The 144,179-nt window shown below is 42.4% G+C and overlaps 3 protein-coding genes across 5 annotated transcripts in view; 1 reads left to right on the top strand and 2 right to left on the bottom strand.

Moving 5' to 3' along the window:
- UTS2 (urotensin 2) overlaps nt 1-4 on the bottom strand; it is a 6,191-nt gene extending 6,187 nt beyond the window's left edge. Inside the window, exon 1 of the mRNA XM_061382866.1 lies at nt 1-4. This exon is cut by the window's left edge and continues 248 nt beyond it. The gene's annotated coding sequence lies outside the window, so the exon portion shown is untranslated.
- Nucleotides 5-65,019: 65,015 nt separating this feature from the next.
- Nucleotides 65,020-84,899, bottom strand: TNFRSF9 (TNF receptor superfamily member 9). Its single transcript, XM_061382856.1, has 8 exons — nt 84,817-84,899; nt 83,923-84,101; nt 82,007-82,114; nt 81,261-81,398; nt 80,674-80,740; nt 78,890-79,020; nt 77,610-77,744; nt 65,020-67,142 (listed from the first exon to the last, which is right to left on the bottom strand). The coding sequence occupies exons 2-8, from the start codon at nt 84,017-84,019 to the stop codon at nt 67,054-67,056; spliced, it is 765 nt and encodes a 254-aa protein (XP_061238840.1). The 5' UTR covers nt 84,020-84,101; nt 84,817-84,899; the 3' UTR covers nt 65,020-67,053.
- Nucleotides 84,900-107,177: 22,278 nt separating this feature from the next.
- On the top strand, nt 107,178-124,087 carry PARK7 (Parkinsonism associated deglycase). 3 transcript variants are annotated; one of them, XM_061382853.1, is made up of 7 exons: nt 107,178-107,359; nt 108,252-108,414; nt 109,988-110,089; nt 111,910-111,969; nt 112,831-112,900; nt 117,700-117,786; nt 123,705-124,087. In XM_061382853.1, exons 2-7 carry the CDS (start codon nt 108,325-108,327, stop codon nt 123,863-123,865), a joined length of 570 nt encoding a protein of 189 aa, XP_061238837.1. In that variant the 5' UTR covers nt 107,178-107,359; nt 108,252-108,324; the 3' UTR covers nt 123,866-124,087. The 3 variants fall into 3 exon arrangements, with proteins under 3 accessions (XP_061238837.1, XP_061238839.1, XP_061238838.1); XM_061382855.1 differs by having other exon boundaries at nt 107,211-107,484; XM_061382854.1 differs by having other exon boundaries at nt 107,211-107,697.
- The last annotated feature ends 20,092 nt before the right edge of the window (nt 124,088-144,179 follow it).

Genomic DNA, 144,179 nt, shown 5'->3' with positions numbered 1-144,179 from the left:
TATCATCCCCTACAAAAAAAAAAAAGAAATGAATTTATTGGCTAGGAAGGCTGAAAAGCAATCACTCTGCATTGATGTAATTTTTCAAAGTAGCAACTCATAGACAATAAATTTACTGTCTTGTTGCCTAGTGTACAAAATAGGTATTAAATAAAGAACAGTTACGTTTATAAATCTGGCAAAAAGGAGTAATTGAGAGCAATAAATCTCTAGTTAAAGAAAGGATCAGACAGGAGTTGAAGTGTCCAAGACAGGGACATGGATTTATGAGTCTTACCCAGCAGAAGTATTGTGGAGCACTGCGTGAAATGTGTTGATTTTCTTTTTTAATCTTTTGTGAATGAATAGATGAACTGTCATATTTTCTTCGGGGCTTCATGCCTGAAGATTTCCTAAAGGAAATCAACCCTAAGTATTCATTGGGAGGACTGATGCTGAAGCTGAAGCTCCAATATTTTGGCCACCTGAGGCAAACAGCCACCTCATTGGAAAAGACCCTGATGCTGGGAAAGATTGGAGGCAAGAGGAGAAGGGGGAGACAAAGGATGAGATGGTTGGATGCCATCCCTGACTCAATGGACATGAGTTTGAGCAAGCTCAGGGAGATAATGAAGGACCAGGAAGCCTGGTGTACTGCAATCCATAGGGCTACAAAGAGTCTGACACAACTTAGTGACTGAACAACAATGCCTGAGGAATGACAAGGCATGAAATTAAAGTCAAAACAGATTATTTACTTTTAAAAAATGAAGATAAATTCACAGCAAAAATTCAATCTCAAGGCAAGTTCTATACATACACTTGGTCTCATGTTAAACTACAAGCACAGGGGTCTTCAGAGAAGGGAAATAATTTTCCTTAAAGTTGGATATTATTCATTAAGGAAGATGAAGAAAAAGCCTGAAAACCTCGCCTATATTCCCAGTATTTCACAGAAGCCCCACTTTGCCTGGCTGCTCTCAGCTTGAATCATCACCGTATCCTTCTTGCTAACGTCCTCAAGGCTAAATTCAGCCCACCAGTCTCATCTCAAAACAGCTCAATGATGCTATTAACACATACATTATGTCATACCAACTCTTTGCTCAAAACTCTGTATTGGGGACTTCTCTGGGGTCTAGTAGCTAAGACCTGGAGCTCCCAATGCAGGGGGCCCATGTCTGATCTCTGGTCAGGGAACTAGACCCCACATGTTGCCACAAAGATCACAGATCCCACGTTTCACAACGAAGACCCAGCACAGCCAAATAAATAAAAAAAAATTTTTAAAGCCCCAAACCCTGTATTGACCTGAACATAAGGTTAAAACTAAGGAATTACTAGAGAAAAGAACACATGAACACCTTCACAAACTGAAGGCAGGCAAATATTTCCTAGACATGACACCAGCCATATTAGAAAAAAAATGGATGAGTTGGACATCATCAAAATTAGAAACATCTGCTCTTTGAAAGATACTATTAGGAAAATGAAAATGCCAGCCACAGCTGCAAGAACATATTCACAAAACCTATGCCAGACCAAAGACTTCTCCCAGATGGTATAAACAGCCACAACTCAAAAAGCCAGCAACCCAAATAAAAGGATAATCAAAATGAATAGATTCTTCACATGAGAAGATATTCTATTCAGGCTGCTAATTAGGACTTGAAAAAAGCAGCATCATTAGTTATAAGAGAAATGCAAATTAAAATCACAATGACATGCAACTACATACCCACCACAACTCCTGCAATCGAAAAGATCGATAATTCCAAGTGTTACAAAGGTACAGAGCGTGGGCCTCTCATATAAGGGACTGGAATGTAAAATGGTGCAATCTCTCGGGAAAACAACTTGAGACTTTCTGAAGTCAAACATGTACTACATTATAAAACAGGGCTTTCCGGGTGGCGGAATAATCCACCTGGTAAATAATCCTCCTGCTAGTGCAGGAAGACTCAAGAGACTCTGGTTCAGTCCCTGGGTTGGGAAGATCCCCTGGAGGAGGAAATGGCAACTCACTCCAGTATTCTTTCCTGGAGAATTCCATGGACAGGGGAGCCTGGTGGGCTGCAGTCCATGGGGTCGCACAGAGTCAACATAACTGAGCGTCTGAGCACAAACTACGCAACCCAGAAATCCCTGTCCAAGGTGTACGCCTAAGTGACATGAAAACGTACATTCAACAGACGCTTGTATACGAGTGTTCACTGCTGTTAATACCTGTAAATAACTCAGATGTCTGTCAATAGGAGCCTGGTTAAGTAAACTGTGCCACATCACACCATAAGCTTCCCTGGTGGTTCACACGGTTAAGAATCCACGGGCAATGCAGGAGACTCGGGTTCAATCCCTGGGTGAGGAAGATCCCCTGGAGGAGAAAATGGCAACCCACTCCAGTATTTTGGCCTAGAAAATTCCATGAACAGAGGAACCTGGTGGGCTACAGTCTATGGGATTGCACAGTCGGCCACGATTGAGACAACAACATCACACGATGGACTGCCACTCAGCAATGCAAAGGAACTACTGATAAAGACAAGGCGGATGAATCTCAAAAACTATGCCGAGTGAAATAAGCCAGACCCAGAAGAGTACATGTTGCATGATTCCATTTAAATGAAGTTCTAGAACAGGTAAAAACAAATCCGTGGCATCAAAAAATAGGTATACTTATAGTTGATTCTGCTGTTGTACAGCAGAAACCAGCACAACATTGTAAAGCAATTATCCTCCATTTAAAAATAAATTTTAAAAATAGGAATTTGACCAAGAGATTAGTTTTTAAAACAAAACAAAATAAGAGTTCAGTGGGAGGTGGAAGATAGACTTAGGGAGACCAGGGAACTTCTGGGGGCTATGACACTGTTCTGTATCTTGATCAAGGCAATGGTTACATGGATACATACATTGATCTAAACTCATCAAACTGTACACTTAAAATGGGCACATTTCAGGGTCTTCCCTGTTGGTCCAGTGGCTAAGACTCCATGCTCCCAATGCATGGGGCCCAGGTTTGATCCCTGGTCAGGGAACTAAATTCCACATGTGGCAACTAAGAGTTTGCATGCCGAAACTAAAGATTCTACATGCTGCTACCAAGGCCCAGCATAACTAACTAAATAAATAAAGTATTTTAAAAAAGAAACCAACATGCAGAATGGGGCCACCAGAAACCACTTAGATCCAGCTTAAGAAAATAAAGTGTATTTGGAAGTCACAGGGTAGCTTCCAGAATGAGAAAGAACTTTGCAGTAGCAGGAAGCAGAATCTCCCTGGGTGGGGGACGGTGGGAAAGCTGGGCTTTTGCTGAGCTCCCTTACAGGAGAGGATCTAGGACAGTTATTCCCAAAAAAGAGGACAGTGACCTTAACAGACATCCCAAATGGAGTATATTATAGCAAGAGTAAAAATGTAATTGTACCCATGAAGCTTATTTCAGAGATATACCCTAAGGAAATAATACAACAGAAGCAAACAATTGCCTAGAGTGGGAAAGAGATTAAACCAAAGGTTGCAAACTCAAGTGCATCTAGGAATCAAGATGTGATAATGTAGATGAGCGATGCTGGCTTAGAGAATGACGACAGGGAGTGGTGGTATCTGCAACAAAGTGGAGAACATGTGTTCTCTCTAACGGAGGGTGGACTGCAGCTGCTAGGGGCCAAGCTTGAATGTTATAAATCTGATTTTAAGGGTTATCCATGATTTCCCCTTGGCAACTAATTAAAATCTTTAAAAAAAAAAAAAACTCAAGAACTAAAACAAAATCCTAGCTAATGCTAGGACTTTTGTTTGCTTTTTCAAAGCAAACATATCCACAGCATAACTCAACCTGTTGTTGTTCAGTCACTAAGTCGTGTCCGACTCTTTTGCAACCCCATGGACTATAGACCTCCAGGCTTCTCTGGGAGCCATGGGGTCTCCCAGGTAAGAAGACTGGAGTGGGTTGCCATTTCCTCTTCCAGATGATCTTCCCAACCCTGGAATCGAATCTGCTTCTCCTGTGTTGGCAGGTGGGTTCTCTACCACTGAGCCACCAGGGAAGCCCCATAACTCAACCTGCATGCCCCCATTTCTGGCCCAAATGCCCAACACAAGTGACTGAGTTAGTAGCCAAAAGAGGTTATAAACATGAGATTTTAGTAATCATTAAAATAGTAACTAAAAGATTATAGGAATTGGGCAATACAATAATATTGTTGTTCAGTCGCTCAGTTGTGTCCGACTCTTTGTTATCCCATGGACTGCAGCATGCCAGGCTTCCCTGTCCATCACCAACTCCCGGAGCTTGATCAAACCCATGTCCATTGAGTACGTGATGCCATCCAACCATTTCATCCTCTGTCATCCCCTTCTCCTCCTGCCTTCAATCTTTCCCAGCAATCGGGGTCTTTCCCAGTGAGTCAGTTCTTTGCATCAGGTGGCCAAAGTATTGGAGCTACAGCTTCAGCATCAGTCCTTCTAATGAATATTCAGGACTGATTTCCTTTAGGATTGACTGGTTTGATCTCCTTGCAGTCCAAGGGACTCTCAAGAGTCTTCTCTAACACCACAGTTCAAAAGCATCAATTCTTTGGTGTTCAGCTTTCTTTATGGTCCAACTCTCACATCCATACATGACTATTGGAAAAACCAAAGCTTTGACTAGACAGACGTTTGTCGGCCAAGTAATGTCTCTGTTTTTTAATATGCTGTCTAGGTTTGTGGGCTTCCCTTGTGGCTCAGCTGGTAAAGAATCCGCCTGCAATATGGGAGACCTGGGTTTGATCCCTGGGTTTGGAAGATCACCTGGAGAAGGGAAAGGTTACCCACTCCAGTATTCTGGCCTAGAGAATTCCATGGACTGTATAGTTCATGGGGTCGCAAAGAGTCAGACACAACTAAGCCTCTGAGTCTAGGTTTGTCATAACTTTTCTTCCAAGGGGCAAGCATCTTTTTAATTTCATGGTTTCAGTCACCATCTGCAGTGATTTTGGAGCCCAGGAAAATAAAGTCTGTCACTGTTTCCACTGTTTCCCCCATCTACTTGCCATGAAGTGATGGGACCGGATGCCATGATCTTCAATTTTTGAATGCTGAGTTGTAAGCCAGCTTTTTCACTCTCCTCTTTCACCTTCATCAAGAAGCTCTTTAGTTCTTCTTCACTTTCTGTCATAAGGGTGGTATCATCTGTATATCTGAAGTTATTGATATTTCTCCTGACAGTCTTGATTCCAGCTACTGCTTCATCCAGCTTGGCATTTTGCATGATATACTCTGCCTATAAGTTAAATAAGCAGGGTGACAAAATACAGCCTTGATGTCCTTTCCCAGTTTAAAGAATTCAAATATAAGATGATTGACACTATGTAAAAAAGGTGACTCTGGATAAGAAATTTATATAAAAATATATAATATAAAATTCAAAGTAGTTGTGTGAGGGTACAAGATTTTTTTCTTTTCTTAAAATGCTATTTTGCACATAGATGTAAAATATATATGTAAAAAGTATGTATAGTACATATGTATTACATAGTGTATATGTATTACACAGTATATACGCATGGTGTGTGTGTACTTACATGCCTGTGTGTGTATATGTAGGAACCCATGGAGTAAATTCCTTCCAAGAGATGAGAAGCATTCAGGCTGAGACTAGGGGCTTGTTGGCACCCTTGAGGGCTTTTAGAGATGGGGAAACACCAGACTGCTCCTCTCCGCTGTGGAGGAGGCTGTCTGCCAAGCTTGTCATTCTCTGGTGACTCAGGGGTACTTCTGACAGTTATTAGTGATGATTTTTACAGCCTGGCCTAATTAAGTTACTACTCAAGCTTAAGCTTAAAAGAAAATTAGCCTCTTTCCTTCAACAGACTGTCAATGACAATGTCACCTTGTCCCAGAAATGTCCCAAGCACGTCACTCAGTCCTAACAGTCCCTGTGCTGGGCATCACGACTTCACAGTCATGAACACGTATGAACAACGACCACCTTTCATAACCCATGTTGTTGTTGTTGTTCAGTCGCTAAGTCGTGTCTGACTCTTTGTGACCCCTTGGACTGCTGCACATCAGGCTTTCCTGTCCTTCATTATCTCCCAGAGCTTGCTCAAACTCATGTCCATTGAGTCAGTGACACCATCCAACCATCTCATCCTTTGTCACTCCCTTCTCCTCCTGCCCTCAGTCTTTCCCAGCATCAGGGTCTTTTCCAATGAGTCAGCTCTTCACATCAAGTGGCCAAAGGATTGGAGCGTCAGCTTCAGCATCAGTCCTTCCAATGAATATTTAGGGTTGATTTCCTTTAGTATTGACTGGTTTGACCATCACGAGTGGGACTGCTTCTATTAATTGCAAATCCCCTTTGTTAACCAGAAGGATATTGCTTTTGTGTCATGTAGAAGCAAACAATTAATAGAACATTTTTTGGGTGACTTGGGCCCATGGAGCACCAAGTCAAAAACCTCCTTTTAGTCCTTGTTTTGAAGCTGATCTAAGTTGACCCTCTCTGCTCCATCTTTACCTTTTTATAATGTGAGCAGAACTTTTGAATGTAGTATTTATAGCGATTGTCCCCAGTTGTGAGAGCTCAATGAGGAGAAATTGATGGGAAGTGACTTTGCCAAAAGTTTCAAGCCTGTTCAGTTCTTTCTTGGCGATGACTAACTCCTAATTTAGGATGATCCAATAGGAATGTGCTTGTGCCCTTCAAATACTGCTATATCATGCTGTTTTTTAGGCCAATGTTGGTTTGTGGAAGTTCAGAATCAGACATCCATCTGATGTTTCAGATGTCATGGGGTCCACTCTTATTTCTATTTATGTGCAAATCATAGGTCAGGACTTGCCTGGTTGTCCAGCAGTTATGACGTCATGCTTTCAATGCAGGGGAATGGGCTCAATCCCTGGTTGGGGAACTAAAACCCTATATGCCTCGAGGTGCGGCCAAATAATCATAATAAAAACAGCAAGAAAAAGTTAAAAAAAATGTGTCATATGCTCAGAGATAGATTAATTTTATTCTAATTAAAATTCTATATTTACCCTCATCTATGTTAGTTGTAGGTTTAATTTGTATCTCTGACTCAGTGGACATGAATTTGAGCAAACTCCAGGAGACAGTGAAGGACAGGGAAGCCTGATGTGCTGCAGTCCACGGGGTCCAGAGTCAGACATGATTTAGTGACTGAACATCAGCAACAAGAATTTATATTCCCAAGTGGCATGGTGGTAAAGAATCTGCCAGCCAATGCAGGAGATGCAAGAAATGCAGGTTCTGTCCCTGGGTGGGGAAATCTCCTGGAGGAGGAAATGGCAAAACACTCCAGTATTCTTGCCTGTTAAAAAAAAAAAAAAATCCCATGTATAGAGGAGCCGGGCAGGCTATAGTCCACGGGGTCGCAAAGAGTAGGGCACAACTGAGCGACTGAGCATACGTGCATGCATGCAACCATTTCTTATATACAGTTACTGAATGCCTCGCTTGTCAATTCCACAACAATAAACTGTGGGAATCAAAGGCCTCCCAGGAGAATCAGGAGGGCTTTGCAGGAGAGGTGAGCAAGGCACAGGTGAGAGACCAGCCTCAACCAGGGCCTAGAGGATGCGCCTCACATGTTTTCAAAACCTGGACACAGCTAGCAAAGACTAGAGAGATCAACAGGATTGGATCGCATCACCACATCAATAAATCTGGATTATCCTTTAGTAATCCTGATAGCTCCGTTGGTAAAAAATCCTCCTGCAACACAGGAGACCCTGGTTCGATTCCTGGGTTGGGAGGATCTGCTGGAGAAGGGATAGGCTACCCACTCCAGCATTCTTGGTTTTTCTTTGTTGCTCAGCTGGTAAAGAATCCACCTGCAATGCGGGAGACCTGGGTTCAATTCCTGGGTTAGGAAGATCCCCTGGAGAAGGGAATGGTTACCCACTCCAGTATTCTGGCCTAGAGAACTCCATGGACTGTATAACCCATGGGGTCACAAAGAGTCGGACAGGACTGAGTGACTTTCACTTCACTTCACTTTAATAACCATGAGGACACAATGAGGGCTTTAAACAAGGGAGTCATGTCATTCCCTTGTTCATTCAACATTTATTGAGCACCTAGGATGTGCCAGGTACTGGTCAAGATACTGGTGATATAAAAATAGACAAAACCTCAGTTTACACCGGTGATGATAAGTGCCATCAAAAAGGAAGTACACGTTGGAGGGTGATGTTGACTATATATAGGTGTGCTCTGTACAGGTAGTCAGCATGGAAGGCATGAGCCGCATATCATGTGGCCATCTGAGAACAACAATGTTCCAGGCCATGGGAATAGGGAAGGGCCCTGGGGTAGGACTGGGCTACACCTGTCTGAGCCACACGCAGGACTTCAGTGCTCAAGCAGAGCGGTCAAGGGGGAGAAAGTGGGAGTTGAGGACAGAAAATGGTAGGACAGATCTAGGCTCTTAAAGACTTGATGTTTTAAAGTGAGTGAAAGTGTTTAGTCTTCAGTTGTATCCTACTGCTTTCGACCCCATGGACTGTAGCCTGCCAGGCTGCTCTGTCCATGGGGTTCTCCAGGCAAGGATACTGGAGTGGTAGCCATTCCCTTCTCTGGGGATCTTCCCAACCCAGGGATCAAATCTCAGTCTCCTGCATTGCAGGCTCCTGCACTTTTACCATCTGAGCCACCAGGCAAGCCCCCGGTTAAAGTGAGTAGAACAGGAAACTCATTTGGAGCAAAAATATGGGACAATGTAATTATTTTGTTTATTTATTTGGCTGCTTCGGGTCTTAGTTGCTGCACACAGGCAGGGTCTATGTTGCATCACACAAGACCTTCTGAGGCGGTGCTCTGATTCTCTAGTTGTGGCAGGTAGATTTATTTGCTTGGCCACATGTGGAATCTTAGTTCCCTGATTAAGGACTGAACCCTCATCTCCTTCATCGCAAGGCAGATTCTTAACCACAGTACCACCAGGGAAGTCCCTGTGAATTACTTTTTAAAAGGCTTACTCTGGCCACTGTGTGGGAAGGAGACTGCAAGGGGGACAGGGTAAAAGTGGTGTGGGGACCACTCAGTAGAGACGGGAACTAGGGATGGTGAGAAAGAACAGACTCTGCAGCTATTTTGAAGGAAGAGCCAACGAGATTTGCTGGTGAAGTGGAGGTGAGACGATACGTCGAGGATGACCCCAAACTTATTGGCCTGAGAACCTGGAAGGTGACATCACCTGCAATTAAAATGCAGGAACAGGTCTGCAGGGGATGTCCAGAGTGATTTGGATATGTTAATTTGACAGTACTTCGTAGACTCCCAGAGAAGAGGACAGGAGGGTGTCTGGGTGCACATGGGGTCCAGGAGGAAGACCTGGGCTGCAGGTGAAATATGGGGGTCATCAGACGGCATCTAAAGGCATCAGGTGCATGAATCACCAAGGAAATGAAGGCGGAGAAAAGAGAGGAGGGGATGGGGCCAGGAGCCACACGGGGAGACTGGAGGAGCTAGCAGAGGGTCCACGGGGGGCAGGGGGAGCAAGGGAGAAGAGATCAAGGAACAGGCCTGATGAAGTCAGCATTTCTAGAAGGAGGGAGGGATAGACCACATCAAAGACCGCAGATGAGGAATGACTAGGGGATCCAGGGGGCAACACAGAAGGTCTAACAATTTTGACTGGAGCAGTTTTGGTGGCTTAGAGGGTTGCAACGACAATAGGAGTGGGTTCAAGTGAGAATGAGGGGAAAGAAGCAGAGCCCATGAATGAGGAGCTCTTTGAAGGAATCTTGCTGTGTGTGGGGGGGGCAGGGGGGGGGGCGGGAAGAGAAACAGCAGCCAATAAGGTCCCAAGGTCAGGAGACAAATGGTTAGAGAAGGTCAGTGTCACAGGTGGTCTTCTTGGTGACAATGACCTCACATGGTGTCTTCACATGGTGACCTAGGCAGCAAAGCAGAGCGCCTGGTGCCTGACCACTGCCCCATCCCACCTCTACTGACCACACAAAGCCCCCTTCCTGGGGAACAGGATAGAATCAGGAGGACCCATGGGCATGACTGTGCACAGCTCCCAGCAGGTTTGTGAGTGTGGAGAGCTTTTGACAGCAAGAAGAGTTGTTCAGTTCTTCTTGGTGGTAAGCAGCCAGTTCTGGACTTCAGGCTTCCCCTGGGTATCACTCAACCAAATACTGGTTTATTATTATTAAAAAAAAAACCAAAACTCCATTCTGAGAAAAGTCTTTACAGTGGCTCAGTGGGCCATCCCTCCTCTTCTATGGTCCTCTCTCTGCCTTGCTCACTGTCCTCCAAGCAGGCTTCTACCTCGGGGAATTGGCACTGGCTGCTCCCTCTGCCTGGAATGCTCACCCCAGATATCTACATGGCCAGCTCATTCATCAAGGTTGAGTCTCTGGGACTTCCCTGGTGGTCCAGTTGTTAAGTAACCACCTTGCAAAGCAAGGGATGTGAGTTTGATCTTTGGTTGGGGAACTAAGACTCTACATGCCAAAACTGAGACCCCACAGAGCCAAATAAATATTTTTTTTTTTAAAAATAGAGGACGTCCCTGGTGGCTCAGTGGATAAGAATTTGCCTGCCAATGCCAGGGACACGGGCTCCATCCCTGATCCAGGAAGATCCCACATGCAATACAGCCGATGCACCACAACTATTGAGCCTGCGCCCTAGAGCTGGGGAACCACAACTACCGAACCCGTGTGCCCTAGAGCCCATGCTCCACAAGAAAAACCACCACAGTGAGAAGCCTGACTCTGCAACTAGAGCAGCCCCTGTTCGCTACAACTAGAGAAAAGCCTGTGCAGCAGTGAAGACCCAGCCCAGCCAAAAATAAACAGAATAGTAACAGCTCTTTAAAAAAAAAAAAAAGCATTTTTTTCAAAACAGAAGAAAGAAAACAGTTCCTATGCCTGATTTTAAAGATATTATTAAAAACATCTGGACTTCTCTAGTGGTCCAGAGGTTGAGAATCTGCCTGCCAATGCAGGGAACATGGGTTCAATCTCTAGTCCATGGGAAGATTCCACATGCCACAGGGCAGCTCAGCCTGTGGGCCACAATCACTGAGCTCCCTCATCTAGAGGCCATGAGCTGCAACTACTGAGCGCTTGAACCTTAACTAGACAGTAACCCTGCTTGCTGCAACTGGAGAAAACCTGTGCACAACAAAAACCAAGTGTAGCCAAAACAACAACAACAACAACAACTTTGCCTCTGCTCATGGGTCCTGCCTGACAATCTTTGAATAAAATGAAACCCTGCCGTTTCCTCCCCCTGTATCTCCTATCCCCTTACCCAGGCTCTTTAATGTGTTTTCACTAACCATATCTTATTTACTTATTCTATTTATTAGTGATATTATGAAGGCAAGAACTCTGTTTTGCTCACCAATGTATCCTAAGTCCCTAGAACAGAGGCTGGCACACACTGGGTCTCAAACACGACATGCTGAATGAGTGAATTTTTGGAAATCCTTTCACCTGGTACATGAGTTCTGTGTTTATTATCCCAGCGGAAGCTTATTGTCTCATTCATTTGTTACTGTGCAAGAAATCACCCCAAAATTTAACAGCTTAAGACAACACCATTGTATTGGCTCCTGAGTATCAGATCAGATCAGACCAGATCAGTCACTCAGTCGTGTCCGACTCTTTGCGACCCCATGAATCGCAGCACGCCAGGCCTCCCTGTCCATCACCAACTCCCGGAGTTCACTCAGATTCATGTCCATCAAGTCAGTGATGCCATCCAGCCATCTTATTCTCTGTCGTCCCCTTCTCCTCCTGCCCCCAGTCCCTCCCAGCATCAGAGTCTTTTCCAATGAGTCAACTCTTCGCATGAGGTGGCCAAAGTACTGGAGTTTCAGCTTTAGCATCATTCCTTCCAAAGAAATCCCAGGGCTGATCTCCTTCAGAATGGACTGGTTGGATCTCCTTGCAGTCCAAGGGACTCTTCAAGAGTCTTCTCCAACACCACAGTTCAAAAGCATCAATTCTTTGGCGCTCAGCCTTCTTCACAGTCCAACTCTTACATCCATACATAACCACAGGAAAAACCATAGCCTTGACTAGACGGACCTTTGTTGGCAAAGTAATGTCTCTGCTTTTGAATATGCTATCTAGGTTGGTCGTAACTTTCCTTCCAAGGAGTAAGTGTCTTTTAATTTCATGGCTGCAAGTCACCATCTGTAGTGATTTTGGAGCCCAGAAAAATAAAGTCTGACACTGCTTCCACTGTTTCCCCATCTATTTCCCATGAAGTGGTGGCTCCTGAGTATGGGGGTCAGCAATTTGGACTGCATTGTTCACAGAGGGTGAGGAATCTGCTGGTATTGTTCTGGTCGCTCACATTGCCCTGGCTTCTAAGAGGACCTCACCCACCTGACTGGGGGCTGGTACTGGCTGGCAGCCAGGCCTCCCTCTCCACCTGCTCATCCACCTGGTCCTGAAGCCTTCACACAGTGTCTCAGGGCAGTATGAGGTGTCTCAGGGCAGCACAAGGGCAAGAGTGAGAGCTTTGGGGCTCTTGAGACCTTGACCTGACTTGGAAGCCCTTAAGGTCACTTACACCAAATTCCTTTCACCTAAGCCTACCCAGCCTACCTTCAAAGGGTCCTGTAATAATTTGCTGGGGCATTTACACAACAGAAGTTTATTGCATCACAGTCCTGGAGGCTGGAAGTTCAAGACCAAGTTGTCCACAGAGACGGTTATGTCTGAGGCCTCCCTCCTTGGCATGTAGACACCCACCTTCTCCCCGTGTCTTCACAAGGCCTTTCCTCTGTGTGGGTCTGTGTCCTAATCTCCTTGTAAGGACACACATCCCACTGGATTCAAACCCACCCATATGACCTCATTTAGCCATCTTTTTAAAGGCTCTGGCTCCAAACACATCACATTCTAAGGTCCTGGATTTAGGACTTCAACTTATAAATATGGGGGGTGGGGAGGTGGTACACAATTCAACCTGTAACAAGAGCAGAGAGAAACCCCACTTCTCAGTAGAGGAACTATTGCAATCTTCCCACTTACCACACTGGCCACCGTCTGCTTGCTCAATGTAGAAGACATCTGCCTCCAGAGCCCTTCTCAGCTCAGAGTGGACAGGAAATCAGACTTGGGGCTGGTTTGGAAGTGCTTCCATTCAGCCCCCCAGCAGGAATTTCTGGCCATTGTGGAGCACCAGGAGCAAAGGAACAGAATCAGAAAGCCAAATGCTTGTGGGATAGGGCTCTCAGGAGAAAGTGCACTCCTTCCCTTAGAAGGGAGGCTCCAGCCCTCTCCTAATCTGGTTTTAGCCCAACTCTTGGGACCACCTCCCCACAGAGTGAGCTACTTAGGACTGACTTCTGGATGGACACCGTTCTGCATCTCTGAAGTTTCTTCTTTGCTCATGATGCTCTTTGCCTTGTAGACATCAAACTCATCCCTAAGACCCAGCCTGAAGGCTCCCTGTGCTTGCTCCCCTCCTTGGGGAGCCCAGGGGAAAAAGATGTATCAAGTAATGTACCCACCTGTGACATGAACACTTGTGCCCAAAATTCATATTTTGAAGCCCTAACTTCCAAGGTGATGGTGTTGGGAGGTGGGACCTTTCGGGGAAGTGATTAGGTCATGAGAATGGACCTCTCATGAATGCAATTAGTGCCCTTCTGAAAAGAAACATGAGAGAGATGATCTCCTTCTATCATGTAAGGACACAGCAGGAAGGTGGCTGCCTGCAAATCAGGAAAAGAGCCCTCATCTGAACCTGGCCAAACTGGCATCCTTCTTAAATTTCCAGCCTCCAGAACTGTAAATAAGCATCTGTTGTTTAAACAACCCAGTCCAGGGCATCCTAGACGTGTATGGAAGGTATTGGTCAACCATGCTGGGCACCTGCCAGAGCTTTCATGTGTCATCCCATCGAATCCCACAATCATCTTCATCTTCAGGGCTGATGACAGTGCCTGACACAGAATCAGAGTTCTGGCAGCAATGATCAGATGAAGTTCAAAACACATCATCAATTCCTGTTGTGAAAAAATGGGGAGACTCTCAAAATATGAAGAACTTAACACAAGTGGATATTGGTTGATTATAGGAAAGATGTATTGAATCATACCCGGGAAAAAATTTAGAAGAGAAATTAGCACAAAATAACCCAGCTGTCCAAAATTTTCTTCTTCGCAGTACAATAGCTTCCACGATCTGAAAACAAATTTATAGACCTGCCAACTAGTCTCCTAAGAGTAATCTTCCTCATGCTTTTTTGTGTTCTAGTGGGTTTATTAACAAAGCAGTCTTCCAGACTGGGGCTTCCCCAATGGCTCAGTGGTAAAGAATCTGCCTGAAATGCAGGAATTGTGGGTTTGCTCCCTGGATCAGGAAGATCCCCTGGAGGAGGGCATGACAACCCACTCCAGTATTCCTGCCAGGAGAATTCCATGGACAGAGGAGCCTGGTGGGCTATGGTCCATGGGGTCACAGAGTTGGACACAATTGGAGTGACTGCACACACATGCACGCTTCGGATTGAGCATCAACTAATGTGTACCCATCTCTACTTTGACAGCAGACTGACTATGTTAATACCCTCAACTGATTTACTGCAGATGGGGAGCTGGTTCTCCCTTGTGGGCACACATTTTTATCAAGCCCAGTAATGAAGCCCCATCCAGTTGCAGGAGGATTATATTGAACTTTGTACATCTGATTTCCAGACTCAGAGGACGCAATCTTACATTATCCACCAGCATCTGTTGAAGCAGCATGTGAGTGCCTGGCTCCATCATGGGAGTGTGGACATTGCTCTGGGGCAAGCCAAGGCCTAGCCAGCCCAGCAGAGTCCCCAGGCTTGGGGACAAGCCTCCCAGTGACAGTCAGCAAGCCCACATCTCCACAAACAGACTAGGGAAGCTTGGCACTTTCTCTAAAAGTGGGATAATAAAAATGATGCCAAGGTTTATGCTGGTGTCCCAGGCTCTGTGAATTGTGGGCAGCACATGGCCAGGTGTCCAGGAAGGAGGTACAGAGCCACAGTGACTCTCCTGCTTTTCAGATAATGGAAGTGAGGCTGCCCAAGTTCCCAACTGGTCAGCACTGTGCCTGTCATGGGAACCCAGATCTGGCTGAGCCGGTTCTCTATATGTAACACCCCTCGAATGTCCCACTCCTGACATTGCTGGAAGGTGGGGAGTATGTGGACAATCTCTTTCTAGGGGAGCCCTGGGCCTCAGGAGTCCCTCCACTGCAGGGTACCCAAGAGAACTGGCTTAATGGAATTGGACTAGTATGACTTTCCCACCCCTACCCTGCAACGGGGGTGACCACATGAGAAAATGGCTATATTCCCAATGACAAGAGCACAATCCAACAGGCCTAGATGTTTTTGTAAAGTACTTTGAAAAACAAGTCCATGCGTTTGCCTGAAAAATGATGAATTTCTGTGGGACCTTCTGGACAGTGACAGATGGGCTGGTGTTTCTCTTTCAGGCATCATTTTTCTTTCAGAGACGTCCATCTCCAGCCTGTGACCTAGAAAACCATTTCTCAAAGAAGGATGAGCTGCCAAAGTTCTGACACCCTGGGTCTGGATTTAATCCACTAGGGCATGCGTCACACCCCACAAGTGATGGCGGAAGAGGAAGGGTGATGGATAAATATCCGCTCCATTTATTGATTTGATTCATCCAATTACACAAGAAGCTCATTTCAGAGAGGTTCAGGAGAATGACTCAAGTGTCACCTGAATGATGCCCAAAGGGCTTCTGCCAGCATTTTTGTCATATTTCTGATATTAGAGGAGAATTTCAGCTGGAGAATATTAATCATGGCTGAGAGCAGGGTGTAAAGTTGAACAGAAATGAAAAGTTCAGAAAAGATTCACAGATGATGGGTTGATGAAGAGAATTGTTGCTAAAATGAGCTGGGTCAACTGGGTGACTTTATTTAATGATTATTATTTTTACTTTCCATCCTTAACTCATGTATACTGGAAGGCTAGCTATACTGTTCATACTTCCATTACATTTCAAATCTAATCATTAAAACCAAATTTTGCACAAGTCATCAGAATCCCTGATTCACAGGGGTACTGGATTTTTCAGTCAAGAAAGCCCTCTTGTTCCCTGGAGCAGTAACTAAACTTTGATTTCCAGAGTTCTCCTTGTGTTTCCTGAAATCAGAGAATTTAGGTTATCCAGGTCCTCCAGTGTAAAAACGGTAGGGAGTTCGGGCCAGGAGAGGATCTCTCAAGTTTCAAAAACCACAGAATACTGAATTATTGTTTCAGTTCAAATAATTTCATTTTGATTGCTTCTTGACTGTCAATGTCTTCTTTCCAACAATCAACAAGAACACACCTGCAGCCAGAAAACGTTGGGTTATTTTAGTTGTTCCATAGAAGCCTACATCATGAGAAACAAGAGGAATTGGAAAGGACTTTAAGGATTTGAGTTGGGTGATGGGGAGGTGGTGTCCAAGGAGGCAAGGCTTTGCGTGGGGTTGGATGCTGTCAAGAAGCAGTGATGAATTTGTGCTTGGATATCTTACTAACTCACACGTATTTGGTTTTGGCTGTGCTGGGTCTTCAGTGCTGAGCACAGGCTTCCCCTAGGTGCAGCAAGCAGAGGCTGCTCTTCCTCGTGGCGCGCAGGCTTCTCACTGTGGTGGCTTCTCTTGTGGAGCACCAGCTCCACGGCGCCCAGGTGTCAGTTGTGGTGCACAGGCTTAGTTGCTCCGAGGCTCGTGAGATCTCCCAGACTAGGGACTGAGCTGCTGTCCCCTGCACTGGAAGGTGGAGTCTTATCCACTGTACCACTGGGGAAATCCAGATGTTTTATTAATTCTTATCCAGAAGATTGGGAGACTAACTCATAACTGGAAAAGCAGCAGCCATCCATTATATTAGTCAGGATAAGAGACATGGGGCCATTTTTGTGGTTCCCATAATATTCCTGCTTTTGTCTGAGGGGATGTGACTTTGGAGTGCTCTTGTTTTTGCTTTGGTCCAGCATGGACACAGGGTACCCTTGTCTGATGGCGTCCCATGAAATCATCAGTGTTCGATGGAAGAACACCAGCGCCTAGCTGTGAGGGCCAGGCTACCCCATGGTCCATTTCTTCCTGCCATTCATCCATGTACTCGCTTCTTTCAACATGTAATACGGTTGCTCTCTCCATAATGGACACTCAGTGGTTTACAAGCAGGAATGCATTTCAACAAAGCCTGTCTGAGGACCCTCCGTCACCTCCTGTGCCCCTCACCCCACAATGGCTTTTCTCCACAGCCCTCCAACAGGGGGCTTTATTCACTTCTGGTTTATTTAGTGTCTGCAAGCTCCATAAAAAGGCAGGGCTGTCTATTTTGTTCATTCCTGTATTCTCACTGCCTGGAGCACAGCAGGTCCTCAATAAATATTTGTTGGCTATTAGTTAAAGCACATATCTGTATGATAAAGACATGACTGGCCAAAACACACCTTTTTTATCCCCAGTGGTATGCTCCACTGATCTCTGGGGCCACTCTTCAAAAGACAATTAGGATATGACCCAGCAATCACACTCCTAGGCATATACCCTGAGGAAACCAAAATTGAAAAAGACGCATGTATCCCAATGTTCATTGTAGCACTAGTTACAATAGCTAGGACATGGAAGCAACCTAGATGTCTGTCGACACATGAATGAATAAAGAAGTTGTGGTACATATACACAATGGAATATTAGTCATAAAAAGGAATGCATTTGAGTCAGTTCTAGTGAGGTGGATGAACCTAGAGCCTACTATACAGAGTGAAGTAAGTTGCAAAGAGAAAGATAAATATCATATACTAACACATATATATGGAATCTAGAAAGATGGTACCAATGAAGTTATTTGCATGGCAGCATGGAGAAAAGACATGGGGGAAGGGGAGGAGAGGGTGAGATGTATGGAGAGTAACTTGAAAACTTACATTACTGTATGTAAAACAGACAGCCAATGGGAATTTTCTGTATGATGGAGGGAACTCAAACAGGGGCTCTGTATCAACCTGGAGGGGTGGGATGGGGAGGGAGCTGGGAGGGAGGTTCAAGACGGAAGGGACATATGTGTACCTATGGCTGATTCATGTTGATGTTTGACAGAAAACAACAAAATTCTATAAAGCAATTATCCTTCAATTAAAAATAAGTAAAAAATTTAAAAAGACAATTAGGAATAGCTGCCACCCACCATCTATCCATCATCCATCCACCCATCAAACCATCAAACCATATACACTTCAACCATCAATCCACCCACCTACCCATCATCTATCCATTCATTTACCCACCCATTCATCCACTCACCCATCCATCTGCCATCCATCCACCCATCTGCCCACCCATCCGTCCATCTACCCATCCACCACCTATCCATCTACCTCTATTCATCTTTCCATCCACCTACTCATCCAACATTCCAAACATATATCTACACTTCATCTATTTATCTCTTCACCATCCACTCATCCACCATCCATCCACCATCCACTCATCCACCATCCATTCATTGACCATCCACTTATCTACCATTCATCCACCCACCCACCCATTAATCCATCTATCCACCCACTCACCATTCATCCATTCATTCACCTCATTTGAAATGGAGTCAGGAAGCCCTGAATGAAGAGCTCTCATATGGGTACCAACTCATGGCAAACCACATAACCAAAAGAAAGACAGAAGAAGAGTTATTTTGATAAGAAAGGATATTTTCACATAGGAATTTCATCTCTTGTTAAAGAAAAGGAAAGAAGATCCCTCCCTGCCCCAGTCCAATTGCAGCCAATGAGAAACCCTCACAATCTCAAATTGTTTGTTTTTCTCCAGTGAACTGTTATTCAAAGCAAACCTCCACTAGTTCCTCCTAAAACCTAATAAAAGATAACCTTCCTTTTGTCTCTTCAGACTGTTCTATGGCTCCACTCACCATAGCTTGTTTGTCACCAGTTGTAATTTCTCCACTTATTATTGTTGTTGTTGAGTCATTAAGACATGTCCAACTCTTTGCCCAGCAAGCCAGGCTCCCCCTATCCTTCACTATCTCCTGGAGTTCGCTCAGATTCATGTTCATTGAGTCAGTGATGTTATCTAATCATCTCATCTTCTGCTGCCCCTTTCTCCTTTCGCCTTCAGTCTTTCCCAGCATCAGGGTCTTTTCTAATGCATTGACCCTTCTCATCAGGTGGCCAATGTATTGGAGCTTCAGCATCAGTACTTCCAGTGAATATTCAGGGTTGATTTCCTTTAGAATGGACTGGTTTGATCTCCTTGCAGTCCTAGGGACTCTCAAGAGTCTGCTCCAGCACCACAATTCAAAAGCATCAATTCTTCAGGGCCCAGCCTTATGGTCCAACTCTCACATCTGTATGTCACTACTGGAAAAACATAGCTTTGACTATACAGACCTTTGTTAGCAAAGTGATGTCTCTGCCTTTCAGTAGGGTGTCCAGGTTTGTCATAGTTTTTCTTTCAAGAAGCAAGCGTCTTTTAATTTTATGGCTGCAGTCACCATTCACAGTGATTTTGGAGAGAAAGAAAATAAAGTCTCTCACTGTTTCCATTGTTTCCCCATCTATTTGCCATGATGTGATGAGACTGGATGCCATGGTCTTTGTTTTTTGAATGTTGACTATTAAGTCAGCTTTTTCACTCCCCTCTTTCACCCTCATCAAGAGGCTCTTTCTTTAGTTCCTCTTGGCTTTCTGCCATAAGAGTGGTATCATCTGCATATCTAAGGTTGTTGATATTTCTCTTGGCAATCTTGATTCCAGTTTGTGTTTCATCAGCCCAGCCATTCACATGATGTATTCTGCATGTAAATTAAGTAAGCTGGTGACAATATACAGTCTTGATGGACTCCTTTTGATTCAGTCACTTGTTCCATGTCAGGTTCTAACTGTTTCTTCTTGACCCATATACAGGTTTCTTAGGAGACTATTCCCAATTAAATTTTAGTCTGCTTTAATAATTTGTCAGTTATTTTATTTAAGTTTCACATTTTCATCCATCCATCTACCACCAGCTTTTATGGGTTTGTACATCATTTTTCTTCAGAAAATGAATATCTTGGAAAGTTTCCCAAAGGTAAGTTTTTCTTTCTGCTTCCTCCTTGTCCGTGTGTCCACATCCCAGGCAGTCCCTTTGTCAGGCGTTTGGTTAACACCTGGGCTGGGCCAGGGGGTCAGGGAAGCTGACACTGGTGGTGTGAGACTGGGTTTCCCTCAAGTCTTGCTAAGGACGAGGTCTTCTTGTTCTGGAAGTGCAGGAGAAACAAGGCATAGAGCAACCTTGGGAGCAGAGCTGGGAAGGGAGACTCGGGGTCCACAGGAGGGTGCCACCACCTGCACCAGCAGCCAACACCTTGGCACGGGAGTTCTTCAGGCCAGGGTGGGGCAGTGCCTGGAATGGGCCGGTCTGGAGGCGTGTTGATGTATGTGAGTGTAGTGGAGCCTGGCAAAACCTGGCCAGGTCTAGGGGGCATCTGGAGTGGTGGGGTGAGGGCAGTGACCTGACTGGGCCAAGGGGCCAGGGCTCAGCAGGATCTGTTAGTGGTGCATGGTATAATGAGAGTCATAGCCCAGGTGAAAGAGGTGGGGCCAATACCGCAGTGGTCATAGGTCTGGAAAAGGTCAGTTTTCATTCCAATTCCAAAGAAAGACAATGTCGAAGAATGTTCAAACTACCACACAATTGCACTCATCCCACAGGCTAGAAAATTACTGCTCAAAATCCTCCAAGCCAGGCTTCAACAGTACATGAACTGAGAACTTCCAGATATTCAAGTTGGATTTAGGAAAGGCATAGGAACCAGAGATCAAATTGCCAACATCCACTGGATCATCGAAAAAGCAAGAGAGTTCCAGAAAGATATCTACTTCATCTCTATTGACTACACCAAAGCCTTTGACTGTGTGGATCACAACAAACTGGAAAATTCTTAAAGAGATGGAAATTTCAGACCACCTTCCCTGCCTCCTGAGAAATTTGTATACATGTCAAAAAGCAACAGTTAGAACTGGACATGGAACAACAGACTGGTTCCAAATTGGGAAAGGAGTAAGTCAAGGCTGTATACTGTCACCCTGCTTATTTAACTTATATGCAGAGTACATCATGCGCAATTCTGGGCTGGATGAAACACAAGCTGGAATCAAGATTGCTGGGAGAAATATCAGTAACCTCAGATATGCAGATGACACCACCGTTATGGCAGAAAGCGAACTAAAGAACTTCTTGATGAAAGTGAAAGAGGAGAGCGAAAAGGCTGGCTTAAAACTCAATATTCAAAAAAAACCCAAGATGGTGGCATCTGGTCCCATTACTTCATGGCAAATAGATGGAAACAGTGAGAGAATTTATTTTCTTGGGCTCCAAAATCACTTCAGATGGTGACTACAGCCATGAAATGAAAAGGTGCTTGCTCCTTGGAAGAAAAACTATGACAAATCTAGACAGCATATTAAAAAGCAGAGACATTACTTTGCCAACACAGGTCCATCTAACCAAAGCTATGGTTTTTCCAGTAGTCATGTATGGATATAAGAATTGGACTATAAAGAAATCTGAGTGCCGAAGAATTGATGCTTTAAGAACTGTGGTGTTGGAGAAGACCCTTGAGAGTTCCTTGATCTGCAAGATCAAACCAGTTCATCCTAAAGGAGATTAGTCCTGAGTATTCATTCGAAGGACTGATGCTGAAGCTGAAGTTCCAGTATTTGGCCACCTGATTCAAAGAGCCAACTCATTAGAAAAGACTCTGATGCTGGGAAAGATTGAGGGCAGGAGGAGAAGGGGCCGACAGAGGAGGAGATGGTTGGATGGAATCACCGACTCAATGGACATGAGTTTGAGCAAGCTTCTGGAGTTGGTAATGGACAGGGGAGCCTGGACTGGAACTGCTACAGTCCATGGGGTCACAAAGAGTCAGACATGACTGAGTGATTGAACTGAACTGAATGCAGGGCTGGAAGGGAGCGTGGTCTTGGTGGTGGGAAGGAGCCAGGTGCACCAAGTCAAGGCTGAACAAGGCCTCCCAGGACTGTGTGGGCAGAAAAAGACACCTGGTTAGGAACTCAGGGGGCTTGTCAGGCCAGAGCTGGGGATGATACGTTGAAATCACAGCCCCTGACTGGTGAGGCTGGATGGGCCCCAGTTTCATGTTCCATCCCTGAGATCAAGGGATCTAGTCTCTCGGGCCATCAGGAGTCACCTGCCCCGCACCTGTTCTGAAGTATAAGGTGCACAGGTGTTAAGTCTCTGTTTCTGCAGGCCGAGCTCTCCCTGCGCAGATTTGACACTGAGTGCTTCGTGCCCACGTTGGCTCTCTGGGAACCAGAGTCTTTCAAACCTCTACCCTTTCCTATGGTCTGGATCACACACTCCAAACTCATCTGAGTTCCTCCAGACTGAGGAAACAGATGGCTGCTGCCACTGCTGCTGCTGCTGCTGCTAAGTCGCTTCAGTCCTGTCCAACTCTGTGCGACCCCATAGATGGCAGCCCACCAGGCTTCTGCGTCCCTGGGATTCTCCAGGCAAGAATACTGGAGTGGGTTGCCATTTCCTTCTCCAATGCATGAAAGTAAAAAGTGAAAGTGAAGTCGCTCAGTCGTGTCCGACTCTTCTCGACCCCTTCCAGCCTTCCAGACCCCTGCAGCCTTCCAGGCTCCTCCGTCCATGGATTTTCCAGGCAAGAGTACTGGAGTGGGGTGCCATTGCCTTCTCTGAAACAGATCGAAGTTTGCCCCAAATAACACCAGTTGCTGTGTGTGCATGCATGCTGAGTTGCTTCACTCATATATGACTCTTTGTGACTGTAGCCTGGGCTTCTCTGTCCATGGGCTTCTCCAGGCAAGAATACTGGAGTGGGTTATCATGCCCTCCTCCAGGGGATCTTCCTGACCCAGGGATCGAACCCACGTCTCTAAATCTCTTGCATTGACAGGAGGCTTCTTTAACCACTGATGCCACCTGTGACACCAATAGCTAATATTTATCAAATTGAAAAAAGAAAGGTTTTTTTTTTTTTTTTTTTTTGCCATTTCTAGGTAGCTGTATCCAGCTCAGACAGAGATGCTCAAGATGGTTTCAAGCTAGTGTTAATTTTAAATAAATGTAGCAGAAATTATTTCAATGTTAATTCATAGGATCCAAACCAAAGCTGGATCAGTCAATGCTGGATCAGATTAAGGGCTTTGAACAGACTTGTCATTTACAAGAATGCCCAAAATAAAAGAAATGGGTTCTAATAGGGCTTCCTTATGTCAGATTTTAAACAACTCCACAGTTTTATCACAAATAAACTTTTTAAAAAGGAATTAAATCAGTATTATTTAGAAAGTTAATTCTGAAGCCCATTTCTGGATTTTGTTAATAGAAGTTAAGTATGGTCATAAGCATATTCTATGGCTCCTATAATTGAAGGTTAATAAAATGGATTAATTTCACAGTTTGAATTACAGGAGGATGTATTTTTACCTTATGAAAGAATTTTTATACTTGATATTTAGTTGTGTTTTTGCACCTAATTAAGATTTTGAGTCACCACATGGGAATAAAAATTCTTTTTGAGAAATGGCTGAAGAAAATTGTATGGTTTTGTTTGGCATTGAAAAGACATTGTTATAACATGTTTTTTAAAATATTCAGTACTTACAACGGAGAAGGACATGGCAACCCACTCCAGTATTCTTGCCTAGAGAATCCCGTGGACAGAGGAGCCTGGTGGGCTTCTGTCCGTGGGGTTGCACAGAGTCAGACATGACTGAAGCGACTGAGCATGCAAGCATGCTTTGGAGAAGGAAATGGCAACCCACTCCAGTATTCTTGCCTGGAGAACTCTAGGGATGGAGGAGCCTTGTGGGCTGCTGTCTGTGGGGTTGCACTGAAGTGACTTAGCAGCAGCAGCAGCAGCAGCAGTACTTACAAATATTCCCATTTACAAAGTATTGAGAAATATTTGTTCTTAATGTTCTGAGCCATTTAATGGGCTTATGTTTTCACACACAATTGGACACAGTTGCAGACCAATTCATGGTCATTCCTGCTGGGAAGCCTTATACACAGGACACTCCCCTGAACAGATGCACATCGATCTAGTCTATAGATTTCAAAACAAAATGCTGCTCCAACAACAGTATGATATTCAAAGAAAACAGCTAAAATATGCTTTGAATGTTTGTCGTTCCCTGCTGAAGATGGAGTTGTATGACAATAAGGAAATTTTATTTCTGCACTTGACCTATATTTTGCTTTTTATATTTTTATTTCAGGGACAGGGAATGAATGTAGGGATTTCAGTACCCCTCCTGAAATTAAGGGGAAAAAAAAATGCCAGAACAATCCAAAGTTTAGTGCATTCTGGAGGGAGAAATCCATGATGCATGTTATTTAAGGAAACTTGACATCACTTTATTGACCTCATGAATATTTTTCTTCTAAAAGGAAATATCCTATTTTATTCTGCCTTTTTTTTTTTTTTTTTTGCCTCTCCTGGCAGCATGTGGAATCTTAGTTCCCCGACCAGGGATCAAACCCATGTCCCCTCCATTGGAAGCCTGTCGTTTTAACCAATGGACCACCAGGGAAGTCCCTATCCTCTTCTTTTAAAAAAAATCCATTGACAGTTGTTGACTGTGTTAGTATTTTAATAATATGATACAGAACATTTATTTCCCTTCTTTATTTTATCAGAATAAAGCAATGATGAAAGGGAATTTTCTCCCATATCCTTGTTGATTTAAAACTTCTCTTTCCAATCCCCACCATCTTTAGAAACTGGACTGATAGCTCAGATTGCACTCAGATAAATGTGAAGTTCTTTATGTTTTTTCATTTCTCTGATTTTGAATTAGTATGCAGTGAACGATTTTTGCTGTACAGTTCTATGAGATTTGACAATTTGATAGTTATGTAACCACCACCATAATCAAGGTGCAGAATGGTTCTACTCACACCTCTGGATCCCTTCATACTGACCCTTTGTGGTCAGTGCTTCTTCCCCCACATCCTGGAAATCCCTTTCCCATCCCTAAAGTGTGCCTTTGCATGAATATCCACTAAATAGAATCATGCAGCACAGAACTTTTCGGGTCTGGCTTCTTTCATTCAGCATAAAGCATTTGAGATTCATCTGAGTCAATATTTCAGTTTTTTCATTATCTTGAAGTATTACATTTACTTGTGTTCCACAATTTGTTTATTCATTTGCTATTGGAAGAGCAGTCTCTGGTGATTATGAGTAACACTGCTGTGAATGCCTACATACAGATTTTGTGCAGATCTAAATTTTTTCACTTGGGAGTAGGAGTATATTACTGGTGCTATAGAACTGACTCTATCTGTGGGATTTGTATTTCATTTGTTTGTTGTTTGTTGCGGGGAGAGCTGGGAGGTATTTGTTTCTTATTGAAGTATAACTGATGTACAATGCTGTGCTAGTTTCAAGAGTACAGCAAAGCGATACAGGGCTTCCCTGGTGGATCAGTGGTAGAGAATCCACCTGCCAATGCAGAAGACACAGGTTCGATCCCTGGGTTGGGAAGATTCTGTGGATAAGGAAATGGCAACCCACTCCAGTATTCTTGCCTGGAAAAATTCCATGGACAGAGGAGCCTGGCAGTCTACAGTCAAAGGAGTCACAAAGAATCAGCCATAACTTCATGAACAAACAGCAACTATATATATATATATTTGTGTTCAAGGGCAAGCATTTATTCATACATAGACTTAGACGATCCCTTCCCCAACTCTCTTCTCTCTCTGCGGATTCCCATGGGTCCCTTTCTCAGTCCTTCGGCTAGAAATCCAGCTGCTTTTCCTTGGCACTTTATAGGTCTGCTGCTGGGGGTCTCAGGGCAGGGCCTGGAGAGAAAAAAGAGAGAGAGAAAGGAAAAACAAAATAAGAATTCTTCTATGCTGTGGTTCATATAGGCCCCTTTTCTTGGTTCTTTGACTCCCCCCAAAAAAGAGTTGACCTATTCTATGATTGGGGCTTCCCTTGGCCCAAAACCAGAAAGAAAAGGGGGAGGGGAGAATCAGAAAATCTTCCACCTCTCCTTCAAGTTTGATTTCCCTACCAGTTCATCTATCATTTACTTCTCAGAGGTCCCAAGTAGTTGCTCTTTATACTTTGATTTCTTCCCTTCCAGATGGGTTGCTATGGTTCAAAGGGATACAAGTACCCCAATGTTCATTGCAGTACTATTTACAGTAGCCAAGATATGGAAGCAACCTAAATGTCAGTGGACAGAGGAATGGACAAAGAAGATGTGATACATATATACAATGGAATACTACCCAGCTATTAAAAAGAATGAAATAACGCCATTTGCAGCAACGTGAATGGACCTAGAGATGACCATACTGAGTGAAGTCAGTCAGAAAAAGAAAAAAATATGGGAAATCTAAAAAAAAAATGATACAAATGGATTTATTTACAAAACAGGATCAGACTCACAGACTTAGAGAACACACTTAGGGTTATGGGTGGTGGGGGGAGGGCAGAGGGGTGGGGAAGAAGGGGAGGGATAGTTAGGTATTTGGGGATTGACCAATACACACTGCTACATTTAAAATAGATAACCAACAAAGACCTACTGTATAGCACAGAGAACTCTGCTCAATATTATGTAACAACCTAAATTGGAAAATAATTTTAAAAAGAATGCTGCTGCTGCTACTAAGTCACTTCAGTCGTGTCCAACTCTGTGCGACCCCATGGACAGCAGCCCACCAGGCTCCTCTGTCCACGGGATCCTCTAGGCAAGAACACTGGAGTGGGTTGCCATTTCCTCCTCCTTCAAAAAGAATAGATACTTGTATACGTAACTGAATCACTTTCCTGTAGACTGGAAACTAACACAACATTGTTAATCAATTATACTCTAATATAAAATGAAAAGATTTTTAAAGAAGGAGGACTTGTCACTGAAGTTGAAACTCTGTCTAAATAATAACACAAATTAGGCTAAAAATTGTTCTTTTCCTCCTTTTTTCTTCATAGATGTCTCAATGTCACACTTTAGGCCGATCTTTAAATAGTAACATTTGCATTCAAAACACCGATGAAGAGACCACACACAACTTCAACCTCTTTCGGCGAACTGTAGACCAGATTCAGGCCCTCAGTTAGAAGCATGCAAGGAAATATTTTCCTTACATGAACAATTTTTAAAAACTAAGCCTGGAGAGTGTGTCTGTCATTCTTTTGACCTTCACAAGGTTGATATCATGGTTAGTCTGTATCCTGTACTCATCTTGTTGGCTTAAATATATGCGGCAGTATAACTTAATCAGTGTGAACTGAATTGCATTTTAAAGAAAGCATTTTGCCGGCAGTAAAGTGTAATTACATTACAGTGGGAGATTCCATTTGCATTAAATACAACTTCTACTCTTACGTGAGATCTGTCTTAAAGTCTTTACCACGTGAGTGTTAGGATTGGAGGGTCACCCTCTGGATCTCTCTGTAGGTAGATTAGTTCTGTTAATTTGGGAAGGCCGAAGTTTTTAGAGGGAAAGCCATTTTCATTGATTTGAAAGGTTAGATTGTATCTGAGGGAATTTGATGGATTCTTTCCTAGTCATTGAGACTGGAAGTTTCTCAGCGTCGGCAGGTCTTACAGTTCAAAGAATGTCCTTCAAACTGATCTATGACTGAATTCTTTTATATACATTTTACTGAAAGATGAGCTAAACCTGTTATGAAGTTGATCTTATTGGGCTTTATTCTCTTTCTTCCTCTTCTTTACCACGGTTAGTATGGCACACATCAATAAACTATCATTTATATTCTGAAACATTGTTTCTTTTTTTAATTAATTAATCTATCTTTTGCTGCTGTTGTTTGGTTGTGCTGGGTCTTCATTGCCGCAGGCAGGCTTTCTCTATTTGCAGTGACGAAGGTCTCTAGTTGCGGGTAGCCTTCTCATCGTGGTGGCTGCTCTTGCTGCGGAGCAGGGCCTCCAGGGCACATGGGTTTAGTAGTTGTGGTACATGGGCTTGGTTGTCCTGTGGCACGTGGAATCTTCCTGGACCAGGGAATCAACCCATGTCCCCTTCTTTGGCAGACAGATTCTTAACCATTGGATCACTAGGAAAGTCAAGACATTATTTCTTTCTAAGAATCGTGACCACTAGAACTTGTTTTACTTGGATTGAAAATATAGAATTCAGTATAGAATTGTGGTAGCAGCTCAGGTTCTGGGGTCTGATGTATCTTGTGAGGGGGTGGGTGGTCCCTCTCATAAGCAGTTTTTGACAGGAGAGAGCTCTCTACAGGAAAGGCTTCTCTGCAGAAGCCCCCTTTTGTCCTGTCACTTTGGCAAAATTATATTGTCACTGACCTTAAACCAGGCATCCCCTTGCTCTACTCATCTCTAGTCCAAAACACACCTTTCAAATCTTTTGATCAAGCAATATCTTGCCTAACTCCTTGGCTTTCTCCATAGATCAAAGCAGTAGAGATGAAGAATAAGTAGCTAAGAGATCACCAGATCCCTTCTTTTGCTTCCCCTTTAGAAATCTCAAGAGCCAACTGTATGAACAAACTGTGTGAACAAGACAGCATCTAGGGACTTCCCTGGTGGCACAGTGGTTAAGACCCTGCACTCCCAGTGCAGGGGCCAGGGTTCAATCCCTGGCCTGGGAAGATACCACATGCCACGTGGCAACTAAACCCATGAACCACAGCTACTGAGCTGAAGCTCCAGAGCTGGGCAAACTCTAACCCTAACCCTAACCCTAACCCTACTACTGAGCCTGTGTGCCTAGACCCTGCCTGCTGCTACTACTGACGCCTGTGCGCCTGAAGTCTATGCTCCGAAACAGGAGAAGCCCGCATACCATACAGAAGAGTAACCCCACTCTCTGCAACTGGTGAAGGCCCATGCAAAGAACATCGAAGATCCATCCCAGACAAAAATAAATAATTAAAAAAAATTTTTTTAAAGGAATACCTTATTAAAAACAAACTCTACTGGGATTTCCCTGAAACTCTGCACTCCCAACGCAGGGGCCCAGGTTTGATCCTTGGTTGGGGAACTAAGATCCCATATGCTGCAGCTAAGCCCGCGTGCCACAACTGGAGAAGCCTGCACACCGCAACAGAGACTCGGTGCATCCAAAATAAAACAAAATTCCTCCACTTTGTGACTTGCAACAGACGTAATGTGGGGAAGAGACCCTGTGTGATTTCTGTAGTTGGGTCATAAAAGGTAATCCTGCACCAGGACACTCACCTCTGGAGACCTAAGTCACTGTGTAAGCAGCTACTGCCCTGAAGCCACTGTATCATGAGAAACCCAGACCACAAGGAGAGCCATGCATAGGGATTCTCACTGACAGCCCCAGCTGGGTTTCCGCAGACCACCAGGTGCCAGCGCGGCATGGCAGTGAAGGTGATTCTGAGGTGAGTCTAACCTCAGCAATTGCGTTGCTTCCAGGCACCAGATTTCTCCAGCTAAAGGTCAAGGCTTTGTGGAGCAGGGACAAGTCACCCTTGTCTGAATTCCGTAATCCATGAGCATGTTATATTTTTTAACCCTCGAAAGACATTTAATGTGCTTAGAACAAACACTTTACAAAAAGCATGAACACTTTTTTTGTTTGTTTTGTTTTACTAATGGGTATTTTTGCTTTTTTTAATTTTTATTTTTTATCTTTCTTAGAGGATAATTGTTGTTGCTGTTGTTCAATTACTCAGTCGTGTCCAACTTTTTGCTTCCCCATGGACTGCACCATGCCAAGCTTTTCTGTCCTTCACCATCTCTCGGAGCTTGCTCAAACTCATATCCATTGAGTAGGTAATGCCATCCAACCATCTCATCCTCTGTCGTCACCTTCTCTTCCTGCCCTCAGTCTTTTCCAGCATCAGGGTCTTTTCCAATGAGGTGGCTCTTTGTATCAGGTGGCCAAAGTATTGGAGCTTCAGCTTCAGCATAAGTTCTTCCAATGAATATTCAGGACTGATTTCCTTTAGGATTGACTGGTTTGATTTCTTGGCATTCTAAGGGACTCTCAAGAGTCTTCTCCAACACCACAGTTCAAAAGCATCAATTCTTTGTTGCTCATCCTTCTTTATGGTCCAACTCTCACATCCATACATGACTACTGGAAAAACCATAGCTTTGACTACATGGACCTTTGTCGGCAAAATAATGTCTCTGCTTTTTAATATGCTGTCTATATTGGTCATTTCCAAGGAGAAAGCATCTTTTCATTTCATGGCTGCAGTCACCATCTGCGGTGATTTTAGAGCCCAAGAAAATAAAGTCTGTCACTGTTTCCATTGTTTCCCCATCTATTTGCCATGAAGTGATGGGACTGGATGCTATAATCTTCATTTTTTGAATGTTGAATTTAAGCCAGCTTTTTCACTCTCCTCTTTCACCTTCATCAAGAGGCTCTTTAGTTCTTCACTTTTTGCTATAAGCGTGGTGTCATCTGCATATCTGAGGTTATTGGTATTTCTCCCGGCAATCTTGATTCCAGCTTGTGCTTCATTCAGCCTGGCATTTCACATGATGTGCTCTGCATAGAAGTTAAATAAGCAGGGTGACAATATACAGCCTTGACTTACTCCTTTCCCAATTTTGAACCAGTCCATTGTTCCATGTCTAGTTCTAACTGTTGCTTCTTCACCTGCATATAGATTTCTCAGGATACAGGTAAAGTGGTCTGCTTTCCCATCTCTTGAAGAATTTTCCAGTTTGTTGTGATCCACACAGTTAAGGGCTTTAGCATAGTCAATGAAGCAGAAGTAGATGTTTTTCTAGTTTGCATTTATATACAATATTTTTCTTTCTCTTTCTGACTTACTTCACTCTGTTTAATTTGTAACTTTTTATACGTATGACTGATTGTTGTTGTATGGCAGAGACCAACACAACTTTGTAATGCAATTATCCTCCAATTAAAAATAAAAAAAAAACTAGAAAAAAATAAAAAGTAACTTTGGACACAGTACACAAAATAAGGATAACAAAACACAGTCACATGGTCTGATCCTCTAAAGTAGAACTTTGGGAATCTCCAAGCAATTTACTAATATTCTAAATGTTCATCCAATGAGCCTTGGTATGTTTCTACAGATTTGAATGTTGCACTGAGAACAGCTGCTCAAATATAGTTCCTTCTGTAAACCTCCACAGTTTTCCAAAATCAAGTTACCTGTGAACCCATTTGAATCCTCACTCCTTAAAAGCATGCTATGTAAACCAGCAGGAAGTAGTGGGCAGAGACTGATTCCTAGGACATGTAATCCATGAATATATTAAAATGATTGTTTTATGCCATCACATTTTGGGGCTGTTTGTTACACAGCCCTAGTAACCAATCCATACAGGATCAGCCTCCAATGAGTGCCCTGGAATTGCTTTTTCCGTGGGTTCTCTCTGGCTCTTTACTTTCTCTTTTCCTTTGTCCCTGGAATATTTCCAGAATAGCTATATATAATATAGTGGCTGCTCTAGCTTTTAAACTCCAGAGAGAAGAAATCTTGCAAAATCTAGGTCAGCCTTCTTCATACAATAGGCTCAAAATCGATATTGCTGACAGATTTAAGTTTTATTAGATTCAAAAGTAGATAAAAGAACTTCTCTGGTGGTCCAGAGGTTAAGAATCCACCTTGCAATGCAGGGGACGCAAGTTCGATCCCTGGTCAGGGAACTAAGATCCCACGTGCCATGAAGCAGCTAAGCCCACATGCTGCCACTACTGAGGCTGCCTGCTCTGAAGCCTGTGTCACAACTAGAGAGCCTGAATGACACAGCCAAGACCGATTGCAACCAAATAAATATTTCTTAAAAATCATTTTTAAAAGTCATTAAGTTTTTTTAACTGGAACAGTTTTCCTTTCTTTTCATCCTCCATTTTTTAACAAACCCACGCGCTACCACCAGCACTCCTAAAGCCCATGTAGAACTATCACATGTGTGAGAACCCTGAGGAAACCAACCCAGCCACAGTGGACTGGTCTCGCCTTGAACACAGCACAGAGGCAGTTATTGAACATTCTACCTTTGAGAAAACAAAAGCAGTAGTATTTGCTTTCTTAAAGATCTAGAGGAATCAGCATTTTCGAGTTACAGGTTTCCATTAAAAGGCAGACGTTTCTGAAGGACTTGGGAGCAGGTGGTGCCAGGTGGCAAAAGAACTGACATTTCACACAGGACTACTCACAGCTGCCAAACACAATCCAGTCTTCAAATTTCGGCATTAACCTTGTGTTGTTGTTGCTTAGTGGCTCAGTCATGTCAGACTTTTGGCGACCCCATGGACTATAGCCTGCCAGGCTCCTCTTAGGATTTCCCATGCAGGAATAATGGAGTCATTGCCATTTCCTTTTCTGGGGCATCTTCCTGACCCAGGAATCGAACCTGCGTCTCTTGCATCTCCTGCATTGGCAGGCACATTCTTCACCACAGAGCCACCAGGGAAGCCGGGCATTAACCCTAGAGCACAATTTTTCTTGCCCTTCTCTCACTTTGGGCTTCAGTTCATCAATACAGCCATTATATTACACAGTAACTCTTCTGCAGCTTTAAAGTCCAGATTTGGCCATTCTTACAGGCTGTATTTCAGCTTTTATTTCTTTCTCTCTGAGCTGTCCCTGTTCTTGACTGCCAAGTAGCAGGTGGTATGATTCCATCAACATGACCATGGCAATATCACAAAAATCGTCATTCTGTTTTTTTCCAGTTCTTAAGAGATTCCATAATGGAATTAAGTTGCTGGAGTGGCCTTTTCCATTTGTGGGGCCCTGCAGTGGCCTTTCATAATGGCAACACCCTATAAAGTGTTTCTCACCATAGCGTAGGGTCTCACATAGCAGATGCCAATGTCCAGAGGGACTTCTACGTTACCTTTGGGCTTGGGGACATACTTACAATCTGGTTGCTAAAGCAGAGATTGGCGGAGCAGAAGGACAAAATTCTTCTTCCTGATAATGAATGTGATCACACATAGCATCAAGTTGAAGCATTAACTTTATCTGCAGCAATAAACACATTACTTTAAAAATACCTGAAATTTAAAACAGATTAGACTAGAAGTGAACTTGGGATATTCATTGGTGATCATTTTTCTTTTAACATGAAACCATTTAGATTGACATTTTATAGGTTTAACTGCAGCTAGGCTCAAAAGCAGAAATGATCTGCCATGAGGAACCTAAAGTGGACGTGTAGAAAGAAGATGCTGAGAATTCTTGCCCTGGCTCAAGCATAAGGGGCCTAGGAATTTAGAGGATCAACGAGGAAATGAGCACATTTAAAGACTTCAAATGTTAAACAGTTGCTTCTCTCCATCAAATGAAGAGCCCAAAACAGTCCTGACTCTTGGATTCATTACTTGCTTTGTCAGGCTAGCCTTGAAGTTTAACTTATACATCTATATTTATGATCCACATCTGTGTCTTCAATAACTTTTTTCACCTAAACCACACTTCCAGCTCACAATTCCCTTTCACAGAGACAACACTTTCTTCTAAAATGCAGCAATTCCAGAAAAGCACTCAGCAGTCTCCGCTGTCTTCTCCCCACCCTCCAGCAGGTTCTGTTCCCTGCCCCCACCCCCACCCATAGGAACCAGCCTTGGCCTTTGATGCATCATCTCTGAGTCACTGCTCTTCTGTTCTTTCAATAACGGGGTTGAGGTAGCTCTTCCCGAAAAAGTCTGTACTCCTCTCTTCATTCCTTCTCCATTCTTAGTGCTGTCTCTACGCCAAGGTTTTCATCAGCTGCCAGAGCCAACAGGACGACCCGGCTGCTAAAAGTCCCCCTGCCGTCTCATCCAAGACTCAATGTCTAAGACGAAGCGGGCGAAAAGTGCTGTGCTTCTGCCGCACTAGACCACTTGTTAAGTGAGAGATTTAGGCATGACTTTCTAAAAAATTAATTTATATATTTCAATTGGAGGCTAATTGCTTTACAATATCGTGGTGGTTTTTGCCATACATTGACATGAGTCAGTCACGGGTATACATGTGTTCCCCCATCCTGAACCCCCTCCCACTTCCCTCCCCACCCCATCCCTCTGGGTTGTCCCACAGCACCGACTTTGAGTGCCCTGCTTCATAGGCATGACTTTTGACCAACTGAATTGTGTCCAGATGATGGCTGGGTGTCTGGGAATCACCTCTGGGACTGAGGAATAATTGAGGTGACAATTAGCTGGGGAAGGTTGAAGGGGCAGAGGCTCTGTTTGCTAACATTTTGAGGTTTGATCCATGAGGCTCAGGGCAGACTTTCAGGAAGGGAATCCCACCTTGCCTCTGGACATTTTTCTTCCTTCTGCTTCTCTGTTCCTTCATTAGCAAATTGGGGATGAGTACATTGCTTACCCCTAGGTTTGGTGTGGGGATTAAAAGTGTTAGTACAACAATGTGCTCAACCAGTGTTAGGTGTGATAATGATGGTGGTGCCAAGGGGTTTTTTTTTTTTAACTATAAAGAGCACTTGAGGGGGAAAAATTTACATACTACCCAAAGAAATCTACATATTTAATGTGATCTCTATCAAATTACCCATGACATTTTTCACAGAGCCAGAAGAAATAGTTCTAAAATTCATATGAAACCATAAATGATCAGAATCATCAAAGCAATCTTGAAGAAAAAGAACAAAACAGGAGGGTTGGTTAAAAAAGAATGAAATAATGCCATTAGCAGCAACATGGATGGATTTAGAGATTATCATACTAAGTGAAATAAGCCAGAAAGAGGAAGACAAATACCATTACTTATATGTAGAACCTAAAATGTGAAACAATTAATCAAATTATCATTTGAATTTCATAAATTATTTGATAATTTATGAAAAAGAAACAGAATCATGGGCATAGAGAACAGAGTAGTAGTTGCCAGTGAGGAGGGGGTTGGGGGAGGGATGAAGTGAGGTTGGGGTTAATAGAAGTAACATTTTGTATACAGAATGGATAAACAAGGTCCTACTGTATAGAAAACTATAATCAATATGCAATGATAAACCATAATGGTTTATCATAATGGAAAAGAATATTTAAAAAGAATGTATATATATGTATATCTGAATCACTTTGTTATACAGCAGTAAGTAACACAACATTGTAAATCAACTATACTTCAATTTAAAAAATTTTTTAAATAAAAAGTGTATATGTTTACTGATATATAATTGATTTACAATACTGTGTTAGTTTCAGGTGTACAGAAAACTGATTCATTTCCTCCTCCAGGGGATCTTCCTGACCCAGGGATCGAACCCAATTTGATTATGCTGCTGCTGCTACTAAGTCGCTTCAGTCGTGTCCGACTCTGTGCGACCCCATAGACAGCAGCCCACCAGGCTTCCCCGTCTGTGGGATTCTCCAGGCAAGAACACTGGAGTGCGTTGCCATTTCCTTCTCCAGTGCATGAAAGTGAAAAGTGAAAGTGAAGTCGCTCAGTCGTGTCCGACTCTAGCGACCCCATGGACTGCAGTCCACCAGGCTCCTCCGTCCATGGGATTTTCTAGGGAAAAGTACTGGAATGGGGTGCCATTGCCTTCTCCGTTGATCATTATACCTATGTATTTTTTTCAGATTATTATCCATTATAGGTTATTACATGATATTGAATATAGTTCCCTGTGTTATGCAGTAGGTCCTGGCTGCTGATCTGTTTTATAGTAGTATGTATCTGTTAATCCCATACTCCTAATTTATCCCCCTCACCCCATTTTTTTGCTCTTTGGTAACAATAAGTTTATTTTCTATGCCCATGAGTCTGTTTTTGTTTTGTAAATAAACTTATTTGTATTATTTTTAATATTCTACATATAAGTGGTATCACATGGTATTTGTCTCTCTCTTTCTGACTTACTTCACTTAGTATGATAATCTGTAGGTCCATCCATGGTGCTTCAAGGGCATTATTTTGTTCTTTTTAACCAACTCCCATTGATTATTCAAGAATCATTAGAGTTCATTCAGGAATTATGTTTTGTAACTGAACTAAAAGAGTTGAATGTACATCAGAGGATGCTCTGTTTTTCTGGGCCAGTGCTTAAGATGCTAAATGTCAGAGGCAGCAGAGATTTTTATATCAGTGCTTGAGTTAAATGACATTCTGTGTTTCTGTCATCCAGACAATAGGTGGAAAGTGAGGTGAGGGTGGGGAAATGCCATCTTTCCTAATTTCAGTTTATTCTGAGACCCCTTTCCAAGGGAAATATCACAAGTGCTGAGTGGAATCTTCTATTTAATAAAGATATTTAAATAAAGATATTTAAAGCCTTTAATTTATCTGATAAAGACTTTATTTGAACTTTAATGTGTGAATTAAGCCTCCAAACTGTGTTTTCACTTCATCCATAATTAGTATTTGAGTTTTCAAAAGTAATATTGCAGGCTATTTCCCGGTTTTGGCTGAGACTTCTCACTCCCCATGCAGGGGTCCCAGGTTTAATCCCTGGTCAATCCCACATGCCACAACTAAAGATCCACACACCACAACGAAGATTTAAGATCCCACATGCTGCTATGGAGACCTGGCACCTCTCCTAAAATAAGCAACATTGCAAGGAATTCCCTGGTGGTCTAGGGATTACTCTTGTGTTCTCACTGCTGAGGGCCCTGGAGTTCAATCCCTGACTGGGGAACAAGATCCCACAAGCTGAGTAGTGTGACAAAAAAAAAAACCAAACCACTTTGCAACTAAGTGGGGAATTGCTGGTTATCCATTTAAAAGGCTTCCCTGGTAGCTCAGCTGGTAAAGAAACCTCCTGCAGTGCAGGAGACCCTGGTTCCATTCCTGGGTTGGGAAGATCCCCTGGAGAAGCGATGGGCTTCCCTGGTGGCTCATACAGTAAAGAATCTGCCTGCAATGTGGGAGGCCTGGATTGGGAAGATCCCCTGGAGGAGAGCATGGCAGCCCATTCTAGTATTTTTGCCTGGAGAATCCCCATGGACAAACAAGCCTGGAGGGCTACAGTCCATGGGGTTGCAAAGAGCTGGACATATCAGTGCGACTAAGCACGCACACATTTAAAAGGAAAAATAAAACAGAATCTCTACCTCACACCAAACGTAAAAGTCAATTCTAGATGAACTAATTAAAACAGTAAAAACTTCATCAAATTAAACTATAAATCTAGATGACTTTACTGGTATAATGCTATTCTTACCTTGTAGTCTCATTTTATGACAAAGTTCTATAGTATACAGAATCAACCCTATTGATTACAGGCATGCGTGCATGCTCAGTCTCTCAGTCGTGTCTGACTCTTTGCGACCCCAAGGACTGTAATCCACCAGGTTCCATTGTCCATGGAATTTTCCAGGCAAGAGTACTAGAGTGGGTTGCCAATTGCTACTCCAGGGGATCTTCCCAACCCAGGAATCAAGCCTGCATTTCTTGTGGCTCCTGCACTGGCACATGGATTCTTTACCTCTGTGCCATCCAGGAAGCCCCATTACAGGCACACATAGGAGATACTGCAGTTCGGTTTGAGACCACTGTAAAACTGTGAATATCCAAATAAAGTGGGTCACACAAATTTTTTGGTTTCCTAATACATACAGTTTTGGTTTCCTAATGCAATATAATGTAAAAGTTATGTTTACACTATCTATACTCTATTAAGTGTGCAATACCATTATGTCTATTATGTAAATACCTTAATTATAAAAAAACACTTTCTTGCTAAAAAAATGGGAATCATCATCTGAGTCTTCAGCAAGTTTTCATCTTTTTGCAATAGCAACATTAAAGATCACTGATCAGAGAGCACCATAGTAAATATCATACTATTAATATTATTAATAATAATAAAATTTAATATATTGCAAGAATTATCAAAATGTGACTTGGAGACACAGAGTGAGCAGATGCTGTTGGAAAAATAGCTTCAATAGACTTGCTCAACACAGGGTTGCCACCCACCTTCAATTTGAAAAATGCAATTATCTCTGAAGCCCAGTAAAGTGAAGCACAATAAAACGAAGTGTACCTGTATCTGACCAAGTAATATAGATTACTTTAAACATCATGTGGACCATGGATAATAGTCAAGTTGGAAGGCTGCTGCAATAACCCAGGCAAAAAAAAAAATAATGACATGAATTAGGAAAGTGGTTGTCAGGATTGAATGAAGGGACTGGATTCTGGATGCACACACTGGGATTTTTTGGATGAGTTCAATATAGATGGTAAAAGATAAGCAACATCTAGGAATGTTTATCTGTTATCTGCCTTGGGAAAGGAAGTGAGAGGAGCTGGTTTATGGAGGAAGATGCTATTGCTTTTGAACTGTGGTGCTGGAGAAGACTCTTGAGAGTCCCTTGGACTGCAAGGAGATGAAACCAGCCAATCCTAAAGGAAATCATCCCTGAATATTCATGGTAAGGACTGATGCTGAAGCTGAAGCTCAAATACTTTGGCCACCTGATGCGAAGAGCCGACTCATTGGAAAAGACCCTGATGCTGGGAAGGACTGATGTCAACAGGAGAAGGGGGCAGCAGAGGTTGAGATGATTAGATAGCATCACCAACTCAATGGACGTGAATCTGAGCAAAGTCCAGGAGATAGTGAAAGACAGAGGAGCCTGGTGTGCTGCAGTCTAGGGTGTTGCAAACAGTCAGACACGACTTAGCCACTAAACAACAGTAACATCACGCTATAATTTACTGTGAAGGTAGCCATTCATTGAGGTATCAGGCTGGCCAAAAAGTTCATTCAGGTTTTCTATAACATGTTACAGAAAAACCTGAATGAACTTTTTGACTAACCCAATATATTCTATGGATCAGGCCCTGTGCTACATGATTTAGATGTAAAATTTCATTTAAATCCTCACAAAAAGCCTGTAATGTAGGTGCTATTGTCTTCATTTTATAAATGAGGGAACAGACCTAGAGAAGCTAAGTAACTTTTCAGCCATCATAGTGGAGGAACCAGGGTCAATGCAGGACTGTCACACACAAAGCAAGAATGCATGACGAGGTTGGAATATTATGAGCGTGACCCATCTGTGAGGACCCTGTGATGGGTGACACGTCCAGCAGGTAGTTGAATGTATGAGGCTGAGCCCTTTGGGGTTAGGTCTGGTTGAAAAGCATTCCAGGCAGAACAAACAGCAAATTCAAGTGCCCTAAAGCAGGAAAGTGTTGAGTGGGTTCAAGGAACAGAAAGTCAGTGATCCTAGAGCAGAGTGGATGAGAGGAAGAAGTGAGAGATGAGATGGGAGAGACCTGGGGAGGCGGGGGCAAGGCCATGGGGCTCTGTCTTTTGGGTTGAGAGGACTGCAGATGGCAGCCGTCCTCCACCTGGTCCAACAGCTGCAGCTGGGATCAGGCTGGCAGCCTTTGTGTCTCAGGCTCTCACTGATGCCCTCCATATGGGGGTTATAAAGACCTGACTTTTTCATGTAAGTTTTGTCCTGATAGAACTAACATGTGCCTCTACCCCACTCTTACCAATGCTTTTTAAATGAAAGAAAGTATCTTCCAGTCTCTTTGGGCTCCAGGTTAGACGCTCCTCTTCTGAAGGGGTCCAGCCAACTGGTCAGGGAAGAGGGTTTTTGCTAGAGGTAAGGGTGCATGCTAAGTCGCTTCAGTCATGTCCAACTCTTAGTGATTGCAGCCTGCCAAACTCCTCTGTCCATGGGATTCTCCAGGCATAAATACTGGGGAGGGTTGCCATGTCCTCCTCCAGGGGATCTTCCCTAACCATGAATCAAACCCACATCTCCTGCATCTCCTGTATTGGCAGGCGGGAAGCCTGGAGCTAGGGGTAAGTCTCAACAAATTTACCACTTTGGTAAAGGCCCTGGAAATCATTTCTATTAACATTAGGTCATGCTGCTGCTAAGTCTCTTCAGTCGTGTCTGACTCTGTGGGACCCCAGAGACGGCAGCCCACCAGGCTCCCCCGTCCCTGGGATTCTCCAGGCAAGAACTCTGGAGTGGGTTGCCATTTCCTTCTCCAATGCATGAAAGTGAAAAGTGAAAGTGAAGTCGCTCATTTGTGTCCAACTCCTAGTGACCCCATGGACTGCAGCCTACCAGGCTCCTCCGTCCATGGGATTTTCCAGGCAAGAGTATTAGAGTGGGGTGCCATTGCCTTCTCCACATTAGGTCATATGTGCCCTAAAATGGCCTTGTTCAGCATTGCTTTTCCTCTATTCTTATATCCTGTCCATGAGCACATGTTTTCTTTCTTCTGGTGAGTTGTACACAATCATTAGACTAAACTATTGGAGAAGAGTATCCCTAATAAGTTACCTCCTATCTCATTCCCTGGTGGCTCAGATGGTAAAGAATCTGCCTTCATTGCAGGAAACCTGGGTTCGATCCCTGGATTGGGAAGATCCCCTGGAGGAGGGGATGGCAATCCACTCCAATATTCTTGCCTGAAGAATCCCATGGACAGAGGACCCTGGTGGGCTACCCATGGCATTGCGGAGTCGAACACAACTGAGAGACTAACACACACACACACTAACACTATTTCATTCTCATTCATTCAATTTGAAATAACACTATTACAAATTCATTCAGTTTAGGGGCCTGGCAACCTCTGAGGTTAACAGACTATGGCAACTAGCTCCATGGTCTCAAACAAGCCAGCTTCTTTCCATCCACAGAAGGAGAGGCAGGAATTCAATATTTTGTTCCTTTCCCATCCAACACTCTTTGAGCACACCCCAGAGGACTGCATCGAGTGGTATTTACTGCCCTCTGGTGGTAGAGGGATTTTGCTCTTTCCAGTTGATTGACTTTTTTTTAGATGAAATTGAAAAGATCAAGTTTTGCAAGAACACATGTTATTATATTTATATTTGGGTGACATCTTTAGTATAGAAAGAGAAAAGGGAAAAGGGAGGGAGAAAAGGAAGAAAAAAGGACGGAGGGAGGGAGCGGGGGCGGGGGGGGAGGGAGAAAACGAGCCACAGTCTTTTAGAATCTGAGTAGGCTAATCTCTGACCCAAGAACCAAAAAAAAAAAAAAAAAAACCTCCAAACAAACTTATTCCTTATTCTCCTTGACTAGTACCCCAAATTTGTAAAATGAGCCATGTGTTTTATTATCCATTTGATACACTTTTCACACAAGAGTTAGGTGAAAAAAGTTTGCTGCACACAAACTACTGAAGTTAGAATTTTAGGGTTTTGTGATGTTTTGTTTTTACTTTTAAAAAATACATCTTAATTTACTTTTAATTGGAGGATAATTGCTTTACAATGTTGTGCTGGTTTCTGCCATACATCAACATGAATCAGCCTTATACATCTGTCCCCCCGTCTTGAAGCTCCTTCCCACCTCCCACCACATCCCACGCCTCTAGGTTGTCACAGAGGATGGTCTGAGCTCCAAGAGTCATATATCGAATTCCCATTGGCTATCTATTTTCCATACGGTAGTGTACATGTTCCCATGCTACTCTCCATTCGTCCCATCTTCTCCTTCCCCCAGCGTGTCCGCAAGTCTGTTTTCTATGTCTGCATCTCCATCACTGCCCTGCAAATAGGTTCATCAGTACATCTTTCTAGGTTCCATATATATGCATTAGGATACTATATTTGTTTTACTCTTTATGATTTATTTCACTCTGTGTAATAGGCTCTACGTTTCTGTGATTTTTAAAGTTCAAATCTTGGAGTAAAACTTCCCCCAAATTTATATTAGAATCTGTTTGGATCAATTTCATTATAATTTAAACTTTATGGCTCTATAGAAATTTTTATTTTAGGCTTTTTAAAGAATGTGTATAATGTGTAATTGTTTCTATTCTAGTACTTCAAGAATGCATTCTTATTATTGTGTTTACTACTTACTCTTAAATTTCTATATGCAGTATTTTCTGTGCTGTACTTAGTCGCTCAGTCGTATCTGACTCTTTGGGACCCCATGGATGGTAGCCATGGCTCCTCTGTCCAAGGGGATTCTCCAGACAAGAATACTGGAGTGGGTTGCCATGCCTTCCTCCAGGGGATCTTCCCAATGCAGAGATCAAACTTAGGTTTCCCCCATTGCTGGCGGATTCTTTACCATCTGAGCCACCAGGGAAGGCCATGCAGTATTTTAGATATAGAAATATGGTTTAAAGAATAATTTGTTAATACCTGTATTTCCACCACCTGGTTTAGGAAATAAACATTGCCAACACAGTTAAGTACCTCTGTGATAGTTAATTTTATATGCCAGTTTGGTTAGGCTGTTGTAACCAGGCTTTGGTCAGACCCCCATCTAGATGTGCTATGAAAGTTGTTTTTTTCTTTTCTTTTTTTTTTTTTAAGCAAGTGATTAACATTAAAGTCAAAAGACTTTGAGTAAAGCCTATTATCTGCCGATGCCGGGATCCAGCGTGAGGAACTCCGCCCATGGCAAAGGTCATGAGGAAGGAGGCTCGGCATATGCAAAGGCGGGATCAAGCCTCAGGAGTCCCCCTGGAAATTCTTGAGCATCTACCCGCAAAACCAGAGTCTGCTTACTTTACTGCTTTGTGCTCTCACCTACAGCTCTGACTTTATGGGGGGCTGTCCCCCACCACCTCTCTCTGGAAAAGAGTTAACTTAGAGCTCCAGTTGATAAAGTTCCTGGGCGTGATAAGAGTGTTTCAACTTACAAACTCCTCTGAAGGTTATTCCGGCCACATGTGATTGTTCACAGCCTCCCAACCGTGAGAGGCATGAGATGTTCTAAACTGTCTAAATACAGATTCCTTTGAGCAGTTAAAAGATTGATTAGAAATTGTATTGGTGAAAGGGGTACACTTGTTGGGCCAATGTTTGCTGCTAAGTTTCCATATCCCTTACCTGCTGTGTCCCTGGCAGTGTATTGATTAATATAGTTGGTGTATAGGAATGTAAGTAGTAGCTTTAATGTTTGTAACCTTGGACCCTTGAGTTAATTCTTTTCTTGTTATAGCCCACCACACCTTTGCCCTATAGGAATGCAACTTTATCTAATGCTTTTGGAGGGTGGTGCCTGACTTTAGAATAATCACCTTTAGAGAAAAATAAGTGTTCTGAAGAAAGGATCTTAAAATGTTGACAGGCCCCCTGGCCAGAAGATGATGTAATTCACCTAAACTTTTGCATATGATTAAGTTTGCAGGAAGAAAGCCTGGCTTACTGCTAACTCTACCCCTTCCCCCATTGTCCTCTATGCACAACTTAAGGTATAAAAACTACTTTGGAAAATAAAGTGCAGGCCTTGTTCACCGAAACCTGGTCTCCCCATGTCGTTCTTTCTCTCGCCTTCTGGCTGAATTGGAGCGTGGAGACTCCTCAAGCCTACTAATTATGCCTGGGCTTCTAAGATCTGACCCAGGAGGCCTTAGTGTCTCCTCTCCTTCAGGAGAATGGTAGGACACCTGTGGCCTATGTAGGTGACATAAATTCCTTATTTTGGAATTTTATTAGCTTTCCATGTAAACCAAGTTATTCAGCCTCTTTTCTCCACTGAGTTTTCTCACTGAGCTATCCTTATTTAACCACTCTTTTTATCTTTAATTCTATCGTATCCTGATCGCCGAAGCCGTCTCCCCTTCGAAACCCCTGACTCCACCGGGGCTGGACCCCAGCATGCCATCATGTAGTTTGTTGTTGTTCAGTTGCTAAGTTGTGTCCAAGCCTTTGTGACCCCGTGGACTGCAGCACACAGGCTCCCCTGTCCTTCACTGTCTCCAGAAGTTTGTTCAGACTCCTGTCTGTTCTATTCATTCATCTGTGACTATTCACTCAGCATAGTCAGTGATGCTATCTAACCGTCTCATCCTCTGCTGCCCTCTTCTCCTTTTGCTTTCAATCTTTCCCAGCATCGGGGTCTTTTTTCACATCAGGTGGCGACAGTATTGGAGTTTCAGCTTCAGCATCAGTCCTTCCAGTGAATATTCAAGGTTGATCTCCTTGAAGGTTGATTGGTTTGATCTCCTTGCTGTCCAAGGGACTCTCAAGAATCTTCTCCAGCACCACTATTTGAAAGTATCGATTCTCCAGCCTTCTTAATGGTCCAATATATGGTATTTATTTGAGTGTGTGTATATAACATATAGGACTTCCCTGGTGGCTCAGATGATAAAGAATCTGCCTCCAGTATGGGAGACTTGCATTTGATCCCTGGGTTGGGAAGATCCCCTGGAGGAGGGCATGGCAACCCACTCCAGTATTCTTGCCTGGAGAATCCCATGGACAAAGGAGGCTGGTGGGCTACAGTCTGTGGGGTTGCAAAAGAGTCAGACATGACTGAGTAACTAAGCATAGCACATCACACATAACACATAAGGTGTATGTTATAATACATATGTGTGTATGTTCAATGATGTTAAGTGCTTTGATGGAAAATGAAACAAAACAAGGGCGATGCAGGCATGGGTGATGTGGTGGGCAGAATTCTAAAGATATCCTCCACAAACGGAACTGAGGTCGCTAATCAGATAACCCTAAAATAGGGAAATTGCCCTCATTTTTGGAGTGTTCCCTATGTAATCACAGTATAATCCCGCTACTGCAAGATCCTTACTTTAATTCCACCATGGAGGTAACACATGCCATGTAAGGCGCCACAGTCAGAGGTCTGGGGGTCAGGGTGTGGATAGCTTTGAGAGGCCATTATTCAGCCAGCCAAAATTCTGTTTTGAGGTTTCCTGCTTTTTTCAATGAAATAAAAGGGTTATCATCAGACAGGGAAGCAAGCAGAGGTTATTGAAATTTGAGAAGAGAGGGGAAAATTCAAGATGGTCATCTGGACATGGCAGAAAGCCACCTGACCAGGGAAATGTAGGGCGATGGGTCATGATGAGGAAACCTGGAGGTCTCTGATGGGACGTGTGATGAGAAAGCAGGCATCTCATTGAGCTTTTCTCCAGCCCCGCCAGCTTCTGGAGTGCAATCAGGGAGTGGAATTCAACTGGGGTGAGATTTTCCAGTGAGCTTGTTAGTAGAAAGGGACTGGAGGGACAGCACATCATAGAATCTAAGGTGGGGGAAGAAAAAGCAAGAATGGGCTGCTAAGACAGAGAAAGACAACTATTATTTGGTATCACTTATATGTGGAATCTTTTTAAAAAGTTATACAAATAAACTTACAAACAAAACAGAAATAGATCCACAGACACAGAAAACAAACTCATGGCTACCAAAGGGGAAGAGAGGGTCATAAGTTGGAAGTTTGAAGGACTTCCCTGGTGATCCAGTGGTTAAAAATCTGCCCTTCCACAGGTTCAGTTCTTGGTTAGGGAGTAAGACCCTCCATGCCATGTGGTGTGGCCAAAAAATTTTTTAATTTAAAAATAAAAATAAATGATACAAATTTAAAATTTAAAAATATAAAAATGAAAATACATTTTAAAAATTAGGAGTTGAGGATTAACATATACACAGTACTATATAAAAATGGATTCTATTATATAGCCCAAGGAATAACTATAAGGGAAAAATCTGAAAATGAATATATGTACATATCAGTTCAGTTCAGTCGCTCAGTCGTGTCTGACTCTTTGCGACCCCATGAATTGCAGCATGCCAGGCCTCCCTGTCCATCACCAACCATATACATTATATATATGAATCACTTTGCTATACACTCAAAACTAACACAACATTGTAAATCAACTATACTTCGATTCAAAAACAACTATGAAAAATATAATGGGCTGCTAGACTGGAAAATGTGATCCAATCTGCAGATTACAGGCTGATGAAGAATTTGAGGTTGTCAGTAGTAGAGAATGTAAGCTGGAACTGAATGGTGCAGCCACAGGTTAGGGGGATGCTTAAAACCAGAATTTTTTAAGATGGTGCAGTTATTGGAAAAGACAAGTTCCCTCTAGCCTTGACAAAAGGAGTGATGAATGAGGTGTTAGGAGAAAGGAGGTCAACTTTAGATGGGTCATGGATAGTTTATAATAAGAAAGCAATGCTTAGGACTTCCCTGATGGTCCAGTAGTTAAGAACCTATGTTCCCACTGCAGAGGGCATGGGATTGACCTCTGGCTGGGAAACTAAGATCCCACATGCCATGTGGTGTGGCTGGGGGAGTGGAGGGGAGAATACAATGTTAATGGGCTAATGGTGGGGAGGAAGCTACTGAGCCTGATGCTAAAATGTTTGTTACAAGAAAGGAAGAGTCCTAGAGGCGACTCTAACTCAAGTCCAGCCCCTAGACTTTGATTCTGCAGAGGGCACAGGGTTCTGGGTGGTCAGCCAGAGGACCACTAGGCAGGACCAGGAAGACTGCACTCAGGGGGTTTTGTGACAATGACTTTGGGTTCCAGAGGACTCAGTGGAAGACTGTAGGGGGTTGGGAAACTGGGTCTGATTAAGACTTGATACACAGAGCATGGAGAGTAAGGCTTGGGAGGGGAAGAAGAAAATCACTTGACTCTGTAGTCAAACCACTTTACTCTGATTTCTGACATCAGATGTATGTATTTTTGTTTCTTTTCCCTCCACACCAACTAATTCACTAACCTGAAGTCCTACAATTCAGTTCGTATCTGGCACTAAATACTGGTGTTAGAATAGACCTCATAAGCCAAGGGCTCAGTCCCATAAGACTGCCTCTCTTCCAATGCCTATCACAAGTTCCTTCAGTATTTCTGATTGATGAGCTATAAATTGAGGGAACCCCATGACCCCTCCCTCAAGTTTAATAATTTGCAATAACAACTCATAAAACTCGAGAAAACAGTTTACTTATGATTGCCATACCTAGACAGACAACTGACACAAGGGCAAATGATCATAATTGCAGAGAACCTCCCCGAACAGTGAGGAATCTGAGCTCCACATTTAACTCCTCAATCTGGGAAGATGAGCCCCCAGTACATCTGTCTTTGAAGGCCAAATCAGGCCAGGAACCAGCTAAAATTCACATAATAGGGCTCCTAGAAAAAGAAGAAACAGAAAGAGGCAGAGAATTTATTAGAAGAAACGTTTACTAATCTGAGAAAGAAGACAAAACATCCAGACACAGAAAACACAGGAATCCCAAACAAGATGAACCCAAAGAAATCCAAACCAAGACACACTATAATTAAAATGACAAAAATTAAAGATAAAGAAGAATCTTAAAAACAGCAAGAGAAAAGTAGCTACTTACATGCAAGGGAAGAAACCCTGCAGGCATGAAGGAAATGATACGCTATATCAAAGTGATGATGGGAAAAAACCTATGACCAAGAACTCTACTGGCAAGGTTTTTATTCATATTTGAAGGAAAGATAAAGAGTCTTACAGATAAGCAAAATCTAGAAAAGTTCAGCACCACTAAACTGGCTTTACAAAAAAAAATGGTAAAGGGATTTCTCTGGGTGGAAAAGAAAAAACCACAAGTAGAGATATGAAAACTATGAAAGAAAAAAAAATCTATATATAGATTCAGTTACATATATGTATAAAACTGAATCACTCTGTTGTACACCTAAAACATTGTAAATCAACTATACTTAAAGCTTAAAAATGTAAATGGAATAAACATTCTGATCAAAAGACATAGAGTGGCCGAATGGATAAAAAAATCTAGACCTGATTTTGGATGCACATAGCAGTAAGTGGTAACAAACTACTGGAAGCAAACAGCAGTAAGCGGTAGCTGAAAGCAAGGTCTTAGATCTGGAATCCTAACCACTGGATCACAGGAGCTAGCAGTTAGGGTTAAGGTCCCTAGTCTTTGCCTGCCTAGTCAAGAATTCAGGTGAGGAGGCCAAAGGAAAAGAGTAAAGTAAGAAGTTTACTGAAAAGAAAAGTACAGGCAGAAAGACTCATGGGTGAGCTCAGAGAGTCATGCCTTTGGGAATTTAAATCCTTTAACAGGGGGCAGTTTTTCCAGTCTTAGTCTTCCCTCAGGCCAAGCATCTTGCTTTGTCCCTCTCTGGTTAATTTGTCTCAGGACCCTCTCCTGGGGTGTGCACATCTTAGCTAAGAAGGATCTCGAAGTAAAGGCTTCTGGGACAAGCAAGACTCATTATGGTCTGGAATTATCCTCTGACTTTTTTATTCCAAGGAGCCTTTATGTACATATGTAGTGTCTCCATTATCTTTTACTCAGACAGGGTTTTTGCCTCTCTGTGTCCTTGCCATGATCATTCCCTTGAGGTGTTTACAAGAGACAAAGACTACCTTGTTTATATTGTTACTTCTATTAAGGACTTCCCTAGTGGCTCAGCTGGTAAAAAATCTGCCTGCATTGCAGGAGACCTGGGCTCCATCCCTGGGTTTGGAAGATCCCCTGAAGAAGGGAAAAGTTACCCACTCCAGTATTGTGGCCTGAAGAATTCCATAGACTGTATAGTCCATGGGGGTCACAGAGAGTTGGATACAACTGAGCAACTCACTTTCACTAAGAGCAAACGGAAGCTGATTGTAAATTTCTTAGCTGGAACCCACCTATCTCTTATCTCAGGAAATGCAAAGAGGAGGCTGGCTGATTGTAAATCAGCCAACTGGGAGCCCAGTCTATCTACTACCTCAGACCCATATATGTGCTGCCTCAAGAGACTCATTTCAAATCTAAAGACACATACAGACTGAAAATGAGGGAATGGAAAAATGCATTCCATGCAAATGGAAAGAAAAGGCTGGGGTAGCAATACTTACACCAGACAAAACAGAATTTCAAACAAACAAAAGACAAAGGAAGACATTACATAATGATCAAAGGATCAATCCAACAAGAAGATGTAACAATTTTAGGTGTATATGCACCCAGTATAGAAGCATCTAAATACATACAGCAAATATTAACAGACATAAAGGGAGAGATTGACAGTAATACAATAAAAGTAGGGAACTTTAACACCCCACCTACATCAATGGACAGATCATCCAGACAGAAAACCAATAAGGAAACAGTGGCCTTAAATGACACATTAGATCAGGTAGACTTAATAGATATAATATACAGAACATTCCATCCAAAAGCAGAAGAATACACATTTTTTTCAGGTGCACATGGAACATTCTTCAGGATAAATTACATGCTGGGCCACAAAACAATTCTCAATAAATTTAATAACACAAATCTTAAGAAAATATTAGCAAACCAAATTCAACAATACATTTAAAGGATCATACACCACGATCAAATGGGATTTATCCTAGAGATGCAAGAATGACTCAGTATCTGCCAATCAATCAGTGTGATATATCACATTAACAAATTGAAGAGTGAAAATCATATGATCATCTCAATAGAGGCAGAAAAAGGTTTTGACAAAATTCAACATCCATTTATGATAAAAACTCTTGACAAGTGGGTATAGAGGATAAAAACCTCAACATAATAAGGGCTATATTTGATAAACCTGGCTTCCCCAGTGGCTTAGAAAGAAACCTCCTGCAATGCAGGAGATGTGGGACTGGATTGGGAAGATTCCCTGGAGGAGGGCATGGCAACTCACTCCAGCATTCTTGTCTGGAAAGTCCCATGGACAGAGGAGCCTCGAAGGCTACAGTCCAGTGGGTCACAAAGAGTTGGACACGACTAAGCATACACATGCATGATAAACCTACAGCCAACATCATACTCAAGTGTGAAAAGCTGAAAGCATTTCCTTTGAGATCAGGAACAAGCAAGGATACCCACTCTGGCTACTTTTGTTCAACAAAATATTGGAAGTCTTGGGGTTCCCTGCTGGCTTAGTGGTTAAGAATCCGCCGGTCAATTCAGAGGACACAGTTTCGATCTCTGGTCCTGGAAGATCCCACATGCCTCTGGGAAATAAGCCCATGAGCCACAACTACTGAGCATGTGTTCCACAAACTACTGAAGCCTGCAAACCTAGAGCCCGTGCTCACCAGCAAAAGAAGTCAATGCAGTGAGAGGCTCGTGCACCACAATGAAGAGTAGCCCCTGCTCAGCTCAACTGGAGAAAGCCTGCACAAAAAGCAGTAAAGACCCAGAGCAGCCAAAATAAATAAAATAATAAAGAAGAACAGCAACAAAGTACTGGGAGTCTTATCCATAGAAATCAGACAAGAAGAAGAAATAAATCAAATTGAAAAGGAAGAAGCAAAATTGTCACTGTTTGCAGATGACATGATATTATAGATAGAAAATACTAAAGACAGCATCAAAAACTATTAGAACAAATGAATTTACTGAAGTTTCAGAATACAAATTAATATACAGAAATATGTTGCATTTCTATATACCAACAATAACAGAAAGAGAAATTTAGAAAACTGTCTCATTTACAACTGCATTAAAAAGAATAAAATACCTGGGAATGAACTTAGCCAAGGAAGTAAAAGAATTGTTAGAACTGGACATGGAACAATGGACTGGTTCAAAATTGGGAAAGGAGTACATCAAGGCTGAATATTGTCACCCTGCTTATGTGACTTATATGCAGAGTACCTCATGAGAAATGCCAGGCTAGATGAAGTACAAGCTGGAATCAAGGTTGCCAGGAGAAATATCAATAACCTCAATATACAGATGACACCACCCTTATGGCAGAAAGTGAAGAAGAACTAAAGAGCCTCTTGATGAAGGTGAAAGAGGAGAGTTAAAAATCTGGCTTGAAACTCAACATTCAGAAAACTAAGATCATGGCATCCAGTCCCATCACTTCATGACAAATAGATGGGGAAACAATGGAAACAGTGACAGACTTTATTTTCTTGGGCTCCAAAATCACTGCTGATGGTGGCCATGAAATTAAAAGACTTGCTTCTTGGAAGAAAAGCTATGAGCAACCTAGCAGCCTAATAAAAAGCACAGACGTTACCTTGCCGACAAAGGTCTGTCTAGTCAAAGCTATGGTTTTTCCAGTGTGAGAGTTGGACTGTAAAGAAAGCTGAGTGCCAAAGAATTGATGCTTTTGAACTGTGATGTTGGAGAGGCTCTTGAGGGTCCCTTGAACTGCAAAGAGATCAAACCAGACAATCCTAAACAAAATCAGTTCTGAATATTCATCGAAAGGACTGAGGATGAAGCTGAAGTTCCAATACTTTGACCACCTGATGCGAAGAACTGACTCCTTAGAAAAGACCCTGATGCTGGGAAAGATTGAAGTCAGGAAGAGAAGGGAACAACAGAGGATGAGATGGTTGGATGGAATCACCGACTTGATGGACATGAGTTTGAGCAAGCTCCAGGAATCAGTGATGGACAGGGAAGCCTGGTGCTGCAGTCCATGGGGTCACAAAAAGTCAGACATGACTGAGGGACTGAACTGAACTGAAAAGACTTGTACTCAGAAAATTATCAGACACTGATGAAATAAACTGAAGACAATACAAACAAATGGAAAGTTTTACCTTTCTTACTGATTGGAAGAATTAATATTGTTAAAATGACTGTACCACCCAAAGCAATTTATAAATTCAATGCAAAATTTGTGTGGAAATGCAAAGACCTTGAATAGCCAAAGCAATGTTGAGAAAGAAGAAGAAAGTTGGAGGTATCATCCTCCCTGATTTCAAACTATACTACAAGATGACTATAATCAAAACCATATGTTACTGGCACTAAAACAGACACATAGATGATTGGAACAGAATACAGAGCCCAGAAATAAACTCATACCTATGTCGGCAATTGATCTGAAACAAAAGAGGCAAGAATATATAATGGGGAAAAGACAAACTCTTTCATAAATGATTTTGGGAAAACTGGATAGTTATATGCAAAAGAATGAAACTGGACTACTTTCTCACATCATATGCAAAAATAAACTCAAAATGGATTAAAAATTTAATGTAAAATCTGAAACCATACAATTCCTAGCAGAAAACATAGGGAGAACACTCCCTGACATCAGTCTTAGCAAAATTTTTTGTTATATCTCTCAGGCAGAGGGAAACAGAGCAATTATAGATAAGTAAGACTACATCAAACTAAAAAAATTTTGCACAGGAAAGAAAACTATCCACAAAAGGAAAAGGCAGCCTATTGAATGGGAGGACTAATTTGCAAACAATATATCCAATAAGGGGTTAATATCCAAAATATACAAAGAACTCATTCAACTCAACATCAAAAAAACTCAAAAAATTCAGGCAAAGGACCTGAATAGGTATTTTTCTACAGAAAACATAGAGATGTCCAGTAGACACATGAAAATATGTTCAACATCACTCATTATCAGGAAACCCAAGTAAAAACCACAATAAGGTATCACTGCACACCTGTCAGAACGACCATCATTAAAAAGAACAAATACCAAGTACTGGCAAGGCTGTGGGGAGGAGGGAACCCTCGTGCACTGCTGGTGGGAATGTAAATTGGTGCAGCCACTGTGGAAAACAGCACAGAGGTTCCTCAAGAAATTGAAAATAGAACTGCCATATGATCCAGCAATTTCACTTCTTGGTATTTACCTGAAGAAAACAAAAATGCTAATTTGAAAAGATATCTGCTCTCCAATGTTCACTGCAGCTTTATTTACAATTGCCAAGATAGGAAAGCAACCCAAGCATCCATCAATGGATGGACCAGTGGAATATTGTTGTTCAGTTGCTAAATCACGTCCAACTGTTTGTGACCCCATGGACTATAAGCCGCCAGGCGCCTCTGTGCAAGGAATTCCCCAGGCAAGAATACTGGAGTGGGTTGCTATTTCCATCTTCAGGGGATCTTCCTGACCCAGGGGTCAAACCCACATTTCCTGCTTGACAGGCGGATTCTTTACCACTGAGCCACATGGGAATGAAATGGAGTATTCCAATGGAATGTTACTGGAATGGAATATTACTCAGCAAAAAAAAAAAAAGAGAGAGAGAGAGAGAGAGACCATCTCTCCATTTACAGCAACATGGATGAATCTAGAGAGCATTATGCTATGTGAAATGTCAGACAGAGAAAGACAAATACCATATGATCTCACTTATACATAGAATCTAAAAAGCAAAATGAAAACATACAGATACAGAGAACAAATATTTGGTTTCCAGAAGGGAGGGGACTGGTGGAGTTGCAAAATAGATGAAGCACATTAAGAGGTACAAACCTCCAATTATATAACAAATAAGCAAAAGCTATGTATTATATACAGCTTAAAGACTATGATCAACAATATTGTTATAACTTTACATGGGAGAGATGGTTATTAGAATTATTGTGCTGAACATTTTACAATAAATGCAGGTGTCAGATCATTACAGAATACACCTGAAACTAACATAACACAGCAGTCAACTATATTTCAATAAATAAAAGAAATGGAGGCTTCCCTGGTGGCTCATTGGTAAAGAATCTGCCTGCCAATGCAGGAGACTCGGGTTCGATCTCTGGTCCAGGAAAATTCCACATGTGGTAGAGCAGCTGAGCCCCAGTGCCACGACTAGTGAGCCTGAGCTCTAGTAGCCCTGCTCTGCAACAAGAGAAGCCATGGTAATGAGACGCCCTTGCACCGCAACTAGAGGGTAACCCCACTCTCTGCAACTAGAGATGCCCACGCAGCAACGAAGACCCATCACAGCCAAAATAAATGAATAAATAAAAGTTTTTAAAAGTATGGTCAGTAATATTGTAATAACTTTATAAGAGGAGAGATGGTTACTAGAATTTTTGTGCTGATCATTTTGTAATGTTGTCAGATCATTATGGAGGACACCTGAAACTAACATACTACTACATGTCAACTGTGCTTCAGTTGAAAAAGAAATGATTGAATTACAGAATATTGCATTATAAACACATCATTAGAAAACTTTGGAGGGAAAAATGAACATTCAAACTGTTGTGTAACTATTGCCACTATTTCCAGAACGTTTTCATCATTCTTCCTGCTAGCCCCTGTTAAAGGACAATTTTGCAACACCTATAAACGTTTTTATTTTATTTTAAAATGAAAAATATTTTGACTCATTGTTTTAATCAATTTGGAACATGTGTTGAAATAGAAAATAAATGTTAACTGCTTCCTCTCAATATATATTTATATAGTAATAAATCTAGATAGCACATGAAGGATGGACTCTTGGAAAGTAATGATGTAGATTAGCCAGGTTATTTGGTACTTGAAATACCTTTCAGAAAATGTTTGTTAAATTCCATGAAGAACACAAAATGGTAAAAATTTTAATGGAACATCACTGAATCTACAGGTCAATATTTTAAAATATTACTTTTTTTCATATCAGAAAATATGACTTTCTACCAAGATGTGTCACTTGGGTACCTTTTATATGTTTTTTGTTTGTTTGTTTTCATTGGAGTATAGTTGATTTACAATGTTGTATTAGTTTCAGATGTACAGCAAAGTGAATCCCTTATACATGAACACACATCCACTCTCTTTAGATTCTTTGCCCGTATAGGGCATTATAGAGTACTGAATAGAGTTCCCTGTGCTGCACAGTACCTACAAACATTTTAAATTCACATGCCCTGTCGTCTAGCAGTTTCACCTCCAGGGCTCTATAAAACTATGCATGAGAATGAGAGAAGAAATTCATTGCTGTATTAATATTCAATTTAATAATTAATAAGTATATATAGTTGAGTGGAATGGCCTAATTAAAAAATATCATTGAAAATGTATTATTGAAAACAAATTTGTTTTTACTCATTATTGTAGCAACTTAAGCAGTTACATTTGAGGTTGTTTTAACACTCTTATTCTGTATCTTTATTTAAAATTTTGTATCTCAGGGACTTCCCTGGTGGTCCAGTGGTTAAGACGACACCTTCCAATGCAGCGGGTGCAGGTTCGATCCCTGGTCAGGGACCTAAGATTTCACATACATTGAGGCCAAAAAACCAAAACGTGAAACTGACACAATATTGTAACAAATCCAATAAAAACTTTAAAAATGATCCACATTAAAAAAACTCTAAAAAATATAAAAAATAAAACTTGTATATTAAAAATTATTAAACTTAATCATTGATATCTAAAAATTCTAATAGAGAATGATTTTTCCATAGTATTCTCTGTGAACATTTAAATTTATTTCAGGAATGCCTCATATTTGAGATCTGTATGCCGGAAGAAGAATTCCAGTTTTAAAAACATGTTCTTCAAAAAATAAAAATAAAAACATGTTCTTCAAACAGTGTTCTTGCAAGACAGGAATAAGCAGAGCGTGGGGTAATTTCAAGCACCAAACATGTATTTGTTACACAAGCCATGTGGGCTTCCTGGGTGGCTCATACCGTAAAGAACCTGCCTGCAATGTGGGAGGCCCAGGTTAGAAGATCCCCTGGGTTGGGAAAATCCCTTGGAGGAGGGCATGGCAACCCACTCCAGTATTCTTGTCTGGAGAATCCTATGGACAGAGAAGCCTGGCGGGCTACAGTCCATGGGGTCGCAAAAGTCGGACACGACTGAGTGACACAGCACACAAGCCATGCAGGATTTTGTCTTTTAAAATAAGGAAACACTGTTTCACTGTCAAACATATACTCAGAATTCACTTGTAAAGTTTAATAAATGGAATGTTTTACAGTAGAGGGAAGTGCATGCAAATACTCCTGTATTTGTTTCAGTGAAGGAGGAAGAATTGGAAAACAGCAGTGGTTATCAGACGGCCAAATTGTACAGGAGGTGAGCAGGCAACTCCACTTTGGACAGTTTTGCTAGGATTGATTTCTTGGGACCTCTGAGGACCAGACCAGTCAGTGTCTATATTTGGAAACACCATGACTGCAGGATGTCTGATTATAATTACACTGAGTTATTGGCATTGACTGCAATCAGGAATGCTAAATTGCTCAAGAGAGGTGCTATTGCACTGAGCACAGCTTAATGTGCTGTTCATGCTTATTTAAGAAGAATGTAAGATCGTTCCTTGAGTGCTTGATTTGCAAAGGGGATGGTGATAAATGTCATATTTATGTCATCTATGCAACTGTCCCATGACATTTTAGGCAGGAGGAAACCATTATCCTCGTTAGAGGATTATGTTGACTCAGACAAAAGGGATGGCGACAGGGATCAAACCTCAAACTGGCTGAGTCCAATGCCCATGAACTGAACCCAGATACTGTATGGCCTCAAGCTGTCTATTAGGTGTATCAGATGGGAGAGTTCACCAAAGATTCTGGTTTGCTATACATTTCTTTAATAATAGTGAAAAGAAATCTCGAAAGAGCACAATTTGGGATTTCTTAGAGATGGTTAGGCTTCTCAGGTCGCGGTAGTGGTAAAGAACCTGTCTGCCAATACAGGAGACATAAGAGACTCAGGTTCAATCCCTGGGTCGGGAAGATCCCCTGGAGGAGGGCATGGCAATCTACTCTAGTGTTCTTGCCAGGTGAATCTCATGGACCAGGGGAGCCTGGCAGGCTACAGTCCATAGAGTCACAAAGAGTCAGACACGACTGAAGCGACTTAGCATGCGTGCATGCATAGAGATGGTTAGATAGCATTGCTGACTCAATGGACATGAATTTGAGCAATACCTGGGAGATAGTGAAGGACAGAGAAGCCTGGTGTGCTGTAGTCCACGTGGTCGCAAACAGTTGGACACGACTTAACGACAGAACAAGTATGCGAGCCTGTGTTCATCTAATGCCACCTCATCTCAGCTCTCTGTGTTTGACAGGTTAAGTTGTCTCTTCCACACTGGGGTAAACTGTTTATTTCCCAGGATCCTGCCAACACCAAGAGCAGAAACTGAAATCCCATCCAAGTCTCAGATCCTCTGAAGAGAAGCAAAGTCAGAATGCAAAGGGAATGGTGTGCCTCTCAAATGGAAGGTAAAATCTTTTAAGTTTCCCCCCAATTATCCCAAAGTGGAAAAGAACACTTATATGGTGCTCAGCCAATGGAAAAGAATTCACCTGCCAACGCAGGAGATGCAGGTTCAATCCCTGGGTCAGGACGATCCCCTGGAGAAGGAAATGGCAACCCACCCCAGTATTCTTGCCTGGGAAATCCCACGCACCAAGGAACCTGGCAGGCTAGAGTCCGTGGGGTCCCAAGAGTCAGACACGACTTAGTAACTAAACAACAGCTGTCATGCAAATCCCTCTCCCTGATGGTATGAGTAGCAATCGTGATCAAAGCTCAAAGAAAATACACCACTGCCAGTCTTAGAGTTCTCAGGAACCATAGTGAGCAGCTCCCCCAACCTGGCTTCACTGGGTAAAAGGTAGGAATTTTGGCAGGATTTCTTACAATAAGCGAAGAGAGTTGGTGTTGCAGGAATATTTTCTTGCCACTCGTTTGATAAATGGCTGGCTACTAGTGTGCCTCCTTGATGTCATTCATTCACTCATTCATTCAACCCACAGTCACAGACACTTTCCAAGGATCACAGCAGAGAGTCAGTGGTAGGCATACAATAAAGAAAGACATATACAAGGTGATGTTAGGTGGTGAGGATGATTGGTGACAGTGAATTCTCTCCAGGTTACAATTTATACAACAGCCTATACAGCCCAGTCTCTGTCATGGTCAAAGCCATTTTCTGGTATTAAGATTCTGAGTTCCTCTTATCCCATAAAGCTGGGGTGCGCGGTGGGGTGGGAGGTGAAAGTGGGGAGGGAGGAAGGAAGCACTTTTTCAGTTGACATCTTTCCTTTGCTGACATCCATTTCCTTCCTTACAGGTTTATTTCCTTCTTGAAATTCCATGCACCACAAAAGCTTGTTTTGCAGGACAATGTAGCTACTGGTGCCCTAACATCACCCACTAGTCTGAGTGTTTCTGGTAACCTGTCTTCAGAAAGATTGAATGATGTATTGGAATGGCCTTTATATAATAGTAAGTACATAGTTAATTTGTACAACTGGAACTTGGAATCTTTTTGCAACTCTTGCCAACATCAATTTCCTTCTCCCGCTGACCTCTGTTTCTCCTGGAAAACCCCGGGGTGGCAGGCAGGATGAGTGTGAGGGTGGGAGGAAGTCCACTCCCCCTCTTTGGAGCCTTTACAGGAACCTCAGCCCTGGTGGAGCTGGACTGCTGCCCCTGCAGGGTGAAGCTGTACCTGAAATGAGCTCTCCAAGCCTCCAATCAAATGGGCTCTTTATCTCCCATCCTCCAGCCTTCCATACATGCCTCACCAACCCAGTGCTGGCAGAGGATCCCAGAGACCTTGGTAGCAGGCAACCCCCTCTCCCTCCATGGAGCCCAGAGAGCTACCAGCATCTGCATTTGCCCGGCCCCGCTGGATACCTCCCCCCTCATTACCTGTGCTCCAGCCACGCCCTCTCCACCCATCAGGGTGCCCCCACCTGATTCCCATTCTAGACTCTGTCCTTAACATCTGCACCTTGCTCAAGTCTCTTCCACTGAAAGAGAACCAAATACTCTGCTTTAATGAGGTTTGCCAAATTTAGCAATAAAAATACGGAACACCCATGGGCATTCCCTGGTGGTCCATCTGAGCTCTCACTGCAAGGTCTCACTTTCAATCCCTGGTCAGGGAACTAAAATCCCACAAGCCCCTCAGTGTGGCCAAAACAAGAAGGAGAAAAAAAGACACCCAGGTAAATCTGAATTTCAAATAAACCACAGAAAATTTTTGCTAAAAGCATGTCCCAGATAGTGGGACCTATTATAATGAGAAATTATTCATTGCTTCTCTAAAGTTCAAATTTAACTGGGCATCCCTGTTTTATCCCAAGACCCCACGACTCCATGTGGCTCCCCAGTTCTCACCCCCAACACCTTTTTTTCACTAACTTTTGACAGGTTTGAGTTCACCTGCTGTCACTCACCATGAATTCCCAGATTCCCATAGTCTGGCTTTCCCCTGAAAGCCTCTCATTAAGGTTAATACCTTGTGGCTAAACCCAGTGCATGTTTCATTGTCAACTGTCATGGCATCTTGATGACCTTGGGTCACCCTGAGTCTGCCATCATCTTCTTGATCCTGGAGACCCTGCCCTGAGCCTCTGCCACGTCATCCTGGCCTCTGCCTGTCCTCCATCTCCTCACCCACTTCCACCCATCCTTTGGCCCCTCCACTGAGGTATCCTAAAGGGTCCAGGGCTGACTTTCCTCTTCCTCCTCCAGGGTTTCTTGCTTCTGCTCATGGTACCACTGTCCTCCTAACTGCCCAAGCCAGGAATCAGGGCCTCATTCCTCACCTCCCCCAGCCAGATGAGTCTCCCTCCTGGAAGAGTTCCTGATCTCTTTAATTCATTTTCCTTACTGTAGTCAAGGAGATCTTTCTAAAATGCAAAGCACATCAGGTCCCTTCCCTGGCTCCCTTGTCAGTGTCCAAAGTTGAAAATCTGAGCTTCTTAACTTAGGTTCTAAGATCTGAGTATGTGGTCCCTGCTAACCTGCAGCTTAGAATGGTAAAGACCTAACAGAAGTAGAAGAGATCAAGAAGAGGTGGAAAGAATACAGAGAAGAACTGTACAAAAAGACCTTAAAGACCTGGATAACCACGATAGTGTGGCCACTCACCTAGAGCCAGACATTCTGGAATGTGAAGTCAAGTGGGCCTTAGGAAGCATCACTACAAACAAAGCTAGTGGAGGTGATAGAATTCCAGCTGAGCTATTTAAAATCCTAAAAGATGATGCTATTAAAGTGCTGCACCCAATATGTCAGCAAATTTGGAAAACTCAGCAGTGGCCACAGACCTGGAAAAAGTCAATCTTCATCCTAATTCCCAAGAAGAGCAGTACTAAAGAATATTTAAACTACCAGACAATTGCACTCACTTCCCATGCTAGTAAGGTTATGCTCAAAATCCTTCAAGCTAGACTTCAGAAGTACTTGAATTGAGAAGTTCCAGATGTACAAGGTGGGTTTAGAAAAGGCAGAGGAATCAGAGATCAAATTGCCAACATTCGCTGGATCATAGAGAAAGCAAGGGAATTCCAGAATAGCATCTACTTCTGTTTCATTGACTGCACTAAAGCCTTTAACTATGTGGATCATAACAAACTGTGGAAAACTCTTAAAGAGATGGGAATGCCAGACCATCTTACCTGTCTCCTGAGAAACCTGTATGTGGGTCAAGAAGAAATAGAACCAGACATGGAACAACTGACTGGTTTAGGATTGAGAAAGGAGTACGACAAGACTGTTTATTATCACTCTGCTTATTAAACTTATATGCAGAGCACATCACGCAAAAAGCTGGTCTGAACGAGTTACAAGTTGGAATCAAGATTGCTGGGAGAAATATCAACAGTCTCAGATATGCAGATGATACCACTCTAATGGCAGAAAGTGAAGAGGAACAAAAGAGAATCTTGATGAGGGTGAAATAGCAGAGTGAAAGAGCTGGATTAAAACTCAGTATTAAAAAAACAAAGATCATGGCATCTGGTCCCATCACTTCATGGCAAATAGAAGGGGAAAATGTGGAGGCAGTGACAGATTTCCTCTTCTTGGGCTCTAAAATCACTGCAGATAGTGATTGCAGCCGTGAAATTAGAAGATGATTGCTTCTTGGAAGGAAGGCTAGGACAAACCTAGACCACATAGTAAAAAGCAAAGACATCACTTTTCCGACAAAGGTCCATATAGTCAAGGCTGTGGTCTTTCCAGCAGTCGTGTATGGATGTGAGAGTTGGACTTTAAAGAACGCAGAGCATGAAAGAATTGATGCTTTCGAACTATGGTGCTGGAGAAGACTCTTGAGAGTCCCTTGGACAGCAAGGGGATCAAACCAGTCAATCCTAAAGGAAATTAACCCTGAATACTCACTGGAAGGACTGATGCTGAAACTCCAATACTTCGGCTATCTGACGTGAAGAGCCGACTCATTGGAAAAGACCCTGATGCTGGAAAGATTGAAGGCAGAAGGAGAAGAGGGCAACAGAGGATGAGATGGTTGGATGAGACTAGTTGGATCACTAATTCAATGAACATGAACTTGGGCAAACTCAGGGAGGTGGTGAGGGACGGGAAGGCCTGGTGTGGGGTCGCAAAGTGTCTGACACAACTTGGTGACCGGACAACAACCTGCAGCTTGCTTCACCTCCTCTGCCCATCCCCTGACCCTGACCCTCCCTCCTGTTTGCCTGGGCACCTTGCTCCTTCTGGAAAACACACAACCTGAGTAGATATCACCTATTCTTCCCATTTGTCCTCACCCTCCCCCAAGGAAGCCCTCCCTCCACCCTTGCTATGTGTATGCTTCCCCGCCGAGCATTCAGGCTCCCTAGCACACAGCTGTCTCTTGACATACCTGGAGGCTCCAGGAAGGCTGCATTCTCGCCTCCTAGTTCCTGCTCTGTTCCTAGCATGTAATAAGTCCTGGTAACACTGTGTTAGTCAGTCCCCTGGACTCAAAGCTGACAAGAGGGAGGTGGGTCTGTTGTCTTGGTGTCCTAGCATGGGGCTGATCAGAGCATCTGGAGGATGCAGGTCCAACGAAGAGGCCCTTGTATTTCACAGTCGTCCCTTCCCTGGGTTTGTCAGAATCAGCCACTTCCATGAATTTGTAAAAGGCATGTTGTTTGAAAGGTTCAGTGACTTAATTTGAAACAAAGTTATCCGAATCAATATTGATATTAAAAAAAATGGCATTCATCTTTATATGTGAATAAAAAGTAAGTTGTTGGAGCCAAAGAAATCCCAGACTCAAAATCTTTCACGTAGCTTGGTACTAAAGTCTGTTTCTGGTGTTTACAAAGAATAACACATCAGGGACTTCCCTGGTGGTCCAGTGGTTAGGAATCTGCCTGCCAAGGTAGAGGACACAGGTTTGAGTCCTGGTCCGGGAAAATCCCACGTGCCTCAGAGCAACTAAGCCCGTGCTCCACAATAACTGACCCCGTGCCTGCTCTAGAGCCTGTGAGCTGCAACTACCGAAGCCCACGTGCCCTAGAGCCTGTGCTCTGCAACGAGAGAAGCCACCGAAATGAGAAGCCTGTGTACCACAACGAAGAGTAGCCCCTGCTCACCACGACTAAAGATAAGGGGGTTCGGGATGGGGAACACATGTACACTTGTGGTGGATTCATGTTGATGTGTGGCAAAACCAATACAATATTGTAAAGTTACCTCCAATTAAAAAAAATTAATAAAAAAAGAATATCACATCAATTTACTATTAGCCTTTATGATTTGACATTGCAAGGGGTAGAGACATTTTTTAAACTAGGAATTTTCTTAGGTATTCCTTTTTCCTGTGAAAGCTATGTTTTATTATAGAGTCCTTTTTATTTTATGCTTTTTATAGAGCCCTTTTAAAAAAACATACGTAATGATTGCGCTGCTGGCCCCGCCACACACAGACCGCACATAACTCACACCCTCTGTGGTCTGAGTATACACCCACCCACAGTGGAAAGCTCTGCTCTGCAGAGGAGGGAGGCACACATTAGAGCCACCCAGTGCCCCTCATATCAGAAGTTTCCATCAGACTGACACCTGCCACCAGAGGAGAAAATCAAAATTTGCTTTAGAAGTCACCAAGGCTTGTTTTGAAACACTTGGAAGACTGTTTCCAACTTGTCCATCCCTAAATAGGTTAATTTCTTTGGACCAGAGCAACTTCTATTCAACTTAACTAGTGGATTTCCTAAATTAATCCCCAAAGGTGATCACTAAGTTCTGTCCCAAAAGGGGATCACTAAGTTCTGTCTTGATTTTCATTCTTCGTTAACTGTCATTTAGGGGGAAAGATGACTCATACCCCCAAGTTCCTGTGTTTTTCATTTATACCATTTAGACTTTATGCCAAAATATACTATGATAAAACTGTGGTACAGTCTGTGTAATAAACACAGCCTAGGTCAGATAAGTAGAATAAATTGTGGATTTTCTGTGTTTACAATCTAGGACAGATGAGGTTATCTTGGGTGACCCAAGCCTGCGGGGCATGATCAGTCCCTTTGTGTTTATGAATAATGGGCAACAGAGAATTAAACACAAAGGCGCCAAAGTGGAGAGTGAAAGCCATGCTGGAATTTAGCGTTGCAGTTTGGAAGAGAGATAAAAAGATTACACCTAACTCTGTTCTGAAGCAGCACTGGTAAAATCCCTCAGCTTTGCTTTGCCTCTTATTTTATACCACTTTGTTCATTTATATCTTTTGGCCACACTGCACAACACGTGGGATCTTAGTTCCCTGACCAGGAATCAAACCCATGTTCCCTGCTGTGGAAGCATGGAGACTTAACGACTGGATTTCCAGGGTGTCCCTGCCTCTTATTTTCAAAGGATTGTACCACCAATGACTGTTCTCTTATTCTTGCCAGAATACCGGGTTAACAGGACTCTTGCCTGAAGCATCCTCGTCAGGTTCCCAAAATTAACAGCCAGAGACTGCCTATGAGCCATTCAGAGTTGGTCAAAGTGTCCAAATCAAATCTCAAATGTTCTTGTTCTGGAAGACTAATCATGCCCATTGTTACTTTTTCATGGGTTTGATGAGATTTCCTAGAAAGTTTCAGAAAATCCTCCACAAACATTACAGTCTTTTACTATAAACAACAAACTCTTACCAAAATAGTAAAGAAAAAGCTAATGGAAGGTACTTCCTTGACTTAAATTAAAATAGCAAATGTTTTCCGAACACATATTCTTTGCTGTGTGCTGGATTCAGTTGTATCTGACTCTTTGCCAAGCTCCTTTGTCTATGGGATTCTCCAGGCAAGAATACTGCAGTAGGGTGCCATTTCCTTTTCCAGGGGATCTTCCCAACCAGGAGTCGAACCTGCATCTCTTGTGTCTCCTGTATTGGCAGGTGGATTCTTTACCACAAGTGCCACCTTTATTACATCATACACCAAAGCATATTTTAAGGAGGAAGAAGGAATACCTATTATTATACCTGTTGCTGCATTAAATTTCTTTCAGGCAGAAATTTTCTTGGAATGTGACTGAAGTTTTGATCCAAATCAACATGACAGAACCATTGGCTGAGTTATCTATAATCAAATGCCTTTTTTCTTTCCAGAAAAGTCATTTGATGTAATTCAACACCCTTTCCCGATTATAAAATGGAAACTAGCCCTCTTCACAAACCAGGAATAGAAGGGAACTTCCTCAATCTGATCGAGTATATTTACCAAAGAAATAATAATACCCTGAAAGTATCCCCTATAAATAAGACTTTAAAAAGACTATTACACTGTACTGGAGGTCCTGGCATGAAGCCAAGCAGCACATCAAGCAAATGAAATAAAATATAAAAGACTAGAAAAGAAAGAAACTATTATTATCACAAATAACATGTCTATATAGAAAACTTGAAAGAATCCACATACATACTCCTAAAAATAATAGGAAAGTTTCGGAAAGAGACTGGTTAGAAAGTAATATAAGAAAATCAATGATATCTCTCTACTCCAATAACAAACAAAGTCATTTAAAAAGCAACAACAATGAATTAAGAGATAAATCTAACAAAAGCTGTACAATTTATAGAGAAATTTTATGAAACTTTATTGAAGAACATCAAAGACTTGTCCTGCCAAGTTCAAGGGCTATTATTAAACAATGTAACAAAGACAGTGTGTAGGGGCACAGGACAGACAAATTGGCCAATGGAATAGAACAGAGATCCCAGAAAACACTCATAGACAGAGGGAAATTTAGGAAATGACAGAGGTGTACTACAGATCCATAAGGAAACAAATGGCCTATTGATTAGTTGATACTGGGACTGATGGTTATCCATATAAAAAACTCAAAATTGGATCATTACTCATAGCATTCACAAAAATTTTTCCTGATTGATTAGAATTAAATATAAGAAACAAAACTTAAAACTTTTACAATAAAATGTGGGGAAAGATCTTTATGCTATTGGCGGAGCAAAAGATTTCTTTAACCAGGACACCAAAGAAATGTTAACTAGTAAAAGAGTTGTAAATTTAACCATATTCAATTAAGAACTTTGCCTCTTATTCCCGTCAAGACAAAGAGAGACACTACAAAAAGAGAAAAAATTGCAAATAAAGCAGGTATTTATAACACATATAAGTAATGGAAGATTATTATCAAGACTACGTAAAGAACTTGTATGAATCAATAATAAAACGACAACTTAGCATTTCTCAAAAAAGAAAAAAATTGGTATAAAAATGTGACAAGATACCCATTAGTAATGAAGGAAATGCCAAATAAGAGAATGGTAAGATGCCATCCTAAACTCCCTGGGTTGGCAAAATTAAGACTCTGAAAATACCCGAGGGTGGCAAGGGTGAAATGTAATGGGGTGCTCGTACACTGCTGACAGGAGCACAAATTAGAACAACCGCGGTGAAAAGCAGTTCAGTCCTGCAGAAGACGCTTTATTGCTCAGAAATATTTGCTGCCCCTCCCTGTGTGAAGATTATACTTTCCGCCCTGTAGTTACCCATAGTCGGCTGCATGACTTTTTCTTACAGTTAGAATCTAGTCAACTAAATATGAGCAAAGTGACCTGTGTTCCTTTGCCATGAGCTGGTCAGTGTTCCAAGGAGAAGGTGCTCTGGGACTTATACACCTAAATCCCAGAGTGAGATAACATGGGACAGAGTCACAGCCAGCCTGCAGTGGGCATATCATGACAGCCAGAAGCGTACCCCTTCTGTGTGGTTGTGACCCATTAAGACTTTGGAGGTGGGGTCACTTGTTCTTTCTGCGTAATTTAGCACATCCTTACTGATATGGGTACTAGCTCACAAAGTTGAACATTCAAATGCCTTAAGATCCAGAAATTCTTACTATAAGGAAGTTTCCCTAGAGACACTCATCAATGGGAAACACACAAAAGAACATTCATAGCAATGTTTTCCATAATTATTAAAAAAAAAAAAAACCTGGAAACAACCCAAATGTCCTGTAGTTTAGAGTGGATTTGATAAATAATAGTATATTTGCAAGACTATATAGCAGTCAAAATGAAAGCATTCTAGCTACACAAAATAACATGAGTGAGTCTTATAAATATACTTTCCAGTGGTTAAAGCACAGTAAGTTTCCATATAGCATAATACCATTTTCATAAAGGTCAATAACAAACAAAAGTAAGTGAACTAGTTGTGGGGTACATAATTATGTGATAAATGAGTCTTTTAAAGGCAGGAAAATGATAGACAACATTCCTGGGAGAAGTTTCTGGGTTTGGGGTGGGGAGGTGGATAGGAGATGAAGGAGGGAAGGAGCACAAGGATGGATGCTCTGATCCTGACTTTGACCTATATGTCAGTTATTAAATATTCTAGGCTTTGTGAGCCATGCAGTCTCTGTCACAACTACTCAACTCTGTTGTTGTAATGCAAAGGGCACCTGCGGGTGGCTTGTGTTTTCCAAAAAACCTACTTAGAGACTCCAAAATTTGAGTTTCAGCTAATTTTATGTGTCATGAGATAATATTCTTATTTTGATTTGCTTTTAACTATTTATACATGCAAAACCATATGAAGGCACATGGCATCTCAGATTTGGCCCATGGGAGTTTGGCAACTCTTGCTTGGTTGGGTGATGTGTTCATGGGTCTCCTAGTTTATGTGTATCAAATATTATGGTTAAAGTTTTTTAAGAATATAAAAAAGTAAGTTGTGACTCAGAGGGGAGTAGGGCAAAGGCAGAAGATGTGAAGATGGAGAGGACCACAGGATACCCATGAACTCTTTTCAGAACTCTTCATCAAGGTCTGCTTTTTTTTTCTTTTTTTCCCTTTTTGTTTGTTTTTGACTGCACCACACAGCATGAGGGAATCTTAGCTCCCCAACCAGTGATCAAACCTGTGCCCTCTGCATTGGGAGTATGGAGTCTTGACTGCTACACCACCAGGGAAGTCCCAAGGTCTGTCTTTTTTTTTTTTTTTTCATTTTTTTGCTCTTGACCCCAAACTTGGGCCATGATGATGATTGTCATCATTCTCTCTCCTGACAGTGGAGGAGGCCCTTGTTGAGGATGCTTGAACCAGTGGAAAATCTGGTCGGGGATATTGTCTGCATCTTACGGCTTATTGACACACGTCATATGAGCACCAGAAAAAAACAGAACTGATTTTGATTATCATTTTAGCTGCACCATTGGATTCCATGATTAAATTTAAAATATACTTCTCTCGGTTTCAAGAAAACTAGCCTGAACCTCTTAAGCAGTATGTACAAAATGCCCCCTTCACCACCAGTTCTGTCCCATTTTTCTGTTCTGTTAAAAGTGGTACATCTTCAAAGGCCAATTCACTAGCATTTAGGAAAAGTTTGTTGGGGTAATCCTGGGTGTGATCTGGAATGATGTTTTAGAAAGTATAATAGTGGGATCCTTTATATTTCTCCTGCGATTCTTCTCAAGAGAGTCCCAACACATCTTCACAGTTCACACTCTCCTTCCTCTTCTTCTGGAAATCGGCAGCTACAGGCATCTTCCTCTTGGGCTGTTTGTACTGGTCTCATAAATGCTAAAAGGTAATTTAAAAGAGTTATCTTTCATTGTCTGTTTTAATCATTTAACATACATTTTCCATAAATCCCATTTGCAGAATATCTCTAAACAGCAAACGTTCTCAGCTTTAGTTTGAACAAACTCATCAGCCAGAGAGGTTATAGCAAATATAAAAATTTTCAGGATTATTTAAGATTTTTTTTCTTTTTACCTAGTACTGTTTTATTGGTCCTGAACAAACTAGTTTCTTTAGTGTCCACAAAAACTAAAAACAGTCTTGAGCATGAGTCATTATAGCATAAAATTAGTCATATGCCAAACATGATTGCAGTTTCAATTCAGCAGCACATGTTTTAGTCTTGAGGGTTACTTAGATTACACATTAGATGGTTTCTTTTGAATGAAATGCTTATGGCTCTGAGATGTTAAATATACTCCTACTGCTTCCATCAATCAGTAAGTAAAGAACTGATTTATGCACTCGCTTCCAGATTTTCATTTACATGTTAGTGTAAAGTTATTTGTGCTATTGCTGATTAACTTGAAATTCTAAAATATATATTAAAATTTATATATAGCTAACACACACACACATATATGACTGTGGCCTCACACCCAAGTCCATCAATATATATATATATACACATATAAATATATATATATGTTATGTCCGACTCTTTGCAACCCCATGGATTATAGCCTGCCAGGCTCCTCTGTCCATGAGATTTCCCTGGCAAGAATACTGGAGTGGGTTGTCATTTCCTTCTCCAGGAGAACTTCCCAACTCAAGGACTGAACCTATATCTCCTGAACTGGCAGGCAGATTCTTTACCACTGAGCCACAGGGGAAGCCCATATATATAGGTATATCAGTTATATATATATATATATATATATATATATATACTATACATAATATAGTATCAGTTAAAATATATATATAAATATATATGTAGGTATATTTTTATACCCTGACAAAGCAAAAGGCCCTATCCCAACTTTATATGCTTCTTAACTGTAAAAAAATAATCAAAGCTCAACAAGCACACCATCTCCAAGGTCTTTAAAAAATTGTCAAGATACCCAGGATTCCCAATGAGATGTCTTTTTCCTTTAGAAATAGCATCAAAGATTAATTTTTAAATGAAAATTTGATTCTGGAAAGACAGAGTAATCATACTTTCTTCTATTCTTCCTGCTAAGTATTGCTGGAAATGCTGGACCTTTTATATAACAAACATAAGAAGAACCTGAAAGGTGGCAAGAAAGTAGACCAGTTAAGGATCTTGGAACCCAAGGAGCTATGGCCTTAAGTTCCCTGAGTATTCTTTCTGCTTCATATGCCCTGGACTGGGAACTGTAAAAGTGGACTAATAAAAGTGGTCCCACACCTAAGCCCACCACTAAGACCCAGTAGAGCACTTAGACTTACACTCTTACCAAGTGCTATCAAGGCTCACTGGCCCATACCTATTAGGGTGGCATCAGAGGAGTCCTAGTGGAGAGTTAGGACTTCATCACCACTCACAGTATCAAGGTCACCCCCAATCCCATCCACTTATTATCAGTGGAAGCCATGTGGGGAGCAGGAACAAAGTCCCTCAACCTAGCCAGAGTCTTATGAGTAGAGGCTTAATGGGGAGCCCAAACCGCCACACATGTCTAGCAATAACAAGGATACCATCCTGAGGAGGTCTAGGTGATGTAGATATTAGAGTTATCTGGCAAGGATATTAAAGTAGCCATCAAAAAGATGGATGCTTCAACAAGCAATTGGGAACACACTGGAAACAAATGAAAAACAAGATCTTAGAAAAGAATCAGGTGGCAATTTTAGAACTGAAAAATTACAATAACCAAAACTTAAAATATCAGTGAATGGGTTCAGCACAAGAATGGAGAAGAAGGAAAGGAAAGAATCATTACCGCATCTGAACAGAGAGAAAAGACTGGGGAAAAAGTGAACAGAGCTTCAGGGACATGTGGTACTAATGGGGGAAAAAAAAACAACAAACTAATATTGATGTCACTGGGGTCCTTGAAGAAGATAAAGGGAGTAGGGCTGAAAAAGTATTTGAAGAAATAATGGCTGAAAATTTGCCAAATCTAGAAAAAGGCTTAAATCTACAGATGCAGGAAGCTAAGTGAATCCTGAACAGGACTATCCAAGGAAATCCACACCAAGGCACATTTCAGTTTAAGTTCTGGAAACAAAAAGAAATCTTGAAAGCAGCCAGAGGGAAGTAACACATCACTTAGAGGGGAAGAGCCAAAAACGACAGTGAATTTCTAATGAAAGCCAGGGAAAGAAAACAGAAAACAAAATAAAATAACATCTTTAGTCCTAACATATAAGTAATTATATTAAATGTACATTTTAAAAATATACCAATCAAAAGATGACAGAAATTAGTAGTGTGACCATTATATGTTATTTATAAGAAATTTATTTCAGATATAAAAATGTAGGAAGGTTGAAAGTAAAAAGATGCAAAAAGATACACCATGTATATTATAAATTTTTAAAAAGCAAGGGTGGCTATATTACTATCAGATAAAGTAGACTTCAGAACAAAAAAAACTACCAGACACAGAGAGGGAGCTTACATAATTAAGAGTCAATTCACCAAGAAAGCATGGCAGTACTAAATATGTATATAACAAGCAACAGAGCTACAAAATAGGTGAAGCAAAACTGATAAAACTGAAAAGAGAAATATACAAATTCACAATTATATTCGAAGAATTAAATGGCATTCTTCCAAGAGTTGATAGAACAACTTGACAGGAAATCAGAAATGATATAGAAAAATTCAGCAACATTATCAATCAATAGGATTAAATTTATATTTATAGGACAGTCTATCTACCTTTTCAAGTGTCTAAAGGAGGACATCAAGGCTGTATATTGTCATTCTGCTTATTTAACTTATATGCAGAGTACATCATGAGAAATGCCAGGCTTGATGAAGCACAAGCCAGGATCAAGATTGCCAGGAATATCAATAACCTCAGATATGCAGATGGCACCACCCTTAAGGCAGAAAGCAAAAAGGAACTAAAGAGCCTCTTGAAGAAGGTGAAAGAGGAAAGTGGAAAAGCTGGCTCAAAACTCAACATTCAAAAAACAAAGATCATGGCATCTGGTCCCACCACCTTATGGCAAATAGATGGGGAAACAATGGAAACAGTGACAGACTTTATTTTCTTGGGCTCCAAAATCACTGCAGATGGTGACTGCAGCCATTAAATTAAAAAGATGCTACCTGGGAGAAAAGCTGACATCTAGACGACACATTAAAAAGCAGAGATATTACTTTGCTGACAAAAGTCTGTATAGTCAAAGCTATGGTTTTTCCAGAGGTCATTATGGATGTGAGAGTTGGACTATAAAGAAGGCTGAGCACCGAAGAATTGATGCTTTTGAACTGTGATGGTTGGAGAAAACTCTTGAAAGTCCTTTGGACTGCAAGAAGATCAAACCAGTCAATCCTAAATGTTCATTGGAAGGACTGATGCTGAAGCTGAAACTCCAATACTTTGGCCACCTGATGCCAAGAACAGACTCATTGGAAAAGACCCTGATGCTGGGAAATATTGAAGGCAGGAGGAGAAGGGGACAACAGAGAATGAGATGGCTGGATGGCATCACCAAGTCAATGGACATGAGTTTGAGCAAGCTCCAGGAGATGGCAAAGAACGGGGAACTTAGAGGGTTGCAGTCCATGGGGTCACAAAGAGTTGGACACAACTGAGTGACTGAACAACAGTAATAGAAAAAAGATCAAGACAGACCATGACCTGGACCACGAATCAAACTTCAGCAAATTTAAAAGAAATCACACAGAGGGTGTCCTCTTACTATAATGGAATCAAAATAGACATCAACAACAGAAAGAAAACAAAAAAATCACCAAATACTAGGAAACTAAAAACCACACTATTAAATAATCAAGAGAAACACAAAAAAATACACTGAACTGAAAGAAAATGGAAAACAACATATCAAAATGTGTGGACACAGCTAATTTAGTACTGAGGATACTTATAATAGGAAGTTCTTATAATAGGAAGTTGTTATAATAGAAAGAGGAAAACTCTCAAACCAATAACATAACTACCATCTAAATAGAAAAATAACAAAATAAATCCAAGGCAAGCAGAAAAAAGGAGATAATAAAGGTAAAAGCAGAAATTGGTGAAATTGAAAATAGAACAACAACAAAGAAAATCAATGAAACAAAGAGATGGTTCTTTGAAAAGATCAATAAAATTGAGAAATCTCTACCAAAACTTATTCAGAAAAAAGGAGAATGGCACACATTACCAGTATCAGTAGGTGATATCACTACCGACCTGTATACAACAAAAGGATATAAGGGAGTAGTATAAGTAACTTAAGCACGTAAATTTGACAACTTTGATGAAATGGACCAAGTCCTCAAAAAACATAAACTATCATAATTCACTCAATATAAATTAAACAACTTCAGCGGCCTATTAAGGAAATTGAATTTGTAATTAAGAAGCCTCAAAAAGAAAGCTCCATGTTCAGATAGCTTCACGAGACAAAGCTATTTAAAGAAGAACTAACACCAGTTCTACACAACCTCTTCCAGAAAACAGAATAAGTTGGGAATAAGCCCCAACTTACTTGAGGAAGTCAATATTACCTTGATACCAAAACCAGACAAAGACAGTACAAGAAAAGAAAACCACAGGTCAATATTCTTCATGAATATAGCTGCAAAAATTCTTAACAAAATATTAATCAAGAGAATTCAGACATATATAAAAATAATTATATACTATAACTAAGTGGACTTTAATCCAGGGATGTAAGGTTAGTTTGAAATTCAAAAATCAATCCATAGAATTCACCATCTCAACAGGCTAAAGAAGAAAAATCACATAATCAAATCATTTGATACCAAAAAAGCACCTGTCAAAATTTAGCACTAATTCATGATTTAAAAAAAACCTTCAGAGCACTTTCTCAACTTAATAAAGAATATCTACTAAAAATCTGTAACTCACAGCATACTTTATGAAAGACTATATACTTTTGCCCTGAGGTTTTTTTTGCAGGCAATGATATCCACTTTGACCACTATGATTCAACATAGTCCTGGACATTCTAATTAGCACAATAAGGCAAGAAAAGAAATAAAAGGCATATAGACTGGAAATGAAAAAAGACAAAACTTTTTTTTTTTTTACAGATGACACTTCAATCTACATAAAAAATCCTAAGAAATCTACAAAATACCCTAGAACTAGTAAGCAAGTTCAGCAAAATCACAGGACAAAACTCAAAGTACAAAAAAACCAACTGTATTTCTATATACTAGCAATGAACATGTCAAAAAACAAAATTTAAGATACAATATCATTTGCAATTGTAAAATTTAAATATTAAGGCCTAAATTTAAAAAACATGTGCAGGACTTGTATGCTGAAAACTACAAAGCACTGATGAAAGTAATCAAAGAAAATATACATAAATGGAGAGACACACTGTGTTCAGGGATTGGAATAGTTAACATAGGAAAGATCTCAATTCCTCCTGAACTGATGTACAGATTTAACACAATTGCTATCAGAATCCCAGCTGACTTTTGGTAGATAGAGATAAGATTATCCTAAAATTCTCTACATGAACTAGAATAGTCAAGACAATCTTGAAAGAGAAGAATAATGTGGGAGGACTCAGTCTACCCTATACCTAATTTCAAGACTTTTTCACAGCTACAGTAACCAAGACTGTGTGGTATTGGCAGAAGGAAAAACACACAGACCAATGGAAGAGAAGAGAGAAACCAGAAATAGTCCTCACACAAGCACAGCCAACTGAGTTTTTATAAAAATGTAATATTATTTCAATGGAAGCAGAATAATCTTTTCAATAAATGATGCTGAAGCCATTGGCCACCCATAGGCAAAAATAATAATAATTTAAAAATATTGACCTGAAACTCTCACACCTTATATAGAACTTAACTAAAAATGAAATGTATACTTAAATGCAAAACATTTAGCACATGACATAGGAGAAAGTCTAAATCTTTGAGATCTAGGACTTAATAAAGAGTTCTTAGATGTAATCCCATAAATTTAAAAAGTGGCCAGTTGGACTTCATCAAAATTAAAAACTTTTTCTCTGCAGAAGATCATGTGAAGAGGATGAAAAGGCAAGTGACAGACTGGAGAAAATATTTACAAACCTCATATCTGATAAAAGACTCATATCTTGGAACTTTAAAAAATAGCTCAAATGTCAAAAGATAGGCAATCTAATTAGAAAATGGGTAAAAGACATGAAGGAACATTTCACTGAAGAAGACTGACAGATGGAAAATAAGTGCATGAAAAATGTTCACCCTTTAGGGAAAGGCAAATTAAGCCCACATTGAGATCTTAGTGCATATCTATTCAAACAACTGAAATTAAAAATTGCAACAATACAAAATGCTGACAAAGATGAGGAAAAACTGGATCTCTCACACCTTGCTGGTGGAATGTTAAATGGTACAACTCCTGTGGAAAAGTGTTTAGCAGTTTCTTTAAAAAATGAACACATGCTTATCATATGACCCAGTAATTGCACTCCTGGGCATTTATCTTCAAGATATGTACGCTTATGTCCACACAAGTCCTGTACATGATTATTCATAACAGCGCTAATGTAATAGTCATGGAATAGTTCTGCATTTTGATTGTGCTGCTGGTTTCACCAATCTACAAGGGTGATAAAATGACATACACTAAACACACGTGGCTCATGGTAAAGAATTCACCTGCCAGCAGGAGATGCAGGAGATGTGGGTTCGATCCCTGGGTCAGGAAGATCCCCTGGAGGAAACAATGGCAACCCACTCCAGTATTCTTGCTGAGAGAATCCCATGGACAGAGGAGCCTGGTGGGCTACAGTCCCTGGGGGTCACAAAGAGACACAGCTGAGCAACTGAGCGTACACATGCACATGAATTAAGCACACGCAGTGTGCCAGTCAACTGCCTGGTTTTCATATTATGTGCTGTGTGCTGTGCTGTGCTTAGTCACTCGGTCATGTCTGACTCTGCGACACTATGGACTCTAACCCGCCAGGCTCCTCTGTCCATGGGGATTCTCCAGGCAAGAATACTGGAGTGGGTTGCCATGTCCCCTGCCAGGGGATCTTCCCAACCAAGGGATTGAACTCAGGTCTCCGGCATTGCAGGCGGATTCTTTACCATCTGAGCCAGCAGGGAAGCCCAAGAATACTGGAGTGGGTATCCTATCGCTTCTCTAGGGGATCTCTAGGGTCTCCAGCATTGCAGGAGGATTCTTTACCAGCTGAGCTACCAGATAGTTAAATATGATGTAACCCCATGAATGGCACGTATGACTTTTCTGTACTGTCTTTACAACTTCCTGTGAATCTCTATTTCAAAATAGAAAGTTTTAAAAAATAACCTAAAATTTTTTTAAATTGATGACAGTTCCATTGAAACTCCCTAATTACTCATAAATACTTTTGAAAACCATTTTATAAAGACCTTTATTGCAGTTTGGGGTAAAGCTGGGACGGATAATTGTTTAAATCAGAAGTTTTGGTGAGAATTTAAAGGTTTAAATCAGAGGTTAAGACCTCAAAAAGAGAATCAAAGAACAAACCACAGGGTCGGAAAATATATTTGCAGACCATAAACAGTAGACTAAAAAATTCCTATAGATTAGTAAGAAAAGGACAAACAACCCAATGGGAAAAGGCTCAAAAGATCAGGTGATTTGCAGGAGAGGAAATCCTAGTGACCAAACATAACATGAAAAGATGTTCAATCTCACCAGTAATCAGGGAAATGCAAATTAAAACCACGAGACACTACTACACACCCATCAGACAGATAAAAATTAAGAAGTCTGATAATGCTAAGTGTTAGCAGGGACTGGTGCAAAAAGAATTCTCATACGCTGCTAATTGGACTCCTATCACTCTCAAAAAGTTTTATAAATCTAGTACTATGGACCAAGTGGATATGAGTTTGAACAAGTTGGTGATAGACAGGGAAGCCTGGTGTGCTGCAGTCCATGGGGTCGCAAAGAGTTGGACATGACTGAGCAACTGAACTGAAAGACCAAGATACATATTCCAGCACCTTTATTCCTAGGTTTAAAAAAAGGAAAGAAAGAAACGTGCTATGTACACTGAGATACATAGACAAAAATATCCAAATATTATTCTCTGTAAGAGCCCCAAATCGGAAACAACCCAATTGTCCAGGAATATTAGAATGGATAAACAAACTGTGATACAGTCCTTCAATAGAAGAACATTTAACAATGGAAATCAACTCAAGATAAATGCCACACATGGATGAATCATAAAGATACAATGTTGAGTGAAAGGGGGAAGGAAAATATAGAACAGATAGAGTGTCATTCCACTGGTCTGAAGTTCACAAGCAGCCAAATGAAACCATGTTCTTGGGTAGCAAAACTATAAATAAGAGCGAGGAAGTGAACACCGTAAGAATCTAGATGTGGTTAGCACTAGCAGAGAGAGGGTTTTTAATCTGGAAGGAACACAAGAAGGACTTCCGGGGAGCAGAGTGTGTTCTATTTCTTGACATGAGTAGGGTTACACAGGTGTTCATTTTACAGTTTGTTAAACAGAGGAGCCTGCCAGGTTGCAGTCCATAGGACTGCACAAAGTCTGACACAGCTGAAGCAACTTAGCTCAAATACATGCAAACTTTACATGCATGCATTTTTTTCTGTGTATTTCAAAATGTTGAAAAGATTTTGTATTGTTTCCGAAAAGAACCTTTATACAAATCAGTGTATTGCATCTTTAGATAAGACTTTACTAGTTCTTTCCCTCCTATATTAAAAAAAAAAAATTATACATATTTTTGACATTTTCTTGAGATAATGCAGGACTTTATGTCATTATTACTGATATTTTGTCTCCAGGGTCTTTGCCTTTTTTAAGAAAATAAATTATTCTTAATTGGAAGATAATTGTTTTATTTGAGTCTGTTCTATTAAGTGGATGAACCTAGAGCCTGTTATACAGAGTGAAGTAAGTCAGAAAGAGAAAAACAAATACTATATACTAACACATATGCATTGCATATGTCAGTGCTTAGCTGCTCAGTCTGTCCAACTCTTTGCGATCCTGGACTGTACCTGCCAGGCTCCTCTGTCCATGGAATTTTCCAGGCAAGAATACTGAAGTGGGTTGTCATTTCCTACTCCAAACATATACATTATCCTATGTAAAACAGATAGCTAGTGGAAAGTTGCTTGTAACACAAGGAACCTGAGAGGGGAAGGAGGGAGTGGGGAGTGGGAGGGAGGTTCAAGAGGGAGGAGACATGTTATACCTATGGCTGATTTATGTTTTTGTATAGCAGAAATCGATGCAAGAGTATAAAGCAATTATCCTCCTATATTTTTAGCAACTTACAAGTAGGCACTCTCTAATCATATTATGATGGCCTGGGCTACATTACTAGAGAAGGAAATGGCAACCCACTCCAGTGTTCTTGCCTGGAGAATCCCAGGGACGGGGGAGCCTGGTGGGCTGCCGTCTATGGGGTCGCACAGAGTCAGACACGACTGAAGCGACTTAGCAGCAGCAGCAGGGCTACATTACAGAGCTCTCGGAGTGACGCTCTTGTATATGAATTCCTCTTAGTAAGTCTTTCCTGTTATCTAAGGTTCTGTCCTCCACAGTCAAAAATGCAAATTGCCTCCATCTATATGCCTTTTGGAATAAATATTAATAGCTTTTGTTTAGTGAATATTGACTCTGTGCTAGACACTTGCTGAGTTCCTTATAGAAATAGTGTCTTGTGTAGTGAGTGGAATCCATCATTGAAATTCTCATTTAATCCAGATCAGTGTCCTAATAACTCATCCCATTAAAACCACTTCAAACTCTCTTTTAGTTCTCTAGGCTCTCTTCTAGCTGTGGGTCTAGCTCAGGTCAAGGTCATTTACCAGCCAGAGAAGTCATGCTAGATGGGGCAATGTTATTTTTGATTCCTCTTTTCAGTGTCCTGTATTCACTATTGAGTGGACACACACACACATACACAGAGTTGTCGAAGGCTGCAGCATACTTGCAATTTTTCCAGAACCTTTGGGCTATGTTCTGCCATCACTGAGCTTTCTCCACCTCAGCCATGGACCTCTGGGGCTGGGTCACTCTTTGTTGTGGGGCCGTCTTGTGCATATAGGATTTTAGCAGCATTGCTGACCTCCACTCACTAGATACCAGAGCACAGCACCCGCTCCACCACCTCTTAGACTTTGACCATCAAACCTGTCTCCTGACACTGCTGAGTGTCCCCTTGGGACCAAATTGTCCTGCTTGATAACCACTGTGCTATACTGACCTAACTTCTGTAATTAAAAAAAAAATCATCTTTTTATTTCTACTGCAAAACGTCTAGCCTCAGAAAGCTGATATCTCACACTTTTACATTCATCTTACGTTGTTTGAATATATACAGGAGCTTCTTTCTGCCCTGCTTAATCACAGAGAAACGGAGAACCACGAAGGACGCCAGGCACAGCATGGCAGCTGATGTCAGGGCAAGGAAGAAGATGACGATCTGGGAGGTGAGACCTGTAGAAAAAGACCAAAAGGAGAAATATCATCTGACACCCCTCATATGTAGAATCTAAAAGAGACGATATAAATGGACTTACTTACAAAACAGAAAGAGACTCGCAGACTCAGATAACGAACTTATGGTTGTGGGGAGAAGAATGGGGGGAAGGGATAGTTAGGGAATTGGGGAAGGTTGTGTATGTACTGCTGCATGTCTTACTACATAGCACATAGAAATCTACTCAATGTTACATGGCAGCCTGGATGGGAGGTGGGTGTGGAGGAGAATGGATACATGTATACATGTATGGCTAAATCCCTTAAATGTTCACCTGAAACTACCACAACACTGTTAATTGGCTATTAACAAAATAGCCAATACAAAATAAAAAGTTTAAAGCTTGCAAAACAAAAAAGAGCAAAAGGAAAACTGAGGCAAAAATATAATTTTCCAAATATGCTGATGTAAACTTGCATTTTTAAACTCTTCACCATGAGAAGAGGTGCTTCAGGCATCTCCCACCAGCTCTTTTAGTAAATTTGCCTGCTTGCTTGTTAAGAAAACTTAAAACAAAACAAAAAACAAAAAACCTTAATAATGTTCCTTTGTTGTTGATTTTTAGTGACTAAGTCGTGTCCAACTCTTTTTCGACCCCATGGACTGTAGTCCACCAGGCTCCTCTGTCCATGGAATTCTCCAGGCAAGAATACTAGAGTGGGTTGCCATTTCCTTCTCCAGGGGATCTTCCTGGCCCAGGGATTGAACCCACGTTTCCTGCATTGGCAGATGGATTCTTTACCACTGAGCCACTAGGGAAGCCCAGTAATTTTCTAGAGACCCACAAAATTAACTGATTTGGCCTTCTAGGATATAGGAAACATGGGACTCTATCACTATCGTTATTTGGCAAGATCAAAGGGGTTAGTGTCTATTTGGATCCAATCTCACCTTGCTCTGCTCATTAATATATGTAACCCAGACTAAATAATAAACACTGATGAAAGAGATGGGTCTCTTGAAGCCAGGGTAAGAGAAAGAAGGTGTGTCGGAGGTGCCTGCTATAGATTGATATGCAAGACATCAGGACATTGGGGTGATTTAGATGCCAACCAGAATGGCCATGATACATTCACTTATTTAACAGCAACAAACCAGCTACCTGGCTCTCTCCCAGGGGCAGGCACGATGGTGGAGGATGCACCTGGAGAGAAGTCAGATGACGGTGGTCCACACACTACGTCACTTTCCTTCGTCCCGTTTACAAGGACAGCCTTTCCATTCAAAGAACAGCTTAGAGAGTCCAATGAAAAGAGTTCAAATAATTAATTCAGGTACAGATCATTCTAATTTTAAAAGACTGACATTTTCTACTTGATTGAGCAGTTCTAGTGACAAGGGTATGTGGATCTGGGTTTATAGGCAAAGCAAGGATATTTTGAAAAACTTCACTGAACGTCGGGCTTCTTCCAGTGTTCACTTGGCTTTCATGGCTCTCCACAGTCCATCTCATGCTACCTGCCTAACTGGCTTCTTCTTCCTTCCCAGTCTGGAGAACCTGGCCCATGATAGCCTACATCAGGCTGTTGCATGGTTTGTCTGTCACCTCCACCTTCTTAAGTGTGTTTGAGCATCTCTGGCACACAGAAAGGACAGACAGCTTAGCATAGGTTTGTAGTAGTAGTGTGTGTGATGGTTGCTCAGTCGTGTCTGACTCTTTGCGACCCCATGGACTGTAGCCAGCCAGGCTCCTCTGTCCATGGGATTTCCCAGGCAAGAATACTGGAGTGGGTAGCCATTCCCTTCTTGAAGGGATCTTCCTAACCCAGGGATCGAACCCTGGGTCTCCTTCATAGGGTTAGGATCTCCTAACCCCATGATGTATTGGCATATGACAGATCAGAGAGAATCTGCCTACAACGCAAGAGACCCAGGTTCAATCCCTGGGTTGGGAAGATCCCTTGGAGGAGGGCATGGCAACCCACTCCAGTATTCTTGCCTGGAGAATCCCCATGACTAGATGACCCAGTGGGCTACAGCCTATGGGATCGCAAAGAGTCGGGCATGACTGAACAAGTAAGCACATGATTGTGGTCATCATCACCATCATCATCATTGTCCTGTGTCTCTCCCCTGTCCTTTACCTAACATGAACCCACCCATTCCCCAAAGCCAGTTCAGTCCCACTTTCCACACAGAGTCACTTCACTGCTCAGAACTATTTGTGTCAAAAGACAAAAAAACAAAAATAAAAAACAAAACTTTCTAATGTGCTATGAATCAATACTTTTGTAAAACACAATAAGAATGTAAATGTAAAATAATAATAAAAATGATCTTGTAAGAAAACACAATGCAAAAAGAACAAAGGCATACAAAACACACTGTTGGCTGTTTGACTGCCTGGGATGGTCTTATTTGCCCAAGTCTATGTTAATCATTCTGAGGAAAGGAAACATACTTTACCCTCTTCTATATCACTATCAGTGCTGGCACGAGCACTTGAAGATGGACTGGTCAATAAGGAAATATTAGAGGCAGCAAAGAGATTGGAGGGAGACAGAAGAACCCTTGGGGCAGACAGTAACTAAGTTCCACTGCAAATCTGACATAGCTGTTCTGGGCATTACTCCTGGAGAAAATGCCCATTTTGGCAAACCAGTCACAATGACCTCATACCATCCCCATGCTGCCTATTTGCACAGTTACTCAATATTTACACTTGACAGGTTTAAAAAAGCATCAGTGAGTGAGAGGGAAGTTCAAGAGGGAGGGAACATATGCATACCTATGGCTGAATCATGTTGATGCATGGCAGAAAACAACACAACATTGTAAAGCAATTATCCTCCATTAAAATAATTAATTAACTAAAAAAATTTTAAGCATCAGTTGGAAAAGTTAACCCAGACACTTTATTTTTAAGCAGAAAGAAATGATACATACTCTGTCCAAGGTCGACAGATGCCATGTTCCCGATCATTAAATGTCCCAAAAGAGCAGTCTTTACAACCTTTTATAAAAATTAAAGGAATAATAAAAGGAAGCATTTTTATCATTTTAAACTTTCCCTGAGATGAACATGATTTCATAACAATAAAGTCATTAATTTAATATGATCTGTGCTGATTATCCAACAATTCTTCCTGAATTTCATTAGTGATAAACAATTCTTCTTGAGCAGTATATGATAAATATAATCCTGTAATAAAGTTATTAGCTTAATACAATCTACACAGATTGTTCAACAGTTTTTCTTGAAATGAAACCCTAATGTGACTAAAGGTTTTATTCTAATTATATGTATGGTATTGTATATGCATGAAAAAGCATGGTTCTGGTGAAAAATGTTGTCATCTCAAATTAGTTTCATTGACCTAAAAGTAATTTTGCAAATATCAGATATGTGACTCCATGGTTCATTATTTATTACTTAAAGGTTCTACAAATCTGTTTTATAATCAAAGGACCATGAACTAAGCGAATGATGTAAGTCTAGATAACAAATTTGCACCCTACAAGAGGAAACTTACCCTCATTTGTTAATTCTTGACCTTGTTTACAGTCCTTTTCACACATGGAACACCCTGCCCCTTCGCAGTGGAATCCCGGAATGCATTCACACTCTGCATTGCTGGTGGAGGAACATGGCTTCTTGATCCTGAAAATACCTACAAAGTCCATCAGGGTTACACCGACCCTTGACCTCCAAAAGCAGGAAGCAAATTCATGTTCTGCAATAAAAACTATGCTCGTTCTACTTATAACATTCCTTAATGACCTCAGGGGCTTTCCTGGTGGCTCAGCGGTGAAGAATCGTCCTGCAATGCAGGAGACTCGGGTTCAATCCCTGGGTTGGGAAGATCCCTTGCAAAAGGAAATGGCAACCCACTCCAGTATTCTTGTCTGGGAAATCTCATGGACAGAGGAGCCTGGTGGGCTACAGTCTATGGGTCAGATAAGAGTTAGTCTCGACTTAGCGACTGAACAAACAATGACCTCAGAGTACAAAGCTTACTTTTAAATAACTAAAGAAGACATTTTACGTTCTGCTATTAAAAAAATTCTCTCTTGTCCAATGAATGTTTCCTCTAATATTCAAAAAGCTCAATCCACCAGTGTTGGCTCTTACAGTAAATTATTTTACTGCACCCTGCCTATTGGCAGAGGAATCAGTCGACCTGCCACTTCAGACTTTCAAGCAAGATTAGTACACTAGGGAATAAAAACTTGTCTTTCCAACACATATCGGCATAAAGACTACATTTTTTAATCATACCTTCACACTTTCTGCATATGTCACAGGACTTCTGTCCACTTGTGCTGGAGAAACTGTTTAAAGGACAAGAAATGCAGAGCTCTGGATTGCTTTTCCCACAGAAAGTACCTAAAAAGGGAAGATAAGAGCTGTTCATGTTTTTCAATGGACAGTCATCACCTGAAGTATTATGAAGTTCACAAGAAAACCAGAATATGAAATAAAGATTCGATTTCTAGGTAACATAGCAACACACTTTATTTGTTGATCGACTGTTTTAAATTATCCATTTAGGGCTTCCCTGGTGGCTCAGTGATAAAGAATCCACCTTCCAATGCAGGAGATATGGGTATGATCCCTGATCTGGGAAGATCCCACGAGCCTGGGAGCAATAAGCCTGTGAGTCACAACTATTGGGCCTGTGCTCTAGAGCCCAATGAGCCACAAGTATTGAAACCCAAGTACCCTAGAGCTCATGCTCTGCAAAAAGAGAAGCCATCACAATGAGAAGACTATGCAGCACAACTCGAGAGTAGACCCTGCTTGTCACAACTAGAGGAAAGCCCACACAGCAATGAAGACACAATACAGCCAAAGAAAACCTCAAAACATCCACCTGCAAGGTTTCCTTAAGTGTAATCATAGAATTAAAAACAGTGAAGTATAGATATAGCAACAAAAAAATCAACAGAAAAAGTTTTTTTAATCTATTGAATAAAACAGAGTTTCTCTTGATCGATCTGGGAGACCAGTATGACTGGATTAAGGGGGAGATCAATGTCCTTTATTGGCACACTAACATTTAAATGTGTCGGCCTTTTCCCTCCGAGAAGGCAATGGTGACCCACTCCAGTACTCTTGCCTGGAAAATCCCATGGACGGAGGAGTCTAGTAGGCTACAGTCCATGGGGTCGCTGAGTCAGACACGACTGAGCAACTTCACTTTCACTTTTCACTTTCATGCACTGGAGAAGGAAATGGCAACCCACTCCGTTGTTCTTGCCTGGAGAATCCCAGGGATGGGGAAGCCTGATGGGCTGCCGTCTGTAGGGTCGAGCAGAGTCGGACATGACTGAAGGGACTCAGCAGCAGCAGCAGCAGCAGCCTTTTCCCACTCTGTTAAGCCACTTGCTTATTCCTTGTTGCACCCCCAGTCTGAATACTTGTCCTCATACACCAAACTATTTGTTGAGGTCTTTTCCTGTACCGTGCACTGATCTAAGCCCATCATACAGTCCTTCCAGCAATCAATCCTATGATAGGTGCTCATATCACCCCTACATGACAAAGCTGAGACACGAGAGATTAAGTGAGAAGGCTATGTTCACACAGCTAAGATGCAGCATCCAAGAAATATTTGTAAATGAATGAATAAAAGATATTAATGGAGGGGAGGGATAAATTAGGAGTTTGGGATTAATAGATACACTGCAATATGTATATGTGTATATATATATATATATATATATATATATATATATATATATATATACACAAAGATCCCCTGGAGGAGGGCACGTCAACCTACTCCAGTATTCTTGCCTAGAGAATCCCATGGACAGAGGAGCCTGGTGGGCTACAGTCCATGGGGTCACAAAGAGTTGGACATGACTGAAGCAACTTAGCATGCACAAGCACAGACATATATGTGTGTGTGTGTGTGAACCATGGAAGATTCCCTGGAGAAGGGAATAGCTACCCACTCCTTATTCTTGCCTAGAGAATTTCATGGACAGAGGAGCGTGGCGGACTACAGTCTATGAGGTAAAATCGGACATGACTGAGCAGCTAACACACTGAAACTAATGCAATATTATAAATCAACTATAGTTTAATTTTTTAAAGGATCATTAAAACAGAGCTAATTAGCTCTGACTACCAGACTAACCAAACCATGTTGGCAACAGATGAAGCACACGTGATAATTTGGTTCTTACCTGCTGAACAGTTACAGAAATCCTGCAGTGATCGTGTCCTCTCAAGATTCATGACCAATAGCACAGTAGCCACTATGTTGTAATAGCCATTTCCCATGATGAAATCTTGCAGAGATTTATTAGCCAAGCAGAGTCCAACAGAATTTTAATCAAAGTAGCTGGTTTCACAAATACCCACTCTAGAAAGTAAAAAGTTTCAAGGATGAGGTGGTTTCTCCTTTCATAGTTATCAACAGTTTACCTATTTATTACCTGTGCATTTCTACAAGATCACAACTCAGGGGTTCTCAAGAGCAATTAATGATGGAATACCACAGAAAAGATAGTGAATTCATAGAAACTTCTATGATAAGACCTGCATGATTAAACACACAGCTTTGTGCAGATTTGCCAAAGTCTATGAGTGCACTTTCCAACATGCTTTGCCAAAATGCAGAAATAACAATAGCAAGAACTTTTGGGGACTTTCATAGATATTCAGCATTAGCATCTAGATTTCAACAATGGCAGTGGCGTACTGTCACCGAAATAACAGTCCTTAAAAAGAGAATCCGACAGTTCAGCTCCATGAGAAGACACCTCATTATTAAAATTCCTCCTTTGTCCAAACAGTATGTGGAATTACAACACCTAATTGCTAAAATGTTGAACTCACTATCACACTTTCTTAATAGTTATGTATTTGTTCATTTTGAGATTTGCAGTCATAAAACTAGAGTCCAGCAATCTCTAGAGGCCAGGTTCCTGGTCTTTATTTAATGGGCTGTGGAGTGAAAGTCATTAGAAATCAGAAGGGAAGAAAGTCTAGAAACGTATAAAGGGAACAAAGTTTCCATCCTCATCCCTACTCGGTTCCTCCTCTCCACCCCCAACCATCTCCCCAAATGGACAAACCTGGAGATTCCAGGGCTGCTGAAGAAGTTTGCTCCTCCTTGGTCTTCAGAGCAGTGAGATCTGCAGCTGAGAAGAGCTGCAGGTCAAAGAGGGGAGTTTGGTGACTCAGGGGGGCGGGGCCTCATGGGAAATCCCCAGAGACAGCTCTGATGTATAATAGCTCACTTGGTATTTGGTGACCTTAAAGTCTCCTAGAGTGTCTGTCCCGACTTGATAACGCAATTCAAACTAAAAGCAGCCCCCTACTGTTAGGGCATTTTTGTTTGTTTGTTTCAGATGACTTTGGCAAACTCATTTTTGTCACTTGAAAGTGGTTCTCCGTGCCAAAGCTTTTAAGGCATCCTCAAAGTATTTGAAGCCCTCAACGGGCTTCCCTTGTAGCTCAGTTGGTAAAGAACATGCCAATGTAGGAGACCCAGGTTCGATTCCTGGTTTGGGAAGATTCCCTGGAGAAGGAAATAGCAACCCACTCCAGTATTTTTGCCTGGAGAATCCCATGGACAGAGGAGCCTGGCCGGCTATAGTCCATAGGGTTGCAAGAGCTGGACACAACTTAGCAGGTAAACCACCACCAACATATTTGAGGGAAGAAACCCACTTCTAAAGAAAGATCAGCACTCCTGTCAATTACTACCCCTTAACCCTATAATAACAGGGTTAATCACTATAGTACTAGTGATGCTCTAGCTATAATTTATTTACTGCAGCTGATGATCCAGGCATCAGAGAAGTAACTAAGCTGCAAATGATCCCTAAGAGTTGATATGAGGAGGAGGAGGGCATTATGCAAAAGAACATTGGAGCAATGAGTCTGGCCAAATTATCAGCAGGTTGAACCAAGGACAATTCGACTCCCTTTTGACTGCTGCGTGGGTGAGATGGAAGAAGGAGAAAGAAATGGAGGGGAATTGGAGACAAAGGAAACAGAATTTATGTGGCTGGGGACTTCACTGGGTGAAGCTGTGATCCATGAGGGTTTTTGTTGTTATTGTTGTTTGGTCGATAAGTCATATCTGACTCTTTGTGACCCTATGGACCGTAGCCTGCCAGGCTCCTTTGTCCATGGAGTTTTCCAGGCAAGAATGCTGGAGTGGGTTACCATTCTCTTCTCCAGGGGATCTTCTTGACCCAGGAATCAAACCCATTTTTCCCACCCTGACAGGCGGATTCTTTACCACTGAGTCACTTGGGAAGCCCGTGAAGGATTTTATAAAATCGTTATTTCAAATTAAAAAAAAAAAAAAAGAATAAGAGGATCAGGAGAGGAGGAGGAGCAGGAAGAAGAGGAGGATGTTTTCAAAATGCTAAAACCCTGAGTCCAGCTAGCAGCCCTCAGGAAGACAAGTAAGGGAACTAAGAGGAAGAATGATTTCCAGTAAGACAGATGTTTTTCTATCAGATCCAAACAGTTTCCGTCCCTAGGTCAAGAAGATCCCCTAGAGGAGGAATGGCAACACACTCCAGTATTTTTGCCTGGAGAATTCCATGAACAGAGGAGGCTGGCACACTATGGGGTCCATAGGGTTGCAAAGAGTCATACCTGACTGAAGTGACTTAGCATGCACGCATGTGTGCGTAATACATGCCCTCTTTCAGGGGATCTTTCAAACCCAGGTCTCCCGCATTGCAAGTGGATTCTTTACCATCTGAGCCACCAGAGAAGCCCCTTACATGTCTCCACAACTCCTATTATGCCATCAACCTCCTTAGAAATGTTCATGGCTTCCTGTTGTGTACAAAAGAAAACCTGGACTCTGTAGTCCAGTATTCAAGGACTTTCCAGATCTGATCTGAAGTTGTTTAAATATATATATATATATATATATATATATGTATATATATATATAGTCAACCTTTGAAACTGTACATAAATTACACCTGTTTAAATGTGTACATTTCAGTGGAGTTTAGAATATTCACTATATCGTGCAGCCTTCACCAGTATATCATTTCAGAACATTTTTGTTAGTCCAAAAGGAAGCTCTGTATATCCATTAGTATCACTCCTCAATCCTCTTTCTCCCAGCCCCTGGTAGCCACTAATCTACTTTCTGTTTCAATGAATTTGCCAGTTCTGGACATTTCATATATTTATACATAAAATCATACGCTAGCTGGTCTTTGGTGTTGGACTGCTTTCACTTAGTATAGTATTGTCAAGGTTCTCCTGTGATGCAGCATGTATCAGTATTCTCTTCCTTTTTCAGGGCTTAATTCTATTTCATTCTGTAGGTTTACCACATTTTGTTGATCCATTCATCAGTTGATGGACATTTGAGTCATTTCCACTTTTTCACTGTTACAAATAATGCTGCTATGAAGATCATTGTACAAAGTTTCATATGAACATGTTTTCACTTCTCTTGAGTGTGGAATTGCTCCATTGTGTGGTCATTCTGTTTCACTTTTTGAGGGATTACCAGGCTGTTTCCCACAGCAGCCGCAGCATTTTACATTCCCACCAGCAATGAATAAGGGTTTCAAATTCTCCACATCCTTGCTACCACTTCTTGGTTTTCTGTGGGTTTTTCTCTTTCAACAACAACAAAATTTTTTATTATAGCCATCCAAGTAGGTGTCAAATATCTCACTGTGGTTTTGATTTGTTACTCATGCCCCAATTTTATCAACCTCACCCACACCCCATGAAAGGGGAATAGTAGAGTATAGCACGTGGTTAAGTGTCCAGGCTTTCTTGTCAGGGTGATCTGGATCAAATCTAGGTTTTGCTATCTTGATGGTCATGCAAATTTGGGCAAGTTTCTTGGGGAAAGTTGTTTCTTGACAGAGTCAGTCGTGTCTGACTCTTTGCAGCTGCATGGACTATAGCCCGAAAGGCTCTTTTGTTCATGGGATTTCTCAGGCAAGAATACTGGACTGGGTTGCCATTTCCTCCTCCAAGGGATATTCCTGACCCATGGATCAAACCCACGTCTCTTGTGTCTCCTGCGTTGGCAGGGAGATTCTTTGCCACTGTGCCACCTGGCAAGCCCCCACACTACACTTAACCTTAGCCAAAAGGCTGAGAACCTCCCTAAATCTCGGCTTTTCCAACCATACCTTACAGATACAGGATCCTTGTACCCATCTTCATTTAGAGAGGATTAAATGAAACAGTGAATATGAAGTGCTTAGTTCAATGCCTGGCACATAGTTCTCAAGAAAGGAGTAACTGTGATTATAAGACTTATTGTTACAAAAATTTCCCCCCCTAGCCTCCCATAGCAATGATCAGTAAAGCAACCAGGGCAAGTGGCAAGAGAGAAGAAGAAAAATGCCTGGGCTATCTATGAATTTATTCCTGGATTCTGAGCATCATCTGAGAGCCATTCTCCCTGTGATAACTGTGGGAGCTCCTCCACCAACTTCAGCAGAGTTGGCCAAATGTAGGAGCATCACAATGTAGAAATTTCACTGCTGATAATTTCCTAACACTTGCAACGTCACAGCCTAACCTCATTTATATGTGGGGTTCTGGGTTTAACACGACAGTCTGACATTTAACTGGACTATATTTTTATTTAACTCAATTCTGCTTGCTAATTTACATTTTGGATATTCTGTGGGCAGAGGTATTACCTCCCCTGAAAGTGATTATGTGTTGTTTCCTAGCACAGGAATTAGCTCACTTTTTGAATCTTAGCCAATGACATAAGAGTTTTTACTGAGCTCAAAAGATTCTCAAGATTAGTTTTACCAGCCTACAGTTAAACAAAATCAGCCTCTTCAGAATTAGTCTACCGAAGACTGTACAGACAGCTTCATATGGGTGTGTCAAGAGGTTGATAATGTTCACATTACTGCATTCTTGTTTGATAAAATAATGATAGGAGGCTAAAGCAATTCTGTTGCTAGCTAGATGCTTATAATGTTTAAGCTAGCCAAAGATGTAATACTCTTTTAGTACAATTTTCACTTGCCTTAAAATACATATCACATTGCTTTATTTATTTTAGCCTTCTAAACTGTTCAAGGCAATAACAAAAGAATCATCTCTTTCAAAAAGCCTTCCCAAACTAAATCAGAGATAACCCCAACAAAGTATCAACACTAACAACTTTAGCAATAATATTTGTTTCCTCATATTCTAAACATCTCATTCTAAGCCAGGGCAGAGATTTTGTTTTAATTTGATTGGTTGCAGATCTAAGATTGAATATCTCAAGTGAGTATAGTTTGAGGCTAAACAGCATGAAGGTTCAACTACTCTAAATAAGATAAAATACAATACTTAGAGAAAGAGAAATAGACCCTCAAAACAAGCTTCCTATAAAATATGGTCCTGTCCTGCCAGTACACATATTAGAAGTAATCTCAACCATAGATTATTCACTGTCTGCACTTGTTATTTCCCCAAAGTGAAAGGGAAAGTCGCTCAGTCATGTCCAACCCTTTTCGACCCCATGGACTATACAGTCCATGGAATTCTCCAGTCCAGAATACTGGAGTGGGTAGCCGTTCCCTCCTCCAGGGGATCTTCCCAGCCCAGGGATCGAACTGGGGTCTCCTAAATTGCAGTCAGATTCTTTACCAGCTGAGCTACCAGAGAAGCCCCTATTTCCCCAAAGGTGGATTTTTTCAAGGTTCAGTGTCCCCACCCCTCCCCCAAGCATCTATCCATCCAGCTCAGGGAACAGTCTCTGTTAGGGATAGTCGAGGCTCGTGATGCCAATAGGAGTTCTGACACGTGGGAATGGGTCAACTAAAAAGGAAATGGAAAAGAGAAAGTGATTGGGAAATCAGAGGAAGAAAGCAGAGTGGAGCAAAGAAGGAAGCACATATTGTAAAGAAAAGTGGGATGTCAGCAGCCATCAAATATGCTGGCTTTTCCTGCCTCTTCATGCTTTCTCTGTGTGATAGCCAGGTCTCTGTGAGTGACCCATAGATCTGTGCCTCCAACTTCAGACCACCTCCAACACTGTAGCGCCCAGGACAAGAGGGCAAATAAAGGCCTGCTTTGCACATGTCCAGATACTCAGAAGAGACACATCAAGCTAAACACACTGTTGCATAAAATCTGTTCTGTCCAGGGCAGGGCCCACAGATCCAACAGACACAATGAACACATGGTGCCTCGGTGGCTGGAGTTCTGGCGCTTCATGCTGGCGTAGGGAAAGCATAATGGTCCCAATGGCCCTACCGCCCTCGGAGATAATACTGTCTGGCCCCAGGTAAACACATCCCCACAGCTCTTCTCTCCATCCTGAAACCCAAGGTGACACAGTCTCTGTGCTGTGCTGCTCTCCAGCAGAGCAGCCCCACCTCGGGGAGTGTGAGCCACTGAGGTACAAGGACTGGGAAAGGCAAATCAATTAGTCAAATCCTCCTCAGAGACCTACGCTGCAACACACTCTTGAATAATAACAGATTATGCAAGAATACTTTGTGAAATAAAAAGCAGAGACATCACTTTGCTGACAAAGCTATCCATCTAGTCAAAGCTATCGTTTTTCCAGTAGTTATATACATATGTGAGAGTTGAACTAGAAAGAAGGCTGAGCACCAAAGAATTGATGCTTTCAAACTGTGGTGCTGGAGAAGACTTTTGAGAGTTTCTTGTACAGCAAGGAGATCAAACCAGTTGATCTGGAAGGAAATCAACCCTGAATATTCATTGGAAAGACTGATGCTGAAGCTGAAACTCAGATACGTTGTCCACCTGATGCAAAGAGCCAACTCATTGGAAAAGACCCTGATGCTGCAAAAGATTGAAGGCAGGAGAAGGGGATGACAGAGGATGAGACGGTTGGATGGCATCACCAATTCAATGGACATGAGTTTGAGCAAACTCCAGGAGATGGTGAAGGATAGAGAAGTCTGGCATGCTGCAGTCCATGGGGTCACAAAGAGTCAGACACAACTTAGTGACTGAACAACAACAACAACAAATAACTTCCCAGAAGTCCCAAGTATCTATGATCTTGACACGATTTATGTTCCCATTTGTGGTTCTCAAATTCCTTGTGAATTACCATGGAATTCAAAATAATTGCACAAGGGACTTCCCTGGTGGTCCGGTGGCTAAGACTCCATGCTCCAAAAGCAGGGGTTGTTGCTGCTGTTCATCGTTGAGTCACTAAGTCACGTCTGACTCTTTGAAACCCATGAACTGCAGCATGCCAGGCTTCCCTGTCCTTCACTATCTCCTGGGGTTTGCTCAAACTCATGTTCACTGAGTCAGTGGTGCTATCTAAGCATCTCATCCTCGGCCACAATGCAGGGGGCCTGGGTTCAATCCCTGGCCAGGGAACTAGATCCAGCATGCTGCAACCAAGACCTGGGCAGCCAAAGTAATTAATTAATTTAAAATTTTTTAAAGAAAGAAATGTATTTTAAAAAGTAGTTGCACAAGAAATCTGAAGAAGGCTTTGCAATATCATATCACTCAAATCTCCATCTATGTGGTAAGTAGCATGAGAACTGTAATATTGGTTCCTTACAGGAATATACTAGGACACTGAATCCCAGAATGGCAGACGTTTTTACTTTTTATAAAAGTATTTAATAAAATTTAATTGAATTTCACAAAGTAAAAAGGTTAGATATATTTAAACAATTTTAGATATTTGACTTTTAACAAGTATCCTGTTTTAATAGATAATTTTGAAACTTTTAGAAGAAAAATGACTTAAAAAATTTTACTTATGTATTTACTGTTGGCTGGTCTTCATTGCTCTGCTTGGGCTTTATCTAACTCCTGCCAGCAGTGGCTATTCTTCATTGCAGTGTTCAGGCTTATCTTTGTGATGGATTTTCATGTTGCAGAGCACAGGCTCTAGGGTGCACAGGCTTCAGTAGTTTTGGCTTCTGGGCTCTAGAGCGAGGGTTTAGTAGCTATGGAGCACAGACATATTTGTTCCACCAATGTGAGATCTTACTGGACCAGGGATTGAACCCAGGTCCCCTGCATTTGCAGGCAGACTCCCATCCACTGTGCCACCAGGGAAGTCCAAAAAAGAACTTTAAAACAAACGTGAAAAAAAATTTAACTTAAAAATTCTTCATACTCACATATATATTTTACATTACACACATACGTTATAATTCAAGTGCAATTATATTGCATTTTTTAATCCTTTAAGTCAAGGTGCTGTCATCAAAACACAAAATCTCAACTATAACAAATGAAAATGAAGGCAAGAAAAATAAATTTTATGCACCAAGTATATACTAATTTATGAATTATATGTCTTTATGGCCCATTCAAACATTTCCAGGCCATCAAAGAACACTGGTATCCATAGAAATAAAACCCAGTCATCTTTGATATTTTCCCCACTTTTGTCACATAAAAGCAATACCTTTTTTATTTTGTTAAGTCTGAAGATTTCTCTGTTGAAGTAGGAAAACAGAACACATTTAACACTGGCTGGACCTGCCACCTTTAAATGATGTAGGGTGTGTGAGCTCTATTTCTACACTTGCTTAAGGTGCACAAGTAATAGTGAAAGTGTTGAGATGCATGTAGTAGGCAGTTAAGAAACCTTTATTGAATGAGTGAGTGAGTGAATGAATGAGGGAATGAGGGAATGAATGAATTACTCCAGTCTCAGAGCCTGTTTCTTCATGACCTAAAATTCTACTTCTCTCTCTCTTCCTCGGGAAATTGTGCTCATCTATAAACCCCAACTGAAGCTGTACAGTTTTCTTTTCCCACAATTGCTTTTCTGCAAATGGCTCACATTTCCTGAGGGTTTACTACCTGCAAGGCAGTTTTATATTTACATAGTTCCTTCAGTTATACTTCACAATAGCCTTCATCCTAAGGGCACCAAGAAAGCTAGGTAGACCGCCCAATGTCCCCTCGCTGGAAAGGAGCTGAAAAAGGGGTCAAACTCAGCTGTCTGACTCCAGAGCCCATGCTCTTACCAAAGACTTAACCTTTCATCTTGTAGCCCCAATGCTTGCAGGACTCCACAGAATAATGCTCTCGAGTTTGTAAATATAATACAAAGGATTTCAAAGGAGACCAATCGTATCGAAATATACTACCAAATATTTAAAACCGATTTGTGATATAATACATGGGCTTCTTCATGATCACATTACTGTCATAATTTCAGATTCACCATGAGCATAAGTGGTATTTGGGGATATCAGCAAGAACCGTAATGTGATATGGAAATAACTAATTTCTTTCAGTGAAATACCACAGGACTGTTTCTTTGGCTATGCTTTGTGAAATTTTAAATTCAAAATTGAAGGCTAAGTTTCCATTAGAGATTAGTGAAAATGAAAGATGTGATTTTCCTCATCCAAATCCACAGACCCCTGAACTTTATCTGTGCCCCTTGGGCAAGTGAGGACCCACAACCAAGCATCACAACTCCCGTACCAAATCTCTTTGCTACCTTTCATGCATGCTAAGATAAATGTCTTGTTTTGAGGCAGGTACACAAAGCTCAAATAGGTTTCCGTTCAGTCGCTCAGTCATGTCCGACTCTTTGCGACCCCATGAACTGCAGCACGCCAGGCCTCCCTGTCCATCACCAACTCCCGGAGTTCACTCAGACTCATGGCCATCGAGTCAGTGATGCCATCCAACCATCTCATCCTCTGTCATCCCCTTCTCCTTCTGCCCTCAATCTTTAGCTCTAGGAATTTGCTTGTTCTCCAAGAAGAGCTACCTTCACTTTATTTTTTTCAAATTCTTACATGATATCCTATCACTGTATCTTAAGACAAAAACTCTACCTATACATTCTATCCTTCACCTTCACTAAGATGGTACATCTTCATGGTATATCATTTTCTCTGTTCCTCTCTTGTGAGCCTATCAGCATTGAATTTAAACAGATTTCAACTATTGATAAATAAATGTTTTGTAATTCCCAAGTGTGCAGTGGTGAAGAATCCACCTGCCAATAAAGGAGACATAGGAGACCTGGGTTCAGTCTCTGGGTTGGGATGATCCCTTGGAGAAGGAAATGGCAACCCATTCCAGAATTCTTGCCTGGAAAATTTCACAGACAGAGGAGCCTGGTGGGCTGTAGTCCTTGGGGTGGCAAATAGTTGGACATGACTGAGCACACATGCACAGTCTTAATAATGGCAAATACAGGTTGCTTCCTGCATTGCAGATGGGTTGTGTTTCAGCACATTAAATACTTTATGTAGCCTCTTACCAATCGTAGGAGGTAAGAATTATTGTTACTGTCCTAATGGGAAAGAAACAGAAGCTGAGAGAAGTTCAGGTAACAGCCAAGTGTTAATAGTACTATTACTCTAAGCCAATGGTCTAGCTTTTTCTTTATTTACTCCTTTAATCCTCACAAGAACCTTTGAAGTTATCCCTGTTTTGCAAATAAGGACCCCAAAGCATGAAGGATAAGTAATTGGTTCAGGATCACTTAGCTAGCATGGGGCAGAACTGAGATGGAACCCAGACAGGTCACATGCAGAGCCAATATTTTTCCACCACACGCACACACATTGCCACATTTAAGGAACAGAGAAGTCAGGGTTAGAACACAGTCTCGTTCCAACGCTACCTTAACCTTTGACTACCTGTTGTGACTAACTCAGAGCTACATCAGAGCTACATGTAATGGAGCTGCTCATTTCTGTGAATGAATAAAAAGATATGTTGACTCAGCAACCAAGACTGAGACTGTCAACTCGGTGGTTTGCAAGCTGAGTTGAAAACCACACTCGATCTCATCTACGTGAATGATCGCCAAGAAACTGACTTTGAGAAAAAGAGCCGCATCAATAGCCCGTAGTAGCCACTTTTTGTAGGGAGCCAAACTAACCAAAATAATACTAAAATTAAAAAAAAATTTTAAGTTAAGAGCTTGTTACCAAAAACTATTAAGTAAGCAAGGGTTCTGTATCTTTTAATTCTGCTTGAGAGAGAGAGTTGCTCTGAACCACGAAGGCTTGGGCTGCAAATGAAGACTGTTGCCACAGCAATATCACTCCAACAAGCAACACATCCTTGAAGTTTATGACTTCAAAGCCAAAGGCCAAATTCTGCTTACAGGGTATTGGCTTCCTGCCCCTAGCATTCACTTTAGCCCATGGGAAGGTAGAGGTTTTTAAATGTATCTGATTATTTCATAAACTCAACTTTTTTTGACAAATATTCAAGTATTGTTCTTGCAAATGAAAAGCAGGACAACATTAGGAGATAGTTTTTGTTTCCTTCCAAACTTTTTTTAAAAATAATTTTTATTGGACTATAGTTGATTTAAAATGTTATGTTAGTTTTTGCTGTACAGCAAGGTGAATCAGTTATACATACACATACTCACTCTTTTTTATCTTTTACTTATTTTTTGGCTGGGCCACATACCATGTGGGATCATAGTCCCCAGACCAGAGATCGAAATGCTTAGTTCCCAGACGAGGGATCCAATGCCTAGAATTGGAAGCATGGAGTTTTAACCACTGGACAACCAGGGAAGTCCCCTATCCATTTTTTAAAAATTTCTTTCCTATATAAGTCATTACAGAGTAACAAGAAGAGTTCCCTGCGCTATACGGTAGCCATTGTTTATCTATTTTACATACAGTAGTGTGTGTATGCCAATCCCAGTCTCCCAATGTATCCCTCCCCTCTTTTCCCCTCAGTAATCATAAATTTGTTTTCTACATCTGTGACTCTAGTTCTTTTTTGTAAATATGTTCATTTCTACCCTTTCTTTTAGAGTCCACATATAAGCAGTATCATTCGATATTTATCTTTTTCTGATTTACGTCATGCATTATGACAATCTCTAGTTCCATCCATGTTGCTGCAGATGACATTATTTCATTCTTTTTTATGACTAACATTTCCTGGTGGTCCAGTGGTTAGGACTCTATGCTTTCACTGCCAAGGGCAAGTCAGTCCCTGGTCAGGGAACTAAGATCCTACGTGCCTTGCAGCACAGCCAATAAAATAAATCAATAAAAGCAAAAGTGCATTCCGTCTGAACTTTCAAAAAATGATCAGTATTATCTATCAAATAATTCCATGCAATGGAGTGGTATCAATCCATTTCTTCCTCCAGGAAATCTGCCTCCTCATCTTCTGGATTTCCATTCTAATGAAAAATCACTGCAAAAAACACTGGTTTTCATTAAGATTTTTTTTCAGTGAAATGTCACCACATTGAATAAGAGTTCCAACGTATTTGTGTGCAGGTTGTGAATACTCTATACATACGTATTGGGTCTATCCCACCAAAGCAATCTCCATGTTTCCTTGGAGAAATGACAGTAACAACTGTCATTATTCTCCATCCCTTATTGATTCAATAAATTCAATCCAACAAGCATTTCTTGAATGCCTAATGCAAGTGTGTCATGATCTGACCCCCAATCTTCTCCTGCTTTGCGTCCCACCATTTCCCTTTGGCCTGACTCCTTTGCTGTTCTTTAACATACTAAACATATCTCTGCCTCAGGGCCTTGACTTTGCTGCTCTCTCAACTAAAATCTCTTCCTCCCTCTTTTGTAGGTTTCCCCAGGTTTCCTCCTCAAAAATTAAAAGCCTTCCTCTGACCGCTCTCTCTCCATCTCCTTTGCACCTAGAGTACAGGTGGGCACATGACAGGCCTTCAGTAAGTGTTTCTTGAATGGGTTCTGCTGTTCTGTGTTCAGTTCAGTTCAATTGCTCAGTCGTGTCCAACTCTTTGTGACCCCATGGACTTCAGCACACCAGGCTGCCCTCTCCAGCACCATCTCCTGGAGCTTGCTCAAACTCATGTCCATCAAGTTGGTGATGACATCCAACTGTCTCATCCTCTGTCGTCCCATTCTGCTTCTGCCTTCAATCTTTCCCAGCATCAGGGTCTTTTCTAATGGGTCAGTTCTTCTCATCAGGTGGCTGAAGTATTGGAGCTTTAGTTTCAGCATCAGTCCTTCCAATGAATATTCAGGGATTGAGTATTCAGGATTGACCGGTTTGATCTCCTTGCAGTCCAAGGGAATCTCCAACACCACAGTTGAAAAGCATTAATTCTTTGGTGCTCAGCTTTCTTTATGGTCCAACTCTCACATCCATACCTTACTACTGGAAAAACCATGACTTTGACTAGATGGACCTTTGTTAGCAAAATAATGTCTCTGCTTCTTAATATGCTGTCTAGGTTAGTCATAGCTTTTGTCCCAAGGAGCAAGTATTTTTTAATTTTATGGCTGCAGTCACCATATGCAGTGATTTATAAAGTCTGTCACTGTTTCCATTGTTTCCCCATTTATTTTCTATGAAGTGATGGGGATGAATGCCATGATCTTCATTTTCTGAATGTTGAGTTTTAAGACAGCTTTTTCACTCTCTTTCACTTTCATCAAGAGGCTCTTCAGTTCTTCTTTGCTTTCTGCCATAGGGTGGTGCCATCTGTGTTGAGGTGATTGATACTTCTCCCAGCAATCTTGATTCCAGCTTGTGCTTCATCTAGCCTGGCATTTCACATGATGTACTCTGCATTTAAGTTCAATAAGCAGGGTGACAATATACAGCCTTGATGTACTCCTTTCCCAATTTGGAACCAGACCATTGTTCCATGTCCAGTTCTAACTGTTGCTTCTTGACCTGCATACAGATTTCTCAGGAGGCAGGTAAGGTGGTCTGGTATTCCCATGTCTTGAAGAATTTTCCACAATTCGTTGTGATCCGCACAGTCAAAGGCTTTGGCATAGTCAAGAAAGCAGAAATAGATGTTTTTCTGGAATTCTCTTGCCTTTTCTATGATCCAGTGGATGTTGGCAATTTGATCTCTGGTTCCTCTGCCTTTTCTAAATCCAACCTGAACATCTGGAGGTTCTCAGTTCATGTACTGTTGAAGCCTGACTTGAAGAATTTTGAACATTACTTTGCTAGCGTGTGAGATGACCACAATTGTGTGGTAGTTGGAGCATTCTTTGGCATTTCCTTTATTTGGGATTGGAATGAAAACTGACCTTTTCCAGTCCTGTGGCCACAGCTGAGTTTTCCAAATTTGCTGGCATATAGAGTGCAGCACTTTAACAGCATCATCTTTTAGGACTTGAAATAGCTCAACTGGAATTCCATCACCTCCACTAGCTTTGTTTGTAGTGATGCTTCCTAAGGCCCACTTGACTTCAGACTCAAGGATGTCTGGCTCTATTAATGATCACACCATTGTGGTTATCTGAGTCATTAAGGTCTTTTTTGTATAGTTCTTATGTGTATTCTTGCCACCTCTTCTTAATATCTTCTGCTTCTGTTAGGTCCATACTGTTTCTGTCCTTTATTGTGCCCATCTTTGCATGAAATGTTCCCTTGATATCTTTAATTTTCTTGAAGAGATCTCTAGTCTTTCCCATTCTATTGTTTTCCTCTATTTTTGTGCATTGATCACTGAGGAAGGCTTTCTTATCTCTCCTTGCTATTATTTGGAACTCTGCATTCAGATGCGTATATCTTTCCTTTTCTCCTTTGCCTTTAACTTCTCTTCTTTTCTCAGCTATTTGTAAGGCCTCCTCAGACAACTATTTTGCTTTTTTGCATTTTTTTTCCCTTTGGGAATGGTCTTGATCACTGCCTCCTGTACAATGTCCATATGAACCTCCATCCATAGTTCTTCAGGCACTCTATCAGATCTAATCCCTTGAATCTATTTGTCGCTTCCACCTTATAATTGTAAGGGATTTGATTTAGGTCTGTTCTGTGAGGCATAAATAGAAAAGGCACCATCCCAAAGTGGTCACAATGTAGAGAGGAAGGAAGAAGCTTATACAGGTAATTTTTTAAAGGCTGCACAGCCTTATAAATTCTATATTAGGAGGACAAAATAATATGCAAATATAGTTTCCTGGAGGGATTGGCAATGCAATTGGGTTTTGCATTGAAATTACGGTACATACTTTCAGAAGGGCATTCCAGTTACAGGGAACTGCTATGTGGAAGCGTGAAGAAGCCAAATACAGAATGTATTCAAGGAACAGAAAAAATAAGTGAGGGAGAGTAAGAGGTCAGAATATGGAAGATCAGGCAGAAACAAGTTTTGAAGCACAGTGTGGAGGGATCCCACTGTCCTCCACAACTCTTCTATGGACTTTAATCCCCTATATAGCTGCACACTGCCAAAGTCAGCACATCCACAGACCCATGCAGACATGCAAAAGTCTCCAAAATATTTTGTTCTCACCCGGGTGCAGTCATAGTTTAACAATCTTCAGAGTAAATGGGCCTCAAGAAAAGAAGGGGATACAAGATGCAGTCAACCCGTAGGAAGTCAGGAAGGTTCTGCTAGTTTCAAATGTGTTGCTGGGTGAAAGCTGATTGCCTTGCCTATTGAGAGAAAGACTGGCATGGCTCCTGGATTATCTGAAGACATTACTGAAGCAGAATTAAAGGACTACCATAGGGAATAACAAGAAGGGATTCAACATTTCAATTCCTTTGAGCTTATAGAGACCTAGGGCGTCGCCAAGCTATGGACAGGTGCTGTGCAGAGCTAAGTTGCTTCAGTCGGATCTCGGCATGATTACTGGAATGGATTGCCATGCCCTCCTCCAGGGGATCTTCCAGACCCAAGGGTGGAAGCCCAGTCTTTTACATCTCCTGCATTGACAGGCATGTTCTTTACCACTAGTGCCAACTGAGAAGCCCAATGGACAAACGTTACTCTTCATATTTTACAAATGAAAAGGGTTTTTTAAACGTAAGATAACCCATGTTGAAACCATTATCAGATCTTACTCTACTTCCAGAAATAAGATGCCAATTGAGGAGAGCATGGTAGCAACTATTTTGCCAGGAAAAATGAGAAAAAACGTAGTCTTGCTTTTCACAAGGCTCTGCAGGTTTTCCAATAAGCTATCAATGAGGTGAATCCACTGGATGCTGCAGAGCCTGGGTTTTGATTCCTCAACACAACACGACTCAGAGACCGGGGACAGGGTCAGTGTTGTCGTTCCCTCGCGCACCCACTGGCCTCGGCCACCAAAGCCCATCTGAGACCATGAGGTGGGGAGCGTCGATTTCCTGCCTCCCCCTCGCAGGCCGCAACTTTCCCCGGAAGTCCGCAGAGTTGCTAAGGGGCAGCGATCCCACGGGTGCGGTGACCCCGATGTGACCGGTCGTGTCCTTCAGACACTTCTCGCCGCCCACAAGGAAGTGGCCCTGAGAGCGCAGCTAACACAGCCGCTCCACGCTGCGGGAAACAGGGCCAGAGACGCCCGCCCGAGCTGAGAACGCGTGCCGCTCCGCCCCCTCACGCCCCACCCACGGCGGCGCTGCTCGACCAATCCAAGCGCCGCGCGTCCGGGTCGACGGACGTGGGTCTGACGTCACTGCGGGTCTGCAGGCCGGTTTCCGGCGCCCGGCGGCCCGTGGGAGTTGTGCTAAGTGGCCCACGCTTGGGGGGGCTTTTCACACGGGGTGGGAGTAGAAGCGAAGCCATCCTCGGGCCCCTCGCAGACCTCGGTGTCAGAATTTCCCCCCTTGCGCCAGCGCTGCCTCAAATGTCAGGGCTCGCCCACTCTTCTCCGGTCTCGCCAGCCTAACCTTTTGGGGGCTCTCAGGGGAATTCGCCATTTCTGCTGGACCTGTCTGGGGAGTGCCCTGAACCCAGCCTTTACTGGATGTTGAAAAATACATTTATTTAATGCCACAAATGGCCTCTTTATGTCCAGTAACTGCAGTTAGCACCCCCATCCCTGTAAGGTAGCTCCACCACCTTTCGGTGAATAGAAAACAGGTTAGGTTAGTATAGGGTAGTATTACCCATTCACCCTCTGGTGAAATGAATTTGACATAGGAAATGAGGTTAGAATAGGAATAAGAAATTGGTTGAAATCACATCGTAAACTGCAGTATTGTACACATGTATCAGTCCTGAATATTCGTTGCAAAGACTGATGCTAAAGCTGAAGCTTCAATACTTTGGCCACCTGGTGCGAAGAAATGACTCACTGGGAAAGACCCTGATGCTGGGAAAGGCAGGAGGAGAAGGGGACGACAGAGGATAAGTTGGTTGGATGGCATCACAGTTTGAGCAAGTCCAGGAGTTTGGCTCAGGGCAGCCTGGTATGCTGCAGTCCATAGGGTCGCAAAGAGTCCGACACGACTGAGCGATTGAACTGAACTTAAATTATTTAAATCTGTAGCCATTGTCAAAGAAAGGAAAGAACGTACTATAGGGTGAAATTAAGATGATATTTGCAGGTGTTTATTGAACACCTGCTATGTGCCAGGGGCTGCAAGAGATGCTAGGGATTCAGCGATGACCAAGACAGGAAGTTCCTATCATGGAATTCACAGGGTTAAGGGGAGACAGATAATAAGTAAACAAAAGACAGAAAATGCTGGAATAAGTGCTATCAATGAAATAGAAGGATATATTCATAGAAAATTAGTTTTATTAAGATGAGATGCAACATATAAGTGGCTCATGAAAAAAAAAAGAATAAACCTGGCAGCAGTTTCTTTTCTATTTATTGTGATCAGGCTAATTCTAAGAAGTTGCTTTTTAGAGTCAGGATCAGAAGGACCATGGCTGGCTGCTGAGAATGTAAGGGAGGCAAAACCTTTACCTTCTTAACGTCTCTGGCTGGACCTGGGAATTAAATTGGCATAAGACTTAGGAGAAAAAGCATACAAATTAGTATAAGCTTTACCATGATCTGGGAGACTTCCTAAGGAATTGAGGACTCAAAGAAGAGGCAAAAAACCTAAGTGCATATACACTGGATTGAGCTGAAAGTGGGAATTGTGGGAAGTCAATCAGAGGAAGAAAGGAAAATCAGAGGAAGATGGCAATTATTTTAAGAGTCTTTCTGTGCAAATTGGTAGACTCAACTCCCTCTCTAGTATTATGCATGTTTCTTTCTTTTTGGTGTAGGGAGGGCACTTACTACAGAAGAGTAGCATCTGCCTTGGGAAAAAAGAAAAACGGTAGTGTGCCTCTCTTGCGCCTATTGTTTTTCATGTCCCTTTAACTCAAAATAATTGATATCTTGAAATGGCATATTTGAAAGTGGCACATCCTACTGTCCTTCACTCACATTATCAACACCATTTCTCTATTGTTGGGTTGTGAGCTCCACAAAGCAGATCAGTTCATTTCAGTTCAGTCGCTCAGTCATGTCTGACTCTTTGCGACCCCATGAATCGCAGCATGCCAGGCCTCCCTGTCCATCACCAACTCCCGGAGTTCGCTCAGACTCATGGCCATCGAGTCAGTGATGCCATCCAACCATCTCATCCTCTGTCGTCCCCTTCTCCTCCTGCCCTCAATCCCTCCAGTATCAGAGTCTTTTCCAATGAGTCAACTCTTCACATGAGGTGGCCAAAGTACTGGAGTTTCGGCTTTAGCATCGTTCCTTCCAAAGAAATCCCAGGGCTGATCTCCTTCAGAATAGACTGGTTGGATCTCCTTGCAGTCCAAGGGACTCTCAAGAGTCTTCTCCAACACCACAGTTCAAAAGCATCAATTCTTTGTGCTCAGCTTTCTTCACAGTCCAACTCTCACATCCATACATGACCACTGGAAAAACCATAGCCTTGACTAGACGGACCTTTGTTGGCAAAGCAATGTCTGCTTTTTAATATGCTATCTAGGTTGGTCATAACTTTCCTTCCAAGGAGTAAGCATCTTTTAATTTCATGGCTGCAATCACCATCTGCAGTGGTTTTGGAGCCCCCCAAAATAAAGCAGATCAGTATCTCTTAAATACATGTTGTAACAGCTGCAAGAAACTGACAATTTTAAGCTCCTTGAAAACAGGGAGAGTGTTTTAGTTTCTACTTGCCCCAAGGCCTAAAGACTTGTCAAAGTTGAAAAATGTAGTGGATAGGATGACATTATTGTTTTACCTGGAAACAAGGGACTGAACTAGGGGGTGTCTTCATTTCTCATACTAGAGCAAGGTTTTTAGGGGAAATGGTTTAATTTTTTGGCTTTGTTTTGTAAATGTGTAATGAGAAATAAGTATGAACTATAAGGTTGAAGGGTGTCAAGTTGCTGATTTATTAATAAGTAATATTGATAGACTCTATGGTGATTATAGTGTGAAATCTGACATCAGAACATCTGAATTTGACAAAGACTCTGCAGGACTTTATATAGTCATTTCATCCGTCTGGACCTCAACCTCAGCATCTCATACCCGCCAGGAAGTCAATATACAATGTCTAAAACCAACATGTAAGAAATAACAGTATTAGTATATTGTTTTAAAATATCACCAGAAGAAATCATTTAAAAAGTTGAAGAGAGGAGGGCTGGAGAGCAGGGCTGAGGGATATGAAGAATGGGGTCAGGAAGCTGTTTTTTCATGATGAGTCTTTGCAGGCAGTATTAGTGGGCTGTGTAACAAAACCTGGGTATTGCTTTCTGTTCCCTGGGGAAAAGGTCTTCCTTATGACAAGGCAAAAGTACAAGCAAGCAAGCCTCATAATCACGTTACTGCTTTACAAGGCTTTGATCAGTTCATGTCTGTTAACATTCCATTAGCCAAATGGAATGGTAGCAAGGACAAGCCCAAAGTCAAGGGGCTGTAGATGAAGAGGAAAAAGAAAATATTTCTGAAAAATTATCCAATCTACCCTAAGAAGCATTTGAGTTTTGAAAACTGTATGCAGTGTATTCATTTGGTGAAAATTCCCACGAAGGTCCATTTCAGATCATAATGGTGATGTAGCTAGGAGTGGTAACTCAAATTCTCTCTCTCTCTTTTACTAAGCGTCATCTTGCCATTTTAATTCTGTCACGGCTGTCTCATGCTGCAGCAGGCCACCAGCATGGTTGTCTCTTTACATGTTTGCTGTGGACACTGGAGCAAAACAGCTTGTTTTCTCTTAGTTTTCCTTTCATCTACCTAAATCCTTCCTTTGTTCTTGAAGCACCTCCTGACCACTTGCCTCTTCTCCCTCTCTGTCCTATTTCCCACACTACTTCAAAATTAAAAGGGGGCAATATTTGCCTCCCTCCTTTGCAAATAGCCAAACGTGACATCATTCAAGAACTCCCCAAACCTTTTCTTCTTAAAATGCAACATGATTGAAGACACTTAAATTTTTTGCATGCATGCATAAAATAGTGTTGCATTAATAATCTATTTACAATTTTTAAAAAAATAGAAACCACTCTCACCACCATTGTAAGGGTCACATGAAATGTATGGAAGTGTTTTGTAAACAAAAACAGCCTGTTGTTTCTTAAGAAGATACATGTTTTTAATATTAATTTAATTTTTAATATTAATATTCAATTTAAATTGAAACGAAAAACACTGACATTTAAAAATCCTTTTTGACCTCATATTACTGGTGAGAATGCTAAGTGCTTCAACTTATATGGAGTCAATCAAATGTACTTCCCACTTCTGGAAACTTACCCTCCAGTTATACTTGCACAAGTAGGACCTAAGAATATGATCATTCAATGCAGTGCTTTTGACAGAAGACAATTGGAAATAACCTAAGTGTTGACAGTAGGACACCAGTAAATAAGGGCTTCCTATGTGGCTCAGAGGTAAAGAATCCACCTGATAATGCAGTAGACTCCAGAGGTGTGGATTCGGTCCTTGGGAAGATCCTCTGGAGAAGGAAATAGCAACCCACTCCCATATTCTTGCCTGGGAAATCCAATGGATAGAAGAGCCTGGGCAGTTACAGTCCATGGGGTCGTAAAGAGTCAGCCACAAATGAGCATGCACACGGCAGTAAATAAGATATGGAACATGCCCACCCGCAGTGGCATACTATTTTGTTCAGGAGAAAAATAAAATGAGGAACTTCTTTTTGATATGGAAAATCTTCAAGGTATTCTTAACATGGTAGTGGCAGCAGGAAGGGAAGTGTATAACAAAATAGTCTGCTACATTTCTATGAGAAAGGAAAACAATAGTATTTGTATTTGCTTGTGAATGCATAAAGAAATACTGGACGTATGCCCAAGAAACTAAGAACGTTGCTACCTAGAAGATAACAACCTTACCTTCTAGGTAACGTTGAAGGTGGGAATGGAATTGGATGGGGACCCAGAAGGTGGGTTACCTAGAAGGTGGGAATGGAATTGGATGGAGATCCAGCTAGGAGTCATCTGTTCTATGGAATCATTATCATTTGGGGTTTTGAAACTAGTAAAAGTATCACTAATCAAAGACTTCTAAAAACATAATTTGAGATTGTTGACCTTAAAAAAATAAGACATTCAGAGGGCTGAATTTACTTGGGAATAGCAGAGAAATTGCCAACTCAGGACAAGCCCAACTAACTATGGTGAACCATAGGCAAGTTTAGGAAGCCAAGGGAAAGTCAACATTTATTAGATTTTAGAATGAAATTGGGGAGGGCTGTAGTGGTTTTTTTTCATTGGCTGCAATTATGGGCAGCTTGTTGCTGTGTCAAAAGGAAATTTTCTTTCTTTCCCCGAGCCTGTGAGGTACAGTGAGTGATATGTGTATTAGACCCTCCCTTCATGGTTTCCCCACTCCACTCTGATTTAGGTTTCCTTTGTGCATTTTCAGAAGATTATAATTTCAATAAATTAATTAATCAAGCATGGACATACATCAATTTATTGCATTTACTTGTGCTTCACAGACATTTCGTTTTTTACAAATGGAACGTTTGTGGCAACCCTGCATCAAGCAAACCTACCAATGCCGTTTTCCCAACGGCATTTGCTCCCTTTGTGTCTCTGTGGTGCACTTTGTTAATTCTCCCAGAACTGTAAGTGGAGCCTGAAGATGACTCAGTTGCTGTAATATCGTGATAAAACTTTATCTTCAGATGAGATGAGATGTAACTTTTTACGGATGAGCAAAGTAAGTGGTTTCTTGAGTGGGAATATACTTCTGGTGAAGACACTGTGAAATTGAAATGACAAGGGATTTATAAAATGACAAACTTAGCTGACAAAGCAGTAGCGGGGTTTGAGAGAATTCCGATTTTAAAAAAGCTTTGCCGTGGGCAAAATTTTACCAAATAGTATTGCGTGATAGAATGACTCCTTCTATCTCAGCATTCCTTCTAAGGGGAGTGCAGAGAAAAAGAGTGCGAGCCGGGCATTCAGGCAAGAAAAGAGAAATTTATTAGAGGGAAATGAGAGGGAGACTGGCCCTTGAGGAGAACTATTGTCCTCCCTTTCTGGTGAGGTCTTTCTTATATCCCACCAATGAAAAATTTTCTGAAGGGATGGTTAATTTTTAGCCTGTAGTTAAGTCCTGTGGTCATGTAGCTGGAGGTCTGGAATCTGGTGGTCTCGCAGCTTTGAGAAGATAGGCGCCAGTGACAAACCAGAATGTTATTTGGGCAATTTGGTCAGTCTCAAGGATCACTGTGATTTTATTCTTTGTTTGCCAGGTCAACATAATGAGCCACGTTAACAATGAGACCCCCCACCCCCCCAGCAATGTGGGCCTTATCACTTCAGAAAAGAGCCAATTGAGCCAACAAATTTTATTAAGAAATTGCCACAGCCACCCCCAACCTTCAGCAAGCATCACCCTATACTGTCAGTCATCAATATCCCAGGTTCCACCAGCAAAACCCTTTCATCAGGAAAAAGATAGGACTCATTAGCTCAGTTGATGGCTAGCATTTTTTAGGAATATTTTTTAAATAAAGCATATACTGTTATTAAGACATAATCCTATTGCATACTTAACAGGCTACATATAACTTTCATTATGCACTGCTGCTGCTGCTGCTAAGTCGCTTCAGTCGTGTCCGACTCTTTGCGACCCCATAGACTGCAGCCCACCAGGCTCCCCAGTCCCTGGGATTCTCCAGGCAAGAACACTGGAGTGGGTTGCCATTTCCTTCTCCACATTATGCACTAGAAAACAAAAAAAAAACTGGTCTGAAACCCAATCTAGTGTCCCTGACTTCGGTGTTCAGCTCCTATTCAAATCCTGTGGATGCAGTATTAAACTCTATTAAAAATACTATTATGAGAACCAAATACACGTGAAATTAGCCACTAGCCAAATCAGTCACAGAGAAACTGGGGGGACCTTAAAGAGTCATAAAAGAGTGGAGGTGACTGGACAACGCGCGCCAAGAAACAGAACAATGCAAAGAAAGCCCCGAGGGCACAGAGGAAGCAAGAAGGAACTATTTTATTTTGTGAAAATGCGGGTTTAAAGCAAACCCACGCGGCTCGCCAGACGAGCACAGAGAAAAACGTCTGGCTTGCAGGCATGAAAAACGGGTTAAATTCAGCGCGCGCTGGGGGCACGCTGGGCCGTCCCTCGGATGCGGGAGATTTCGGGAGAATGCGTGAGTTTAGAAGACTTCGCTTTCGCTTGTTGTTTCAAATGGAATCAAGCCTAGGCGTACAATCTACACGCAGAAGGGCAGGAGGTACCGCACGTTCCCCAAGGTGAGTTCGGCCGGATATGACATCACGCGAGGCGAGCCACGTGGGTCTGCGCAGTGCGGGACTGAGGAGTCACGCAGGGCGGCGCGCGCCTGCGCAGTGCGGGGCTGAAGGCCAAGCCTGACGGCGCGCGTGCGTGCCGGCGTGCGTGCTTGCGTGCGTCCCGGTTTAGTGCGGTACTGGCCCAGTCGTCACTGGCGCAGAATTGCTGACGGAACGGGCCGAGGCTGGCTGGCTGTGGGAAGAGAGGCGAGGTTCAGGTCTGGGCCATGGGGAGCGCGGCGCAAGCTCAGGCCGTCGGGGCACGGGCCGCCCGCTGGACCCGTAGAGGGTCCCCGAAGCGGCGCGGACCCGGCCGCGTCTGAGGAGGAGGCGGTCTCCCAGGGTTCGCAGAGGGCGCCGTTCGCTCGCCAGCGTAGTAGCAACGCTGAAGCTTCTAGAATTTGCGTGCATAACATCGCACCAGCTTGGAGCTAGTTAATGTTGTTTGTTGACATCGTTTACTAAAATCTGTGATGCATGGGAAACAAAGTCCAGAAAAATAGGCTAACAGCGATTCAAACCCCGGCACAGCGGCTGTCGTTTACGAGAGAGCTAAGTGCGAAGAATCTATCAGGATTGACTGTAGCGTGGGGGAATTACCATTTTTCTCCGTTTTTTTTTTTTTTTTTTTTTTTTAAAGCGTGTTCAAATATGTAACACTGTTAACCGCCCCCGAAAATTTAGTGCAGTTACTGGAACTAGAAAATAAAATCCCCTCCAAAAATCTCAGGGGGTAATTGCTAAAGACAGTATTTCTTTTTTTATCCATGAAGTTCAGCCTTTTCTATGTGAAATAGTACTTGAAAAAAGGCGGCTTTGTATTTCCCTCTCCCTGAATTGTGTGAAATGGAAGGCCTATGTGCTTAGGTGTTGGAAAGCTTCATTTACAATATATTAGAAATTAGATTTTTATAAACGTGATGAAATCTGAACATTAACCAACGTGTTGGCAATCTTGCTGTGATGTCATCTCAAAAAAACAGGAACTGAAGTTCTGTTTAAGTCAATATTAACCAAAAATGCTGTTTTATTGTGTTTGCCTATCAAAATCTTTTCCCTGGGAAGCACTTGGTTACTCTGCTTAAAAGTGTTCCTTAATCTTGTTTTTAGGTCTTCTACGGTTGCAGTGAAAGTTTCTTGAAAATTTTGTTTTAATTGAGTCTTTAATAAATACAACGTAAAAATGGCTTCAAAAAGAGCTCTAGTCATCCTGGCTAAAGGAGCAGAGGAAATGGAGACGGTTATCCCTGTAGATGTCATGAGACGAGCTGGAGTAAGTCCCTCAAAGTTTTTTAGCCCTCCTCCGTTTGAAAGCATTTTTGAATTCTTAAAAGTAATTTTGGATAAAGTAGTGTTGAATGTTCTTTGTGAAATATTTCAAACATACGCAACAGTACAGAGGCTGTGTAATAATTACTTGTCTGCAACTTAATAGTTAACATTTTACTATATTTTTTTCAGACTTGTTTTTTGAAGATACAAATGTTTTAAAGGAATAAACATTGCAAAGCTCTCTTTATTTCCCTAATTCAATTCCCTTTCTGGCCCCAGAAATAACTGCTCTCCTCACAGTGATGTGAATCCAGCCCAAGCATGTCTAAAGTAACATTAGACTGTGGTTCTCACTCTGCATATCTGCATTATAAACCTTTATACGCCCACATAACCATAGTGAATGCTTAAGTAGCCTTTACTGAATGGTGGATACCATTCTAAGCACTTATACTAGTTTTTAAAACGTTAAAACCACCCTAAGAGTTATTGCCAACCTCTTGTTACAGTTGAAGAAACAGGCAGAGAAGCAGTCAGTGAATGAATCAAGTATTTAAATAAGTGAACTAATCACATTGTAGTAAAGAATGTAGATGCGATTTATTTAAAACTGCTGCTTAATATTGCACTATGGGAATATGCCCAGTCTCCATTCCTCTATTGCATTGTTTTACAGCATTATAGTGCTGTAATACTTTTTTTTTGGTCGTTCTGGTTTTATTGAGATATAATCAACATATAGCATTGTGTAAGTTTAAGGTGTACAGCATACTTAAATATATCATGAAATGATGACCACAATAAGTTTAGTGAATATCCATCATCTTGTATCAATACAAAAGTAAAGACGTAAAAGAAAAATATTTTTTTCCTATCATGAGGACTCTTAGGAATTACTCTTAAAAACTTTTGCATATTAAACATAACAGTATTAATTGTACCTATCCTGTTGTACATTAGTTTCTAATCCTTATTTATCTTATAGCTGAACATTTGTAATATTCTTGTGCAGGTTTTTCTTGTTTAAAGATATGAAAGTTTTTCTAGGCTCTGAGCCTAAAAGGAATTACTACTTGCATATATGATGTTACTAGATTTTGTCAAGTGACTCTCCAAAGTACTGATATTTGGGCCCACCAGCAGTGAGAAAAATTCCTATTGTTCTCAGTATTGTCAGCTTTGTGAATTTTTGCAGGGCAGTGGAGTAGTATTTCATTGTCTTAACTTGCATTTCTACCTTATGAAAATACCAGGAGGATTAAATGGCAACAGCAACTTTGCAAGGTGTTTTATCGATAGGATGATCATATGATTTATCACACAGACAAGAACACTTGTAAAAGAAAGGAGGCTAAGCAGATGGGTACTGGGACAGCATCTTTAATTCATACTGTCAGACAAACTGGGACAGATTAGTGGTTAAATATATTTAGCCAACTTAATAGCCTAAAGTCAGCATGGTTTTGTTGCAGTATTTCCTGCCAGGTTATTTTAAAACACAGGCCAGTTGTGAAAATGTTACTCTAAATTTATGTTCAGTGTTCTTAAATATCATGATGACGTCTTCCTCTTAGATTAAGGTCACCGTTGCAGGTCTGGCTGGAAAAGACCCGGTACAGTGTAGCCGAGATGTTGTCATTTGTCCTGATGCCAGTCTGGAAGATGCAAAAAAAGAGGTTTGTTCTCTAGATTTGGAATCGTTCCTTCCTACCGCTTCTTTATCAGTTTCTTGAACTCTGTCTTAACTACATCTAAAACTGTCATTAGCGCAGACTTATTTTAAGAAAGTTACTTTGCTTAGAGGTCTTCAGCACTAAATTAAGTCCTGGGGAGTGGAGAACTTTGCCTTTTTCCACTCTGTATCCTCAGAACCTGGCAGGTCCCTGACCTCATGTGTTTGGTGTGGGTGGATGGGCGGGACACCATCACTAGTGATCTGGCTCATACAGGCAGCCTTGCCTCCTTCTGTAACTACATTACTTAGTATGAGAGTCACCTGCACATTTCCCATTCATTTCTTACCCTTTATTCGAAAGCTGTTTCTTATCTTTCCTTTATCAGTGACACAGATGTGGGGTTATGTGATTCATTTTACACGGAACAACTCATACTTGATTTGTGGTTGGATTAAAGGAGGAGTGAGTTCTCCTTAAATTGTGTCATTTTTTCAGTATCTTCAGAATTGAGGTTTTTCCTTTTATGGGGGACCAACGCTTTTGGGAATCCGTCAAGAGCTGTGGTCCCTTTCCTCAGAAGCATGCCTGCCCACACATACCAGCCAGTTGAGCCTGCGCTTTCACGGGGCTCAGGCTTCGGGGGCCAATGTGATAGAAGTGTGGGGTGCACCCTCTTAGAGCAGGGATGGGGCAGATCACCACCCATGACAGCTTTTCTGTGCTATGAGGAGCCTGGGCGTAGAATTCCCTGTGCCTGGCTCTCCTCAAAAGCATAGAAAAATGTATTCCTCTCTGATAAATTCACATATCTCAGTGCTAGATTGTGAAGTTTAAGAATGTTGATATTTTGTAGTTGTTGGATCTCTAAATAGGAGGTTAGAAATGAGAGAGTAGCAGTAAGTGTTTCTTCCCTGTTCTTTTTTGTCCTGTAGGGTCTGGGTGTTCTGGAATAGTCGTTACATTTTGTGTCTGTTTATTGTTCAGTTTCTAAATGGAGTGAAAGAAATTTTCATACTTCACAGATTTTAAGTTTTGCTTGGCTTTGAAACAACATAGGACATTTCATAGTCTTTAAAAGTAACTAAATAGTATATGTTGGAGTAAAAATGTATTTTTCATTTTGTTTGCTTAATGACTAAATTTTTTTAAAAACTTTTTTAACATTTTAAGATACTGTATTAAATCAATTTCTATTTCATAATTTAAGCAAGTTTGAAATCATTAGATTTCTAGGGTGTTTTAGTATCTGAGATAATAAAATATTGTGTCATTTTTTTTAATACCCCAAGTTCCATTTTACTTAAGGTTAAAACATTCTTTTGTGCCTTCTAGGGTTTTTTTTTAATTTATTACTGTGTACATTCTTGTTGAAAAATAATCCATACAATGTAGACAAACACAAAGTCACGTGTTACTGTTAATGTCCCTTTCTTATTCTTCCCTTCCTTGCTCCCTGCATCAGTTGGCAGTTTCCTTTGTCCATGAGTATCTATACTGTACACATGTATGTGGGGGGGGGGGTGTTTGTGTGTAGACACACACATATGCATTCACGTACATTTATTGTTTTTACAAGAATGAGATCATGCTACACCTGGAATTCTGCAGCACAGACATCATTTCGTGTTACTAGTATATGGAGGTTTTCTGCATTGTTGGCTAGTTACAGTAGTCCATTGTAGAGAAACACTTTGATTTATTTAACTTTCTCTATGAACAATATTTTTGCTGTGACCATATTTAACATATGAATGTGTTACTGTTTAATGCACATTTCAAATAAAACATTTTCACTTTTCTTATTTTTTAAACTGTTACAGGGACCTTATGATGTGGTGGTTCTTCCAGGAGGTAATCTGGGTGCACAGAATTTATCTGAGGTAAAGTATGTAAAGAGAGTATTCCAACATCTTGTATTCTGTTGTTTTTGTTATTAAAATATTTCAGGAAGGAGGCTGTGAATAGAATAGGAAAAGATGAACAAAACGGTGTTCCAGCTTAATTTTTTAAAAAGTCATTTCTAATAACATCTACTGTAGAAGTAAGCAGAATTGGTGGAACAGTTGTGAATAGATTCTGTGAATAGAGTCCAAATGTAAGATTACTGCCCCCCTCCAATAGCAACAGAATGATTTATTTTGTGCTTGTGAAGGGTTAAGCATTGAAAGGTAAGAGGTTGGCTGTCTATTCAGCCATTGGAGTGAGGGAGATTGCAGGGGCCTAGAGCTGCCAGCTTGAATGAGAAATGGTATAAAGGAAGCCACTGTTTCTTCTGTTAGGTCAAGCATCAGCCTGCAGGAGGGAAGAGAAAAGGAGATGAGAGAGTCAGGGACTTCATGAGACAGAAACTCATGAACCAGGTCAAGTCAGTCATTTGGGACCTTGGGGCACTGTCCTCACTTTGCTATCTGAAAAAAAAGCCCAAACAGCACCTTTCCTCTTTGCTGTATCCCTAGAGTACAAGATGGCAAAGGTTAGCATGCCCAAGGGAAATAGTTTTCTCATCTTATCTTTAAACATCTTTAAGGAGAGGGTACCCTTTTCTATATAAACGTTGTGGTTGGGTTTAAGCCTGTAGAAACACTATGAATTTGATAGTTTTCATATTGAGGATTTAGCAATGTTGTTGAAAAACAGATGGAAGTTGTTGTGGTTAAGCTAAAACCAGATTCTACCAAAGTTTCTAGCCGAGATTGGCTGCGGCTTAATGACAACTTGATGTACTTTGGTTCTCTGACTAGTCCGCTGCTGTGAAGGAGATACTGAAGGAACAAGAGAAGAGGAAGGGCCTCATCGCTGCCATCTGTGCAGGTAACCTCAGGCCAGCCCCTGTCCAAGGGTGTCTTCAGTTCAGTCGCTCAGTCGTGTCCGACTCTTGTGACCCCATGAATTGCAGCAGCTTGCTTCAAAATACACATGACAGGGTTGTCTTTGAGTACAAGGTTGTGTTCCCAGTACTTCTTCCACTTCCTGAAGCATGAAGGGCTTCTGTGTCAGTGTGTTTAGTTGGGGGCATGAGGTTGGTATCATGTCAGAAGTGACTGCAGTTACTCCGTTTTCTGCCTCTCCCTGCCTTTGGTGTGCATTTTGTGGAACCTATTGTTTTCTATGTATGATGGACCTGGAGGAAAGCAAGGCCCCTCTGGAATTCAATAAACAGTTGTTCCAGCCAGTCCCAGTGCCAGAGAGGACTTCTGCCAGGACAAGGTCAGCAAGAATCAGGCCAGCGTTAACAATCACAGATCTGCCCTGAGCTTGCCCCGGGGGCTTCCCACCTGATCCTCAGTGTTCAGCTCCAAGTCTGAGGTACTGTATGTTCTCTGCCACATGATTCAGAGTAAGGATGGTGGTGCTTTGCAGGGGTCCTCACATCTTTGAGACCTAGTAATATCAGTCCTTTGGTTTTTGATACCATTTTAAAGTCCATTCTTTTTGCTCTAATAGATGATATTCCACCATCTTCCATTTTTTTCATAGTGTAATTTTGGCAGGTGCCTGTGGCTCAGATGGTAAAGCGTCTGTCTACAATGCGGGAGACCTGGGTTCGATCCCTGGGTCGGGAAGTCTCTGGAGAAGGAAATGGCAACCCACTCCAGTACTTTTGCCTAGAAAATCCCATGGACGGAGAAGCCTGGTGTCCATGGGGTCACAAAGAGTCGGACACGACTGAGCGACTTCACTTTCACTTTCCTTATTCATAGGTCTTCATTAAATGTTTTATCAAGAGAACAGATAAGCAAATGAATGGATGGTTAGACAAAATGACACGATATTTTGTTCAATACGGTAGACTTTTTAAAAGAGATCATAGTCATAGGCTGGGGGTCTGGGGACTGTGCCTTAGAGCAGTTGTTCTCACAGTCTTTCCAGAGGGTTTGTAAGGGCAGAGCAGATACTGCTCACACATTATTTGCCTTTTTACTTTGAATTCTCATAGGAATTACATCAGAGAATGACAATGGCATCATTCAGGCATGGCTTGTGTGCTGAGTGTTCTTAGCTCATAAACCTTTCAAGATTTAATTTCTGGCATGGCAGTTACTGATAAATATAACTCACACTAATAGCTGAAGGGACCCTAAGACTTGAGTGTTTGAGAACCCCCAAGTAAGAGACCAGGAAGGACTGAGGGGCATCCACCTGGCAGTCCTTGTCTTTGGGTTCCAGTCAGTACTGACCTCTGACCTGCCCTTGTGGCTTAAGGATTTCTTTGCTAAAAGACACTGAAGCCCAAGTAGCTGCACTGCTCCTTAAGGAGGAAGACATCAGTTAGTTCAGTCACTCAGTCATGTCCATATCTTTGCCACCCCATGGACTCTAGCACGCCAGTCTTCCCTGTTCATTACCAGCTCCCAGAGCTTGCTCCAACTCAGTCATGTCCATTGAGTCGATGATACCATCCAACCATCTCATCCTCTGTTGTTCCCTTCTTCTGCCTTCAATCTTTCCCAGCATCAGGGTCTTTTCCAGTGAGTCAGTTCTTTGCAGCAGGTGACCAAAGTATTGGAGTTTCAGCTTCAGCATCAGTCTTTCCAGTAAATATTTAGGACTGATTTCCTTTAGGATTGACTGGTTTACTGTCCAAGGGACTCTCAAGAGTCTTCTCCAACATCACAGTTCAAAAGCATCAGTTCTTCAGCACTCAGCTTTCTTTATGGTCCAACTCTCACATCCATATATGACTACTGGAAAAACCATAGCTTTGACTAGATGGACCTTTGTCAGCAAAGTAATGTCTGTGCTTTTTAATATGCTGTCTAGGTTGGTATTAGCTTTTCTTCTAGAGAGCTCTTCAAGAAGATTAGCGACACCAAGGGAACATTTCATGCAAAGATGGCCATAATAAAGGACAAAAACAGTATGGACCTAACAGAAGCAGAAGATACTAAGAAGGAGGAGGACATAGGTGGTATTAGTTGAATATGGACTTAGTCCAGTCCACCCTCACCCCACCTCACCCCACCCCACCCCACCCCACATGCTGACCCCTCACCTCTGTTGCATTCTTTGTGCTTAGTGCTTAGACCAAAGAAAAAAAGGAAGGGTTTGCGTTGGGTTTGTTCCCTTAGGACGGCTGAAAGTAAAAAATCACATGTCAGTTTGTCATTTTGTGTCACTGAAGTAGCAGAATCCTGAGCTGCTTCTGGTTCCCAGTGTTGTGCTGAGGCAGGATCAACTCCCAGGCTGTCAAGGCATGCAGGCCTTATCATTTACATCCATGCTGTAAAGTAAACGGCGCTGGTAACATGTCGTCTGGTTGAATGTCTTGCACTGCTCTGCTGGGTGCTGCAGAAGACCAGAGAAGTGTGATCGTGTGTTGAGGAGAGATTGGAATGAGCAATGGCAGAGATTCAGATGTTTCAATCAGTAGATGAGAACAAGATGAAGCTTACACTTAGGGGTTGGGAACAGTTTACTGAACTGAAGGAATGTTAGCTTAACCCCTAATACTGAGTGAAAGCGAGAGAAAGAACCTGGAAGGGAGGCTTTCTGGAGAAATAAAATGAGATTAGGGGAGAGGGGGAGGCGTGAGGGGTATGGAAGCCAGTTGGCAGGTGCTGGGCTCCAGGTACAGGCTCAAGCTCTGGGATGCCTGGAGAGGCTAGGACCCTTTCCATAAGTAACCACATGGTGGCGCTGTTGACTTTCCCTCTGGTCCTCCCGGGGTGATTCTGTCCACTGTGCCCTCTGCTCCCAGCGCAGAGCTGGACCCTTATGTATTTATATATATATAATTTATTTACTTTTGACTGTGTGCTGGGTCTTCATTGCTGTACAACCTTTTCTCTAGTTGAAGAGAGCAGGGACTACTCTCGGTTGTGGTGCATTCTTGTTGTGGAGCACAGGCCCTGGGCTTCAGTAATTGGGCATGTGGACTCACGTGGGCTCGGTAGTTGTGGTTCTCGGGCTCTAGAGCACAGGCTCAGTAGTTGTGCACTGACTCAGCTGCTCTGTGGCATGTCGGATCTTCCCAGATCTGGGATGGAACCTGTGCCTCCTGAAGTGGTAGGTGGAGTCCTTACCCCTGAGCCACCAGGGAAGCCCCCAATTAGGATTCTCATGCCCAGAAAGCCGTAATTTTGAATTTACCATACATTTATTAACATCATTATAGGTAACAATTTTATCACCTGGAGGGAGCAACCTAAAAATTCCTCACTCACCGTATGACCACTGTCCTCAAGTATGATCCATCATCTCTTGAAATTTGCTCTAAAATGTACTGGAGAAAATGATTGTTTCTTAAAATCTCACAAAATAAGGAAGATAATGAATCCATTCAAATAAAATTGAGTGATAATTATGACAGACTTTTAAAATTTGCTTCCAAACACAGCTCTTATATACAGAATACAAGTAAGGAGGGAGGCGACATCAGGCATGTTTAAGAGACTTTTGATGTAAGTTATAAATGAGGACTTGGTCTAAAACCGACACTTGATGTTAGACCGACAGCTTATGTAATTAGATGATACTTGTTCGATCTTCCTGCTAGTAGCTGCTAAGATCTTGAGTTGCCCGTAGGTCTGTTTATGTAACTACTTTTTCCTTGGAACCGTGTTGAAATATGAAAGGTCAGAAGAGCAAGTGCTTGGGTTTGCTGGAGCTAAAAGTGCGCGAGTCTGTCTTGGGACCTTAGCTGAAGTGCCCTAACCATTTAGAAGGTCACAGTGTTCTTCTGAAGTTTTTTAGGTTTGACATGAGGTGTTAGTAAGTTTTTGTTTTTTTTAATTTTTGGTGACTTAGAGAAAAAAGGTAGAGGGACTCCTTTTTTAAAAAAAATAGATTTAAAATAACAAAAAGTAAGAAATCTTTCTGATTTTAGTCTCTATTTGAGAATTGTTACAAAATGATTTATCAGTAAAGTTGACCACTCATTAAAGTCTCAAGTTGGCACCTGCATTTTTTTTTTTTAACCTTCATTTTAAGAGAGACAGTGTAGAGGACCACAGTGGACATTTGTGCTGTACTCTTCTCTTCAGTGCGTGGTTGTAAAAAGAAACGCCAGCACCTCTGTGTCTCAGCCATGTAGGCATTTCATGGCTGTCTCCTGTGGGGCTGGGAAAATGTCACATTCAGTTTAATATATTCATTTAATATATGCCACCTGATACATTTGGGTAGATGAGTGAGTGCTTATCTTTCATTTTCAAGTAGAAAAGTAAAATTAGTCCATGAAATAGCAGTCAAGCCCAGAGGTTCAGAGCATGCTGGTTGCGTTCAATATATAACTAAGTCTTCCATTTGCAAAGAGGCCAGACATTTAACCCTTGATGGTCTCCCATTCTTTGTACCCCTGGTACACTTGCAACCTGTTCCTTGAGGGGGCATGGTTTGTTTATCTGTTTGCTCCTTAGGTATAAAGGTAAATCTTTCTGATTAAGTGGTTATTGAAGTGTTTTGAGTTTGTACATTTTTGCCACACGTGTTCTGCAGATGGTTGATTATAAACATACTTTACCTCTCATACTAGTAAGTGTTTAGTTTCAGAATCATAAGTATATTTTTAGGTAAGAGCCCCCTGATTCAAAGAATGCTCTTGTTGCTGCAGTTTTTAAAACATGGGTTTTTCTGTGTACACACTTAAATCTCTTTATTCATCTTTTTAGGTCCTACAGCTCTGCTGGCTCATGAAATAGGTTTTGGAAGCAAAGTTACAACACACCCACTTGCTAAAGACAAAATGATGAACGGAAGTAAGTACATGCTTACGTTCTAACGTGCAGAAAGACCTACTCAGAAAGCTGTGGTGTGATGTTGTCTCCCACTTGGAAGATATTTTGTACATAGGGGTTCTCTGTGGGTTGGGTTGTGATGTGTTCCTCACTTTCTTTGCAAGTGTTTTAATGAGAAAGACCGGCTAATGGGGTGAGTCTCTGTGTGCAGGTTGCCTAACAGGGTACAGGGGCTGAGCCAAAGGCCAGCCGGGTTCCTTGTGGTCACAGATTGAAGTGGTTGCAAATGCCAGTTTAACTAGTTTGCTAAATACTTTGCCAGCAGTCTGAGGATAAAATTTAAACCTTGGTGGCAATTTCAGAGGGTGCCCTTTTGCCCACAGTCCAGAGTAAAATGGACATTGCTCCCTTCCTGCAGAGGAGGCCTGCTCCTTCATTGACAGGTTCCTTTGTAAATATTAATATCAGCCAGACATTTAACTTTTATGCATTTATTTTTATAAAAACAATTTTCTATTCATGGTAAAAAAAGAAAAAAAAACAAAACAAGCAGTACAGAAAGGAATGAAATAAAGGTAAATGATTCGCTTCTCTCTGACTTCCCTATCTCCTTTCTACTTTTCAGAGGTAACTTCTGTTAGGTGTCCTGTGTAACTCTAGAATTTTCTCTGTACATACTCATTATCCTTTGTAGTTTAATGTTTTTACTCAAATGAGAGCTACTAAATACGTTCTGTAGCTTGCTTTTCAAACCTAACATTATACCTTTCTTTTCCCCTAACTTATCATTTCTCTAATGTTACTTGGTACTTGGAGGTTATGTTTTTAAAAACGCATGTCGTTGTCTCTGCCCTCCAGGAGTTAATATCTTGCAAAGACATGTGCACCAAATTTAAAAATGCATCAAATTTCAAATTACGAGGCAGTGTATAGTTAGGGGCACAGCAGGGTCACTGTGACCCTGGCTGTGCAGCTGTGTCACGATGGATGCTGCCTCAGAAACAGTGCTTCTTGGTGTGTGGTTCAGAGCACCAGCCAGGAAGTGTCTTCCTCTGCCACCTGTGCCTGGCGTGCATATCAAAGGGAGCAGAGACCAAAACCTGTATAGAGAAAGGGACGTCACACTGGGTGTGGATATGTGCAAGGGAATCAGAAATTCCCACTTGGAAATCATAAGTGGCTCAGCTGGCGTTTTACCAGTGGGGAGACTGGGTGACCAGCTCCATTTAAAACACCCGCTAACCAGCAGCCAGTGGCTACATCAAAAGACTGATAATGTCAAGAGCAGATTTGAAAATAGCTGTGCCACTGATAGATTTTCTCGCTGTATCAGTTCTGCTCTGGACTTCCTCTGAACTAAAAGTAGGGAAGTCCATGTTCTTTCTTCGTTCATCCTTTCATAGGCAAGTAAAGTGATGCAGTTTTCATTTTACTGCCTTGTAAACCAACAGACCTTATGTTTTAAAGGAGTGTTCGGTTCACAGCAAAATTAAGCAAAGAGTACAGAGTTTCCATAAACCCTGTGTGCCCCCATCCCCACCTCCCTCCCCATCCGCTTCCTTTCCCCCCAAGACGGTACCTTTGTAACAGTCGATGAACCTACACTGACACGTCATCACCACCCAAAGTCCATAGTTTACCTTAGGGTTCACTCTTGGTGTTGGACATTCTGCATATTCTTAGATTTGATCCAAGGTAGTAGTGATGTCTTTTTTGAAAAATCTATAGTTGTTTTCTGGTTGATAGAAAGATAAATTGTCAATAAAACCTTCTATGTGAAAATTTTTTTTTTTTTTAAGGCCCTGACTTCTGGGCAATTTTTAATTTAGGGGTTTAGTTTACTTGGAGCTAATGGGGTTTTGGAGGGTCAGAAAGAGCAGAATCAGGCTTCCTTTAGCAGTAACGACTCGTGAGAAGGAAGAAATGAGTGGAACATGTTCCCCGTTATCTGCTCATGTATCTTTGTGGCTCTTTCCTCGTAACACCTCAGGAAGACGAGGCTGATCAGAAATAGAAGAATATGAGATTGTTGACTCTTGGGCACTTACAGGGCACGTTCACATGTGTTATCTCGAGCCTGGCAGCCCAGGTACCCAGTAAGGCACGTATGGCCTTCACCGACGAAGGAACAGGCCGCTTGCCTGAGTTGGTCCGGAACTGGGGCCCCGTGTCTGTCCACATGAGGCCCACACACACTGAAGTCACCAGGCGTTGGGTTCAGTCAGCAAGGCCTCTTGAAAGAAAAAGACATTTGCAGTGTCTGCATTCTGAGAAGTGGAGCTGTAATCACTTCCTGGGTGAGGAGGCCCTTCTGCTTGTCCTCATCGTGAACTTCAAATTAAGAGCAATGTGACATTTTTTACTTACATAAGCCATCCAATCTGAAGGACAGAGTGTTTCTATTTCTCAGCTTTAAAATAAAGAAGGGGTGACTTCAAAGATTTGTTCAGTTCTCATTTGTGTGGTTTACTGAGTGGTTGGATGCCGGCTCCCAGGGACGAGCAGGGACTCCGGAGCAGATGACTCCAATGTGGCTCCAGCCCCACCCCTCCCTGCCCCCAAGGGCTGGTCCTGTAACCTCGCTGGGCCTCATTTTCCCCATCTGTCACCTGAGGAGGACCATAGGTAGCTCCTGCCTCTCGGGGCTGTTGACCGGCTCCATGAGGCAGTGTGTGTGACACACCTGGACGTCTATGGGTCACTGAAGCTGTGTCAGAGGGCCCACCAGTCAGTGCCTGACTCTGCCTGGCTCTGGCTGAGTGCTGGGGATGCAGAGCGGACGGACCGCTATCGCCAGGGCTCAACCTGTTGGGGTTGGCATCATGCCCATTTTACAGAAGAGAAAAACAGGGAGGTCAGACAGCTGCTAACACACAGACTGAGGTTTGAATCTGGCAGACTGATACCTGAGCTGATGTGCTCAGGGGTCAGTGGCTTTTCTTGGAAGGGCTGGATAGTAATGATCTAGGGCTGTCTGGGCCACCGTGTCTCTGGGGCTCCCAGACCACGAAGGTGAGGGTGTGCAGGTGAAAGCGGCTGTTGGTTACTACCCTGTGGCCCCTAGCCTCCCCCGTTGCTTCATCTCTGGGCTTTGAGAGAGGCTTTGGGGTGTTTGCTTAAAGGTAAAAAGGAATGAACACCTCCTGCAGGTTGACCAGGAATGGACTGGCATGCGGGTGTCGTTTTTTTCCGTCTTCACCGCTAGGTGGAGGTGGTCTGTAAGCAGACCTTTAGCTCTTCCTGACTGAGATTTTTGAGAAGAACCGGAATTTTTAAACATTTTTAACCAGTGTAATCCGTATGTGTAGTATTTTACCCACAAAGAGGTTGTTACCTGAATCATTCAGAGCCTTGCCTTCACTGCCTGTGTCTTGGTGTCCATCTCGGCTCCGGGTTCTCTACTTCAGCACTTGGGATGATCTCTAACCAACAGTAAATGAGGTTAGCTTAGGAAAACCACTCCCCTGCAGACCAGGGATCCCCTTTTCTTCTGTAGAAGGGTAACTGGGAGAGCGCTCCCGGACTGTCGTCAGTTGTTTCACTGGTGACTTGATTTGTAATGAGGAGAGGAAGCCCTGAAGCAGGGCAGTGGTGTTCATCCCTGGGAAAGGACGGGTTCGTAAGGACATGGTCTCTAAAGCTTGCTGGTGCAGCGGGAGCATCTTGCTCAGGTGCACTGTTCTGTGTAAGCATCAGACAAGCATTTCCTGAGCTCTTTGGGCTCTGGGGACAGAGAAGGGGACAAGATCAAGCCATGTTCTCGGGGCTCCTCAGAGGGGGAGGGGGCAGAGGTCGTGCAGTGCTGCAGGCCCAGCAGCAGGGACTGCAGGGATCAGATGGGGCAGGATTGCATAGAGGACCCGTGTGGGCTTTTGACCCTGGCCCTGAATCTATTAGTCCATCATGTCCTGTCATTGAGCAGTGTCACCATGCAGCCAGGCGGCCAGGAGTCCTCATTGGTGTCTCCCCACGTCCAGTCCCTCTGCAAGGTCTTGGCATTTTATCTCCAAGACACACCTCGGGCCTCCATGTCCTCACCGTGGCCTCTGTCCCATCCAGGTCGCTGTTTACTCCCGTGGGTTCTTCTTTGTCTCCCCTCTGCTTCTTTCTGCCTTGTCTTTGTGCGCAGGCTGGGCCTCAGGGCTTGTGTACCATGATGTGGAGTTGAGGGTCACTTCAAGGTGCCAGAGAAAGTGGTGAAGGCTTCTCATGGGGGGCACCTGGGTATGCTCTGGTTTGCACTGTGGAACGTCCCCTGTTTGGTGGTGCTGAGAGTGGAGGGAAAGGCAGGAGGAAGGGGGTCTCTGCACGCAGAGGTCCTGCATTGAGGCAGCAGGCAGGGAGTGTTCATTCGATCTTTCCTTCACCTGACACTTGGGAGTACCTCCCTGGTGCCATTAGCGTTCTAGACTGGATGGGTAGGTGAGGGCTCAGCGTTGCACAGACCAGAGGTAAATGGGAGCCAGATGATTTCCTGGGTGCTGGGAGGGTGCATGATAGAGTGACCTGGGGGGCCTGGTGAGAGAGGGGTCCATGCTGAATTCAAAGGAGTGTTTCTGAGAGGAGCTTTCTGGGCAGAGGAAGCAGCCTGGGCAGCTCCTCCAGGGCCGGAAGGACTACAGTGCCCTCTGTAGCAGAGCTGCAAGCTTCAGGCGGGAGAGTGGGCCCTCAGGGCAGCTGCGGGGTCACGGGGCCAGGCCACGTGGGGTGCTGCTGCATGTGAGGAGTTCGGGCCTGGTGCTTGTGCAGTGGGAGGATTTGGTGACCGTCTGATGTGGAATGTGAGGGTGCAGGGTGGTTCAGGGAATCCCAGCTTTGAGCCCTCAGATCTCCTCAGAGGTGGTAGTGTTTACTTCATGAGAATATAGGAGCAGCCTGTTTTCTTATTACATTTGCAAAGATACAGCCAGCTGTGGCCTCCGAAAGCAGGCAGTGCCTGACGAGAAAGTAGGTTTCTCCCCACTTGCACCTCTCTCTCCCCACCCATGGCACATTGTGCGTGGTTTCTGCTTATTTGCTTTGGAGGCAGCAGAAAGTGTGCATCACCCAGGGGGTCTGTATATTACAGGTCGTTTCTGCCTTCAGCACTGGTTCCCCTACATCCCCCTTCCTCCAGCATTTTATAGGAAAGGAAAAGTAGTTTTCCCTTGTATCCTTCCGAGTTCTTAGTTGAGACCCTTGTTACAGGAGACAGGTGACTGGAGAAGAACGAAGTCTTTTGACATGTGTACTTGATGTTTGGGCTTCCCAGGTGGTGCTAGTGGTAAAGAATCCGCCTGCCAATGCAGGAGCCCTCATGGGGGCTGTGGGGGCTACAGCGGAGGCCTGGCAGGCTACAGGCCATGGGGTCGCAGAGTCAGACACAGCCAAGCAACTAAGCACTAGAACTCATGTTTACATGGAAGAGCCCCAGGGGAAAATGAGTAACTCCCTGAGGTGGTTTAGAATTCTGGCTTAAATTCCATCTTAATGGGGAAAGGGGAGACAGGCCTCTCAGGGGAAGGTAATTGGCTTTTCAGAAAGATGAAGGGGCCCTTTGAAGAGTAGATGGGAGGAATGATAGTTTGTGACAAGGTTTGTCTGGGTGTAGTATCAGCTCCTGGTTTTCTCTTCTGATTGATAGAACTTCCCAGAGGGTATTTCTGATAGCTGCATTCCTTTTGGACAGTCTGTGCTTAGGCAGGAAAGGGGATTCAGAGAAACCCTCTCTCTTTCTGTCCTGCTGTGTTCTGAGAGCTGAGGGTGCCTAATAGAGTTATGAGTGACTGGCTACAGTGTTGGTTTTGTGAGCTTTTGCTTTTTTTAAAATTTTGGCTCGTTTGTATTTTCATTGTTGTGAGGCAGTAGTGTGTGGTAAGGGAATGGAAGTGTCGAGTGGTGTTCATGGCTGTCCTACATAGCCCACGAGGATGTAACCCTTCTTTCTTTTTATTTCCCAGGTCATTACAGCTACTCCGAGAACCGTGTGGAAAAGGATGGCCTGATCCTTACCAGCCGGGGGCCAGGAACCAGCTTTGAGTTTGCTCTGAAGATCGTCGAGGTGCTGGTTGGCAAGGAGGTGGCCGACCAAGTGAAGGCCCCGCTGGTTCTTAAAGATTAAAGTGGAGAGGCTTGATGATGGGTCAGAGAGACAGGCCATTTGTAATCCAGCCTCGTTGTGTTCACTTTTAAAAGGTGGGGTGGTCACTGTATTGAGAAGCCATCCTCCTCACTCCCTCCCCATCCATTTGTGGCTCTGACATGACAGCTATGCAGAGATACCAGTTATATCCCCTCATTTCTGAACCTTGATTGCAAAATAAATAGGGCATTTAGCAAACTACCACCTGTTCCTTCTTTTCTCTCTGGTCTCTGTTTTCTTGTGTGAAACCAAGTGGTATCAGCTTCGTCTGCAGCTCGTAACTACTGTTCAGTCATGTCCAGCTTTTTGCAACCTCATGGACTAAAGCCAGCCTGGCTCCTCTGCCCATGGGATTCTTCAGGCAAGAATACTGGAGTGGGTTGCCGTGCCCTTCTGCAGGGGATCTTCCTGACCCAGGGATCGAACTCCAGTCTCCTCCATTGCAGGCAGGTTCTTCACCATCTGAACCATCAGCAAAACTGGTAGCTCATAACTGTTGATCCAGCTGCTAAAATAACTGAACAGGGGACATGGTTCGCACAGCATGTGAAAACACATAAAACAGACGAAAGAGGCTTGTGACTTCTCTCCGATTCACTAACTAACTGTATCCCTAATATGCTATTAAAGATACCCACGCAGTTGGCTTACTGGTGAATTTTTGTAAGTCAGTTCCTTGTCTCCTGTTGCAGAAGAAGTCCTGAGATGGGACTTGAGAACCTCTCAAGGCTGGCCTTGCCTGTTTCCCCCTCCTCAGGGAACAGCACCCAGCTCTTTCATGCCCAGGTCCCTAGGTGGGGTGGGTGAGTTGAACCCAGGGTGTGGGCCCATCCAGTCAGCCCAGCACACCTGACCACACAGCCCAGGTGAGACCCATCAGCCAGTGGGATTCTGTTCTGGGACCTATCCTGCCTGCTTCGGTTCTATCTGCCAAGTGCTCAGGAGGACTGCCCTAGCATGGCTCCAGAATGAGAGGTAGGAAGCTGAGGATGAGGCTTGACCCAAGGTCTGTCTACACCTAGAGCAGGACAGCTCCTGGACTTCTGAACACGTGTCAATTCCCTTGACTTTTGTGTTGGAATCATTTATAAGGGACTGATGAGATGGAAGTGAACTTCTGACGGCAGAGGGCTGAGCTATTAAGTAAAACTGCCCAACACAGAGAACATGCGTTGCTGGGTGGCCTCGTCGTTGGCTATCCTTCCTTTCCTCCTGGGCACAGCATGGACATCAGTGAACTTTCTGAAAAGGCCAGGCCAGGTGGTCAGTACTTAAGGTGTATGGGCTGTCAAGCTTCCATCACCGTTGCTCAGCTCTGACCAGGCTGCACAGAAGCATCCACAGCCAGCCATCAGGACCGCTGTGCAGCAAAACCCCCTTCACCAAACCAGGCAGCAGCAGAGCTGGACCCTCAGGCTGCAGTTTGTAGATTGACCCCTGAACCAGAAGACAAGGTGGATGTTCATTACTAAAAATGCAGATAATAACTGCTTGTTTTGATGAGCTTCTTGTTTTGATCAGCTCCTCAAAGGATGTGAGGAGAGGGAAGAGAAGAGACCTCATGAGGGGTGGGGACCACTGAGGCTTCAGCTGAGACCTGAGGGCAGGTCCGGCTCCATCAGCAGCTATCAGCGTTGCTGCACCTACTATCTGCTGAGCCTAATCCTGGGGCTGGAGTAAGCATTGGGAGACACAGTCTGTCCTAGATCCTCTGTGTAGAGTTGTTCAGTCGCTCAATTGTGTCTGACTCTTTGTGACCCCATGGACTGCAGCACTCCAGGCTGCTCTGTCCATCATCAACTCCCGGAGCTTACTCAAACTCGTCCATTGAGTTGGTGATGCCATCCAACCTTCTCATCCTCTGTCATCCCCTTCTCCTGCCCTCAATCTTTCCCAGCATCAGGGTCTTTTCCAATGAGTTGGCTCTTCACATCAGATGGCCAAAGTATCGGAGCTTCAGCTTCAGCATCAGTCCTTCAAATGAATATTCTGGACTGATTTCCTTTAGGATTGACTGGTTTGATCTCCCTGCAGTCCAAGGGACTCTCAAGAGGCTTCTCCAACACCACACTTGGAAAGCATCAATCCTTCAGTGCCCAGCCTTCTTTATGGTCCAACTCTCACATCAATACATGACTACTGTAAAAACCAAAGCCGCTAGACTGACCTTTGTCAGCAAAGTAATGGTCTCTGCTTTTTAATTTGTCATAGGTTTGTCATAGCTTTTCTTCTAAGGAGCAAGCATCTTTTAATTTCATGGCTGCAGTCGCCTTCTGAAGTGATTATGGAGCCCAAGAGCCCAAGAAAAGAAAGTCTGTCTCTGTTTGTATTGTTTCCCCATATATTTGCCATTAAGTGATGCGACTGAATTCCATCATCTTTGTTTTTTGAATGTTGAGTTTTAGGCCAGCTTTTCACTCTGCTCTTTTCACTTTCATCAAGAAGCTCTTTAGTTCCTCTTTGCCTTCTGCCATGAGAGTGGTGTCTTCTGCATATCTGAGTTTATTGATATTTCTCCCAGCAATCTTGATTCCAGCTTGTGCTTCATCCAGCCTGGCATTTTGCGTGATGTACTCTGCATTTAAGTTCAATAAGCAGGGTGACAATATACAGCCTTGACGTACTCCTTTCCCTATTTGGAACTAGTCTGTTGTTCCATGTCCGGTTCTGGCTGTTGCTTCTTGACCTGCATACAGATTTCTCAGGAGGCAGGTAAGGTGGTCTGGTATTCCCATCTCTTGAAGAATTTTCCACAGTTGTGATCCACGCAGTCAAAAGCTTTAGCATAGTCAATGAAACAGAAGTAGATGTTTTTCTGAGATTCTCTTGCTTTTTCTATGATCCAAAATGGATATGTGGGGTCGGGAGAGAGGAAAAGATCTACATTCTATGTGGAAAAGCAGAGAGAAGAGATAGTGACAGACTGTTCGGCAGGGTGTGTAGAGAGGCCTCTGAAAAAAAGGCCTGGGGGGAGACCTGGTATCTGCTGAGAGCATTCCAGGAAGAAGAAACTGTAAGAGCTAAAGCCCTGCGGCTAGGGTGAGGTGGAGCACGGGGTTTCGGAGGGCTTGCTTGAGGGGTGGGGTTGGAGAGGGAGCTGGCGCCACTGGAAATAGTCAGATGAGGGCCTTGACCCTTCTTGGTCCAGAGTCAGCTCTGTTGAGAGAGGACCCCATGGGGAGCAAGAATGAGGACCCCAGAGGTGGGCACACATGTGGGTAAGAGGGAAACCATTTCCGAGATTCCATCTTGAACACAAGGTCACATGGAGACTTTGTGTCCTTGGCCAGAGAAGGAGCCCTTGTGGTAGGCTGGTGACTCTGGAGTTCAGATCGATGAATTTGAAAGGTCTATAAAATATACTTTCAATGAAGAAAGACTCAAAACCTGCTACGTCAAAAGTCACAAATTACTGACATTTATTATTCATTATTAACAGTGAACCTTAAAAACTCTTGCAGTACTTCCCTGGCAGTCCAGGGGTTAAGACTGCAGTTCTACTGCTGAGGGCATGGGTTCAGTCCCTAGTTGGGAGAGTGAGATCCTGCATGCCTTGGGGCCAAAAAAGAAAAAGGAAACAAATTGATTATTTCGTTTGAAAAGACAACAAAGCTCCTGCAAGTCACAAGCATATTGTACCAGCAACCCCCACCTCTGATTCAGCTCCCTGGAATTTGAGTGATCTGCAGGAAGGGGGCAAGGAAAGGTGATTCCAAGTAGACAAAAGGGAAAGAGTATTTTTAAGAGGCTCAAATTATCAGAGTCCAGGAGACTTTTTTCCCCTGTGTTTGGGGTGGGGGTTCCAGGATCTGCTTTATCTAAACCTTGGGCCTTTTCTGGCCAGGTCAGGAATTACTGGCTTTAGGCATATCAATAACATTTAACTGCCTCCACCCTCTCTATCTGTCAACTTCTTTCCTAAACTAAACACACCTAATCTCCTCCTTCTAGGAAAAAAAGGTGGGAGGGGGCCATGATGCCCAGAAAGAGAACTTGGGACCTGAGGAGGGGTGCTGTCCACATTTCCAAGTGATCTGGACTTAGAATTTAGGTGTGTGGTCCATCCAGCTGGACCTCCTCCTCATTCAAGGGTCACCCCACTTTGGGAATCACTTTTACTTTGCCAACAAAGGTCTGTCTAGTCAAAGCTATGGTTTTTCCAGTAGTCATGTATGGATGTGAGAGTTGGACCATAAGGAAAGCTTATGCGGCTCCTTAAGGAGCGCTAAAGAATTGATACTTTTGAACTGTGGTGTTGGAGAAGACTCTTGAGAGTCCCTTGGACTGCAAGGAGATCAATTCAAACCAGTCAATCCTAAAGAAAATCAGTCCAGAATATTCATTGGAAGGACTGATGCTGAAGCTCCAATACTTTGGCCATCTGATGCAAAGAACTGACTCATTGCAAAAGACCCTAATGCTGGGAAAGATTGAAGGCAGGAGAAGGGGATGACAGAGGATGAGATGGTTGAATGGCATCACTAACTCGATGGATATGAGTTTCAGCAAGCTCCGGGAGTTGGTGATGGACAGGGTAGTCTGGTGTGCTGCAGTCCAAGGGGTCACAAAGACTGAGGAGGGGTGCTGTCCACATTTCCAAGTGACCTGGATTTGAGCGACTGAACTGAACTCCTTCATGCTCACCTTTGTGGCTTTGGGATCCCCGGTGCCTGCCCAAGGCCGGTTGTAGAATTAGAGAGGGGTTGGGGTCTGGAAATAAGTCTCACCCAGAGTCCAGTCCCCTCGACTGAAAGGAGCAAATCCCTCTTGCAGGAAGCGGCTCTGAGACCTTGACTCAGCAGCTCTGGGCCACAGCCTTCCCAGCCGTTTCACTGGACAGATGTGGCCAAGCTGCAATCCCTGAGGCCCTAGGCAGTGGTGCCCTAGGGAAGTGACGGCCAAACTGCTTTTCCGCAGGGGGTTGGTGATGGTGATTTTGATTCTTAGTGAAAGCCTGATGAATAAAATGAAGGAAGGGCTGTGTCCCAGGTGCTGAATAGAGCAGGGAGGGCCCAGGGCTGACTGGATGGCTAACTGACTCTTTTCAACCCCATGGAGTAGCCTACCAGATTCCTTTGTCCATGGGATTCTCCAGGCAAGAATACTTAAGTGGGTACCCATTGCCTTCTCCAGGGGATCTTCCTGACCCAGGGATCTAACCTAGGTCTCCTGCATTGCAGGCAGATTCTTTACCATCTGAGCCATCAGGGAAGCCCTTCAGTTCAGTTCAGTTCAGTTCAGTCGCTCAGTCGTGTCTGACTCTGCAACCCCATGAATTGCAGCACGCCAGGCCTCCCTGTCCATCACCAACTCCCGGAGTTTACCCAAAATCATGTCCATCGAGTCGGGGATGCAATCCAGCCATCTCATCCTCTGTCATCCCCTTCTCCTCTTGCCCCCAATCCCTCCCAGCATCAGGGTCTTTTCCAATGAGTCAGCTCTTCGCATCAGGTGACCAAAGTATTGGAGTTTCAGCTTCAGCATCAGTCCTTCCAATGAACACCCAGGACTGATCTCCTTTAGGATGGACTGGTTGGCTGTCCTTGTAGTCCAAGGGACTCTCAAGAGTCTTCTCCAACACCACAGTTCAAAAGCATCAATTCTTCGGCGCTCAGCCTTCTTCACAGTCCAACTCTCACATCCATACATGACCATTGGAAAAACCATAGCCTTGACTGCTGCTGCTGCTGCTAAGTCACTTCAGTCGTGTCCGACTCTGTGCGACCCCATAGATGGCAGCCCATCAGACTCCCCCGTCCCTGGAATTCTCCAGGCAAGAACAGTGGTGTGGGTTGCCATTTCATTCTCCAATGCATGAAAGTGAAAAGTGAAAGCTAAGCCGCTCGGTCGTGTCTGACTCACACTGACCCCAGGGACTGCAGCCTACCAGGCTCCTCCATCTATGGGATTTTCCAGGCAAGTGTAATGGAGTGGGTTGCCATGTCTCTGCTTTTGAATATGCTATTTAGGTTGGTCATAACTTACCTTCCAAGGGGTAAGCGTCTTTTAATTTCATGGTTGCAATCAACATTTGCAGTGATTTTGGAGCCCCCCAAAATAAAATATGACACTGTTTCCCCATCTATTTCCCATGAAGTGATGGGACCAGATGCCATGATCTTAGTTTTCTGAATGTTGAGCTTTAAGCCAACATTTTCACTCTCCTCTTTCACTTTCATCAAGAGGCTCTTTAGTTCCTCTTCACTTTCTGCCATAAGGGTGGTGTCATTTGCATATCTGAAGTTATTGATATTTCTCCCGGCAATCTTGATTCCAGCTTGTGCTTCTTCCAGCCCAGCATTTCTCATGATGTACTCTGCATATAAGTTAAATAAGCAGGGTGACTTGATGTACTCCTTTTCCTATTTGGAACCAGTCTGTTGTTCCATGTCCAATTCTAACCTTTCACAATTGATACAAAAGGAATCCTTACATATGTCACTGTTTTGTCCTTTTTTTTTTTTTTTTTACTGATTATCTCTCTTTTAAAAAAACAAATTATTTATTTGTTTTTGGCTGTGCTGGGTCTTCGTTGCTGCACGCAGGCTTTCTCTAGTTATAGAGAGTAGGGGCTACTCTTCATCGCTGTGCTTGGTCTTCTCATCTCAGTGGCTTACCGTGTTGCAGAGCACAGGCTCTAGGGTACTCGGCTTCAGTAGCTGCAGCACAGCAGTTGCCCTGCGGTGTGTGAGATCTTCCTGGACCAAAGATCAAACCCGTGTCCCCTGCATTGGCAGGCAGATTCTTAACCACTAGATGACCAGGAAAGCCCTCGCTGATCACATCTTAGATAAATTTTCTCTACTTATTTATAGGCTGGCTACTACATTATGCCATCCCTGGTGGCTCAGTGGTAAAGAATCTGCCAGCAATGCAGGAGACACAGGAGATATGGGTTCAGTTCCTGGGTTGGGACAATCCCCTGCAGGGGGAAATAGCAACCCACTCCAGTATTCTTCCCTGATAGCTCAGCTGGGGGCTTAGTTGGGGCTTCCCTGATAGCTCAGTTAGTAAAGAATCCACCTGCAATGCAGGAGACCCTGGTTCGATTCCTGGGTTGGGAAGATCTGCTGGAGAAGGGGAAAAGCTACCCACTCCAGTATTCTGGCCTGGAGAACTGGGTCTCTGGGTCGCAAAGAGTCAGACAGGACTGAGCAACTTTCACTTTCATTTGGGCTTCCCTTGTGGCTCAACTGGTAAAGAATCTACCTGCAATGCAGGAGACCTGGGTTCGATTCATGGGTTGGAAAGATCCTCTGGAGAAGGGAAAGGCTACCCAGTCCAGTATTCTGGCCTGGAGATTTCCATGGACTATACAATTGACTCATTGGAAAAGACCCTGATGCTGGGAGGGATTGGGGGCAGGAGGAGAAGGGGATGACAGAGGATGAGATGGCTGGATGGCATCACTGACTTGATGGACATGAGTAGACTCCGGGAGTTGGTGATGGACAGGGAGGCCTGGTGTGCTGCGATTCATGGGGTCGCAAAGAGTGAGACACGACTGAGCAACTGAACTGAACTGAACTGATACAGTCCATGGGGTTGCAAAGAGTCAGACACGACTGAGTGACTTTCACTTTCACTCTTCCAGTATTCTTGCCAGGAAAATATCACAGATACAACTGAGTGACCGAGCACATTTGCTTGCTTGTTACTACGTCATGCAACTCAGTTCTCCCAATATCCCTGCAAAGTTGTCATCATCTCTTGTAAAAAGAAAAGAAGCCGTCTCTTTATCCTGTGCTACAGGTTGCCCATGGATCAAAGGCGGCCATAAAGGGGGAAGTACGTTTTTTAAACTGTGAAGCACTAAATGTAAAGTATGATTTTAGTGTGACCAACACTATCATCTTAAAGTCTGGATATGTGTTCTATATTCTAGGCTGTTGCTTCTCCAAGGAATGAGGAAGACATTCCTTTTTTCTGAGGAATCACTTCATGTTGTTCGATTGCCAAGTCCAGTCGGACTCTTTGCGACCTCATGAACTGAAGCATGCCAGGCTTCCCAGAGTTTGCTCAAACTCATGTCAATTGAGTTGGTGATGCCATCCAACCATCTCATCCTCTGTCACCTCCTTCTCTTTTTGCCTTGACTCTTACCCAGCATCAGGGCCTTTTCAAGTGAGGTGGCCAAAAGTACTGGAGCTTCAGCTTCAGCATCAGTCCTTCTAACGCATATTCAGGGTTGATTTCCTTTAGTATAGTTAGTTATTTTAAAAAAAAAAAAAACCTCCTTGCCTTAGCCCTCGGTCAGGAACCTGGGCACCTATGGAGCTACCTACTACTGCAGGTCAGGGCCACTGCACCTCTACCACCCCCGCCCCCTGCCCCAGACACATGTGGGGCAGAGTCAGTGAGGTGCACAGGAAGGGACTGAGGAGCATCTGGGCTGGACACACCCTGCTAGCCTCTTCCTACAAATCCCAGCTCCAGCCTCTAGGTGCCTAGGGCAGGAGGGCCAGGGCTCTCACATGGCCTGCTGCTGAGGAAGGATTCAGCATCATCACCGTCATTATCACCATTGCCATCAGCATCGCCATCTGGGCTTCCTGCGGCCCACAGGGTCTGTTTCAGGTTCCCCGAGTCCTGGGCCAGCTGCAATCCCAGATCAGCTGCAATCTCCCCCCAGGCCTCACACCTCAGCTGCTGTTTTGCTTTTTCAGTTCTGCCTGCGATCACATTCTCAGGTTTTCACTTTAAACATTTTGTTTTGTTTTTTAATTCAGCCTGCTCTTGGAGATTTTTCCTTGGCTTAAAAATAACATTGGGAAAGTTCATTGTCTTAAAAAAGAAGAAGAAAAGTTGTGGGAAACAGAGGAGCCGTGTGCAGACATAGATGTTGGGTTGATGATGATGAGATACCAGGCGCTGCCTTGCAGGAGAGCAACACAGAATCTGGCCGTGGGGCCTCCATAGATGTCCCAGCTTTGCCTGAGAGGTTTTCTTCAAAACCAAGCAAAAGTGAGAATGTCACAAAGGCGTGTTTGGCTCAGATTTCTTTGTTCAAGTGGAGAATAATATTTCACAGTTTACTGAAGGGCGAGTTGTGCTTTGTTTTAAAAGACACATGGAATGTAGCCAGTGTCAGTCCTGAATGCCTGTGTCCTGAGGGCTGGTCCCTCCAGCCCCCACTCCGCTCCAGCCTGTAGGGTGGCGGCCTTGGGCCCACCTGCTTTGATCCTCAGGTCCCCAATGTCATATGTGGTCAGTTTCATAAAAGTAGCCTTCTCCTTTAGCCTCCCTGAATGACTAGCCCTCGGGTGTTAGAGGCAGTTACGTGGCTCAGATGCTGAAGAATCTCCCTGCAATGCGGGAAGCCCAGGTTCGACTCCTGGGTTGGGAAGATACCCTGGAGAAGGGAATGGCAATCCACTCCAGTCTCCTTGCCTGGGAAATTCCATGGACAGAGGAGCCTGTGGGCTACAGCCCTTTGGGTCCCAAATAGTCGGACACAGCTGAGCGACTAACACCTGCCGGGTGAGAGACAGGTAAAAGAGGATGATACAGAAACTGATAGTCATGCCTTAGAGCCTTAGCCCCTCCCCTTGATTTGCCTTAAGCAGCGGATCAACTCTAGAATAATGGACAAGTTGGCAAGCAGGAATGCGCTCACCTTCTTCTTTAATATTTGGTTATACTTCTTTGAAGGCAAAAGGAGAAGGGGGCGGCAGAGGATGAGATGATTGGATAACATCACTGACTCAATGGTGACTCATGGACGTGAATTTGAGCAAACTCTGGGAGATAGTGGAGGACAGAGGGGCCTGGTGTGCTGGAGTCCATGGGGTCACAAAGAATGCGGCACAGCTTAGCAACTGAACAACATTAGCTTTTTCAGCTACATATGTTTCTCCATCCCTAATACAAGAATAATAGACATTCATCATACTTACAACAGAGTAAATTACCTCTGAGTTGTGGATAATACTATGCTATTAGTCCATAAGGCATCAAGCTCAATGCCACTTGAGTCTTCAAGTGCTTTAAAAAAAAATGTAATTATACTGCAGGCATATTCCACCGTTTATCCATTGTATTGCTGATGAATATTTAAGCCCTTTCCAGGCTCCCAGTGTTTTGCTCACATCTCCTGATACATATGGGCCAGAGTTTCTCCAGTTGTTGTTCAGTTGCTCACTGATGTCCTACTCTGCGACCCCAGGGACTGTGGCACGCCAGTCTTCCCTCTTCTTCACTGTCTCCCGGAGTTTGCTCAAACTCATGTCCATTGAGTCGGTGATGCCATCCAACCATCTCATCCTCTGTCATCTCCTTCTCCTTTTGCCTTCAGTCTTTCCCAGCATCAGGAGCCCCTGGTGACTCAGACAGTAAAGAGTCTGCCTGCAGTGTGGGAGACCCGGGTTCAATTCCTGTGTTGGGAAGATCCCCTGGAGAAGGAAATGGCAACCCACTACAGTATTCTTGCCTGGAGAATCCATGGATGTCATGGCTATCTTGGAGGCATCCTAGAGGAGCCTAGCAGGCTACAGTCCATGGGGTTGCAGAGTCAGACACGACTGAGCAACTTCACTTTCACTTTCCCAGCATCAGGGTCTTTTCCAATGAGCTGACTCTTCGTATCAGGAAGCCAAAGTATTGGAGCTTCAGCTTCAGCATCAACACTTCCAATGAATATTCAGAGTTGATTTCCTTTAGGATTGACTGATTTGACCTCTTTACAGTGCAAGGGACTCTCAAGAGTCTTCTCCAGCACCACGGTTCAAAAGCATCCATTCTTCAGTGTTCAGCCTTCTTTATGGTCCAACTCTCACATCTGTACATGACTACTGGAAAAACCATAGCTTTGACTATACGGACTTTTGTTGGCAAAGTGGTTTTGAGATACCTGCAACAAATTCAATGTGATACACAAAATCTGTATTCTTTTGGTTTGTAGAAGTCACAAGTACTAGTGACACAAAAGTTTAGTTGGTAACAGAAGGAAATGGCAAGTCTCAGTTACAGTTAGTGAAAACACAGACATTGTTTTTTTCCCATTCGAGTACATGGACCCCCCTGAGCTCTAATTGCATATACAGGTTAAGAACTCCTGCACTAGGAATTGCTAAGCCATTTCCCAAGCAGTTCTGGCAGTTTATTCTCCACAAGCAGTGAGAAAGAATGACTGTTGCTTCATATCATGAGACCATTCAGATCAGATCAGATCAGTCGCTCAGTCGTGTCGGACTCTTTGCGACCCCATGAATCGCAGCACGCCAGGCCTCCCTGTCCATCACCAACTCCCAGAGTTCACTCAGACTTACGTCCATCAAGTCAGTGATGCCATCCAGCCATCTCATCCTCTGTCGTCCCCTTCTCCTTCTGCCCCCAATCCCTCCCAGCATCAGAGTCTTTTCCAGTGAGTCAACTCTTCGCATGAGGTGGCCCATGAGACCATTAGTTATTATCAAACTCTTAAGTTACTGCTAGTTTGGTGCATGTGAAATAGTATCTCCTGGAGGCTTTACTTTGCATTTTCCTGGTTACTCAGGAAGCATTTTTCTTGGGGTTTCTTCTGTGTAATGACTCTCTTTTGCTCATTTTCCTGTTGAGTTTTTGTCTTTTTATTTGTAGGGATTTTTTATACATTCTGGATATGAATCATTATTATTTACATGAGAAGAAAAGGGGAGAAGTGAGTGAACTGGTTTTGATTTTAATTTAAATAAAGAAGAAAAAGCAAAAGCCCTGTTAATTTATGTTTTGCAGATATCATTCGGATTGTGGCTTGCCTTTTCACACTTCTTAAAAAACAACGATGTATATAGCTGATTTTCAATGATCTATTAGTTTCAAGGTATAGCAAAGCGATTCATTTATATATATATATATATATATATACACTAGATTCTTTTCCTATATGTCTATATTCAAAATACATATATATTAGATTCTTTTCCATTATAGGTTATTATGAGATATTAAATATAGTTCACAGTAGGTCCTTATTATTTATTTTATATTTGATAGTTTGTATCTATTAATCTCAAACCCCTAATTTATCTCTCCTTCCAATTTTCCTCTTTGGTAACCATAAGACTGTTTTCTATATCTGTGAGTCTATTTCTGCTTTGTAAATAAGTATATTTGTATCATTTTTTTAGATTCTATATATAAGTTCAGTTCAGTCGCTAATTCTTGTCCAACTCTTTGCAGTCCCATGGACTGCAGCATGCCAGGCTTCCCCGGCCTTCACCATCTCTCGGAGTTTGCTCAAACTCATATTCTTTGAGTTAGTGATGCTATCTAACCATTTCATCCTCTGTCATCCCCTTCTCCTCCTGCCCTTAGTCTTTCCCAGCATCAGGGTCTTTTCCAGTAAGTCAGCTCTTCCCATCAGGCGGCCAAAGTCTTGGAGCTTCAGCTTCAGCATCAGTCCTTCCAATGAATATTCAGGACTGATTTCCTTTAGGATGGACTGGTTTGTCATATGTTTGTCTTTCTCTGACTTATTTCACTTGGTATGATCATTTCTAGGTCCATCCATGTTGCTACAAATGGGATTATTTCATTATTTTTTTTATAACTAAGTAGCCTTATCATACTTTTCAAGGGGTTCTCAAGGCAAGAATACTGAAGTGGTTTGCCATTCCCTTCTCCAGTGGACCATCTGTCAGACCTCTCCACCATGACCCGCCTGTCTTGGGTGGCCCCACATGCATAGCTTAGTTTCATTCAGTTAGACAAGGCTGTGGTCTGTGTGATCAGATTGGCTAGTTTTCTGTGATTATGGTTTCAGTCTGTCTGCCCCCTGATGCCCTCTCGCAACACCAACCATCTTACTTGGACGTGGGGAATCTCTTCACGGCTGCTCCAGCAAAGCACAGCTGCTGCTCCTTACCTTGGATGAGGGGTATCTCCTCACGGCCACCCCTCCTGACCTTGAACGTGGAGTAGCTTGAACGTGGACCTTGAACAGTATGAAAAGGCAAAATGATAGGATAATGAGAGGGGAACTCCCTGGGTCAGTAGGTGCCCAATATGCTACAGGAGATCAGTGGAGAAATAACTCCAGAAAGAATGAAGGGATGGAGCCAAAGCAAAAACAATACCCAGTTGTGGATGTGACTGGTGATAGAAGCAAGGTCCAATGCTGTAAAGAGCAATATTGCATAGGAACCTGGAATGTTAAGTCCATGAATCAAGGCAAATTGAAAGTGGTCAAACAGGAGATGATAAGAGTGAACGATGACATTCTAGGAATCAGTGAACTAAAATGGACTGGAATGGGTGAATATAACTCAAATGACCATTATATCTACTACTGTGGGCAGGAATCCCTTAGAAGAAATGGGGTAGCCAGCATGGTCAACAAAAAAAGTCCGAAATGCAGTACTTGTATGCAATCTCAAAAACGACAGAATGATCTCTGTTCGTTTCCAAGGCAAACCATTCAATATCACAGTAATCCAAGTCTATGCCCCAACCAGTAACACTGAAGTAGCTGAAGTTGAATGGTTCTATGAAGACCTACAAGACCTTTTAGAACTAACACCCTCCCAAAAGATGTCCTTTTCATTATAGGGGACTGTAATGCAAAAGTAGGAAATCAAGAAACACCTGGGGTAACAGGCAAATTTGACCTTGGAATACGGAATGAAGCAGGGCAAACACTAATAGAGTTTTGCCAAGAGGATGCACTGGTCATAGCAAACACCCTCTTCCAACAACACAAGAGAAGATTCTACACATGGACATCACCATATGGTCAAAACCGAAATCAGATTGATTATATTCTTTGCAGCCAAAGATGGAGAAAGCTCTATATAGTCAGCAAAATCAAGACCAGGAGCTGACTGTGGCTCAGATCATGAACTCCTTATTGCCAAATTCAGACTTAAATTGAAGAAAGTAGGGAAAACCACTAGACTATTCAGGTATGACCTAAATCAAATTCCTTATGATTATACAGTGGAAGTGAGAAATAGATTTAAGGGACTAGATCTGATAGATAGAGTACCTGATGAACTATGGAATGAGGTTCGTGACATTGTACAGGAGACAGGGATCAAGACCATCCCCATGGAAAAGAAATGTAAAAAAGCAAAATGGCTGTCTGAGGAGGCCTTACAGATGGCTGTGAAAAGAAGACACACAAAAACCAAAGGAGAAAAGGAAAGATATAAGCATCTGAATGCAGAGTTCCAAAGAATAGCAAGAAGAGATAAGAAAGCCTTCCTCAGCAATCAATGCAAAGAAATAGAGGAAAACAACAGAATGGGAAAGACTAAGGATCTCTTCAAGAAAATTAGAGATACCAAGGGAGCATTTCATGCAAAGATGGGCTCAATAAAGGATAGAAATGATATGGACCTGACAGAAGCAGAAGATATTAAGAAGAGGTGGCAAGAATTCACAGAAAAACTGTACAAAAAGATCTTCACGACCCGGATAATCACGATGGTGTGATCACGCACCTAAAGCCAGACATGCTGGAATGTGAAGTCAAGTGGGCCTTAGAAAGCATCACTACGAACAAAGCTAGTGGAGGGGATGGCATTGAGCGATTCCAGTTGTGGTGCACAGGCTTTTCTTTGCGGTGGGTTCTCTCGTTGTGGAGCACGGGCTCTGTGGTGTGAGTGCTTAGTTGCCTCGTGGCACATGCTATCTTCCCAGACCAAGGATCAAACTCGTGTCCCCTGCACTGGCAGGCAAGTTCTTAATTACTGGATCACTAGGGAAGTCCCGAGTCATATATATATATTTTTTTTGTTTATTAATTTATTTTTTGGCTGTGCTAGGCCTTCACTGTTTTTGTGCGGGCTTTCTCTAGTTGCAGAGGGTGGGGCTACTCTTCGATGTGGTGCATGGGCTTCTCATTGCACTGGGTTCTCTTGAAGAGCACAGGCTCTGTGGTGCACAGGCTTCAGTAGTTGTGGCTGAAGGGCTCTAGAGCACAGGCTCAGCAGTTGTGGCTCACTGGTGTAGTTGCTCGAGGCATGTGGAACCTTCCCAGACCAGGGATCGAACCTGTGTCCCCTTCAGTGGCAGGGACATTCATATCCACTGAGCCACCAGGGGAGTCTTTGAGTCATATATTTTTGATCTGTGTACTTTTCTCTATGTTCTCATTCAGTTCAAAGTTTAGTTTAAAAATGTCTATTCTTGGGAAAGAATCTGAAAAAGAAAAAAATATATATATATGTAGAGAGATAATAACTTTGCTGTATAGCTGAAACATTGTAAATCAATTATGCTAAGTGCTATGTTGCTTCAGTTCAGTTCAGTTCAGTTGCTCAGTTGTGTCCGACTCTTTTCAACCCCATGGACCACAGCACACCAGGCCTCCCTGTCCATCAACTCCCAGAGTTTATCCAAAATCATGTCCATTGAGTTGGTGATACCATCCAACCATCTCATCCTCTGTCATCCCCTTCTCCTGACTTCAATCTTTCCCAGCATCAGGGTCTTTTCAAATGAGTCAGCTCTTCCTATCAGATGGCCAAAATATTGGAGTTTCAGCTTCAACATCAGTCCTTCCAATGAACACTCAGGACTGATCTCCTTCAGAATGGACTGGTTGGATCTCCTTGCAGTCCAAGGGACTCTCAAGAGTCTTCTCCAACACCACAGTTCAAAAGCATCAATTCTTCGGTGCTCTGCTTTCTTCACAGTCCAACTCTCACATCCATACATGACTACTGGAAAAATCATAGCCTTGACTAGACGGACCTTTGTTGGCAAAGTAATGTCTCTGAGTTTGAATATGTCATATAGGTTGGTCATAACTTTTCTTCCAAGGAGTAAGCGTCTTTTAATTTCATGGCTGCAATCGCCATCTGCAGTGATTTTGGAGCCCCCCAAAATAAAGTCTGACACTGTTTCCACTGTTTCCCCATCTATTTGTCATGAAGTGATGGGACCCGATGCCATGATTTTCATTTTCTGAATGTTGAGCTTTAAGCCAACTTTTTCACTCTCCTCTTTCACTTTCATCAAGAAGCTCTTGAGTTGTTCTTCACTTTCTGCCATAAGGGTGGTGTCATCTGCATATCTGAGGTTATTGATATTTCTCCCGGCAATCTTGATTCTAGCTTGTGCTTCTTCCAGTCCAGTGTTTCTCATGATGTACTCTGCATATAAGTTAAATAAGCAGGGTGACAATATACAGCCTTGATGTACTCCTTTTCCTATTTGGAACCAGTCTGTTGTTCCATGTCCAGTTTTAACTGTTGCTTCCTGACGTGCATACAGGTTTCTCAAGAGGCAGGTCAGGTGGTCTGACCTGACCCATCTCTTTCAGAATTTTCCACAGTTGATTGTGATCCACACAGTCAAAGGCTTTGGCATAGTCAAGAAAGCAGAAATAGATGTTTTTTCTGGAACTCTCTTGATTTTTCAATGATCCAGCGATGTTGGCAATTTGATTTCTGGTTCCTCTGCCTTTTCTTAAACCAGCTTGAACATCTGGAAGTTCATGGTTCACGTATTGCTGAAGCCTGGCTTGGAGAATTTTAAGCATTACTGTACAAGCCTGGATATATTTCAACAATTCTGGCAAATTCTCACCCATCATTTTTTCAAACATTGCTTCTTCCTTATTCCCTTGTCTTTTCTTCCAGATAATGTAATTTGTCTCCGTTTATTACAGTATCTTTCATACCTCTCAACCTCTCTTTTCCCAGATTTTTGTATTTTGGTACTGCATTCTTCATAATTTCTTCAGATCCATCATTGAGTTCACTAACTCTTCAGCTGTTTCCAACCAGGTGGCTGACATGTCTTTTGAATTATTCTTTTTAATCATTACATATTAATTTTATTTTAAAATGTTTTAGTCTTTTTCAAATCTGTTTGTTTTATTCACATGTTTATTTAAGTATACCAAACCTATATTTTTTATGTTCTATGTCTGATAACTCTTTTTAAATTAAATTTCATATTGAAGTATAATTGATTGACAATGTTGTGTTAATTTCAGGTGTACAGTAAAGTGATTTACTTATGTGTGTGTGTGTGTGTATATATATATATATATTCTTTTTCAAATTCTTTTCTCACTTAGGTATTACAGAGTATTGAGCAAAGTTCCATGTGCTATACAGTTCCATTTGCTATACATGTGCTAACCTTGTTGGCTATCTGTTTTAAATATAGCAGTGTATGTCTGATAATTCTAGAATCTAAAGTCTTTGCATTTCTGTCTCTGCTGTCTGTGGTTCCTGCTGTTTTTACTTATAATGCTTTGTTTCCTTGTGTGTTTTATGGTTTTTGCTTCAGAAGTGTTCATTTTCTTTTATTTTTAATTCTGTAGGATTCTTTGAGCTTCAGAATAATTTTGAATTCCTCCCAGAGAGAGTTTACACTTGCTTCAGAAAGTCACCTGAGGGGCCCTATCATTCTAAGACCCGAGTGTGTGTGTGATCAATTTCAGAGCTCAGTGTAGGAAACAGAAACTACTCACTGCATTTTAAGACTCTGTTGTTGAGTTGCTAAGTCATGTCCGACTATTTGCGACCCCATGGACTGCAGCACATCAGGCTTCCTTGTCCTTCACTGTCTCCCAGAGTTTGCTCAAACTCACATCCATTGAATCTGTGATGCCATCCAACCATCTCATCCTCTGTCACCCGCTTTTTCGCCTGCCCTCAATCTGTCCCAGCATCTGGGTCTTTTCTAAGGAGTCATCTCTTCGTATCAGGTGGCCAAAGTATTGGAGCTTCAGCTTTAGCATCAGTCCTTCCAATGAATATTTAGGGTTGATTTCAAAGGGGTTTAAAACAGGAAATTAGGTGGTTATAAAAATCACAGGAAAAATTGGAGTCATGGTAATCAGGAAGCCTCCCCCAGAACTATTGAGTTGAAGACCGCATCACTGTAGTTTCGATTCAGGCATAAAGAAGCCAGGGCTAGGAGGCTACTGCTGCTGCAGCTGTTACCACAATGACCATAATCTACCCACAAAGCTGCTGATAAAACCCTGAAATGCTCTGTCTGGCTACTGCCAATCTTTTATATTCATCTCCATGACCTTGGTTGTCAGCAGAACTGTCTCTGACTCAGTTGCAGCTACCAAATCTCATGCAGGTCCATGCAGTTGGCAGAACCTAATTCACATCTGGGCTTATCTGCTGGCTCAGTGGTAAAGAATCTACCTGCAGGGTAGGAGACCTGAGTTTGATCCCTAGGTTGGGAAGATCCCCTGGAGAAGGGAATGGCAATCCACTCCAGTATTCTTGCCTGGAAAACCCCATAGACAGAGGAGCCTGGTGGGCTACAGTCGATGGGATTGCAAAAGAGTCGGACACAACTTAGCAACTAAACAACAACAACGATTCACGTCTAGAACCTTGCTGCAAAAGAGCGTCAGAAATTAAGCTTTTATGTTCCAGCCTCTACAATTACGGGAGTGGGAATGTGTGCTGAGTCTGTAGCTTGTCCTGCTTAGAGCTTCTAGATAGCTCTTCACCTCTCTGCAGCCACTCTTTGCCCTTTTATCAGCTTTTGCCTAGTGTGTCTTTTCCATCCCAATATTTTGAACCTGTATGAGACACTGTTCACTGGCTACAGAACATTCATTTTGCAATCCCCATCTCTTGTCTACCTTCACTAACTAAGCTGGGGTGACCGCCTCTCTTGCCAGCTAACAACAGTGTTGATTATTGAAACACCAGCAGAAGTCTGTTGAGAGCTCTGGGAAGGTTTTTGCTTTTCCCAAAAGAGGAAGCCACATGAACAGTGTTGCTTTTCTCGGCTTCCTACCTTCAGTGCAGATGCAATACCTGAACCCTTGGCAACCATTTTGTGACCATGAACAAAAAGCCAAGAGAATTGCTAAGGTACCACCCTTATACTCATGAACCAACAGCAGCAGCCACATACTTCCAGATTTCAACAAGAAAAATAAGCTCTTTTGTTAGCCACTGTTAATTGGCATTTCTGTTAATATTCAAAAGGAGCTGCAACCAATATATAACTTTTTTTTACATACGTCTTCTGTGAATAATATATCAATTTGGTTGCTATTAACTTAACCTGAAAGTCTCTATTTTAAAAGGTTACCCTCATCTTTGTTGTTAATGCTGTTGTTGCTTTTTATTCTATGTAAATATAGTCAATTCACAATGTCCTGTTAGTTTCAGGTGTATAGCACAGGGATCCAGTTATACATGTATGTGTGTGTGTGTGTGTGTGTGTTCTTTTTCAGATTTTCTCTTATAGAGAATATATTTTCATACTATACTCAAAATACTGAGTATAGTATCCTGTGCTATATATTCATAGTAGGTCCTTGTTGGCTATCTGTTCTGTGTTTAGTAGTATGTATCTGTTAATTCCAACCTCCTAATTTATCCCTCTCCCTCTTTCCCCTTTGATAATCATAAGTTTGTTTTCTTTGTCTGTGGGTCTACCTCTGTTTTGTAAATAAGTTCGTTTGTATCTTTTTCTTCTTAAGATTCCACATATAAGCGATATCATGTGGTATGTGTCTTTCTGTGTCTGGCTAACTTCACTTATTATGACAATCTCTGGGTCCATCCATGTTGCTGCAAATGGCATTACTTCATTCTTTTTATGACTGAGAAATATTCCGTTGTGTCCAACTATACCACATGTTCTTTATTCATTCATCTGTTAATGGATATTTAAGTTGCTTGTAAGCCTTGCCTATTGTAAATAGTGCTGCAGTGAACATTCGGGTGCATGTATGATTTTGAACTAGAGTTTTCTCCAGATACGTGCCCAGGATGGGATTGCAGGGTCCTGCGAAGAATTGACTCATTGGAAAAGACTCTGATGCTGGGAGGGATTGGGGGCAGGAGGAGAAGGGGACGACAGAGGATGAGATGGCTGGATGGCATCACTGACTCGATGGACTTGAGTCTGAGTGAACTCTGGGAGTTGGGGATGGACAGGGAAGCCTGGCGTGCTGCAATTCATGGGACTGCAAAGAGTCGGACATGACTGAGCAACTGAACTGAACTGAAGGTAGTATGATATCTATTTTTAGTTTTTTTTAAGGAGCCTCCATACTGTTCTCCATAGTGGCTGCAAATTTACATTCTTACCCACAGTGGAGGAGGGTTCCTTTTTCTCTACCTTTCCAGCATCTGTTATTTATACACTTTTTGGTGAGATTCATTCTGACCAGAGTGAGGTGATACCTCATTGTAGTGTTGATTTGCTTTTCTCTAATAATTAGTGCAGTTGGCCTGTTGGCCATCTGTATGATTTCTTTGGAGAAGTGTCTATTTAGGTCTTCTGCTTATTTTTGTTGTTGTTGTTTGCTTTTTTACATATTGAACTGTATGAGCTGTTTGTATATTTTGGAAATTAATTTGGAAATTAA

Source organism: Bos javanicus, chromosome 16 (assembly GCF_032452875.1).
Source record: "Bos javanicus breed banteng chromosome 16, ARS-OSU_banteng_1.0, whole genome shotgun sequence".
Classification (NCBI taxonomy): Eukaryota; Metazoa; Chordata; class Mammalia; order Artiodactyla; family Bovidae; genus Bos; species Bos javanicus.
The sequence above is the reverse complement of the archived record's forward strand: the minus strand, read 5'-3'. Positions and strand labels throughout refer to the sequence as shown.

Bases quoted from the DNA above. Each gene is read 5' to 3' on its own strand.
- TNFRSF9 (XM_061382856.1), bottom strand. From the start codon at position 84,019: ATGGGAAATGGCTATTACAACATAGTGGCTACTGTGCTATTGGTCATG. The intron at 81,399-82,006 runs GTATGATTAAAA...TGGACTTTGTAG, and splicing joins CATATGCAGAAAGTGTGAAG to GTATTTTCAGGATCAAGAAG. The intron at 79,021-80,673 runs GTATGTATCATT...GGACTCTCTAAG, and splicing joins ATCTGTCGACCTTGGACAGA to CTGTTCTTTGAATGGAAAGG.
- PARK7 (XM_061382853.1), top strand. From the start codon at position 108,325: ATGGCTTCAAAAAGAGCTCTAGTCATCCTGGCTAAAGGAGCAGAGGAA. The intron at 110,090-111,909 runs GTTTGTTCTCTA...AAACTGTTACAG, and splicing joins TGGAAGATGCAAAAAAAGAG to GGACCTTATGATGTGGTGGT. The intron at 117,787-123,704 runs GTAAGTACATGC...TTTATTTCCCAG, and splicing joins AGACAAAATGATGAACGGAA to GTCATTACAGCTACTCCGAG.